This window comes from Amphiura filiformis, chromosome 10 (assembly GCF_039555335.1).
Source record: "Amphiura filiformis chromosome 10, Afil_fr2py, whole genome shotgun sequence".
Lineage (NCBI taxonomy): Eukaryota > Metazoa > Echinodermata > Ophiuroidea > Amphilepidida > Amphiuridae > Amphiura > Amphiura filiformis.
Window position 1 is genome coordinate 52131783 of NC_092637.1, and position 144179 is coordinate 52275961.

At 36.2% G+C, this 144179-nt stretch overlaps 4 protein-coding genes across 6 annotated transcripts in view; 3 read left to right on the forward strand and 1 right to left on the reverse strand.

Annotated features, from left to right (window-relative positions):
* Nucleotides 1-20648: 20648 nt before the first annotated feature.
* LOC140163016 (uncharacterized) lies at nucleotides 20649-67812 on the forward strand. Of its 3 annotated transcripts, none has more exons than XM_072186354.1 (17): nucleotides 20649-20754; nucleotides 31011-31239; nucleotides 34538-34734; nucleotides 35087-35980; nucleotides 37349-37611; nucleotides 38876-38938; nucleotides 46086-46153; nucleotides 47170-47248; nucleotides 48349-48575; nucleotides 49750-49830; nucleotides 50434-50502; nucleotides 51233-51342; nucleotides 52792-52835; nucleotides 53663-53823; nucleotides 55394-55500; nucleotides 57587-57707; nucleotides 59282-67812. In XM_072186354.1, exons 2-17 carry the CDS (start codon nucleotides 31018-31020, stop codon nucleotides 59351-59353), a joined length of 2778 nt encoding a protein of 925 aa, XP_072042455.1. In that variant the 5' UTR covers nucleotides 20649-20754; nucleotides 31011-31017; the 3' UTR covers nucleotides 59354-67812. The 3 variants fall into 3 exon arrangements, 2 of the variants coding, with proteins under 2 accessions (XP_072042455.1, XP_072042454.1); XR_011860392.1 differs by lacking the exons at nucleotides 20649-20754; nucleotides 31011-31239 and adding an exon at nucleotides 32353-33056 and having other exon boundaries at nucleotides 59282-66925; nucleotides 67115-67812; XM_072186353.1 differs by lacking the exons at nucleotides 20649-20754; nucleotides 31011-31239 and adding an exon at nucleotides 32353-33056.
* Nucleotides 67813-69725: 1913 nt separating this feature from the next.
* On the reverse strand, nucleotides 69726-77836 carry LOC140163013 (small integral membrane protein 8-like). Its single transcript, XM_072186350.1, has 3 exons — nucleotides 77696-77836; nucleotides 74340-74489; nucleotides 69726-72109 (listed from the first exon to the last, which is right to left on the reverse strand). The coding sequence occupies exons 2-3, from the start codon at nucleotides 74484-74486 to the stop codon at nucleotides 71942-71944; spliced, it is 315 nt and encodes a 104-aa protein (XP_072042451.1). The 5' UTR covers nucleotides 74487-74489; nucleotides 77696-77836; the 3' UTR covers nucleotides 69726-71941.
* A 284-nt stretch (nucleotides 77837-78120) lies between these two features.
* Nucleotides 78121-103002, forward strand: LOC140163014 (DNA nucleotidylexotransferase-like). The gene is made up of 10 exons (XM_072186351.1): nucleotides 78121-78299; nucleotides 82122-82344; nucleotides 84109-84219; nucleotides 85312-85497; nucleotides 86565-86636; nucleotides 88020-88143; nucleotides 88941-89073; nucleotides 91157-91304; nucleotides 92597-93010; nucleotides 102652-103002. Exons 1-10 carry the CDS (start codon nucleotides 78124-78126, stop codon nucleotides 102736-102738), a joined length of 1674 nt encoding a protein of 557 aa, XP_072042452.1. The 5' UTR covers nucleotides 78121-78123; the 3' UTR covers nucleotides 102739-103002.
* A 21671-nt stretch (nucleotides 103003-124673) lies between these two features.
* Nucleotides 124674-144179, forward strand: part of LOC140163015 (neuronal acetylcholine receptor subunit alpha-9-like) — a 174203-nt gene continuing 154697 nt past the window's right edge. The window contains exon 1 of the mRNA XM_072186352.1: nucleotides 124674-125584. Coding sequence (XP_072042453.1) covers nucleotides 125515-125584 — 70 coding nt within the window. The 5' untranslated portion in view covers nucleotides 124674-125514. The remainder of the gene's footprint in view (nucleotides 125585-144179) is intronic.

Below are 144179 nucleotides of genomic sequence, written 5' to 3' on the forward strand. Positions count from 1 at the left end.
GATAGCATTGCGGGCCTAATAAAACAACAGAAAATATTTCACAAATTTAGAAAACGTCTGTTAGCAAAGTTTGTTTTGATGTTTTTTGTTTGTCTGTTTATTTGTTTGCTTGTTAGTTATTCCACTATCTACTCAAGATAGTATTTATTTGTAAAATACAAAGAAATTGAGAAAGGTTGAATATATTTTGTTAGCCCTATCTACTGATGATAGCATTTTTAAACCTAATGAAATAATACAGAAAAGAAGGAAATCATAAGACTTAGCATGAGACGAGTCAGAAAGATCATTTGGTATAATTTTTATATTTCGTGTTTGTTTGTCTGTCTGTTTGTCTGTTTATTTGTTTGTTTTTTATCTACTCAAGATACTACGTACGGTACCATTTGCAAATCACCCGTTGCGACATCCATCATCTTCTGTAAACACGCGCGAGCCCACTTACGACCTGCATCATTTACGATCTGCATCATTTTCTCGCAACGCGCTCGCAAACGGCTATCTTCTAAAGATAGCATTGCGGGCCTAATAAAACAACAGAAAATATTTCACAAATTTAGAAAACGTCTGTTAGCAAAGTTTGTTTGATGTTTTTTGTTTGTTTGTTTGTGTGTTTGCTTGATAGTTTTTCCGCTATCTACTCAAGATAGTATTTATTTGTTAAATACAAAGAAATTGAGAAAGTATTTTGTTAGGCCTATCTATTGACGATATCATTTTTAAACCTAATAAAATAATACAAAACAGAAGGAAATCATAAGAGTCAGAAAGAGCATTTGGTATATTTTTTTTATATTTCCTGTTTGTTTGTTTGTCTGTCTGTTTGTTTGTTAGATAGCATTGTGGGCCTAATAAAACGACAGAAAATATTTCACAAATTAAGAAAACGTCTGTTAGCAAAGTTTGTTTTGATGGGTTTTTTTGTTTATTTGTTTGCTTGTTAGTTAGTTTTTCCGCTATCTACTCAAGATAGTATTTATTTGTAAAATACAAAGAAATTGAGAAAGATTGAATATATTTTGTTAGCCCTATCTACTGATGATAGCATTTTTAGACCTAATGAAATAATACAAAAAGAAGGAAATCATTAGACCTAGCATGACACGAGTCAGAAAGATCATTTGGTATATTTTTTATATTTCATGTTTGTTTGTCTGTCAATTTGTTTGTTATCTACTCAAGATACCATTTACGGTGCAATTTCCAAATCACCCGTTGCGACATCCATCATCTTCTCTGGACACGCGCGAACCCACTTACGACCTGCATTTACGATCTGCATCATTTTCTCGTAACGCGCTCGCAAACGGCTATCTTCTGAAGATAGCATTGAATATTTCACAAATTTAGAAAACGTCTGTTAGCAAAGTTTGCTTTGATGTGTTTTGTTTGTCTGTTTATTTGTTTGCTTGTTAAATTTCCGCTATCTACTCAAGATAGTATTTATTTGTAAAATACAAAGAAATTGAGAAAGGTTGAATATATTTTGTTAGGCCTATCTACTGATGATAGCATACAAAAAAAGAAGGAAATCATAAAACTTAGCATGACACGAGTACGGTCAGAAAGATCATTTGGTATATTTTTTTTATATTTCGTGTTTGTTTGTCTGTCTGTCTGTTTGTTTGTTTGTTTGGATATACAAATTACATTGTTTGTTATCTACCGTAGATAGCAATGGATACACAAATTACATTGTTTGTTATCTACCGTAGATAGCAATGGATATACAAATTACATTGTTTGTTATCTACCGTAGATAGCAATGGATATACAAATTACATTGTTTGTTATCTACCGTAGATAGCAGTGGATATACAAATTACGTTGTTTGTTATCTACCGTAGATAGCAATGGATACACAAATTACATTGTTTGTTATCTACCGCAGATTGCAATGGATACACAAATTACATTGTTTGTTATCTACCGTAGATGACAATTTTGTTGTATGCATCCATAATAGCCATAAAAGAAGAATGTTTTGGGCGAAAACCAAATTGAGATTGATGCAAAATATTTAAACTTGAAATAAAACCATATAATCTTTTGTGCACAACTCGCTCAAGAATTTTCGAAAAAACAGGGAGGACGGACATTGGCCTATAATTGCAAAATTTGTGCCGGTCATCGTTCTTGAAAATAGGAATGACTTTGGCCATTTTTAACTGATTTGGGACAATGCCGGTGGTTAATGACAAATTAATTATATGAGAAAGAGGAGCAGCTATGATTGTGCGTACGTATTTAACAATATCGGGTTGTATTTCATCAAAGCCACTACCTTTACCCGATTTGAATGAACGGCAGATATCTATTATTTCCTCTGGGTCAGTTGGAGTAAAAAACAGAGAACTATTTGGGGAATTAATATTGTGCAGAAAAGTATGAAAATTTGCATCAGGAGTCTGGATTTTGCGAGCTAGGTTAGGACCAACATTAGCAAAATAAGAATTGAATTTATTTGCTATTATGTTTTGATCTATTATTTGCTCCTGGTGAGCATTATCATCATAGAAAAATGACGGTAGAGGGTGTTTATTATTGCGACCGAGAATATCATTTAGGGTATTCCAAATAAGTTTAGTGTTATGTTTGCAATTTTCGAGTTTGTTCGCATAATGATTCTTTTTTTGCGGCTCGTATAAGGGTGGTAAGTTTGTTGCGGTAAGAAATATAAGCATTTTTATTGCTTGGTGAAGGATGACCAATATATTTTCTATACAGCTTTTCTTTCCTATGAATTGATTTGAGAATTAAAGAAGTGATCCATGGTTTATGTGGAATATGCCGGTTACGTGAATTTCTAGTACCACGTGCCTTAAATACGAAGGAATTTACTAACAAATGCTTCGTACGACCCTTCAGCAGATGTCATATCAGTGACAAACTTCCAATCAATCAATTTCAAATGATTATAAAAATGTTCAATTGAACTTTGGTTATAAGTGCGAGTTAGTGCCGATGTGTGGTTGAATAAAACGAAGTGGCATTGATTTTGTACATTGGAAGATTGGAAAATGGTCAGTTAGACCCACTACACACACACCAGATTTGATTTGATGGGTAAGAACATTCGTAAAAATATTATCAATCAAAGTTGCAGTAGTAGGTGTCACTCTGGTGGGTCTATCGATCAATGAATACATACTATTATTATGGAATGTTTCCAGAAAATTATTAATAATATCATTTTCACTGTGTTGTAAAAGATCTAAATTGAAATCACCGGAAATATAACAATTTTTGTTTTCAGCAGAAATTGTGTTGAGGCTATGATCAAGATCGGTAATAAATAAATTAACATCAGTTCTGTGTGCACGCTAAATTGAACCAATAATTGTATTCTTGGTGGTGGGACTCAGGATTTCGACAAAAACCGATTCTGAATGTGGCAAATCAATGTCAGTTGTACAAAGTTTCAAATCATCTCTGATACGGTAAGAAAGTGAGCTGTGGACATAAATAGCCGCTCCACCACTTTTCCTCTCCTTTCTTGGGCCACTTAAAAGAATATAATTTTCAATATCAATTACATTAGAGTTATCTTCATCAAACCAAGTTTCAGATAAAGTTATTACACTGAATGTATGATTGAAACTAGCGATAAAATTATGTATACTATCACATTTTTTGTTAAAGCTGCGAGTGTTAAGATGTAGAACAGAAAAGTCATCATTACATAATCCAGTCATATCATTGTTATCAAGTACATATCTACATGAAGTTGTGACATTATAATCATTTAGATAGCAGTGGATGCACAAATTACGTTGTTTGTTATCTACCGTAGATAGCAGTGGATGCACAAATTACATTGTTTATTATCTACCGTAGATAGCAATGAATACACAAATTATATTGTTTGTTATCTACCGTAGATAGCAATGGATATACAAATTACGTTGTTTGTTATCTACCGTAGATAACAGTGGATGCACAAATTACGTTGTTTGTTATTTACCATAGATAGCAGTGGATACACAAATTACGTTGTTTGTTATCTACCGTAGATAGCAGTAGATACACAAATTACATTGTTTGTTATCTACCGTAGATAGCAATGGATATACAAATTACGTTGTTTGTTATCTACCGTAGATAGCAATGGATACACTAATTACGTTGTTTGTTATCTACCGTAGATAGCAGTAGATACACAAATTACATTGTTTGTTATCTACCGTAGATAGCAATGGATATACAAATTACGTTGTTTGTTATCTACCGTAGATAGCAATGGATGCACAAATTACGTTGTTTGTTATCTACCGTAGATAGCAATGGATATGCAAATTACGTTGTTTGTTATCTACCGTAGATAGCAGGTGATGCACAAATTACATTGTTTGTTTGTTATCTACCGTAGATAGCAATGGATATACAAATTACATTGTTTGTTATACCGTAGATAGCAATGGATACACAAATTACGTTGTTTGTTATCTACCGTAGATAGCAGTGGATGCACAAATTACATTGTTTGTTATCTACCGTAGATAGCAGTAGATACAAAAATTACATTGTTTGTTATCTACCGTAGATAGCAGTAGATACACAAATTACATTGTTTGTTATCTACCGTAGATAGCAATGGATATACAAATTACGTTGTTTGTTATCTACCGTAGATAGCAATGGATATACAAATTACGTTGTTTGTTATCTACCGTAGATAGCAGTGGATGCACAAATTGCATTGTTTGTTATATACCGTAGATAGCAATGGATACACAAATTACGTTGTTTGTTATCTACCGTAGATAGCAGTGGATGCACAAATTGCATTGTTTGTTATCTACCGCAGATAGCAATGGATATACAAATTACGTTGTTTGTTATCTACCGTAGATAGCAGTGGATGCACAAATTACATTGTTTGTTATCTACTGCAGATAGCAATGGATACACAAATTACATTGTTTGTTATCTACCGTAGATATCAATGGATATACAAATTACGTTGTTTGTTATCTACCGTAGATAGCAATGGATACACAAATTACATTGTTTGTTATCTACCGTAGATAGCAATGGATACACAAATTACATTGTTTGTTATCTACCGTAGATAGCAGTGGATGCAGAAATTGCATTGTTTGTTATATACCGTAGATAGCAATGGATACACAAATTACATTGCTTGTTATCTACCGTAGATAGAAATGGATACACAAATTACATTGTTTGTTATCTACCGTAGATAGCAGTGGATGCACAAATTACATTGTTTATTATCTACCGTAGATAGCAATGGATACACAAATTACATTGTTTGTTATATACCATAGATAGCAATGGATATACAAATTACATTGTTTGTTATCTACCGTAAATAGCAATGGATATACAAATTACATTGTTTGTTATCTACCGTAGATAGCAATGGATATACAAATTACGTTATTTGTTATCTACCGTAGATAGCAGTGGATGCACAAATTACGTTGTTTGTTATCTACCGTAGATAGCAATGGATATACAAATTACGTTATTTGTTATCTTCCGTAGATAGCAATGGATGCACAAATTACGTTGTTTATTATCTACCGTAGATAGCAGTGGATGCACAAATTGCATTGTTTGTTATCTACCGCAGATAGCAATGGATACACAAATTACATTGTTTGTTATCTACCATAGATAGCAATGGATATACAAATTACGTTGTTTGTTATCTACCGTAGATAACAGTGGATGAACAAATTGCGTTGTTTGTTATTTACCGTAGATAGCAGTGGATACACAAATTACATTGTTAGTTATCTACCGTAGATAGCAATGGATATACAAATTACGTTGTTTGTTATCTACCGTAGATAGCAGTGGATACACAAATTACATTGTTTGTTATCTACCGTAGATAGCAATGGATATACAAATTACGTTGTTTGTTATCTACCGTAGATAGCAATGGATGCACAAATTACGTTGTTTGTTATCTACCGTCGATAGCAGTGGATACACACATTACATTGTTTGTTATCTACCGTAGATAGCAATGGATATACAAATTACGTTGTTTGTTATCTACCGTAGATAGCAATGGATACACTAATTACGTTGTTTGTTATCTACCGTAGATAGCAGTGGATGCACAAATTACATTGTTTGTTTGTTATCTACCGTAGATAGCAATGGATATACAAATTACATTGTTTGTTATCTACCGTAGATAGCAATGGATACACAAATTACGTTGTTTGTTATCTACCGTAGATAGCAGTGGATGCACAAATTACATTGTTTGTTATCTACCGTAGATAGCAGTAGATACACAAATTACATTGTTTGTTATCTACCGTAGATAGCAATGGATACACAAATTACGTTGTTTGTTATCTACCGTAGATAGCAGTGGATGCACAAATTACATTGTTTGTTATCTACCGTAGATAGCAGTAGATACACAAATTACATTGTTTGTTATCTACCGTAGATAGCAATGGATATACAAATTACGTTGTTTGTTATCTACCGTAGATAGCAGTAGATACACAAATTACATTGTTTGTTATATCTACCGTAGATAGCAGTGGATGCACAAATTACATTGTTTGTTATCTACCGCAGATAGCAATGGATATATTAATTACGTTGTTTGTTATCTACCGTAGATAGCAGTGGATGCACAAATTACATTGTTTGTTATCTACCGTAGATAGCAATGGATATACAAATTATGTTGTTTGTTATCTACCGTAGATAGCAATGGATATACAAATTACGTTATTTGTTATCTACCGTAGATAGCAATGGATACACAAATTACATTGTTTGTTATCTACCGTAGATAGCAGTGGATGCACAAATTACATTGTTTGTTATCTACCGTAGATAGCAATGGATATACAAATTACATTGTTTGTTATCTACCGTAGATAGCAATGGATATACAAATTACATTGTTTGTTATCTACCGTAGATAGCTGTGGATATACAAATTACATTGTTTGTTATCTACCGTAGATAGCAATGGATACACAAATTACATTGTTTGTTATCTACCGTAGATAGCAGTGGATGCACAAATTACATTGTTTGTTATCTACCGTAGATAGCAATGGATATACAAATTACATTGTTTGTTATCTACCGTAGATAGCAATGGATATACAAATTACATTGTTTGTTATCTACCGTAGATAGCTGTGGATATACAAATTACTTTGTTTGTTATCTACCGTAGATAGCAATGGATATATTAATTACGTTGTTTGTTATCTACCGTAGATAGCAGTGGATGCACAAATTACATTGTTTGTTATCTACCGTAGATAGCAATGGATATACAAATTACGTTGTTTGTTATCTACCGTAGATAGCAATGGATATACAAATTACGTTATTTGTTATCTACCGTAGATAGCAATGGATACACAAATTACATTGTTTGTTATCTGCCGTAGATAGCAATGGATATATTAATTACGTTGTTTGTTATCTACCGTAGATAGCAGTGGATGCACAAATTACATTGTTTGTTATCTACCGTAGATAGCAATGGATATATAAATTACGTTGTTTGTTATCTACCGTAGATAGCAGTGGATGCACAAATTACATTGTTTGTTATCTACCGTAGATAGCAGTGGATGCACAAATTACATTGTTTATTACCTACCGTAGATAGCAATGGATATATAAATCACGTTGTTTGTTATCTACCGTAGATAGCAGTGGATGCACAAATTACATTGTTTGTTATCTACCGTAGATAGCAGTGGATGCACAAATTACATTGTTTGTTATCTACCGTAGATAGCAATGGATGCACAAATTACATTGCTTGTTATCTACCGTAGATAGCAATGGATACATTGCTTTGTCTGTTACTGACCGATAGATTAGAAAAAACAGAAATTGTTATTTTTTGTGGTGAACATGTTCTGTAACTGCAGGAAAATTGATTGTGTTATCGTCAACACACTGTGCTCCAGGAGCACTATAACTTTGTTGCTGGGTAAGTGTTTGGGTCACGAATACGGCTCTAAGGGCACTATGTGTTGACGATAACTCAAGTTTGCAATGTAAGAAAGTCTCCTCATTTATTTTAAAACTTTGTTTTATATTTAAAAATTTGACAGGCACAACTTTCTCATATTTTACAAAGTGTTTGGTATCAGGGGTACTTCTGAACACGTTACATGTAATTAATATTCCTTCTGTGTTTTTCAAGCCTATATCATGTTCTTTGTGTATTCAGATGTAAATTTCAGCAAATGGTTCCCAATTCCAATTTCTTTTTGTCATTAGTCAAATTAAAACAAAAAAGGTCAAAAAAGCATTATTAAATGCATTATGTTCTCTTTTTTGACATATCCCAAACACAAAACGTTTTCGAAATCATTCGCAAGAGGTCATAGAAGGTTGTCAGAAAACGTTTAAATGTCGGGTTATATAAAGGGTACATAAAAGGTATAAAACGTTTTCATAACATTAAAAAACATTTTTGATAACCTATTGCAAATATTTTGACATAATGTTATATAAGTGTTGATAAAATATTTGGCAAAAAATGTTTGCAAAAATAATATTTTGAAAACATTTTGGAAATATTGTTGTAAAGTGTTTTCATAGAAAACGTTTTACATGACATAACCGTGATAACCCAGCAAACACAAAAACGTTTTTAACACGTTTTAAATAAGATATATTTTGGGTTTTGGTTTAGGTAAAAACATTTTAGTTATATAAAGGTCATGATAACGTTTTAAAACGTTTTGTATGAAAACACACTGCAACAATATTTTGAAATGTTTAAAAAAAATGTTATTGTAAACTATTTTTGCAAACATTTTTGCCAAATATTCTGTCAATACTTAAATAACATTATGCTGAAATATTTGAACCCAGCAAACACAGAAATCTTCTTAAAATGTTTTTGTCAAAACATTTTAATAACATTTAAATGTCGGGTTATATAAAGGTCATGAAAACGTTTTTAAAACGTTATTGAAAATAGTTTAGGCAAACATTTTTCGCAAAATATTTTTTCAACCCCAAAATAACATTCTGTTTAGAAAATTTTGTATCAAGTTTTCAAGAATGTTTTTGGTATGTTATTAAAACGTTTTTATACCATTTATATAACACGACATTTAAACGTTTTCTGTAAAACATTTTTGTTTGCTGAGCAGTAGATTATCAAAAAATGTTTTTTAAGGTTATGAAAACGTGTTATACTCTTAATATACCCTTTATATAATCCGACATTTAAACGTTTTCTGACAACCCTTTATAACCTTTTGCGAATGATGTCGAAAACGTTTTGTGTTTGCTGGCATAATATATAGTTTGCCTGATCTGTTACCGATGAGTGTTTTTGTCTTTGTGGTTGTCTATTTTGTAAAGTTGTATGTTTGTCCTTTCTGTTTTGTTGATTGAACTTGAAAAGTTGAATAAAATATGAAATTTTTTTTTTTAATAAGGATGTTGCACTTCTTTGATTAAGTTTGTTTTCTGCCCAATTCATACCATAACCATAATGTTGAAGCGTAAAACCGGTTTTGTTTCATTCTTTTGTTGCCACTCTATTTTTTCAGACACAAGTGGATTTTTAACATTCCTCCCGGAAACAAACAGATTTGACCAATTTTCAGAAAATCTCTTCATTAGAAAATGTGTATTTTAATAATAGTCCAGTCAAAGTGGGTTTTGACTCACCACTAATTGCAACAGAATTTTTTTCACTCCTATGAATGTCAGAGATGTCCCCTGAACAGCATACAAAAAGTATACTAAAATATACTTGGTGGAAAGGTAGTTTTTGGCGGGAAAAGGTCATACAGGGGTCAAATTTCAAAATCGCTTCCAATCATTTTAAAAACTATACCAAATTATTCCTCTAGTCATAAGGATTCAGAAAAAATATAGTTTGCCATATCTGTGATGTACGGTTCTTGAGTTATAACCGAAAAGGTCAAAGGTCAAATGTTGGGTTCAACAGAGGTCAAAAAACTAAAAATTGTCTGATTTTAACCAAAATGGTCTCAAATTGTTCGGCTTGCAAACATAATTCATTTAAAGAATATTTGCACTGTTTAGGTTGTTTAATTACATGCGAAACATCGAAAACTAGGTCAGGGTCAATAGAGTTCAATGGTCAATGACCTCTTTTCATTCATTCAATTTATTCACACATGATTTCACATATATAGATAACAATATTTCCAAAATCATATATATATATATATAATATGTATTATATACAAAATTTAAGCATCAATAACAAAAACAAATTTAATTAAGTTGGTAACATAATGAAATGTATCTGAAGGATAATACAGAATTAAATGGTTATATTACAAATCACAATCGCAATTTCCGAAATTATATATAGTAGGACAAATTTATATAAAAATATTTACACCGCAAGATTATGATTAAATAGCAATTCAATTAATGATACAAATTTAATTTGTACAAAAAGTTAATTAAAGTACCAGTAACTCAGTAGATTTTGAAAACGAAAGAGAATAATATGAAAGGGTGAAAAAAAAAAACATGTGAAGGAGAGGCCAAATAAGCCCAAAGGGCTTTAAGGCTGGTCCCACCTTAGCAAATTTGGAAGTGAAATATTAGAATAGGGAGGGGGTGAACATGACAAGACAGAACAGTACAAGACAGGACAAGACGAGACAGGGCAGGGCGGGAAAGGATCAATCAGGACAGGGATAATACAATGCAGTACCAGTCAAAAACCAAAAAAAGTTGACAATGTACTATGGATCGATTTCAAATAGGCCTATTTAAAATAAGCGCACGTGCACGGTACCGAGGCCTATAGCCAAAACCAACATCGGGATTTGACGGCAGTATTTGTTTAAAACATATTGAACTATTTATAAGATGAAAGAAAATGATATATGATACTTGAAAATTATATAATAGGTTTATTTTATTTAGATAAGTACTTTTTAATCAGGCGGTCCTTCAAGCTAGTTTTGAAGCTTAATATATTCTTTGAGTTTATTATATCTTTGTTTAATCCATTCCAGGTTTTAGGTCCAGATACTTTAATCGAGTATTTGATTAAATTAGATGTGTGTTTAACTGTAGTAAAATGCTCAGCATGTCTAGTGTTGTAGTTGTGAATGTCACTGTGTTTTAAAAGAAAGTTGGAGAATGATTTTGGAAGGGTTTTGTTCTCATAGCGGTACATAAAGAGACCTGTTTGTAATTTATTTATGTCAAAGATATTTAGTGTTTTGAAATTATGGAAAATTTGCTTTGTGTGGGATAGGTAACCAGAGTTGTTAATGATACGGATTGCTCTTTTTTGGAGTTTAAATAGTTTGTCCAATTTTGTAGAATTAGGAGAAGTCCATGGACAGTGGTTAAGGTCAAGGGTGTTGTCAGATATCGCCCATGCTATGTTGCTGTAGGATATGTAAGGCAGGATTAAGGTGTTGTAGAGTGAGAATAGTATATGTGTGGGTAAATGTGACGAAGTTTTCTAAGAATCCTGATGTTCCTAGAAATTTGATTTGTAATTTTGTGGATGTGGTCTTTCCAGGAAAGATTTTTGTCAATTATTACACCTAGAAATGTTGTGTTATCTACAGGATGAATTGCAACGTTGTCTATCATAATGTGTGTTGGTGGAGTGGCGTGCTTTTGCTTTCGTTTTTGTTTGGTGAAATGGATGTAGTTAGTTTTGCTGACATTTAGGGATAGTTTGTTGGATTTGAACCAGTTTGAGACATTGACTAATTCTACGTTGAATGTGTTTATGAGAGTGTTAAGGTTTGGGTGAGATAAGAAGATGTTCGTATCATCGGCGAAAAGGACAAAAGAGAGGATTTTGGATGAAGTGGGGATATCATTAACATAAAGAAGGAAGAGCAAGGGACCCAGGATAGAGCCTTGAGGAATACCACAAGAGACTGGAAGAAGATCAGAGAAATGTGAGTCAAAGGACGTGAATTGATATCGTGAATTTTACCCTGCTACCTAGGTAACGAAACATCTAAGATATGGCAAACTATTCTTATTTTGGAGTGTTTTTAAAGGACGAACACATTGAGACCATTTTCAAGGAGATCGGAGCATTTTTTCGAAGTTGACCCATGTGGAGCCCAAAATTTGACCTTTGACCTTTTTGCTTATAACTTGAGAATGGTACATCACATATATGACAAACTATATTTTTTCTGAATTTTTTATGACTAGAGGAATGCTTTGGTATAGCTTTTAAAAAGATTAAAGCAATTTTGAAATTTGACCCCTGTATGACCTTTTCCCGCCAAAAACTACCTTTCCACCAAGTATATTTTAGTATATTTTTGGTATGATGTTCAGGGGACATCTCTAAAATGTATAAAAGTGAAAAAAATTCTGTTGCAATTAGTGATGGGTATCACCACTAAAGTGTTTAGATTGCCTGGACTATAAGGTTTACCTGAAAGACAATGTCAAACACACGGAAAACATAAAACGTTTTGAAGGATAATTGTTTGTTGTGATAGTGATGCATATCGGGAGAAATCTCACGTGGTCGGGGCAAAGTGGACAATAATAGTCCAACGTGGATGGGGCAAATTGGAACACCGGAAACAGACCCCACTCAGAACTATGCAATACAAATTTATCTGGCCATAGTATACTGATATACCAGGAGGTAGGCCCTAAGTGGTGTTGCATGACAATGAAGACACAGGGGGATGCATTTCTGTAATGCCCCCTCCACGTTTCACTCTACTCCGGCCCAAGCGGAACGACCCTTTTCAAGTTCACACCATTTAATCCCGGGTGAGGCACTCCCTATCTAAAATGGCAGGGATGTGCCTCGACCATGTTAAAAGTAGGGGGCATTCAGGTCAAATGTACAATTACAAAAATATGGGGTCATTCAGTACAGAACCTGAATAAAAATGGGGTCATTCGGTATGAAACTTTGAAAAAAGGATGGTCATTGGGGTAACAAAAAGTAAAATGGGAGTCATTGAGTACAGGATTGCCAAAAGAGTATCATTAAGTACACATAAATAAGTGCCAAACTGCGTAAAACAACTTGGCCACCTTGGAAATGTGAAAAATCTCATTATTTCTGGAGGAGAACACAAATACCACCTAAATTTGGGAATTAAAAGGGGGGTCATTGGGTATAGCAGGAAATAGAAAAAGTGGGTCATTGAGTACATGAATTTTTTTAAAGGGGGTCATTGGGTAATAGGTAGGACCATAACACAAAAAGGGTGTCATTGGGTATACAAGCCGGTTTGAAAAAGGTGGTCTATCCCGAGGCACATGATGCATATCTGTCATGGAAGTGCCCCCCCCGGGCATTTAATAAAACTGCATTTTGGATCAACTTTATTAATGTCATTTGTTAGTTGCAGGCCAAAGGTAAGATTATAAACCTTAAGCCTTGTCTTACTCACAGTCGTAATCCTGTTTGGGCTTGACAAAAAATTTTTGGTCCACTTTGCCCTGATGTCCCCTATTTACCGCCCACCCTAGCGGCCATTCATTATGATATGGCCTACCTATCACCTGTTTATTGTATTATCATGCGAATTGCCCCGTGGTACCTTATGAAGGGCAGAATTTTAAAATGAGAATGACTCAGTCTGCTTTCGGCCCGAATTTTTAGTTTAAAAAAATTAAAGCAATGAAGATATCGGACTTCTCCGTAGTCCACTTGTACCCATTTTGCATACTCTGGCTATTACAATCTAGGCCAATTTCTGGCTTAACTAAAATTGGCCATGATGTAATGCATCTTTAAATGAATCTGGCTTGTGATTGGTCGCCCAGATCTCGTTATAGTTTAAATCCTCCTGGCAAGTGCCATTACCATTAACTACAACGTTTGCGGCGCTTTTGTGTTGGCGCAAAAGTTGGTGGATAGACGTACATCTACGCGTCTACCATACTTTAGTGCTTGTGGTTAAATTGGATTGATAAACAAGTATGATTGACATTGTGTTTTAGAGAACAAAGTCCCGGGCAAAGTTCTGCTTAAAAGCCAAAGTACATAGTCGGATTTTTTACTCGGGCTTTCGCGATCAATAAACGGGTAGATTCCAAAATCAGAATTGTTCATGCAGTATTCCAAAATCAGAATTGTTCATGCAGTATTAAAGTGAGCCATTATGCAAGATATGTTGCATTCAATAACATAAGTAGGCCTATACTTAACTTTTACTGCTAATTATATAAACTCGTTATGATCATTTTACTATTAATTATAATACACATCGGTATAATTTTGAGTTCCAACAGGATGCGTTCATCTTGATTATTAATAATTCGACTAGCTTAGTCTATGAAGATATCAAAATTTAAAGCTCAACTGAAAATTTGGTTTACAATACATTGATAGGAAGAGTGGGTGTTTGCACGCTTTCATGTTCCAGTATTGTAACTTTAAAAGAAATTTTTCACTTATTAACGTTTTCACAGTTGATCGCCTGGCTAGTGTTCGTCGTCTCACATTGCTTTTGAATTATCATAGTTACTTATATTGTACAGTAAGATTTTGTATATATTTTTGTTAAATGTCTGGTTTAAGTACTTGTGTTTCGTGCTCCAAGAATATTAAACAATGCCATAAGAACATAAAATGTACAAAATTGAAACCTAGGGAGTTAAAACAAATGGATCCATTGGAATGGTTATGTCCCAAATGTATTCATAACACTGATGATCTTAATAACGATATCAGTGAAATGAAAATGACTTAAATGATTTTGATATATCTAACATAGATTTAGACAAATTTGATAAAATGTTGTTTAATCCATTACGCTTTAAAAGTATTATGAAAAATGAAATCAATGAAAATCATCAATACAATGAATGTTCTTATGTCACTCCAACCCAATTCAAATCAACTGTGTCTAATACAAGTGGTAAATTTACTGTATTAAATGTTAATGTACGTAGTCTATCCAAAAACTTTGACAAACTCACAAAACCACAAATCATGACTTTACTGTAATAGGTCTCCCAGAAACCCATCTTAAAGAAAATCCTCACTATGAATATTACAGGGGTGCAAATTGTGATTTCTTCCTCAGGAGCAAGGTTTTTAAGCTCAAGATTTCCTCAATCATACCAGACATAAAATAGCTTTATTCTGCACTTCAAAAGATGAGAATGGTAACATACAGGGTGTAACAATAAAATTTGTACAATTTTGAAAGTAGAATGACACAAGTATGCCGCTTATGTTTCGGTTTGATATTTATATGTCTATCAAGATAATTTCTTTAGCCACCAGATAAGCTTTGTTTCAATACAATCGATGGCATACAAGTGAAGATATGGCCAATTATGTAACTTAGCCTTAAAACCTCTTGGGCCACTTTTGTCTAAGTGTTACAAAAGTGACTGAATAGAGTTGAACCATGGACCAGTTGGACGGTGCTCTTATGATAGGTAGTTTTAAACAATGGGGTATTCGAAGTGGTAGAAATGATTACATAATAGAATATCTCCTTGAGGTTTTGAAAGTCACAACTAAGCACTGACATAACAACCTCATTTACTAGAAATCGTGGCTGCAGCTCAACAACTTCAACCCCAATTCACGTTGGAAGAGCGTATTTTATGGTTGCGATATTCGGTAGCACATGGAGTCAAGCAGAAATCATACGATTGTTTATAGTTCATTTTCCAAACTCACGTCTTCCATCAAGGCATACATAACTATGAGAAGTATGTAAAATTTGATAACAGAAATGCTGGCAATAGTGGTCGCCCCAGAACAGCTAGAAACCCAGCTGAACTTTAATAATTTCAAATTGTTTTGTACTTATGGATGCAAAACCTGTTCTCAGTTTTACCAATGATATCTCAGGGATATGAGAAATTACTTTATTTAAAAGATTATTTGAAAGAAACTTCATTTATAGATTTTAAAGAAATATCATGTTATTACATGTATTAAGTTCATGTTAATTATAATTATGAAGAAACACCACTTATAATTCTTTGTGTCAGTTCTTTGATGTTTAATGCACGATAAGCATATCTACGCGGTTCAAACTTGATATGCGCAAACATGGCAAAATTGGCCCAACATCTTTTCTGAACGATTTAATTAATCCGACATAACTTTTGAACCCAAACTAGTAAAGAAACCAACTAAACGTCTTCTTTTAGCCAGCCAAGATATTACTGATTGTATTGCAAATAACATTTGTGCCATAACTCTTTTAGTTTTTTCTTGAGAAGTCAAAATGCAATTGTATAAATTTTATTGTTACACCCTGTAGAGTGTATTTTTAGAACGACTCTATAATTATGTTAAGTCTTTGAGCTTCAAAAAAGGCTTTATAAAGATAATGTGCGCGTAGCGCGCAAAAATCTGGTATTTTACACTAGTTTGGGGTCAATTTTGGTGGGACAGAGGCTCCTTTCCCCTTTTCGTTTTCTTTGCCCCCCCACAATTTCCCCTTTTATTTTTTGTCAGAGGGAGCACAACTTGTTCAGTGCTTTATGGTTCTTCTTTTTAAATTTCCTCAATATTTTCCAGGTCGTCCTCTCACTGGCATTAGTACTGATACACCGAATTCCTTTGTTCCCATAAAATCCTCATTGCTGCCTCTCTATAAATTTCCTCAGATATGATTGCCACCTCTCTATAAATTTCCTCAGATTTGTGCTCTGTTTCCAATTGACTTCACCCAACTTCTTTTATTCCTGTTAAATTACATTGAATACCTCCTCTGGTGATGAATAGCAAATTTCCTCATTATGTGTTATCACATTTCCATATTAACACCAACAACTTCTTTTTTTTTTTTTTGCTGTTATTTCTTAAACAATCATGTGAATTCCTCCAAATTTTGCACAACCAGTGTCTTTTAAAGATTTCCTCTCTTCCATTCAGTAGCTTCACTACCTCACAGCCCTCCCCTATTAACTTGCTATCTTTTACTGAGATCTGTTTCCTTCTACGTCATCTTCTACCTCACTCCTCTTCTTTTACTTTTCTCTTTTTTTCTCTTCCTCTCCTCTTTTCTTTTCCTCCCTCTCCCTCTTTTTTCCTCTCTTTCGTTTTTCTTCAGTTTTGACTGTCATTTCCTAGGAGCGGTGCTCCCCGCTCCCGCACAATTTGCATCCCTGGAATATTATAACCTTCCTGGTTATAATATGGAATATGTTAACAGAGTCGGTCGAAGTAAGGGTGGTGTGTGTATATATGTTAGTAACAAAGTAAAGTACAAATTAAGAAATGACCTATGTAATGCAAACTCAAATTACGAATCATGCTTCATTGAAATTAATAGAAAAATGCCAAGAACTTACTAGTTGGTGTAGTTTACAGGGCCCATACATCTATAGATAACTTTATAGCGGATATTGATAAAGTATTCAACAAAATTGATCAAGAAAACAAAATTACCTACATAATGGGAGATTTCAACATAGACCTCCTCAAAGATGATACTGACAGGCCTACTCATGATTATTTGGACCTCATTTATTCGCATTCCTTAATTCCAACCATATATAAACCAACCAGAATCACAAAAACTACAGCTACACTTATTGATAACATTTTAACTAATTGTGATAATGTAATAAAATCGGCTATTTTGGTTACTGATACTAGTGATCACCTGCCAACTGTTGTTGTGAGTACTTTGAGTTTGGATAGTACAAGTAACAAGCCTACAAATAAATGTTACTATAAAAGAAAGCATAATGACGTCAATATTGCAAAATTAAAAAGTAGCTTTTCAAAGGTAAAATGGGAAGAGATTATTGACAATAATAATGCTGAAGATGATTATAATAGATTTGTAAAACATTTTCAAGGTCTATATGATGAATTGATACCTCTAAAACGATGTACCAGTAAGCGTAAAAAAGATCCACGGTCCCCGTGGATCACCAAAGGTATGCTTAACAGTATATAACAAAAATAAGTTATATAAGCAATATTTACAATGTCCAAACGACAACAACCATCAAAAATTTAAAACATTCAGAAATAAATTACATGGCATAATCAGGAAATCAAAGCGCAATTATTATTTTTTAAAATTTGAAAATGTCAAAAATAATATGCAGCAAACGTGGAAGACAATCAACAATGTCATTGGCCGAACACAAAAACAAACGCTCTCAGACCAGTATTAACGGGACTCGGGAGCTATAATCACAGACCCAACAGTCATATCAAACGAATTCAACGATTTCTTTGTTAATGTAGGACCAAAAATTAGCATCTCAAATTCATAACTCTGGCAAAAATTATTACGATTATCTAAGTGAACCATGTCAAAGCAGTATATTTCTGAAACCAATAGTTGAATCAGAGATCTTGAAAATAATCAACAAATTCGACCAGAATAAAAGCGCAGGTCATGACGACATAGGAAACCTGGCGTTGTAAAAAAACTAGCTAAAGAACTTGCTCAACCTCTTATAGCAATCTTTAATTTGTCTATTGTCAACAGGATATGTTTCTATTAGGTAAGACACTCCCTATCTATAAAAAAGATGATGCCGAGATATTCTCAAATTACAGACCTATATCACTTCTGCCGGTTTTCCAAAATCCTTGAAAGATTGATCTTTAATAGAAGTGTTGAATTTATTAATAATAATAACATGCTCAATTATAAACAATTTGGATTTATAGAGCCAACCATTCCACTCAAATGGCAATTATGCATCTGGTTGATAAGATAAATAATGCAGTAGAAAATGATGAAACTACTATAGGAGTGTTTCTAGACCTATCAAAAGCTTTCGATACTATTGACCATAGTATTCTACTTCATAAATTAGAACATTTTGGATTCAGAGGAATTGTTTATGACTGGTTCAAGAGCTATTTAAGTGATAGAAAACAATATGTGAACTCCAATAATAAAAATTCCAAATATAAAAGTATACTTTGCGGAGTCCCTCAAGGCTCAATATTAGGTCCTTTACTATTATTTTGTACATAAATGATATAACGAATACCTCGACTATATTCAGCATCGAAGTGGTTACGTAATTCTCTTGGTTACCGGATCACGCTACTTTGGTATGCCTTCGAGTGCCATATACTTTATGTGGTGATCATTTCGATCGTGGTTCATTACTCTAGCGCGTGATCCCGTTGACATAGTAACATTACGTAACTTCGATACTGAATTAGACTTTGTATTGTTTGCTGATGATACAACAATTTTATACTCAAGCAATGACATTGCTAATCAAATGTCATTAATAAATAAAGAGTTATCCGAAGTGAGTAACTGGTTTAAAGCAAACAAACTTTCTGTAAATGCTAGTAAAACTAATTACATGATTATGGGTACCCCTACCCCTAGAATGACTTCGATAAATAATTCACAAGAAAACAGAGATATTACTTTGGATGGTACAAACTTGCAAAGGGTAACCGAAACCAAATTTTTAGGTGTAATTATCGATGAAAATCTCACATGGAAAAACCATATCAACGGAATCTCAAAAACAATCTCACGGAATATAGGTATGATAAACAAGTTGAATTTTTTTTATACCTGGGCGTGTTTTGCACACGCTTTATTGTACGCTTGTCTTGCCTTATATTAATTATGGGATATGCCTACTTACATGGGGGAATGCATGTAAAACATATCTTGATAAAATACATTTGCTCCAAAAATGGGCCATGAGAACCATTTCAAATAGCCATTATCAGTATTATCGAAGCCATTCTGGACCACTATTTCATAAATTCAATATGCGTGCTCAATGTATATGATATATTCAAATTAGAACTAGGTGTATACATGTATAAATATTCTATTAAACAACTGCCATGTTCATTTGACAGTTTCTTTCTAAAACGATCCGATATTCATAGCTATCACACAAGAAACAGTAATAAGTATAATCAAACAAGAAACAAGAAAGTATTCACTGATCATTCAATCAGGACTACCGGCCCACTGTTATGGAATTCCCTTAACGATAACCTTAAAGTAGCAAACTCAATCAAACATTTTCGAAACAAATATAAAACACAGCTAATCTCATTTTACAACTAGTTCTTGGAGCCCCGTTTTTGTTCTTGTGTGATAGGCTTAGGTATACTCTGTTTGTTTGTTTGTTGTTGTATTAATTTAGTTCTGTATTGGTCAATGCTGGCCTTATTGGCCTTTCGATCATCTCCTCCATAATTGTCTTGTTTTATTTTTATGATGTTGAATTTCTTTGTATTTTGTTGTTTTTTATTATGGAAATAAAGATTCATTCATATAAAACACAGTGAAAAATATTATTTACGAGTCTAGAAATGACCAATCCTGAAAAAGTTCGTTTTCCTGGGTTCAATGTGCTTTTCAATCTATTTTAATAGCGCCATCTATTTCATTCCATTTGCTATTATAGCTTGCTATGCTAATTTGGTACTGAACTGACTGCTGACACCGAAGTTTTGGCAGATTTAAATGTTTCTCCACCGTTTTATCCGATTTTCGGAGGTCCTTTTGTATATTAAAGCGACACCCCCGTTAGCTCCCATTATATTTGGAACTATTTTATACCTGATATTTGGCTTTCCTAAAGGCTAATTTCTGTTTTAGCTGTGCTGGGTGACACGTACGGGCCTCCGTTAAAAATCTTTATTTTTTATTGCGCAGGAATGTCAGCCTTATGTGATCTCCTTTCAGATAGACTTAAATTACGCATGCGCATTCAGAAAATCCCCGAAAATCGCAAACCGTCATGGATTTCAAACATTTGCCTCTTGTTTTCTGCGGACCGCAGTGTACCGCTGCATTTGTTGTTTTTGTTTTGTGTGGGAATAAGGTAAGGAAATATTGCGGAATCGTCTCGATTCAAAAGATTTGAATGTTTTCTTCATATTACGTCGATTTAAAGCTTAATTCAGGGCCACATAATGTAAATTGGGAAATTTACGTGCGATTACACATACATTGCATACCGGCAATTCCGGCATCGATTGCCGGTGCCATGACATGATGATGATTGCGTTGTTTGCCAAACCATCATCGCGTATCCTTGAAATTTATGGCCAGCCCCAGCTCTGCCATACAAGTCTCATTGCCCCATGTTCCTATCCTGCACAGTGCACAGGCTGCAATATTAGTTGGATTGCTATTATTCTTATGTTTTTACAAGCCATCATCATGTAGGTAACCTATTACCTAGCTAGGCAAACCTTATAGTGGGAATTCCAATTGAATGAACGCAGCTTTCAATAGCGTGACGAATTTTTGCGTACACTGCGCGATGTACGCCAGCGCAGTGCAACTGTGCGTGAGTAACGCGAAGTGAATCCAACCATACCAACCCACTCGTGATTGGTTAGCATTGTATCCATTCCAAGTTCGTGCGTTCACGTTGTAGTTTCAAATACGCGATATACGATCGCGGTTGGATCGAGTGCAGCTGTTGAAAGCTACGTTCATTCAATTGGAATTCCTACTATAGTTAACACATTTACTAGTCAGCTTAATTCGCCGAGACCGGGCCCCAACACAATGCATATTTACATAGAAATTTGAATTTTTTTTCGAGAATAGGTGGGTGAAGGAAACCTACATATGGGCAATTCCAAGCAAAAGTGGACATGACTCAAAAAAATGAAATTGCCAATATATATTTCTTTTTAACTTTTATATTATTCCAAACAGATGTAAGGTTCAAGTTATAAACTTTTTTCGGCATTTTTCTAACATTTTGGGTTTTTTTAAAAGTTTCTTTGGAGAGTGTATTTTAAGTGAAAAACTCCTGTTCAACTTAGATATTTTCCAAGTGGGCCTATTTTATTAAACATGGGCACTTTTCTTTTAAATTTGATACATTTTATATCTCTGAAATATGGTCTTCAAGAAACATCCAACACATTTTAAATAATCCCCACTAACTTTTTTTTCTTTCATTATGCTTTTCATAGCACTAAATATGGCGTAGCACGAGTTACCGAAAGATGCATTTTTTTTTTTTTTTCAAAATGTTGGCAATGTAATTGATGCCACTTATTATTTTCCTTCTACTAGTAGTGCCTTGAGTAAAAATAAGAAATTAATATACAAAACACTATCCATCACATAATAATGACCCATTTAAAACTGTAGCACGAGTTACCAGTAGCACGAGTTACCGATGTAGCACGAGTTACCATAGCCCACTTCCCCCTGTACCAGCAAAGGTAATGCAAAATCTACCACTTGGCAGCAATAGAGGATCTCCCAACTACATGAATATGCATTTATATGTGACCATGATATTGGTAACAGCTTTCTAGCAGCAGTGTAGCCAGTGTGGGGGGGGGGGAAGGGGGCAGCCTGCCCCATGACAAACTAGAATTATGCAGTTCGTAATTAAGGTGCCCATACACACACACACAAAAGTGTGTAAATAACAAAGGTTTGTAAATATAATAATAATATGCAATATGCAAATAAGCTCATTAATATTCATAAATATGCAAATAACATGACACAAAATTATACAGCACATCAGGCCACCATATCCAACCAAACCAAGTGTGAAGTTGATTGGTTATTGTGTTTATAATGCTGCAAAGTGGATTAATGAAAATGTAGGCAAAATTTGTAAATAAGCTCATTAATATTCATAAATATGCAAATAACATAACACAAAACTACACAGCACATCAAGCCACCATTATTCTATCACCATACCGGTACCAAGTTTGTAGTTATTGTGTTGGAGCTGTACAGTGGATTAATGAATTTGGTTCCGCCCGGACAGCCACACAAAGAAAGAAAGAAACAAACAACCAGGCAACCACACATGTGTGGGGGCCAAAAATTAAAGAGAAAAGTGACGTCCTGTCGCAGCCTCGGCAGGAAAATTAAAGTAAAAATATGGAAGGCAAAGATAGAGATAAGATTCAAGTAGCCAGTTTCCACCCCGATCATGTGCCAAAATAGTGTAAATTTATTTATACCAAATTTTTGCACATACCAATAAAGTCCTTTATTTTTTAAGCTCAAAGACTTTACATTGTATAGTCTCTCTAAAAAAACATGCTATTTAGCATATATCCCACTATCAATACCTGGTCAAAATGATGCAACCAAAAATTTTTGCCCTCCACCCCCTAGGATGTAGCCTAAGAACCAACGCAATCAATTAATATGGGCCTCATGGAAGAACAGAGGATACCTTAAAACATCCACTGAATGAGTACCGTAACCCAGGCAAAAGAAGAAATAAAACAAACAAAATAGATACTGGAAATCCTGAGATTAACAGCCACAGTGACATTGTTGATACTGAGATTTGTATAGTTCTGAGATTTGTATTGGAAATTGGTTTGTTGTTGAGTGTAATGAGGCTCATTTTCCAGCTTAGTGAAGTGATTGAAATTGGGCAAAGTATTTGCACCAAGCAGGAAATGGTCTGCAAACATTCTATAACTCAGAAAGCAATTTTTAAAAAACTTACAGAGCAAATAACCATGAACATTACAAGTTTTGTGAGGGAATTTAGAGTCAAATAACATGGAAGTAAAAGTTTTATCAATTGTTGACTGTTCAATTTAACTGTTTAAATTTAAGCCCTAGAATAAAATATCCAAACAGGATCAAGCAAGGCGTAAATAAGGCTGGGATGTTTGTATGTAATGTGTGTGGTACATTGTATGCTGGTACATACACTGAATAGTGTTATTTGTACATGGGTTATTTGGGGGGTTATTTGTACATAGATTGAGTTATTTGATCATTACACCAGTTGTTGAGGAATTGTTATCAAAAAAAATTGACATTTAGATGAACAATACCATTTTATATATGGCGGACAAACTGTAGCACGAGTTACCGTAGCACGAGTTACCATGTTTTTTGCCAGTCAATGTAAAACTATGAGGGGCACAACTTTTTAAGGTATACCAAAACAAACCTTATTATAGCAATTACGTATCATATAATCAATAAGGCTTTAGTGTTTTTTGTTTTAGCACACCATTAAAATAAAAATGAGTGATTTTTAAGCATGTCCTCTGCTCGTAGCACGAGTTACCGATTTTTACAGCTGTCCCATACATACAAAAGTTGATATCCTGAATTAGCAATACTATGAGGATCTAGCCTTGAATGTTGGGTATTAAAATACAAAAAATACAGATTCCAATCAAATCAATTTAAAAGCTGGAGCACAAAGTATGTAAAAGGACGCCATAAAGTGTAGCACGAGTTACCATGGAATTGCCCATATATATGTTTTCTATACTTCACTTGACCCAAATATATGATTTTTTATGGTGATAATCAAGTCGCACATGGAATTTTAGAGGGATTTTGATAGCAGTTCCATTAAAAAAAGCTGCCATCGCCATGAGACTAAGATCTAGAAACACCCCCGAAATGCCGCTTTGGGGAATTTTGCTAGCTGAATCTTTTTGATGAAAGTCAATCTTTGACAAGATGTAACTTTGCTACGGAAAGTGCTATGAAAAAAAGGTTTTCAGTTTTGGCTTAGTTTACTCAAGGGATTTAATTTGATATATAAAACGATGCAATTTGATGGCAAATTTGAATTCACCTAGGATACAGGTCTCATGATTGGCAGAAGATGAAGTGTAAAATTTTTGGTTAGCTCAAAGCTCAATTAGCTATAGCTCATTAGCTGTCATCATTCATGTCATGCATGATCATGATGTGGCTCAATGGGCTAAAAAGCCGGCTAAAGTAAAAAGCTAAGGCTAGTGTAGTGTAGTGTACCGTACTATAATATTTACAGTAATTTCTTGGCCAAACTGGAACATGCGTGTTGCGTCCATCCATTGGCATTGCATCATGTAGCGTCATGAGCGTGTGTACGCAATGTAAGGCGCCTGTTAGTCATGTTAGTCCGAATCAGACCCAGAACAAAATATAAATTTCTGACATGATCGTGTTCTGGGTCTGAACTGTTTCCATTCAAAATCTTGATGCCAAATTGGACAAAAGAAGCACATGGATGGACTATGGTCCTACTTCAGTTTTTTAATCCTCTATTCATGTTGCGTGAATCACTCTATTGTGGACCATCCTTTTGTAAACAAACGAGGAGGTCGACATTGTCCTCCTCGTCGAATACAAAAGGCAGCGTAGTACGGCACTAGGTGCGTACATGCTTTCTTCTGTACCGCGCTATATTCGTGTGTGTTTATCGCGGAGGCACTACTAATAGTACTATCTAGTATCTATAGCCTTGATCAAGTCTTCCTCCTTACTTTTTCTCTATTCATGCTCTTCTTTAGGACCAATGGTCGAAGTATCATATAGGCCTACCATGTAATACTGGACTCCCTAAGATTTTTAGTCAGGTCACTTGAGAATGTTTGTGAGCTAGCTCGGGAGGAAGTAGTCCTTGTGTTGTGGGCATGGTGTGCCAAAGGACTTGAAACAAGTCTAGCACTACTAGTAGTACTAGTACATGTAGTACTAGTGTTTAATTATAGTGTTCCAGTTTGGCCAAGAAATTACTGTAAATAGTGTTGTGCATGTGTGTTCACTGTTCAGTATTTTTCATGTCATGTGCCTTTCATCATGATCATCACTGATCATGTTCATATCCCATTGCAAGGCTTTATAACCAGGCACCCAGGCTTTTTTTACCCCATGGTTACCCAGTTTTGGCTCTTTAGTCCTGGTGTATCCAATATTTTACACAACAAATAGGACCAGGAGCCATCTTCGGGATCAGGAGCTCATTTTAGCTCCTGGTCCAGGCATTTTTTATAAGGCCTGTCCCATTGTATCCTTCAACTCTGAACTTTAATTATGCACTCCTCCATCCTCATGTGTCATGTGTGTTTACAGTGTTTACATCATGTGGTTATGTCAGTAGTCACACTTTACTCGAGAACTCGAGCTTGAATTTGCACACGATAGTTACGCATTCAATGCTAGAGTATGCCTACTTTGTTTTTCGGTCAATTTTTTGCACCAGACAGGGGTTATTTATTCTGTTAATGGGCATTTCCACGGTAACACGCGTGACACTTTAGTGCATCAACCTTTGTTTTGCAGTCTCTAGTTAAAATAGTATTTTGAATTTTGTATCCATCTTTTGTATTTTAACACCTACCACCTAAGGCTTAATTCTCATGTTCACTCAAAGGTGAAAGATCAACTCATGTGAATGAGGTAGTACTGCGAATGTCGGTAACACGCATTACACTCGGTGGACAAGCAAAAAAAACCACAAACTTATTCTCAACTTTGTCCTCAAACTAACAAGTCTGCAAAAAATTTCTTTCTACTGTAATCAAGTATTGTGCTGAGTAGAGTTGGGCGATTAAGTCGCCAATAGTCGTTAGTCGCGACTATTACTGATAGTCGCGACTTCGACTATTGAAAACCAAAAGTCGACTAATGCAAGTATATTTTTGTGTTAAAAAATTACTTTAAAAGTGCCAGTTATTCGTACCAAAACCAACCAAATACTAACATATAAACTGCGAAAAATGTTAGCCATTTTCTTACCAATAGTAACACTAACCAACAAGTAATCATAATGTCCATAAATCATCATTAAATTGGTGTTATTGACTTGTTGTCGAACTACTTTCCCACAAGATAAAAGCCGTTAAAAAACTCAAATTACTTTGAACTGTCGAACATCTCATTATGATTATAATTTATGCAGCGATAACAGGTGTAGCAGTGTCATAGCGTGCATGTACAGACCCAGGTTGGGTGTTTGTACCAACTACTGAAGGTATGAGATTATTTCAACTTTGGAATGAAACAGCGAGAACTTCCGAAAAGTGTTTTCCAAAAGGGAAAATTTAGGAAAATATTATTAGATTAGAAGTACTTTTCATGTAATTTCAAAAAGCTATGCTTATTGTGGTAACAGAATATTTAGAAAGCAACAGGAAAATAAACAAATTAGCTGACAAACAGTCGTAATGTTGCAATGCCACCCCTGTAGCGACAAATTTATGCAGTAGTCTAGATGAGGTCAGGTGACGTAGGTCGGAGGTGAAAGTTAATCGTACATGCACAATGCAACACGTTCATGAGCATACCATGGAAAATATGCACTGCCGTACCGGGCATGTTTACATATTTTCATGCACAGCAAAACATGGAAACGAACGAAGATCGCTATTGGAATATTGAAGGTTTGAGAAATTATATGAAGTTTCTTGTGCTGTTGCTGGAAAGTGGCAAGTGAATTTAATTGAACAGAAAAGTTAGGCCTATATTACAGCATTTTACAGTCAAATATTTGCATCGCAAACGTGCGATACAGTGTAGCAATTTGTACTGCAACAGTGCTGGTTTGTGTAGCAAACTGTGATGCGATGCCGGCAATCACGAGTCCTGTAATCATGCATTATAAATACTAAATTGCCACCAATCTTTCACCCGATTTTTCAGTCCAATTTTAACCACAGATAGTCGCGACTATAGTCGTAGTCGCGACTATTTGCTGTCGACTAGGAAAAAAGTGATAGTCGCCCAACTCTAGTGCTGAGGTTTATTATAATTTATTTATAACAGTGCAGGTTAAACTTTTTTAGTAAATAGTAAAAGAGTCGGTAACACACGTTACGGTAACACGCATTACACTTTGTCCGGCCAAATAAGACCAACATATAATAATACACTTTTCAACATTTCCAAACATTGATGATACACTGCTTCAGTTGTAAAGTAAAAACATGATGAAATTATTAACCAATCCCAGTTAACATCATTTCAGTTGATAAAAACAGTATAGTTTAGACCCAATACCAACTTTTCTCTCTTACACCAAGTCACAGGTCATGAAATTTGTAGTGTCCCCAATTCTTTACTACCACTGGTTCCCCAAGTTCCCTAATTATCTTCTCCCTACAATAAAATGTGATGTCTTTTTTTACTTGGCCACTTCCAATTCTTTCCAGCACTATCATCCACTATACATTACTCTTTAATTAAAAAGTCATCTTCATCCCCTTCTTCCAACACTTCACCAGCAGGGAAATGCTACATCATATTCAACAAGAAACCAGCTTCCGACATATATTTTGTCATGATTTACACTAGTGTTAGATTGTTTCAAGGTATCTTTCTGTGACTCATCAGTTGAGCAACCTGGTACATCTTCTGGAAGAAGCTCCACTCCATCAATACTCTCCATATGTACATCATCAACATCCTCATCTTGGTCTGCGGCTTCTGTGGTGATGGATGCCACTGCTTGGCCATCCACAATCTCTATAAAATGCATGCCCTCAACATAAAAGCATAGTTGGCAGTGGTGATACAAACCCACCCTTTTTATTTCAAACACACCCTTTTTATTTTATACCCTTTATACCAAAACTCCGAAACCCACCTTTTCTAAGCGTGGTTACTGATCATAGATAAGTGGTTATGGTGGTCCAGGAGGTGCAGATTTGCATCCAAAGAGAATTACATAAGTTTTAGATGGCCAAACAGAATGGGATTTCAATATTTTTTGTGTTTCATTTAGAGTCATTCAATTGGAAATTACAGTAAGCTTTGAAATTGCAATTGTTGATTTCTAAACCCACCCTTTTTATCAGTGACCACGCTTTATAATTGGACAAGCATTTTAACCAGACATTTTTCAAACCCACCCTTTTAAGCATTTTGTGGACCCTTCAAACCCACCCTTTATAAAGTGTGGGTTACCAACAGTGAAAAGGATGTTAATGCACTGTAACACTGTCCTCATTTCAAATTACAATGGTAAAAGCAGGCTTTACAGTCATTGTTAGCATTGTATGGAATACGGTAACACGCGTTTCATTGGTAACACGCATTACAAGTAACACGCGTGAAAGTTTTTGACAGCGCGCTGTGAAGTAGTGGATAGGAATTTATCTCATTGTGCATGGCTTTTACGTAAGGCCTTACTAGGAGGAGGAAAATTCTAAGTGGTATCAATGGAAACCATATATTAGGCAAAATAAATTTATAATAGTCTGTTTCAGTAACACGCGTTACACGAGGCTGTGAATTACCTTCAACCATGTACTGACACAAGTGTATGATGGGTTATTAACATTTTACTTCTGGATTCTCAAAGACCAATTGTCATACTTATTTAATCCAAAAATATTTTAAAATTAGATGGAATCTAATACTTTTTTTACAGCCAATTGCTAAAATCAAAAAAGTGCAACATTTTCTTCCTTTAAAGCGCACAATAAGTAAAAACGCTTTTTTTTCAAAGTAAACAATAACCAAATGGCTTGAAATTTTTTTTCCTGAATACTTGCATGTATTTGAAGTGATTTACGCAGAAAAAATCATTCCTTGAAGCAATTTCATTTTTTTTGAGATCTGTCCATCATTTCATGGAAATGCCCTAATGTTGAAATTTGGATGAAAGTTATTTCGATGAATCAACTGTATCTATTGAGCAAGATGTGCCTATTTTGGACAGTCTAAAATTTTGCTTTTAAAAACTAAAGTGTAGCAACATTTTTGATGCAATCGCCTGTCATATATTGCAGAACTGTTCTGTGCATGTTGAGTTGGAGTTGTAAATCTTGAGTTTTTGCTGACTTGTTGCTGAATGCTAACATTTTGTTTGTCCACGACTTCTTCTGATGTGGTGCAGAGGCCACCATCAGTCTCAATTGACTTCACTAGTTTGTCCTTGTTGATGGTCTTTTGTTGATCTTTCTCTTGCCTTTTCTTGCATTCTCCTGAAGTTCTGCACGGCGCCTTTCTTTGTGAGCCCGAGTATGTTGCTGACAGTCTTTAGCTAGCTGCCTTCCCATACGTACATGTATATAGCTTTGCTTATGATTGAAGGCGAGTCATTGTGCTGGAGGATCCATTGCCCTGACTTGTTTGATCCGTAGGTTATCACGCCTTCATGGTGGCCTGTTGTGGCATTTGGCTTGTGAATGCATGATCTGTCAAGTAAGCCAAACACATGCTCAGGCCCAATGTTGGTCTTGGGCACAGTCTTCGGTTGTGCGCGGAGTTCGTCACTGACGTGACCCCACGTGCCACCTTCCAGATGGTTGAAGAACATCCGATGCGCAACTGCCTGGCAGCTCCGTACAATTATTATGGCAAGGCAATCTGTTGTCATCTTGTTGATGGAGTCGTTGGCATCGCTGAATAGTGAGGTATAGACGTCATCCTTGACGAGAGGGAAGCCATCAAACAGGATGTTATCTGGATTCATCAACTCTCTTGGTCTTGGATCATCCATCCCTCCAGTCAGCCAGTTTCGATGTCAGCTTCTGGTAATGTGCATTCATGTCCATGATATGGATTTCTGGTGATGCTGTTATATGTTTGTCAATAATGCCGAGAGCTCGGGCTGAACTTGCAAGCTCATCACTGATTCACTGCGAATGTCTGTGTCTATTGCTCGATACATTTTATTGGTAGTTCCTACATATATATAATTATTGCTTTAATTCTGGCCACATTTTAAACTAGACATACATGTTATTTACATGAATATTGAGAATAAACCAATTTTGTGAATGTGGGGGGGGGGGCAAGTCAGTAGTCATTATATTTATAATAGTATTTACATGTACCTGTGAACATTTTCAATTGGAACCCCCAGGCCCCCAAACCCACTCATGCATAAGTGACAGTGTTTATCGCTGAAATATACAGTACGCATTTCACCAAGTGGAAAGCTGTGTGTGGAATTGACTCATTGCAGAAATGAGAATTAACCCTAACCCAACTAGGTCTCACTAAAGCTCACTATTAAAACCACTCTGTGTGCATGCATTCCACGTGACTTGATGATGCAATCAGCCTAAGTCATAAATACCCAGGGAATTGCTGCCCGGGGCAGCCAAACCTTGGCAGCTACATGTCGGTGATCGTGGCATGCGAGGGGTCCCGGGTTCGAATCCCGGGGGTACTAAGTGACTTCTTTCTTCACATTCTCTCCTTTTTTGTTTATTCTTTCCCTTCCGATAGCAAAAAAAACATGTGAAGGGTTAGGGTTAAGGGCTCTCACTTGATGTGTTCTAACAAATCACAGTGCGCGATTTTGAATAATGGGTCATGAGGGTAATTTAGACAGTTTTAGAGACAACAAGTGACTGGACATTTCTTTGCTTTTGTGTTAAATTACAGGTTAACAATGAATTCAAGTCCATTCTCCCCAGTGTCGGATTGCTGCTTTAACGAGGACATCGAAAACCAAGAGATAAGTAACAAAGATATCATCTTGACCAAAGATACTGGCAACAAGTCATCACTGCCACCACCGCTGCTTCCTTTTGGTGACAGGCATCAGTCTATTCTCAAAGCTTCCAGTAAAGAGAACATTTTCAAGTCACCACTATCCTCTAGAAGTCTCAAGGTATGCAGATCAATGCATTATTATTATTATTTATGTAAAGCTTCCAGTCACGTTACCTATGATGAAAACAGAGAAACAAGAGCGCCTTTCAGTTGAAACTTAGTTATCTAATGAATGCAATAAATACATGTTTGTCTGATTCGCCATCTATAAATATCGTTTTTTTATGGTACATAGTGACGAGTGACTACCGAAAAGCAAACATTCAAAAAGTCAACCCAGATCATTATTGACAACTGCCTGGACTGAGGGCCTCAGCATCAGTCAAATGTACATTGCTTCAAATGTATTGTTTATGTGGATACATTTTGTAAATTTAGACAATAGCTGTTGATTTTGTTTTCTGTTTTAATTCTTTTTCTTCTATTCTTTAATACATATTCTTTTCATTACTGTACATTTCATGAAAGCTTCCTCTGTATAAAGCTGTTCCCTTTCGCTATGGGTGAAACTCACTCTCACGACGAGAAGGCGCAATCCACAGAAGAGGACATCCCACATTCACCCAAGAGAAACCCACGATCCCTCCGCAGCAAAGTACAGAAGCTTGCCTATACAACGGTTGAGGACTTGAACTTGAGTCAGAGTAAAACTAGGATGGGTGACCGTAAACACTTGTCACAGCGATCAATATCAATGCCTGCAGGCAAAGAGGAGGACATAGGACAAGGTGGTGAGTTGCTACAAGGTAACCCTCAACTATTGCGCTCTCACTCGCATCAGGAGAACATTAAACAATATGAACCTTTATCAGGCACAGGACAAGGTGATGAACAGCAACCAGTGATGCTTGCTGAAGATCAACCGGTGACACAAAGTTCACCTGATGCAAACAGGAAACCCCCTCAACAAGAGCTATTCATAGATATGGATGTGACATCAGATGATATGGTTGATAATAAAAAAGAACAGTTGAGTGGAGCTGTGGTTGGGAGTGACAAAGGGAGCACTTCTCAGATTCCAACCGATACTGATACAAAAGCTGGTGGGATGGTCAACAAAAAACAGAATGGCCCAGATCAAGATGTTGATGTTACCAATGGAGCCTCCAAACCAGGAAATGAAAATTTTAAAATGAAACCAGAAGGTCATCATTGCCAAGGCCAGCAGGTATAGCTGCTCCACTAGGAAAATCTGAAAGAAGGGTCGTACAGCATGGCCTAGTATTCCATAAAAGGTATGAACAGAAGCAATTTCTAGAAACTACCGTGCCTGCGGAAAATGATCAAGCAGCAGCGTCTGATGATAGTCAGCCAAATGTAAATAGAGACGAGGAGTTTGTGTCGGACATGAGTGCCTTCACACGTCCAACCCATGTTCCACTGCAACATTTACATATGGCCCAGCAGTGTTTGGAAACATCAGCTATTGAGAGAGATTTGCTGGAAGCGGGACTGTCACCGCAGACATTAGCGGGTGAGAAGTTTCAGTCGAAAGAAGCTGCCACCGACTACTTTGGTGACGATGATAATGAGCTACCTGAGGCTATCCAAGCAGATGTTATGCAGGTTCTTGCAGCCCTTCGTGCTAGTATGGAGGAGGAAGAAGACCAGCATGATGTCAATGTGGCAAGTCAGAGTAAGCCGCAGGTGGATTCTTCGGTTCAGGCAAGACCATCAGAAGCTGCAGGTACACAATCCTCTCATCTAGGTCATGGTAAACATATCGAAAAGGTTCCAAGCGGAGAGAAAGAATGTAGAGAATTGGATGGCATACCACCAGTAACTGACCAATCAACAGCTTCTATGAGAGCAGAATCTGTTGGTGAACAGCAAGCAGATAGTACTGAGGACTTAGATGGCCTGGTAGAGGAGCAGGTGAATTCTGCATGGATATCTCACATACATTTATAGCAGATGTACTGCAGTGCAGCATGGCCATGTTCTACTCACATCTAATTCTATAACAACCTGTCAAGTAGTTGGCATTATGTTTGATATTTATTTAATAATTGTAGAACTATAACATTGTGTGTGCGTATTTACTAGCGGTACTTGGTGATTATATATCCCATTGATGTGTTCCCAAGGATTGAAACTACAGTACCTCCAGGTACCGTATGTTGATGATGTTATGCCTATGCTACAGCATTTTTAATTTGTAAGTTAGCAGATGATGCTAGCAATGCTAATACGGTACCGTAGTTTCAGTCCTTGCAATACATGGGGATGGAGCAAATTTGTACTTCAAGCCTCAATTTACTTTGGTGTAGTTAAAAAAAAAAGTCTCTGAGATTGCTGATAAAAACAAGTTTAAAAATATTTTTTGTGTTGCTGTTGCTTTTTAGAAATAATATTAGCATCAGAGATAAAGACCTCACAAAAAGTAACGTCGATGAAGTTCTATATATTTAGCCTAATATACTGTACATACAAATGTACATGTATACGCCTATACTTAAAAACTATGAGCATTTGAAAATATAAGCAGAAAAAAAGTTAATCTTTGACACCTCGTTCAGTACAATTGACAATTGGTCTCAAAAAACGCATTCGGAGCTCAAATACGCGAATTAACGCAATTGCATATATTCTAAAAGCAGCCCCTACGGTATAATATATAGGGAGTAACTTTTTTGTGAGGTCGTTTTTTACAATTTATGTACAAGTTTACAAACACATATTGTGCCTGTTTTCATGTTGTTTTTACACAGACATTACTGATATTGGATTTGAATTGACTCTGTTCCTGTCCTTGATTAACTCTCTTATACCATCCTGTGTTCCTGTTTTGCTTTGACATTGACGTGACATCAATATTTCCTTACCTCCAAATTGCATGATACTGTCAATTATTTGCTAACACTTTGGGACTGGCATTGCCGTTATTTTGTTACAAATTATGTAATCAAAAATGTCTTGTCATACTGTATTCTGAATTTTAAATTCTAAACACTAGACGGGTAATCACAGGTTTGTCTAAAGTTGAACTACTAATTAGTTTTTTCTTCAAATTGCATAAAAATAATAAGAGTTAGATCATAGATCATGATCTATGGTTAGATTATTGTTGAACACCCCACCCAGGTGCAATGGGAAGCTGTTAGGGGTAGTCACAGCCGTTGTACTGATGAACCCTGCGCCATTTGTAGGCTGCAAAACGTGGTTCCGATTATTCTAATGACGGCGAAATAAATGTAAAGCGCTTTGAGGCTGTTTACGGCATAAAGCGCTATATAAATATCTACATTTATTTTTTTTTATTTAACTTAAAGGAGCATTTTTGTAATTGATAAAAAAAGTCAAGTTAAACTATTAATGTCCATTAATCTTGTTTTAACACTGCATGCATATTTCAGGTCACTTTTCAGACACCAGCTCGCACTCCTAAGGCAGTCAAGTCATTCAGCCCATCTGTATGGTCAGCACTACGAGACTTGGATGACCAGGAGCGCTGGGTGGAACGTACATCTGTAGTGACCAAACAGGATCATGAAGACTACATCTTGTTGGCTAGCGAATTCTTAGAAGAAATCATTAATAATCTGCCAGTGTGGTAAGTGCCAGACTAGAGAAATCCTAACACAAGTACAATATCTCAACAAGTATTGATTTGAGACCTAGTTGTGTATGCAGCACAGTAGATACCATTATTTTAAGTGGAACAACAAGGCCAGATGCGAGTTGTTCTACTTGAAATTACTTGTGATCAATGCATAATCATGCATATCCAAAGTTGTTTTAGATGTTTACACATACGTGTGACAAGATACTGGGGCAATACACACCTTCTTTACAATACAACATGTCAACTGTTATCATTGCAAAACCATAATCTTGTATAATAATTTTTTTAACTAAAGCTTTTTTTCTAATAATTTTGTAATTTTTTCCATTTGCTGTTGTAGTCAGGAGACGTACCAGAAATCAGCTGCACCAGTACAGCTCCAACCTGTCCCTGCTGCATCCCAGCAGAGTGATCTTCTACTTAATTTCACAGACACTATTAGCGCTGCGGACAAGCCTGTGTCCCCACCAGCGGAGCAGCACACTCAAACTGAACCAAACATAGATCCATTCAGCCCACAGAGGCAAGAAAATCACATGCAAGAAGAACTTGCAAAACAAGAACCAGTGAAGGAGATAACCGAGCAGGAAGCTGGCCCTAGCATAGACTTACCCTCCCCAGGGAAGGAAGAAAACAAAGAGAATTTGAAAGAAGAGGTGACAGAGCCAACAGACAGTAAGGTTGATTCCAAGGAAGCACCAGAGGTTCTGTCAAAAGAACCAGTGTCAGTTGATACAGCAGAAGACACGACTCAACCTACCCTAAGTGAGTCTACTGGCCCAGCCATGGAGGAAGTCACTCCGAACATTTATGATGACAACTTTGAAGGTGACCCGTTTGCCTCCAAAACTAAGGTGCCCAACTCCCCTCCGCTTCCAAGGTCATCAGGGTACAACATAAACTTTGACGCTTTTGACGAGACGTCCGATCCTTTTGGTACTACAAAGCAGTTGGCCAACTCACCCCCCAAGACGGATCCGTTTGCTTCAACAAAGCAGTTGGCCAATTCACCCCCTAAGACGGACCCGTTAGCTTCAACAAAGCAGTTGGCCAACTCGCCCCCTAAGACAGATCCGTTTGCTTCAACAAAGCAGTTGGCCAACTCACCACCCAAGACGGATCCGTTCGCTTCAACAAAGCAGTTGGCCAACTCACCCCCCAAGACGGATCCATTTGCATCAACAAAGCAGTTGGCTAATTCACCACCTCAGACTTCCCCTCTGCAAAATAAAAAGTAAGTCACGCCATGTTGCATACAAACATAAGAATTTGTAAAAAAAAAATTTAACCTTTGACAATAAGCAATTTTGATAATTGGGAACAGAGTTCATTGTGGGTAATGTTCATTGTTCAGTCAAGGTCAAGTGGGAGAAATAACAATCTGTCATGTACTTGCCATTTACCGTATAGAGTGTATGCAATAAACCCAAGCGGAACGAGAGTTGCTAAGTAACCGCTACCCGAACCATAAACACATGCATGATCAGACAACAAGTGTTCAATTTCCCCACAGCTTCGCACGCTGTACACATGTCAGTCGAATTTGGCGGTGTTGGTTTGTTTGTCCTCCAAGTTATAGCATTGTTCACTTTGTGTTGAACATTGTACGTGGGCCTCACTGTAATAACTCAAAGATAACTGTGATCATCATTTCAAGAGGTCACTCTCCCGATTAAGCTAAACAACCTATGTGGAGGAATTTTATGCATGAGCAATCACATCAATGACGTAGTAATGAATACCCTCTATTGTTTGTATTAATTGCCCCCTCTAATAAATGCCCCTTTCAATTTTTTAAGGAAAAAAGGGACAAAATGCAAAAATTGCCATGCTAAATCGTGTGAGTATATTTAAAACTTGCATCAGTCAGTCTGATGATTTAAACTTGCATCCAGTTCATTGCCTAATTATGGTAGAATTTCATTAATTTTAATTCTTGGTTGATGATGCACTTATAGATGTGATTTTGTTGTCTTTACCATGAAAATATCATTTTCCACGCATTTCCGTTTGTGCCGCCATCTTGAACTTGAACTGGGAAGCAAATGATTCCAAAGTCGCCACCAATTTTGAAGGTTTTTTCACTGAAAGTTCACTTACAATAAATAATGCTCCTGATTGGACAAATGCAACGCTCCATGGGGCGTTTAATAAAAACAATACGTACGGTATATGACATTAGAAAAAAAATTCTCACAGTACTTACATTTCTAGCTACACATGTAAGTATTGGATAAGCCTAGATAGTTCTATTCATGCTCTTCCGAAACTTGGCTAGAAATGCAAGTACTGTGAAGACGGTGAGAGCAAACAATGTGCAAGACACAAGTACAACAGAGCAAGTTCATTGTCGCTGAAACATGTGTGAGCTATGAGCTATGATCTCCTACTTAGGCTTGCCTTAATATTACCTGAGATAGGGATCAAATTTAATCTTCTCATAATAACCTCTTGTCCTGTATCCTAAACAAGATATATGTATTAAAAATCTCATGGAAACTTGGTATTGATAATTCTGCATTTGTTCAGTTGATGTAAACACATTTCTGAGGTGATAAGTTGTCTTTTGATGAAAGAATTCTTTTGTTGCACACACACACAGGCCTGCAACCAAAAGGAAATCCCCACTAAAGGCCTCGCCTAAAAAAGAAGAAGACTCTTCCACAGACTCCGCTACCACTACTCCTAATGGAGAGATGAATACAACTCCTTCACCAGACACAGATGGTGATGTGGCAGAGGTTGTTGATACACCAGCTGTAGTGCTACCAGGGGTGGATAGTGAAGGTAACACCTCGCCTACTACTGATGATTATGTGGATGCCCTACAGGAGCCTGAAATCATAACAGAACCTGAAGAGCTGGGTAAGAATTGGTTAATTGCTACTGGAATCATACAAAACAATACATGTAATCAAAACAACATGTCAGGACTAAACATGTATTTTTGTCCAAAGCTGACAATTTGGTTGAATCTTAAGTTTATTCAGCTGGTAATTCATGCAAGTTAAACGATTCTTACAAATGCCTGATAAAGTCTTTTTCACTTCCATTCTGGAGGACACTATAATCAGTGCTCAGTGTTCGAATTAAGGAAAAATAAATGGTTGTCCCACGGACAACCAGATTACAATTTCTGGTTGTCCGTCTAAGTTTTTGGTTGTCCGTAGGCCTACAGAGGTGACTTTTGGCTACAGAGGTGACATTTGGCTACAGATTTATAGTTGTCCCGGGCGAACGGACAACCAAAATTTCGAACGTTGATAATCAGAGCCAGAAATGAAAGTACCGGTATATAAAATAATAATTAAAGTCAGAGGTGAAGAAACTAGTTCGTGTCGGACGTCACATGTCAATTAAACTTGGAAACGGTTTGTATACAAACCATCCCAAAAGTTCTAGTCTATAGGAAACTCTCTTTTCTGAATGCATAATGTCAGCAATGCCTAGAAAAGTTGCTCTTTGCCTCAAAGGTTAAAGTGCTGACAAATCCTGAGATCTTCAATTTTTCATCATTTTCTGCAATACCTTTTCTCTGATGGCACAAGAGGAATCAAACTTCCTTTTATGCGCTACTAACCAATCACAGGCTATGGGGGAGTTGATTACAAGGTCTTAGCCAGCCATGCGTCCACCCATCTTTGAGACGGGCTAATCTAATTTTAGACGGGTGGATTTAATGGATTTTACAGATGTGATAGCTCTAAAACAGATGATTTTCAGGTTATATGAATTTGAGACTAATTCAGAGTGACATGTAAAGGCCAAATCAGGACATATTTGACCCCAGTGACCCTTCCATGGGTATTGACTAGACAAGTTGTTTTATATTTGAGGATCAAATTTTGGTATCTGCTTGGACGGGTGGTTTCTGATTTCTGGCTAAGACTCTGGTTGATTGTCAGACAAAAACTAGTTTCTTTCCCGCTGACTCACACTGACTTTTATTATAGGACATGTCACTGGCCGATGCCTTACTTAAGTGAGGAATAAATATATCAAATCATTAATTAGAGAATATCTGTGCAAGGTATTGAATTCATTAACATGTTTGTGCTATGTACAGTATGAGTGGTTATCTTGCTAATAATAACTCTGTGACTTATTTTTGTTGCCCAATTTCTTACAGTATCAAATGAAGTAATGGATGAATTTGGCACAGGGGATGAAGATTTCAGACCAGCCACTGAAGGTGAGTCCTTTTGACCATACTGAGTAATTGATGTCCAAACCCATGGGGGATTTTGGTCACTTGGAAATGGTAATCTTGCTAATTTATTGCCATTTTTGGTCAAAGTAGTGTTAACATGTTTTTGACTTGATAGGATCATTGTGTTTGTATTGCAATAAGAGATGACAGACTCTGTATACATTACCTCATTGGGAGCAACACAAAATATAAGAAATGTGTTACATTGAATCGCCACATTCGGGTAAGGGGTCAAATAGTATACTAAAAGTGTTAACAATAATTGTTGCATGCAGGAATAATACAACCCATGTGCATACATGTACAGTTGTACCAGTGCTTTTAACTACATGGTGCTATCTAGTTAAATTGAGAATTCAGAAAAAAAGCACTAAATTAACTCCAAACTTACTTACATACCTACATGTAGGAGCAAACAATCTGGAGATTCACATATTTTCACGGCCATGAAGTCTACTTTCTCAGGCGTTTTGTGTGGGGGTGGGGGAGGGGGTGTATGTGTGTGTGTGTGCAAGTCTCTCTTTCTCTTACCTTGCCCCCAAAAAGCTGATTGTACATGGTGCCCCAAAAGTCTCCCTACTAATACCATTTTGAACATCATATCTCTCACAAGTAGATAAATCCAAATAAAATGTGAAAAGAGCAATCTTGTACAATTATTCTGATACCAACTTGACATAATTTTCTTCTTCATATTTCATTGAAAGAAACCATGCTGGTCAAGTTTAGGTATCTAAACAATTGTACATGTATTCTTTTTGCAAAAATCTATTCATAAGATAATGTGTACAGGAGCTGTTGCACTTAAAAATGGTAAAGGAACTTTTGGGACACCCTGTAAAATGACCCAACATTGATTGAACTTGTTCTTTCCAATGGAACAAGATTGTTTCACTCATTTTTAGACTGCCTTGTCTGTGATGACAGCCTGATTCATTCTCAAGTTTTGTTTTGTACATGTAGTAGAAAGTAGATCTTGGAAATGTAGTTAGAATGAAGTTATAAGAATTTCAAATGAATGAACACAGCATGCAATTTCAGACGTATCACATAATTACATGCATACAGTTTGTGTCTGGTAATATCCTCCCTTGTGGGCATGTTGTCATGATTCAGTGGTGATAATGCAAACGTTTGTCACATTGTCTTCATTCAGTTGATATTCTTACTGTTATGACATGTTTGAGCACTAACCTACACTTGGTTTCAGAGAAAAACGGCAGTCCCTTGCTCAGATTTACGTGAGCGCCCAGGGAATTTTTGCCCCGGCAGCCTAACCTTGGTAGCTACAGGTCGATGATCGTGTGCGTGGTATGCGAGGGGTCCACGGTTCGAATCCCGGGGATACCAAGTGACTTCTTTCTTCACCTTCTCTCCTTTTTCGTTTCTTCTTTCCCTTCTGATAGCAAAAAAAAACCATGGGTAGGGTTGGGGTTAATGAGCGGCTTACGCAGAGCTTTGTGTTCCCTTTAAGCGCGCTGATCTACGCCGACCAACGTAATCAGATTATGGGTGTGTTGTTATGATTGTCAGACGATTGAATCGGCCAATCAGAACCCCACTTCCATGTTTACACTGTGCATGCTCTCAAAATGTAAACAACTGCCATTCTTCTCTGCAACAAACTGTATCCATTGAATGTTAACATGATTTTAACTAAAAAGAACTTTGTCAAGATTGGAACCTTTACCTGACCAATCTTGATGGGGGGAAGTTACTGCTTGTTCATTGTTCATGAGAATGGATTTATTTTGAATGCATTATTCTGTGCTTGTCTATTATGTAAACCTTAACTCACTTGATCTGTTGACTTAACCATTGATCATATCACTCCATATTAAACCGTGAATGTACTAGTAGGCTTGGCTTTATTGACAAGAGACATCAGTTTTGAAGAGATGGAATTGCGGTTAGCGGAGGAAGGTAATAAGCACCGGTGGTTTGATACTGCTTGTCTCACATACCGGCATATTTGCATGGCTATTTAGTCGTACTGCTGGCTGGCTGGCATGCATGACCACATGCAGCATAATAACTATTTAGGTTTTTTTTAAATTATTATTATATATGTTACAAGTAAATGTTTTAGCAATTTCCCAAAGAATCGGAAAGAGAAAAAAAACTATGTGGTTTTATGTTTACTACCAAAGCACACATCTTCTACAGATATTGAAATTATACTCACACATTTGTAGAACTTCATTCCTGAGGTGTGGGTCAACTGTGTTTTTGCACTTTTCTAGTCACAAAACTAAATTCTAGAGCACTTTATGTATTTTGTATTAAAAAAAACTAGGATCTTAAAATTGTTACAAATGATTTGCATATAATCCTGATTAATTTTTGGGAGCTGCAATCCCATGCTCTCACACTCAGGGTTCAAATTTGGCTGTATCGCATAGCAGTTTGCTCCACATTTTGAAGTAACTGCTACCCAATTTTGCATTTGTATAGCACTTTTGGGCCATTCTTCGGTCACGTGTGTGACATAACTGGGGGTATTTCACACTAATGCTCCTGTGCCTGCTTTATAAATAAAACAGATAACACCATATCTTTTGCATGATAGTTACACTAATGTCTATATTCTTCAAAAATATTTTTTTTTTTTTTTACGTTGTGTTATTTTTGTGTCAGGGGTCAACAAAGGGTCGGTCACGTGTGTGACATCAGACGGATGCAAGTTTTTGGATTTTAAAATTCATTTCTAAATTTCTGTGAATGTACAAGGACCTACATATTCATACCAAATGTAGTAAAGCATTGATATCTTACAATTACAATGACACCAACATTGACAAGAAACATTCATGCCCAGCTGTGTTAATTGGGGGTTTGATACTAAACGTTTGGTAACGTGTGTGACATTTGGTTTTGTTCGTCTGAATGTCACACACGTTACCAAACTTTTGGGTGAACAATTAAAGTATTTTATAAAAGCAAATTTGTTTCCAAATTTATTTATTATATGCCCTATAACCAACTAAATGTATTATTTAGGGAAAAACAGTGGTGTCATGTCAACAATCACTTCATACAAACCTTCCATTAAAACTGAAATAACCGGATGGTGACACAGAAATCCATATTCTTAGGGGTAGGGGTAAAACATGGGTCAGTTTTTGCTCTTTTAAGAATATTTCAGGTGATGTTGAGCTAAAACCTTGTGCTTAGGTTCATTTTGTGATTTACTTTTATATGGCAACTACAAATCGGGTAAAAATTACATGTTTGGATTTTTTTCTTCCATAAAGTCCATTTTTAGCCTATTTGTGTGTACAATCAAGGTTTTATCACATTTGTGAGGACACCCCCACAAAATGATACCATAGCAGCAAGGTATCAAGAATGTTGGTACTTATTTTGGTGTCAGTGGATAGAGGAGACCCATAGCTATACATTGATACCACATTCAACATCATAGGGTGCTCTTAATGGAATTCCATGGCGGAGTTTGTACGTCACACACGTTACCAAACTTGTCACACACGTGACCCCGGTCACGTGTGTGACTTGTTAATAATCATGAATTACGTAAAAACTAAGAATAATAATTTCCATTTAGGAAGCTGGAATGGAGGGTATAATCAGTCTACCTTTTGACATAAAATATGAAGTTCAGTTAATAAAATCTTTTCTGATGGTAAAAACAATTGCATGTTTTTGGTCACGTGTGTGACATACAAAACCAATTAATTTGTTTCGTTAATTACGCGATTGTTGTGGTTTGAAAAAAATTTCAACAGTTCTGATTTGTTTTAGTGGCGTCATAACAGCATATTTTTCAGGAAATTAAAAAAACATAATAATAACAAGTTAAAACTGCAGTAAGTGTTAAAATGGCCCAAAAACCTTACTTTCAGACCCAAAACTAACAATTATGTTAATTTATGCAAATTGGGGTGTTCGGCGATTAATTTTTCATGAAAATTACAGTTCTTAAAACTTTGAACTGTACTTGTCACAAAAAAGTTTAAAAATAAATGATACCTACAATTAGATTTTTTTCAAATTAGTTTCATTTTCTGAAGAATGGCCCTTTTGATAGTGCTTTAGTATGGAAGTATCCTGATTATGATGAATTAGCCAAAAACTGCTACACAAAAATTTTTAACGAATTCGAACCCTGCTCACACTTTATATATTCTCTTGGTTTTTTGATCCAAAACACATATGCCAAACGATGCTCATGTTGTTTTTGTTGGTTTTTATTTTCATCCTCACCTATTCGCAAGGGATAAGTATCAAAATAAATCTTACAATAAGACTTTATGTTGTAAATATTTGAAAGAAATGAAATGATACTATGTTGGGCAAATCATGGTTGGAAGATGTGTTTGTACATGTGTATGCTGGTACTTTGCAATTGTGGTGCTTCACTTTGGTGCTCTGACTGACGGTCCACTTGCTATGTCAAATACGGATTGAGCAAAATGAGATGCTTATTTGGTCTATACTATTCAGCCAATTGCTTCAGCGGTGTCCGTCTGTCCTGTCTAATTATCGCGTAAAAAGAACAAGGTCACACGTTGCTACACAGTTTGACCAGCGAATGAGGTGCCGATGTGATGATGACGTGATTTAATTTAAATTAGCCAATCAGAATCCTACTTCCGTGTATGCCATAAACAGCGCCAAATTTACAGACCGCTGAAGTTCTCTGCTGAAAACTACAATAACTTACACTGTGTCTTTCCCTCAAGCTCTCATTACTTTTCCTAATATACCGTTGGCACAAGTTGTTACGCAACATGCTACTACAGTAATGCTAGCAGCATCTTCTGTGCCCTATGTGAATGACCATGTTGCAGTAAAGTCAAATTTTACGTGCTGAGACTTCAGTAGCCAATAAGCTGCCAACTTGCATCAACCACTGCCTGCTTCTATGGTCTAGGAGAAGATGAGAGCAAGTGAGACCAAAGTTACAGGATCAAAACAGGCTTACCAGCCAATATTTTGTCAAATTGGGTTATTCAGTTGAAATCCTTACATCCTTACGACATGACCTTGATCTTACACACAAAGGGTGTTGATTTCAAATGGAGTTACTCATTTCGGTATCCCCGTTTGAAATTCACACTCCCTGTGTGGAAGATTATGATAGGGGGTACTGGATTTCAACTGGACTGTTTGTAGTGTTTTGTCAGTGTGTTGTTGGTTTTGTCTTATGCTTCTATCACTAATTGTGGTCAGGGGCATTTGTAGATCTGTTGTGTCTGTCTATCAAACTAGATCTCAGATTGGAAAATGTGTGACAATACCATTCATTCATTCATCTTTATTTCATCACAGAAGCTCAAATCAAATCAAGTTGTTCTTCCTTGAGGCTGTGGACAATGCCATAAATGATAGCATGGTAAAAGTTAATGGTCTGAAGATATTTACCCCCAGTTTAATATAATTATATGCTTAGTAGGTACATGTAATCCATCCATCTGTTGTCATTTCTGGATGTTAATGATTGACACATTCCTACAGTGTGTTATGTATGTCATATTTAGTTCTAAACTGAATGTTCCAAGTGATTCAAACATGATTTGACTTTCCATGTGAAATAGCTATGGTGGAGGAATATCTGTATGCGCCTTGTATCTGTCACTGCCATTTTGGGGTCTTGTTTTATGTGTTTATTTTAACGATGATATTGAAAACAGAAGAACAGTAAAACATGGTTGTAGACACAACCTCATGTGTAGATTCAGTTTAATTGGTAAATTCTTTGGTTTATGGTATCTCTGCAGTCTGCATAGTGAGCAGAAGATTCTATTTTAGTGGTGTGTATTCTTTTTTGTGTTCAGTGGACTGTAGACCTATATGGGTTAAAAGTTAATTTCTTACAACAGATCCTAATGATATTGCTATTACCAGCAACATGTTAAATTTACCACACAATTATTAAAATAATCTGGGTCAGTAATTAGGTTTGTTTTTTCATAATTTGAAATTTGGGTTAGTGACAATACTATAATGAGTCTTGTCTCAAGTTGAGAATAACGCCCATGTTGGATGTCACAGTGGCAGTGCATTGATGCAGTTGTGTCGCCAGCATTTGGAGGAATTGCACTTCTTTATGTGGATATATGTTCCGTGGGATTAGGTATATTAGTTTTTTGTTTTTTTTGGAATTTTTGTTTGTTTGTTTTTGATTTTTGATTTTTTTTTTGGCATCGATGGGACATCGTATAAAACAGTGGTTAGTATAAATTTAAAGAAAGAAAATGAACAGTATAACATGCAGAACCATCTCAAGAGTTAAACCAGTAAAGTGCTGTGTGTTTTGACTTATTTACCAGTCTTCAAATAAAAAAAAAAAAAAAATAAAAAAAAAAAAAAAAAAAAAAAAAAAAAAAAGTCCGACCTACCGACCCAACTTTTTCATAAGCCTCTATGGACAAACAAACAATTTTTTTTTTGGCCTTATGCGTGTGCTTTGCAACGGTACTACGACATCTAACATGGTGTTACTCTCAACTTGAGATGAGACGCACTATGTCCGGTGACATATTCGGGCTTGCACTTTCATATACTTTATTTAATATTATTAATTATAGGTTAGTTACTGAACTAAATTTGATTGCATACGCACAATGTACTACATGCAGTAGTCTACACAAGTCTTGGAAAGATTCTCCTTTCACACATGATGGTGTCCCTCACTTTGAGCAGGTCTCACAAATCTTACACAGGCATTGTCTCAAAGATAGTTTCACAGTGTGATCATTTTCATTTGAAAAAAAGTAAATAGTTGGGCTTGTATTCTTCACCCTGGATATTCTTAAACACTTGATACAAGCACGGCTTCACAAGCTCACTGGCTTCTGTTATTTTTTTTTATCAATTGATCAAGTATTGTTTTTATATTGTTTTGTTATTTGAGGATCCATATATTTACCATAATTAGTGCTCATCCGTAATGAATAATTCATGAATTACAACTCGGGTAACGGTATCTGATTTCATAACAATCCTACAACAGGCCTGAACACAAGCCTTCGATACTAGTTTTGCCCGCACATTTTGCATAGATCAGAAATGTTCATGTGTATCATTTTGGGCAATGCTATTCAATTGGTTTGTTGTGCATTATATCATATATCATTAAGTTTTCCTTTGTTTTCTTTATTGACAGTATTTGCTTCTGCGGACCCTGCTGCTTTTGACATTGACTTCTTAGAAAAGGCTGGTGGAAATAGCAATGTAAGTCAACTTGAACCAATCTTGAGGGATTTTTTTGAGGAGTAAATACACTAAGCCAAAAAAGAAACTTATAATTTTTCACAAGGTCATATCTTAAAACCCTCTCAATACTCTACTCTAAACACTGGTCAGTAACCAAACAGGTTTCCAACTGACACAACAGCAAAATGCACTGACATGCAACACCTTCCTGGACCACATTCACAGCGTAACAGATTTCTTTGGCTGGGTTCCAATTATTCGCCTGTACATGAACAAACATTACACAGGATTACTTCAATACTCTACTCTAAACACATGTCAGTAACCAAGCAGTTGTCCAACTGACACAACAGTAAAATGCACTGACACGCAACAGCTTCCGGGATCACATTCAGGCGAATAATTGGAACCTAGCCAAAGAAATCTGTTGCGCAGTGAATGTGGTCCAAGAAGGTGTTGCATGTCAGTGCATTTTGCTGTTGTGTCAGTTGAACAACTGCATAGTTACTGACATGTGTTAAGAGTAGAGTATTGAGGCAATCTTGTGTGTAATTTTGGTTAATTTTGATAGACAGGATTTTAAGTTATGACCTTGTGAAAAATTATAAGTTTCTTTTTTGGCTTAGTGTATATTCCATTAAATTCACCTTAATTTCCATTTAAACAGACAAAATATAAAAATACATGAGACAGAAGCTCAAATGAAAGGATTATGGCGGTAATGATCAAATAAGGCCAGCACTGACATAAAAATAATAAGGATATGATGAGATGCCATTTGTATTTGTTCAGAAAGTTATTCTTTGATTTAGCTTCTTTGATGTTTTCATTGAGGGAGTTTCATATCGGATTGGGTCAATGTCTGTTGTTCTGACTGCTTGATCAGAAATTGGTACTCTATATAAAGAAATTAAAAAGAATGGAAGACTATTAAATGGATAAATCAAATGTCTTCAATATGATTTAGAATCAATACAAGCCAAATTTCTCACAGGATTGGTATAATATGCATAATAATTTGCCTTTTATTGCAGTTCAAAGAGTCTGCATTAGCAAGACAGTCACTATATGTCAAGTTTGACCCATTGGTAAATGCTGCAGGTGGTCCTGGAGGTAAGAACAACACAACGCATAAATGATGGCCTATAAATGAAACTAGTTTTTTTTTGGGGGGGGGGTAAAATCTTGATTATGTAACTTAACTTGTAAAAAATATGAAGTTAAAATCCAGTTGGCAGGGTCAACCGAGAAATGAAACTAGTTTCATTTTATAGGACTTCTTTGATCTTTTGGACCTTGTGAATTGGATTGATCTTTTGGATTGTTACCTGCCCATTATGGTCCATTTGAGGTGGATGGTTACAGATTTTGTTCCAGATTTAAGAAATTGTACTGCACACCTGTGATTTTCCCAGATTTGTCCGGATTTTTACCATTTCTGGAAATCCGGAAATTAAAATAACCAAAAAAACCCTTTTTTAATGGCAATTTGGATTTGGTGCGTTGGAGAAGTGAGTTTTGAATGCAATGTGTATGTATGCTTTGAATTTGAATCTATGCCCAAAATTAGCCTTTTCGAGATATGGCGGACACAATAGGATGGCGCTGCACGAAGTGGGTCAAGTCTTTGCCAGGTTTTACCCAACTTGAAGACTGCCCTCCTTTTGTGTACGTCATACTTCAAAAAGGCTAATAGCTCTACTTGAGCCTTCAAGTACACTAAAAATCCTTGCTCCTATCAAGTAAGGTTTTCTCATCAATACACACATCCTATATCATTTTCAAGCATGCCACCTTAAGGGGGTAGTACACCCCTTTGGTAAATTTGTGACTATTTTTGAATTTTTCTCAAAAAATGATAACACACTGGTAACAAAAGTTATGTATATTATTGGGGCAAGGATTTCATCCAATTATATATATTTACTACACTGAAATTTCAGTGACTCAAGACAAGCGGTTCAGTACATATGATAGGAAATAAGGTACATCCTAGCAGTACCTTATTTCTTATCATAAATAAAGAACCGCTTGTCTTGGGTCACTGAAATTCCAGTGTAGTAATTGGATACCTTGCCCCTATACATACCTTTTGTTACCACTGTGTTATTAGTTAGAGAAAAATGCAAAAATAGACACAAATTTATTGAGGGGTGTAGTACCCCCTTAAAACCCTGACTTATTTTATTATACTATGTTAAAATGCTAATCAGGTCCAGTCAATGGAATGCCAGTCAATATACAACACAACAAGACCATCCTAGAAGATGATCTGTTACAAATGCAGACACCTCCCAAAGGCAAGGTATCTACAGGCGGCAGGTTGAAACATCCTGCAGCAGTAGCAGCAGCTAAGAAAGCCATAGCAGCACAGCATGAACAGTCACCTGTTGGCGTGGATAAACTGCTGGCTTATAGTCCACCCATGAACAAACAAGAGGTAATATATATGCAATGTTATATGTGACACGATCTGGTCCATGGAGGCCAAGGCAGCTGAAAAAACAACAATAAAATACATAAAGAAAACACACATCTCAAAACTTAAGAAATTTAGAACCATGTATGCTTAGACCTTGGGTGATAGCCTAATATGTTATGCGATCAAGCAAAATCAGTCGAACTCGGAAATATTGATTTTGAGATGTAGCCAAACAGTGGAAATATTTCCTTTTGTTTCCTGTTGTTTTGGAACTCATATTGATCATATCTTTGGAACTGGTTGTTCAATTTCAATGGAGTTTTCTGCAACATGCAGCTTTGTAAATGTTTTTTACTAACCTATGTGAAACTGAAGATTTAATATGTCAGAATTCAGACTGGTTTTGCTTGATTGCATCACATATAAGGTGGAAGAAGGGCCCAACTCCATCAAAACTGTTTTTGAGATATAAAGAAAAAACTTAATATTTGGAAATATTTGAAAAAGTTTTAGAGAGTAATGTTTTCATCTTCAGGGGACCTTTAATACATGAATATACATTATTACATGCATGTGAAATGATATATGATGTTTGGATGGCAACGGTACAGGCCTTAATACGAGCCGGAGTTGGGCCCTTCCACTAATATACAAAATGTACTACAAGTACTAATTCCGTATTAGACGTGTTATAAATAGCTACATGAATTTGTTAATTATCTATTGCACAAGTTGAAGCATGTATTATGTTAACAAGAAAGATTATTATAGTGAAAAGCAGATTTCATGGATAAACAAATCTCCACTTTATCCCGATAAAAAAAAACCATGATAAAATATACTTGTAAGACTATTTAGAGAGTGAATTTGGGCCCTTCTTTTCAAACACAAGGAAGAACAGTCTGCTGGCAATAAAATGCTAGGTCTAACGTCTAACTCATTTTTGGTAAATCCTGTAAGCCTTTGTGGGTAGACCTGAGATGTTATCATTTGACGTCAAACCGATGTGCGCCCATCAGCGTGATAAAATCGCAGGTCTTATGCAAAAGATAAATGGCATTTACCGAAAATGTCAGACATAGGCCATCCCATCATTTAGTGAAAACTGTCACAATGTGCAAACTCAACTTTGAAAAAAAAATGGTTTTACAAGCAAGCAAGTGCACTGTTTCATTGATTATTTCCCTTGCAGAGTTCTAAAGCCGAAACAGCTGTATCTCCAAGAAATATAACATCTCCAAGTAGTGGTAATAGTCAAGAGGATATTGTACAAGTAAGTACTGCCTTTGTTATAGTGTTTCTGATTGGTTACTTAAGCTCAATACTCTTCCACCCTACCACCATTCTTACCATGTTGCTGATTGGCTCAATAAATCAACAGTCTTCATGCAACCAATCAGCAGGTAGTACTCATGAGGTTAAGCCTTTCAGCCATCCACCATTCTTACCATGTTGCTGATTGGCCCAATAAATCATAATAGTCTTCATGCAACCAATCAGCAGGTAGTACTCATGAGGTTAAGCCTTTCAGCCCTACCACCATTCTTACCATGTTGCTGATTGGCCCAATAAATCAACAGTCTTCATGCAACCAATCAGCAGGTAGTACTCATGAGGTTAAGCCTTTCAGCCCTACCACCATTCTTACCATGTTGCTGATTGGCCCAATAAATCATAATAGTCTTCATGCAACCAATCAGCAGGAAGTACTCTTTGGGGTTAAAGATCAAGTCAAGGATTTTGTTAGACTATCCCATTTGAGGCCAGGGTTGAAGTTATCCAACCATTGGATCTAGAATTTAGTCTGTAAGTTGAGTGTAACTCACCCAAGTCCGCCAAGTTGGTAATGGTTACTTGCTGGATTGAATCATTTCAGGTGTTGAGATATTCACAGGCAGATTTACAGAATGCAGTGAAAGCAGCTAGGGAAGCAGAGAAGAAAGCTGTAAGTATGGTGATTGACTGTGTCATTTGTTTGTTTCATTTTTATCTTGTTTTTTGCTATATAGGTTGATAATAATGATTAGATCAGTAGGTGAATAATACAAAATTAGAATTCAACTTTTGCCACCAATGCCATAAAGAACCTTCCTACCTTTGGTATACTTCTGTGTCATGCAGTTGTGTTGAATTGCTGGTTAATAATTTGCAAACTTAAGCTTTGCAAGCAGTGATGACCCCTACATACATACACATTGGATAAGCACCACCTTTTGTACAGATATCTTTGTCTGAGCAACACATTATGAAGAAAACTGCTTTATATTTCTATTCTTCATTTTGTGTACTGTAAAAGTGGAAATTTTCGCGAGGTTTTTATTTTTGCGAATTTCGCGAGTACATCAATATCAAAACCGCGAAATTTAATTCTCGCGCAATTGATCAAATCTTCAAAATCGCGAAAATATCTTCTCGCGAAAATATTGACTTTTACAGTATTTGAAGGCCATTGTTTTTTGTTTGCAGCACTATTTAGAGTTCTCTGCTTTTCTGTTCCAAATCTAGGACAAGCATTGCAAAAATTACACTTAATTCTAGGTCTGTATCCAGATTTTACACTTATAACATGGCCTTTGCCGAGTCCTTTTGTGGCAAGATAACAAAGGTTGAATGATTATGGGATGTGGTTGGAATGAGATACATTAAAATTATCTCTTAATGTTAAACTGTTGCAGGCTAAAGCTGAGAAAGAGGCTTATGAAGAAGACAAAAGGGAATTATTGAAACAGATGGCAGACAAAGACCAGACAATAGCAAATATGAAGACGTCTAATGAAGAATTAAGGTATCTACACAAACTTAGTCAGTGTGACATGGAAAACAGTTTTTGATATAAAATTGGATGGTTTGAACCCATTACACAAATTTATTGGTCGAGCTATGAGTTTTAAAATATTGAACGAGACGAAGTCAAGACCAATATTTTTAAACTCATAGCAAGACCAATAAATTTTGTATTGAGTGAGAAAACCATACAATTTTATCATTATTATGTTTTCAGAATCTTTTCTTGGTCAAAACATGACTTTTGGTAACAAATGTGATTTTTGGTCAAAAATGTGATTTTGGTAAAAAAAATGTGATTTTTGGTCAAAAACATGATTTTTGGTCAAAAATGTGATTTTGGTCAAAAATGAGCAAGAAATGAGTTTTAGTCAAAAAATTGTAGAAAACTAATATTGGGGGAAAAGTGAGCCTATCCAACACAGTCCAAGTTTTGAGTCCAAGTGTTGGACTCTTCGTACAAAGTATAGGAAGGAAGATTCTGAGAACATAATAATGGGTTTAATTGGGCATGAATCCTTCTAAATTCATTTTATCTTTAATAATCATGAAGACATGTACATGTAAGGGCACAAACCAAAAGTTTGATGTTGTCCTATAAATGAAATACCTTTGGGTAGGGGGAAGGGGCCAAAAAGTCTAATTAAGTTTGTAAACTAGTTAAAGACTTACATGTAAAGTCAAAGTTGATCTTATGAAGCGCTTTCTTTAATAGCACATCATCAAACTGAAGTGTTCCTTAATGGAATGTATCTTTGGAAAGAAAATGATGAAAGAACCCAACTAAGACAGCAGAAGTTTGGAAAAGAAAAAAAAATGAAAAGTACTGTCCTTATCATGCTACATGGCAAAGCTTGCTGGTACAGCAGATTCCATGGGAGAATGCTGTCTTTATCTAAATAATTCATGCCATAAGTACATGAGTTGACTGTCATAATTTAGTTTCTTCTTTAATATTTAAATCATCTCAACATTTAAGCCAGGTGTTGGGTATGTCAAATATAGTTGCTCTTGTCAAGCCTTGAAATAAGCAGGCGCGGGGAGCAAATTTGCTCTCGTAAAGCCACCAATTGCTCCTGGTCCTTGTAAAATTCACATGAACCAGGAGCAATTTTCTGAAACAAATTGCTCCTGGTTCCAGTTATGCACTTGATGCAGTAGTGCTGGTATGCTCTATTGTATGCAGAAATGCTCCTGTTTCTTCAGAAATAGCACCTGGTTCTTGTAAAATACCAGTGAACCAGGAGCAATGTTTAAAAAATTGCTCCTGGTTTCAAGGCTTGGCTCTTGTGTAAGCAGCTGTTGTTGTGGCTGTGTTGTTGGTTGCAAGTCGGTCAATTTTAAGTTTTTTACACTGACTATCGATAACAGGACATGTTGGCACGTCAGCAACATCACTGTCCATAGGTACAATTGCTTTATTTTTAACTTAGTGTTTGTTTTCCTACAGGGGCTTGGTGACTGAATATGAGAAAGCCATGCAAGAAATGATGGGTAAGTACTAACAAATGTAGTGTGCCATTTACAAATTTTCAGTGATCAAACGCCACTTAGCGATGTTTGCGTCAAAGTTGCCTTGAGGTCAACTTATCGCCAATCAATTTTCCTATGAGGGACAGAAGTAAAGTGTGATTGCTTAGTAGGGTACAGGTTGAGTTGGCACAAATGTTAACACTAGCATGACACTTTGGCCAAGTGAACCACAGAGGCATGCTGGAGAAGAGCGCAAGATTGAAATCTATAGGTATTAGGTTCTATAATTAAAGACAGAGATAAAAAGAATTTATCGCGTCTGATGTCACTGTCAATTACGATCCTTGATTGGTTTACACAGGTTAATCAGCGCGTAAAATGAAGACCGATCTATCTGGTGCAGATCGGAGAAAAGGAATAGCAGCAAATGGCGAAAAAAATTACGTACTTTTACAAGGCAAAAAGCAGCTTTTCTAGGCATTGTGGACATGGTGCCTTCGGCTAAGAAAGTTTCGTACTATAAAGACCTAACTTTTGAGATGGTTTGCATGTCGAAAGGTGTAAAATTAACAATAAGGTGCCCAATTATAAATCCACGTTCAGCAAGTCATCATCGCGACACTTGTAAACAAACTGTGCTCTAGTTTGATTGACAGATGACGTCAGACGCGATAAATTCTCTTTATCTTTGTCTTTCATTATAATGATGTTTGTTGCAGTCCTATCGGAAGGCATCAGAACTACATCAGAACTTTCTTCTTTACTTTAAGGTAGTTTTTGAATATATTTCAAAAGTTTGTTTTTTGTTAAAAAAGGTGATGAGTAATGTGAGTGTTAATTCTCAATAGGTGACATGAATAAGGTGAAAGATTCCCAGGACTCAAGAGTAACAGATATCCAGAAGGAGAAAGACCAGGCGCTGGAAGACTTAGCATCTGTGGAGGGAGCATTTAGTGATTTGCATAGAAGATACGAGAAAATCAAACAGGTTGTGGAAAGCCTCAAAAAGGTATGTTTTCATACTATGTGGAGTCCATTTCACTAAATTTTTAACCCTTTGTAACTCAAAGTAACGTAAAGTTAAGAATTAGACAATAATAACTGCGCACCATCTATTTTGAGGTCATTGTGTGAAATCGGAGGGTTTTGTTTTGGGCTGAGGTATTTTTCCGAGGGAGCGGTAGCTCCCGATGAAAAATACGACAATTTCACACAATGACCTCAAAATAGATGGTGCAAAGTTATTATTGTCATTCATTACCGTCGTATCTAATATTTTGAACAAATCAAAATGTCATTTTATGTTATTTTATGCCATAAAACGCTGTTAAATATAACCAGTTTTAATCATTGTTGTAACCTACCCTACAACCAGGCGAATATAACATTCGCGCCGACAACAAGACTACCAATCACAGAAGCGCGACGGCATCAGCGTAGGCGTGTCGCGTTGCCATAACGCGTAGCTTATACACGCACGCGCGCGCAGAAGTCATTGTTGCGTGTCCGGAGTCATTGTGAGTTATTAATGACCTCGCAATTTAATTAGTGCGCGGTCAGGCAATCAATTTCTTTTGATTGGATTACAGGCTTCGCGTATATTAATGAGGTTATAAATACCCAATACTAGACGTAACTTTACGAAGGGTCCTCTTGTAAATCCCTATTATTTTCGAAGGGTACCATTCATAAATAAGTTAAGAGAAATGGAACTTACAACTCGTCGTAAGTTACGAATGATTTGCAGACTTACAAAGCTTTGTAAAGTTGAGTGAAATGGAACCCTGATTTAGCATAGTGAGCAGGATGACTGGAATATTGATTTTAAAATATGGTTAATAATGATATTCAACTTCCTTTGTGTTTTATTGTACTAAACAACACTAAAATAGCAATAAATCTGGAACCGTAAGTCTAAAAATTATGTTTCCTGAGAGTACTGTACTTGGTGAATAATGAATTTTAAAAACCTAACAATCACCTCAAATATTATTTTAATACAAACTGTCCAAACCATCCTGTCTTCATTTACAGGTGTGTTACAGAAATATTTAAAAGGATGAAACAGTTTTTCATACAATATTCAACAACTCATCCTATACCTTTGTACAGGAGCCAACCATTGTTAATCTGTGATGAATCCACACTTACTGTAGCGTGAACGCGAGCGAGACTACGTGTTACGCGAGAGCGCGTAAAATTCATCATGCCTGGAACCTTTATGCGTATGCAAGCTTACAAGTTGAATTCAGTATTTTTCAGGTAGCGGCTAAACTTTGCCGTTTTATTCTGTAGTTTTATTGCTGATATTAACAGAGAAATCATCGAAGTTTTTGTAAGACTTAGTGACAATGATTAACTGACATTTCCTCGTAAAATAATCGTGAATTATACGATCTTTAGCATCTTTTCGTTGTTGAAGCTGCGCTCGCGAAGTAAACCACGCAGATGACGCGGCCGCATTGTTGTTATACGGTGGTTAATAACGGTGAAAAATGATTGAATCCCTAATTCCAGTGTCACTGTTTCTACCCTATTTTGCCATGTGTAATGATTTGTAATGATTTGTTATATTTCAGAATGAGCTAATTTTAAAAGACTGTGTAAATGACTACAAGACCAAGCTGACAAAACAGGAGCAGAAGTATCATACACTCAAAACTCATGCAGAGGGCAAGATTGAAAAGTAGGTGCAACAGTACACAAATAAACACTAATACCCACATCTATGCTTGGTATTATGGATATTGAATGTACAAGGGGGTATTAAAAAGTTTTTGAAATCACCCAGAAGTGAAGGAGCTATATCGATGAAAATTTGTCTGTGTAATCACTGGTCCTTATGTACATTATGGTCCAAAAATTGTCTCATTAGTATGTGTAATTTTTTAACAGGCGGCGGTAGGCGCAAACCCTTTTCATGATAAGATCCTCCACTTTCTTCACTGTGGCCATATCATCCCCAAGTGATGGACGTCCACTTCTTGGCTTGGTGAGGGACATGTGGCCAGTTTGGAAATTCCTTTTTTCAAAAAGCAACAGTGCCACATGATGGGCAATCATCACCATAGACAGCCTTCATTTCATCATAGATTTTCTGGGCATTTTAGGCCTATAACCCTTCAAATGCAGGAACTTAATCACACTGCGTGCCTCAATTTTCTCCATCTTGCAGGTTATGCGCATACCGCCCATCTAGCTCCACCTGTAAAGAAAGTTAACGTACTTATGAGACCATTTTTGGACCATAATGTACATAAGGACCAGTGATTACACAGGCAAAATTTCATCGATATAGCTCCTTTACTTCTGGATGATTTCAAAAACTTTTTGATACCCCCTCGTATTTATGAAACTGAACATATCAACTGGGGCTGATTTTTATCACAGGTTTAATCATTTTGGATGGATTTCAAACATTCCAGAAGCACATTTTGTAGGTTATCTTCAACCCATTGTACTAGCATTGTACCCAAGTTTAGACTGGGGATTAGGCTTGGGCATCGTCAGTCTTTCGCATATCGCGGCCAAAAACATATCGCGATATCGCCATCTGACGATATTTTTATCCATACATGCATGCCATATCTGAAGTTCACTGGTATACGGGTGCAAAACGGCCCGGTAAACAGTGAAGCAATTAGTATACAAATAAACAAGTACAAAACATACTTATTCAATCCACTGCCATCGTTCAAAACAGCTTCTTTAATCCACTGCCATCGTTCAAAACAGCTTCTTTAATCCACTGCCATCGTTCAAAACAGCTTCTTTATATCCGAAACGTCATTAAAAACAGTATGAATCCATTTGCCGCCATTATTGTGCGTGGTTTCCGCTGTATTGCATTGCATGGATGTCCAAGTATAGACTGCTGCCCTCATGAACATTGAACATTTCATTGGTCGTGGCCTGCTGAGTGGATGGGCGACCAATTATAAGTAAATCGCCTGTCACTATTTCTACATATCGTCATCGCGATAAGGATTTAATATCGCGATATATTGCAGGGTACGATATCGCCCAAGCCTACTGGGGATTGTCCCCAATGTAATCATCACAAATAAATTTCAATGCCTATTGATAGTCTCACATAGGTGTTGTGTGTTGCAAGGGTGTTGTAATTGCCAACCTAATAATAATATTATTTTATCTTTTTGAGGTATTATCACAATATTTTAAAACTAGAAAGAAGCATGCTGAAATATAAAATAACAAGATGAAATACAACAGTGATAAAAATCACCAACAGGCAGCCTTTGAGATATGACAGTATAGACGACAAATTTTACATCGTGTTTGGGTGATGCAGTATGGCGAGAAAGTGACATCAATGCAGAGTCTTTAAGCACATCACCAGTGCTTTGAGCAAATCCCACAATTTAAAGCTGCACCAGGGTTGCCAAATCCGCAATTTGGTAGCCCAATTGGGCGACTTTTGAAGATTTTTCCCGCGACTTTTGCCAATTTCCGGTCCCATAGAAAACAATGGTTAAGAAAAAAATTGGGTGACTTTTCAACATTGGCTCCCGCGACTTCCGCTAGTTTCCCGCCCCATAGAAACCAATGGTTAAGAGAAAAATTGGGCGACTTTTCGATTATTTGACCCGCGATTCGGGCTGAAATCTTTTGGCAACCCTGAGCTGCACCAAGTGAAATGTGTACGGATGTCACCGACTCGCTGTGAGGAAAAATATTACAGAGTGTAGACAATCTAAAAATTCTTGTATTGTAAGTGGCCTCTTGTGAATAGTAATTTGATTTGATTGCAGAGCCAACAGTGAAATAGATAAAGTGAAGTCATCATATGAAGCAGAGATTACAGGACTTCAAGCAGCTGTCAAACGTGGGCAAATGGAGATATCTAGCCTAGAAAAACAAATAGAACAAAAGGTAGGACACAAATTAAAATACAATGTGACCAGTTCAAAAATATTACAGCAATGCAAAGAATAATAACTCTCCGGTCCGAAAAAGAGTTAGACTGGGTCTAAAGTTAGACCTGGTCTAAGTGGAATTTAGTCCCAGGAGAAAGGTAATTTTCCTTAACATTTGCTAAAGTTATTTTGTATTATTTTTGAACTTTGCATTAAAATCTTTAGAATTTGCTAACTACTATTAGAAGGAAATAATAGTAAAGGACCATTCCTGATGGAACTAAATTCCACTTAGACCAGGTCTAACTTTAGACCCGGTCTAACTCTTTTGTGCATACGGACCTTCAGGTTTATTTGAGTTCAGATGCGAAAACCAATGTGTACATCCATATCAAAATGATGCACTTGACTTGTCAGCTGCTCAAGTTGAGATCATTTTATGTTTTGATGAGTCCAAGTGTGTGAAAATATTGGATCCAAAACATAATAATGATAAAATTGGCTTTACGGCCAATATATGAAGAGCTTTGTTTCAAAACCCCTTACATCCACTTGAGCAATTTTCAGAAAACATCACAAAATCATCAAAAAAATTTGCAACAAAAGCAGTTTTTGGTGGGATGCCTGGGTAGGATTAGCATCCAGCCAAAAACTGCTTTTGTTGCAGATCCCCTGGCCTTATATTAGTGATTTTTTGATGATTTTGTGATGTTTTCTCAAAATTGCTCAAGTGGATGTAAGGATTTTGAAACAAAGTTCTTCATATATTGAATCTTGCCATGAGTTTTTAAAATATTGGATTTTACCAATATTTCAAAACTCATAGCTCGACCAATAAATATGGCCTCAATCGATCCAATTTTTATATCATAACTGGTCAAAATATAAAATATCTCAAAAAAATAAAAATAAAATGTGTGCTACTTTTGATCATAGGGTGTCAATTTAAAGGTGGCATTATATAGCAGACAGATCATGATATAATATTGGATGGCTGAGCATGATACCATAACATATCGGATGAGTCATAAAAATATCGGACGAGCCAGCGGCGAGTTCGATATTTGTATGATGAATCCGATATGTTATGGTATCATGCATATAAGCCATCCAATATTATCATTATTAGGCTTTCTTAACTCCTAATAACCCTGAAAACATAATAATGGCGTTTATCGGCTTGTGCATCCGAACTGTTCATTTTGACACTAACCATTTGGTCATCAGGCACTTACAAACTACTGGTAGAATTGTAATTGTTAATGACTAGTCCAAAAAGTGGAATTTTATTCGTATGAACTAACAATTCCACCATGAACAGTCCTGATGAATATCTTCAAGAATGTCTGGTTATTTTGACACCTTTTTCCACTGAATTATCGTATCACAGCAATAATTGGGCCCATGCATATCTATTGTAGGCCTACTGTTATACAACTTGGCAGTGCTTACTGCTGAATTCTGTCCCACTCTTGACTTCACACTAAAATATTACTCATTGTTACACTTACCGGGTCTTGAAAGGCTAAAACTCAAAGTGTGCCAATGTGACATTATTGACAGTTGATATCATTTTGTTTCTCATTACAGACCAGGGACAATGCAGAACTGACCAAGATTTGTGACGAGTTGATTGCCAAAATGGGAAGTGCAAGGAGTTGATAGCAGCACTGATTACAGCGGATGCTAATAATTGACTGTACATGAATGGCATTGATGGGTAAAATTGGTTTATTTGTACATAGCACATAGTGTACCAATATCTCCTTGGAGGTTGGGGCTCTTTTAAGACATGGATCACTGCAGTCTGCTAGTTGTAAAAAAATATTCATTACAATGAGCAATGAAATGGCTCTTGATCAGAGCAAATTGTATGGAAACTGCAGGCATTGTAGCTTTCTGTGGGAGGGACAAAGTGGTACCACAGCAGCTGAAAGGAGTATCCCATCATGCTTTGCGGGACCATAATAATACTGCACTTACCATACAAAATGTATACAAAATCCCTCACTTTGACTTTTTTTTTCTTGCTTTTAAAACTTTGGGGTGCTTAGAATATTGTTTGAAAAAATATTACCCCTAAAGTATTGTGAAATTATTCATTGCTCTCAATATCTAAGCGGCCCTAACTAATTTTTTGTTTTACATTTGCTATGGAGCAAGCAGATTCACTGTTTTGCATGATGGGATACTCCCTTCAGCTGCTGTGAAGTGGTACTATTGAAAGATGTCAATGTCAGCCCTATGAAGCAATCAAATTGCACCCCCATATTGTACAAATATTTCTACCTGGATGTGCTTGAAAGTTGACACCCTTGTTATCATTTAATTATGGGGAATTAATTTTGGTTTGTGCATTTTTGAGTTGGAACTTTTTGAGATTTCAGCTTTCAAAGAACAAGTTTGTACATTACTCTTCAGGAAAATGCACTACCTTTATGGTCTCAACTCAAAAGGATGTAGTAGGCCTACACTTGGTTGTAGCTGTTAGTCATATCTGTTGGACTATGCATGTTGAAACTGAGACCAAAGTTCTGCCCCAAAATTTTGATTTGTCTTCCTGTAGAAGGAAGGACCATTGTAAACTAACAGAATTAATGGTTTCACCACTAAAATAATTTTGTATATGAATTGCTTAAGAAAGGTATCAAATGATTATTTTAGAAATTGAGCCATACAAATTTGTTAGTAAATGGCAGCATTGTGTATCCCATCAGCAATTTGGACATGTGTTTATTTGTTTGCTGGTGTAAGGCTATGCCAACACCATGCTGGAGTGGGATAATGCTTCTCAATGGGACATGAACTATGCTACTTTGATGATGTTGCATCAAGGGATCTTTAGTCCATTTTAAAAAGCATTATCCATATACACACTCCCCAATCAGTAGACTAAATCATACTTCGTCTACACTGCGCATGTATTTGTGTTATGCTTGAAGTGACAACTGAAAAACTTCCCGTTTCTATCTTGTCGCAGTCATGAAAATATTTTGCCACACCTTTGGTGATGCGCCATAGCGCGACTTCCTATCGGCGCCCTTGTCATTGTGACAGAACGCTCGCTCTCAAAATATGTGTTCATCAACAGACGCAGTCAAAAAGTGAATTTGGACACAACTGCATGTAGTCTCAGACCCTGGACTTGCCATTTCTATCTTGTCGCAGTCATGAAAATATTCTGCCATGCCATTGGTGATGCGCCATAGCGCGACTTCCTATTGGCGCCCTTGTCATTGTGACAGAAACGCTCGCTCACAAAATATGTGTTCATCAACAGACGCAGTCAAAAAGTGAATTTGGACACAACTGCGTGTAGTCTCAGACCCTGGATTCTGGGGAAAGTTTTTAGTTGTCAATTACAGAAAGTTGACGACTGAGCATGGCAGATTATCCATCTTATTTTGCTTGGCTAGACATTTGTTGGTTGTGGGCCACCACACCCCTCACATAGCATAGTACCAAACATAATGCTGGCAGCCTTTGGGATACACTTGGGTGGACTCAAGAGGCATAAAGGCACACCCTGATGCGAACCCACCACCTTGCGATCATGAGTGCAAGCCTGCTGTGCAACTGCACACTCTGGTGATGTACTACACTTATCATTGGCAAATATTTACTGAAGAATTTGGACAAACTTATGATGTAAAGTTATAAAAATTCAACCAGTTTGTAAATATTTGGTTGGATGGATACTTGTACACTGAATTTTGTGTGTACTTACTTGTTTCTTATGTCAATTGAATGGGAATATTTATCACAATATTTTCACTGATGTAACTGATTTCACTTTCCTATGCTTATTTAAAAAAATGAAATTTTGCATGCAATCATTTGATTTGTTTGATTTCATATTCAATATTTTTATTACATTTTGTGTGGCTGCCTATAACTGTAATTTAAGTTAATCTTTGATGAGTAAAGCAACGATGTGACAGCAATAATATACTCAAGCAGGCTGTGTGCGTTTTGTTTTTGAATTATCCATGCCTGAATGCTAGTAACAAATGGTGCCATCAGCTATATCTTTGCAACATTTTTATTCAGGAATTTTATTTTGGCTGTGGTGCAAAGCTTACGTTTGTAAATTTGTGATGATATCATTATTTATGTTTGATTTATTCCCTGTATGTACTAGATTAGTTTCTACCTCAGTATTATTTGGATGAGGGGGAGGCTAATGCATCATGTATTACTTAGCTGGCCAATAGCTAGTCCGAGGTGCTCTGACGATAACACTCTGATCGCCATGCAATCTACGTTTATAAGTAGTAGTAGGCCACTGGGACAACGGAACCGCTACGTGAACGAGCTAGCCAATGGCTTGAAAATTGGGCACAAGTTGCAGTTTATATACTGTATAAGTGGACATTTCCGCGAGGGTTTTTTTGTTCAGAGTTTGAGTGACGTGTGTATGTGATCATACCTGATGACAGGATTTCTTATTTCCTGTATTACCATATTTGGGGTGCACATTTGTGATTACCACATATCCACAAGCTCTGAACAATTTACGACAATGCCTGAATGGGGAAAGTGGTACAATGATTTGCTCAATACTAACATGAATATTATTGAAATACCGTAAAACCTCGTCTACAAGCATATATAGTGTTTTGATGAAAGCTAAGTTCATACGAAACTAGCGTAAATATGCCAATACAAAAGATTGATCTTACAATAATATTTGTTCGTATATGCTTGGATCTGTCATGTATTTGCTCAAACTCCATAATAGCACCTGGATTAATTTAGTTTTCATCAGAAGCACTCTATATGCTTGTAGACAAGGTTTTACGGTATGTTAAGCATATCATGGGTAAAACATGCACTGTAATAACCAATACCAAAATATGGTCAGGAAGTTATTAAGTCACATTTTGAGATTTGCTTATTTCTCCCACCAATCCTGTTGATTTTTTAATGGAAAATGTAACCTTAAAGTGCTTTGCTACTGCTTATTTCAGGTGTAACCTAATATTTTGATGTGAAATCTTGTCATCAGCTGATGTACATGTGTAACTCAGAATATGACTCTCTTACCTTGTGTTGATTATTGCAGACACACCTTTGGTAGAAGTGTCACAAGTTTACAAAAATCCTTTAGTTAATGGTAGTTACACATGTATTTGAACATGGGTTTGTGAAATATGTACCGAGCCATACTAGTCCTGTACAATTTTTTTAAGCATATTGGAAGTGGTAAATTTGTACAGGTGATGAATGTTCTTGGGATGATCTCCTTTGAATGTAATTATGAACATTTTTTGGCAGGAAAATGCTTCCTGTGTGCAAAGTACTAATACTAGCAATTGGCATTTACAATCCATACACCCCATAGGGCCTATGGAAGACATGACCTTAATCTCCCACACAGGAGGTATAAATTTCAGATGGAGTCACCCATTTAGGTATTTCCATTTGAAACTCCCACTCCCTGTGTGGAAGATTAAGGTCATGTCTTCCATAGGAGGTGTAAGTATTTGAACTGGATAGTCCAATTTAATCCACCTATTCATTTGATGTAAGATTACAAGGTAAAGGCCAAGATGGTGGTAATAAAACAAACCTAAATTTACAATTTGAATGATCCGGCTGCCAGAACTTTTGCAACATTGTATTGTTGTTGTTTTGCTTGATCCGGGGACTGTTTCACAAACACTTACAGTTGATGTTACCTAAATTTGATTTATGATCAAATGTAACATGATTTACATCAATCGTAATGTTTTAGGACCCATAATTATTGCCTTTGTCAACCAGTATAACCTGCTTGTAATACATATAGTCCATGTAACCAACTAATCCAAACACTAACAAAATAATGAAACTCTGCAATATCAGAACTCAGGTCTGTAAAAAGTAGATCTTGTGTCCAGAAATCGCACCTTTTTTACCATGTCCGTAAAGCACTCCAACTGGCTAATGCGTTCGTTTAACTGGGGATATTCGCCCATGGCCTCAATCTGGCAGCATATATGAATGGGAATTGAACAACATTGTGTAAAGTTATACAATTCCTCCTTTCATGCCTATTACCAGTTTGCGCTCATTGCATATGGCAGAACCGTGCATTGGGCAAATTATATTTTAATTTACAAAAGGAAAACAAAACAAAACAGGGATACTCCTGTTCATCAAAATGGCTCTACTCATGTAACTTGGGCTACAAAGCAAGTTAAGATACAGGTTAAATAGGGATAAGGAGAACAGGTAGGGTGTGTGTACAGGATTATCTCAAGCAAACTCACACACATAGGACAAGGATTCTTTCTGCTTAGAACCACTGGCTCAGACCTGGACATAAAGGTGTACTTAAGTTTCTGATAAAGGTGTACTTTAAGATTCTGATATTGAAGTGAAGAATTTCATAATGTGAATTAATAATACAAGTGACATGTTACAATTATATAGCTTGAATGTATATCTTCCAAAAATAACAAAGAGTAAGGAAAAACATCACATGTGACAAAGCATGCTTATCTATATAATCATATTACTTGTTATAAAATTAATGACTGGCAGTACACTAATGTTAACACTGAACAAAACTGGACTTCACACAAATCTATTTGCACTCAAAACCTATTTGAAGTGCACAAAAACCATGTGAAGATTTAGACCAGCTCCAATATAATTTACCAACTTGCCTTGAAATAGAAACAATTTTAGTCTCATCTCATAGAGGCATGCTTTTATTGATTATGTTCAAATAAAGTAACAAAGGTCATATAATGATCACATGCAGGACGTAACTCTCGGTAATATCGGTAAGACTTGGCCTATACCAGCCGATGGATATAGGCACAGACATAATAAGCAAGCACATTGTTATGTAAGCCATATGGGTGTCTAGAGTGTACACAACTACACCTCACCAGTAGCATATATAAGAAAATTACCATAGTACTGAATTGTAAAATACACATGTACAATAAATTTGCAATTTCTAAACTTCAATATTGTGTATATAATAGAGATGTGGGCCTTGAATATGTTGTATGCCAGTCAGTCAACATGCTATGCTTTGTTTTTGCTTCCACAAAACCTGCAACAAGTCATCAGACATGTCTTTGTCTACATTGAAAAGATTACCTTCCTGTAAAAAAATTTCAAATTTGCACTCTCATGGAGATGTAATGAAGAGGGAACATAGTGACCTTTCAAATACACCATAAAAGCCCATTTGAATGGAGATACTTAAAATATGTTCACCCTAAGTTAAATTGTGGCATAAATGGTCTAGTCCTAGCAAAATGTAACAAGATATCTTTTAGTATTAAAATATTTTTGATTTGTTTCAGGGGAGGGGTAACCCCAAAACAAATCACCTTGTTTTTTGTTTGGTTTTTAAATGTTTGACCCCTAATTGACAATTTCAACCCCCTTCTATGTGATATTTATTAAAGACCACTGGCAATACCTGATTGTGGTGTCATTTTATCTGTATTTTCAGGTTTTCATAGACACTAAAACCGGCATGTCAGCTACTTGTTCCTCGTTTTGCGAGAGTGGGTCACAAATGTGATGATGAAAATTGCTTTGAAAGATGAACTCTAGTTCAATTGGTTTATATCAGTTTTACATGGCATGTTATTTGGCTTGACCAAAGGTTACGTTTCTACACTGTACTATGTTTGCAATTTGAACATAACCCTTGATGAATTTCATATATTTTGGTTTGCATCAAGTCATGAACAAGAATGTCAACAGCGTGTAACTAGAGTTCATCTTTCAACATTAACTTATCCTGGTATGTACATGGGATGTATACTTTTTTTCTTTTCCTTTTTCTTCTTTTTTAATTTCATGAGAAAGGGTTGTTTATTATTATTTTTGTGTTAAATGTTGTCTATGTAAATAATGTAAATAAGATATAATTTGAACACTACGCCTTTCTTGTTGCTCAAAACATGTATGTATGTTGAAGGAATAAATTCAGTATTTTGATGTGAGAAAACGGCAAGCAAGCAAGCAAGCATGAATGTGATGTGGTGAAAATCCTGCATGGCAATAAGGGTGATAATGTTGTGACTACCAGACATTTGACTTGACATGGTGTTTGGTTTAGCGCCGCTTAAGTGGAAATTTGTACACATTAATTTTTGCAATGTATGAAATAGTAAAAATGCAAGAATTAAGCGCACAAAATGACCACTTGAACAGAATGTTTTCTGCAACTTGTGGTCCGGTTACTTAGCAACTACAAACTCACAGGTCAGCTATTTATTATGGTAATATCATAATACTTGTAGCAATCTTCAGTGTATAGAGGTTGTGCATACATGTGTGACATATTATCCCGTAAATATGACAGATACTCAAATGCATTCAACAAAAGCATGATTGCAAATACCGCGACAGTTCATCTCACACACATATCAAATGCACTACGATCAAATAGGTTGATGACAACATTAATTGAATGGACTACACTGCGTCATGATTACGGGGAAGGAAACCGGTTCAAATCCTTTGTTTGGAGCCAATCGATAAAAGCACGCAGGTCGCAGGGCCTCTATATTTGACTCTATTCCTTTGTTTATATGAATACTAAGATTTCATTGAGGTTAGAGACCACAAGACTGACTACTTTACCTACAAAGTAGTGATCAAACTTTTTACTTTTTGTCCTATCCCACAAGTTGCAGACAACGATAAGCATGGTTTAAAGTATAGAGTGACAGCCTGTGCTAGCTTATAGCATGTTAAACAATGCCATTTTGTTTTTCCTAAACTGGCATTGCATTTCATTGATCAAATCGGGTTGATTTTGGTTGCAATAAATATGTAGCATACTGACCCTACCTACATACCATTTGTTTACTTTACTAGTAAAGTTAGCTTACTCTCAGAAGGTACTATGTATACATGTATTTACCTATAATAGTGTGTGTGCTCACATAGTGTCATTAAATATAGCAGTGTTTGATTTCTAGATAAGTAAACAATGCAAAGTTTAAGACAAGAGATTTCAGCTGTTTTGCCCCCCCCCCCTTTTTTCTAAACAGGAATCCAAATTGGTCCAAGCCATTGCACTGGAAACACATATATTCATTATAAACTATATGGAGCATGTTACATGTTCGGAGTATAATATCTAAAGAAAAAACAGATATTTTGGAACAGGCGGCATAGATATGAGTAATTTTGAGAAGAACCAAAAAAAGTTTAATAAATCGGGTCTTTATCTTGGTGTAGATTATTCTGTGGGTCTTGTTTCTCATTAAGGTGGTACTACACCCTGGCCAATTTTGTGCCTATTTTTGCATTTTGCTCAAAAATTATAGCGCATTGGTGACAATTAAGATATGCATGTTGTAGGGACTACAACTATTGCTCTGAAAATTCAGCAACTCAAGGCAAGTAGTTATGCAAAAATAGGCACAAAATTGGACATGGGTGTAGTACCCCCTTAAGGGCCAATTTTGCCATTTCATGCACAAATTGACTTAGTGGTCTTGACAAAACTCATTCAACTTGTGTAGATATAATTATGATAGGAATGGGGCCCATAGGAATACAATAGGCCAATTGATGTATATAATTGATCCATTTATATAATTGTGTGCATACATGCTCCAAAATATCGGTAGTTTTCAATTTTCACACAGTTCCCACTGTACATTTAGGCAAAAACAAAAGTTGTATTGGCTGAACAGGCTGAACAGGTAGGTAGGGATTTTGGGTTTTTTTTACACACACTTTCAAAGCTGTAAATTGCATTTGACAAGAGGCCTTGGGTCTAGGGTTGGGCCTATTTTTAGAGTCTTAGTTTTTTTTTTGCCTTAGTCTGTGTATGACTTTCACACAGGACATTACCCCTGGGGTCACGTAAACATTCTCGGTAATTTCTCCTGATGGACAATCCTAGCTAAATGTGTACGCCAAACAGCATGGTTATTGGGGACTATTGGACACAGGCAACTTTTAGTACCAATTTAACAAACTTGAGGTTGGGAAAGTTCAATATAAAGTTCACATAATATGGGTACCACTTGTGTATGAGATTCCTGTATATTAGTAGCGTATCGTCATTATATAGACCTAAACAATTGTTTTAAAAACTCCTTCACCCCTTTTTCTGAATAAATAATGTTGAATGAAACAGATCTGAACACTTTGAGTTTGACTTTATATTTATTTATTGTGGTCGGTATAATAGACTTGTGTGTAGTAACTTTCAGGAAATGAGGAAATGATCACCGAGCAGCACAAATCCTGTTTTGTCAGTGACAATATGTAACACATGCATATTGTAGCATCAAAGCTCTTTTAGTAGGCATACTGGAGGAATTCTATGTTAAGAAATCTCCTATGCATTTAAACCAATTGACAAAAAGGACCATTGTAAGGGTAAAACATGTACACAAATAGGTTCAAATTGAAAGAAATAACAGGCACCACCTTTTCATGGTAAACTGTACAATAGAAATCCACCTTTTTGTATGTTTAAGGTATTGTATTGTTTTGGAAATTCTGCAACCCCAGGAAAACAATAGGAGACCCATGTTATCCTCTGGTACCAACTAGAACAGCAAATGGGGTCTAATATAGAAATTCAAAAAAATACCTTGAGACCAGGGTTACCCAACTTTGCCCCATCAAAATTAAAAGAAGCTCATATTTTTCTCATGTTCAGGTTTGAGAGACATTTTGTTTAGATGGTGTGAAAATAGTCAGGCCAGATTCACCATTGTCTTGGTAAAATCAGAAAAAAAATACTGTATGCTCGCCCCCTCTAAATTGTAGTGCATTTGTCGTCACTGTCAATCTTCTACATAACCAAAACTTGGCACATGCCTTCCTCAAAAGGTAAATCCAGCCCTGAAAATAGTGGTAGATTATTTGTGTACCGCACTGAAAGCATACAACTGTTCTATGGTTAGCTTTAAAATCACTTCCTCCAGGGGCTCTTTATCAGCACAACCCAATTGGGTGTGGGGGGACGTATGACCATACAGACAGTGGCAGCACCAGGGATTTTTTTTTGAGGGGGCAAAATTGCCACAAAAAGTGGAAATTTGCCCCCTTGCGCTGCCACTGCATACAGGATGTGCCGCAAACATCAATCGCATTTTTCCGTTTTTGATTGCGTTTTTCCTTCATATTAATAAAAATAGCTCCCAAAACGTCCGCCGAGTGAAAAATACTAAAAATAATGATGGTGGCGCGGTTTGCTATGCGCATGCTTGTGCAAAGAGGACAATGTTCCCGGATGTCCAACCGAGAGTTGTGCTTTTGACCCAGGCTTTTGACATGCTTTTTGAGATGTGTTCAGTGGTTTCTCAACTGGTTTCTCAGTACATGTACCTGCTCCCCTTCATATTTTGAAAAATAAAGAATGTCTCTGCCATCTCACTGGCACTGGCCTCTTCAGGATGCGTTATGTATAAAGGTAGTGTACCCTTCATAGCTTGTTGTATGTGCTGGGATATGTTGAGGGGCAGCTTTCCATCAGTCACTAGAATTTTTAAGGAGAGTGGCTGAGCTGTTAAGGAGAGTGGTAGGCAAGTGTGGAGACCTGTTTTACATTATTCTAAAGGTGTTTTTTTTCTGTTATATTATGCAATGCATTTGGGGACTTAAAATACAAAAAGTGTAATTTTGAATTGAGTAAACCTATTAAGCCATATTGTAACATTTCCATAAAAAATAGATTTGTATGTTTTTCTTTTCCACAAAATGTTAACAAAGAAAATCAATATTTAAAACCGGAGCACAACATGTACATCGCCAATGTGTGTCACTTTCGGTCTATCGCAACTTGGTTCAGTCCTTTTGATAAGTTATGACCTTCCCGAAATCTGTTGTTTTATTCAAAATCGCAGATTCTTTTTACAACTACAGCACCTAAAGCCTTGCTGTTTTTAGTGTATGCTAGATGACTAAATTACTTTACAATGGTGTAAAAATTTTGAAAAACATTGAGTGCATCCTCTTCAGAAAATTTACAATATGGTTTTAATAGATTTCAAGTATGTTTTACTGATATTTAGTCATAATTTGCAAACTACTGAGTGAAGTCATCAATAAAAAACAGCTCCTCTGATTGCAATTAAAGGGAGTGATTTATTATAGCTCACCCCAAAAGCAATTAAGGGGAGATATGGTCGAATGACAGCTCCAGCTCTCCTCAAAACAAAAGGCCCCACATTCTATTTGATCATAAGATGTTATAAACCTGTTAGAGATACACACAGGACGTCTATGAAAGAATTGTACAATTGGAAATTGTATTTTTTTAGTATTTTATTTCCTGATTGAATAATTGTATTATTAAAAGACAGCTTTCTTACACTTTTTGAATTTTGAAAATGGACAGCTTCATTCTTAAAATCTAAGACTTACAATGTACAATGACAGTTAATTTTGATCTCTATAGGCACAGGAGGAAACTTGACACTATTTATGGATCAAGTTAATTTTCTTACTGACTAGTGGATAGTGATAGTCAGGGACTGCCTCTTGAGGAGAGTGAGAGCAATTGCTCTCTACTGCTCTCCTTAATCTGATATAGGAGAGTGATTTTCAGCTCTCCTTATTTGACCAATGTCTCCTTACATGCCTTTTGAGGAGAGCGAGAGCAATTGAATACCTGAGTGGAAGAAGGGCCCAACTCCAATTTTTTACAAAAATGAGTTAGACCCAGCATTTTATTGCTAGCAGATTGTTCTTCCTTGTGTGTGAAAGATGAGCCAAAATCCACTCTCCAAATAGTCTTCCAGGTACACTTAATTACGGTTTTCATGGAAGAAAGGCCCAACTCCATGGAGTTGGACCCTTCTTCCACAAATATTTTGATAAAGAGGAATTTTGTTCATCTATGAAATCTGCTTTTTACTACAAACTTTCTTTGTTAACATATCACATGCTTCTACTTGTGCAATTAATGGATAATTTCTGTAGCTATTTATAACACATCTGCTTTCGGAACTGGCACTTGCAGTATATTAGTGGAAGAAGAGCCCAACTCCAGCTCGTATTAAGACCTGTACCGTTGCCATGGAAACATCATATATAATTTCGAATGTGTGGAATATTGTATGTTCATGTATTAAAGGTCCCCTGAAGATGAAAACATTCTGCCTATAAAACTTTTCCAAATATTAAGTTTTTTCTTAATATCTCAAAAACAATTTTGATGGAGTTGGCCCATTCTTCCGATCAGGTATTCAATTGCTCTCTACTGCTCTCCTTAAATCTGATAGGAGCGTGATTTTCAGCTCTCCTTATTTGACCAATGTCTCCTTTCATTCTATTGTAATTATAAATGGTCTAAATGGCTCTCCTGGATAGTGCAACTCAAATAACTGAAAATTTTAAAATTTCACCACAAACCCATGCAGTGTGTGGTTGACTTTGGTCTGTTTACTTATTGAGCTGGTTTGCTACACAGCAAGAAATCCTACATTTACATTAATAGTAAATGTACAACATTGTACATACTGGGGAGGGGGCACTCACATGTAAAGGTGGTACTGGGATGTGCGGCGGTCAAGGATCCCTTTTTCAGGCTCTTTTGCAGTTTCTTGAGACTCGCATTTGGATCTGCTCCAGTTCTTTGAGCCTCAAACTCTGAAAATTGTAGCTCTTTAAGCTGAAGTATATCCATTTCCCAGTTATATCACATGATAAGTGGATGTAGGTCATCAACAAACCACAGATTTCCAACGTCATACTCGTCATCCTTTCCTGGACAGGTTTTGGTATATTTCAGTGCTATGACCCCTTGACAAAAACAAATTTCTGCATATGGTAGAGACCATCTTAAGGCACCGCCTCTTGAAGGATCTGGTCTTTCTTTCAGGCTCACTGGCAGAGCTGTAAATTAATCAGAAATTAGAAAGCAAAGTTCTGATTTCAACTAGCGTACCTTTAATATACATGTAGGTGCCAGTGTGAAATTATTCCATTTTGTCTCCATATAGAGTACACCCCCAACAACTCCACAGCCTATAATTTGGCCATAATTTCAGTTCATCAAGCCCCTATTTGCCCCGAAAATCAGTTCTTAGTTCCTGAAGTCTGGCGCTCTGTGCCGCACACCCCTACCAAAATTTAAGTTGAGTGCCCCCTCAGCACCTGCAGTATTTTGATATGATTGGTAAAGTCTATAACATGCAAAGTATTCCAGAGCACTTCAAATGGTATTATATGGAATCACATTTAATGAAATCTTAGTTTGTTTGACAGATAGCAAGATTCTGCAAACTTGTGTCTTTCCACAAATGGCCTGACATCTTCTCAGTCCCATTTCGATCTTTTTGTTCTTGTCCATTCAGTTGAGCCATCAGGCCTGTATTGTTCATATATTAGTTCATCAGTTTTATTTTCCTTCATAGCGTGCATGTAACCAATGTAAGCCACACATCCTGTGATTGCTACTAGACCAAATGCCATCACCGCTTTGTTCTGAAAGACAAAAATCACATACAATTCATCAACATTTTGTACGCAAAATGTATTGGATTTACAGTATATGAGAATGAGTACAGTGGCGATGGCGTAGCTGGGGAGCACATGCCGTGGGCACCGTCTTAGGGGCGCCGAATCGCTGTGTATGCTAAAACGTGAGTTGAAAAATTTTAGAAAAAATATTGAAAATATTGATTCCCCAATTTTTAGATTCTTGAAAGCTCTATGCGAAAAAAATATGGGGCCAACAATTAATAATTTCTAGGCAAAAACTATTTCCATTCAGTGTATTCACAGGTATGGGGTGCCATTTAGTATCCTTGCCCCCAGTGGCAGGGGGTGCCACAACCGGTGTCTTAGCTAGCCACCCGTCTGGCCGTCATTTTAGACGGGGAGTTTGCTTCTGGGACGGGCAAAATTAATGCCTTTGACAGATGCTACATTATAATTGTAGGTGTTTAGAAAGTCTGTTGACCTTTTTAGTTACCCAGGTTTGCAAAACAAGGCTATAGCAGCACATATTTGAACCCCCAATGGGCTGTAAATGTTTTAAAGGTCAAATTGGGACAGGCACATTTATTCAAATGACGGGCAAACCTGAATTTCTAGCTAAGACCCTGGCCACAACCGCTAGCTACTACACCACTGAATACATAATTCAACTTTATTTTCCAAATCACAACAGCGATAAACAATTGAAATGGAGGTGATGAGAATGCCAAAAGAGGACTGTGTGTGCATATACTCAAAATATGGTAACATTGCAGGATTCTAGCGATAGGGCTCACTCTTTTTGCTTGGGGGAATGTGAGGAAGAGCAAATGGTACAAAAAGCTCATAGCCAATCCAATTATGAGTTCAATTTGACTATCCATATTGTAGCCTAATTATCATGCATGGATTGTTGTTTGAGAGTACTTTTAAAAGCCATACTGTTTGCTCATAGCACCTGCCCTCAATTTTTTTTAATTTCTATTTTTTGAATGATTGTAATACCTAATGGTGTATTAAATTGCCCTGTGAGAGACTAAGGCTAAATTTAAATTACAGTTTGGTTTATTTGATTCATTCCTGATTCAACAACTCTTTCCTATACTTTTGTACAGGAGCCAACCGTTGTTAATCCGTGATGAATCAACACTTTTGCAGTAAGCGCATACGAGAACGCCAGCGCACATCCACGTTACGTGTGAGCGCGTAAAATTCGTCATGTCTGGAATCTGTGTGCGTATCACGCTTACAAGTTGAATTCAGTATTTTGGATATCGGATAAAGATTGCCGTGTTATTCAGTTTTATTGCTGATATCAACAGAAATCACCGATCTTTTTGTAAGGCTGACTGTCAATGATTAAGTGACATTCCTCATGAAATAATCGGGGAAATGATCATGTGAATTATGCGATCTTTAGCTTGTTTTTCGTTGTTGAAAGGGATTCATTCATCTGAGAGTGAAAACAGACAATTTTTTTTTTTGTATGGAAATGGCACAATCTTTTTGAAAGATTTTTTTTAACCTACTTTTTAGCATATTTGTAATGTTCCCCCATTTTCAAATTAAGGGGGCACAACACTAAATCCTTCTGCCTTTGGTGTAACCTTGTATAGTTCCGGTTAAAAATAGCACCTGAGCGAAATGTATGAGCCTCTCGAGGGTACTAAATTTAAGTGAATCGTGCTTGTTTTTGATGAAAACACTGGAGTAGAACCTCAACATTAAAAATCTGTTCAAAAAATGTTTCAAATCGATTGTGAATTAGTGACAGGCTGTCGGAATGATATCAAGGCCGGATCTGGTAAGGAGGCGAAATTGTTGGCTGAAATTCGTGAGGGCGCTGTTCAGGTGTCCGTAGCTCAAAAGTTCGACTAGATGGACCCTCAAAAAATAAATTTTTATTGAATTTCAGACTTCATACTTTTAGAAAATCCATATGACATTTTCTCATCTTTAGGCAAAAGGGTAGAAAAACAAATTTACTTTCTTGTGTTTTCACATGTATTTCAATGGGAAAATTATTTAGTGGTGTGCCCCCTTAACTAAAATACTTAATTGAAATGATGGTACTTTTAATTTATATCAATTTTGAATTAATTGTGAAATATAGCTCCACAATTAAGCAGCTTACAATGAAAAGCAAACCTTCTTAGGAGTTGTTACTAATATTACTTCAGAATTTTGGCAAAGAATATCTAAATTAAAATTTGACCCAAATTATTTTACTGCTTACTGGTTTAACAAACAGTTCAAAATTGACTGCCCTGAAGAGACTTGTTGTTCTTACTCCTCTTAATCCCCCAGTGTTGGGGTGAGTGGGTTTCTGTGAGCCTGTATTACTGGAGCTTGGTGCAGGAGAGTCTGCATTTTTATCTGCCATTATCTGTGATGCATGTGACAAAATCAAAACAAATGGTAAATATTCAGGTTTTGCAAAGTTTATAGATACAAATGTAGGAACAACAGAACAAGATAATATTATTTTCTTAGAGAATAAAAGATAGGATTTTGTCTTTTGCCTATCCAATATCGTGTCATAATGGATGGGCTGGCCCCTATTTTGAGTAGTGGATGCCGGGGGATATAATAATAATATTGGCCAGCCCATCCATTATGATACAAAATTGGATAGGCAAAAGACAAAATCCTATCTTTTATTCTCATTCTTATTCAGTTTTATGTAATTTTTGCGAAAAAAAATGCCTTTTTTCAGAAAAAAATAAAGTTACTTTTGTGAGGACATCTCCGTTGTTTTAAATGAACGAAACCATCACGAACATCTAAGCCGCCGAATCACGTTCTCAGTTCTCGCACGTGTATTACGCGAACGCATTATCGCGCGATCATCGAGGAGCAACAAGCGTGCCGCCATTGCGTGGCGGCGCTACTAACTAATATCACTATCAACTATTGTGAGATATTATACACCAGAAAACCAATCAAATTACGTGAATTCTTTACAAGACGCACCCATTGAATAAGAATTTGTCATAAAGGACAGCATGGATATCATAGGGATTGTATAACAGTCAACTTTGATGCTAGAATTGCTTACTTTTCTCATTTTATTTTTATTTTTCATGATGCATTTTAAGACTATTAGCCCAATCCTTAAAAGGATGGCCTGAGGTTCAATCAACAGCACCCAATAGTGTAAATTAACGGTTATTTGTCTAACCATTTAAACGAACCACAATCCGGTCGGTTAACCGTGTAAAAGTATGTACAAAAAATCTTTAAAAAAATAATAATTTAAATTCTTCTTTTTTTTTTCAAAGTTTTCGGCGACTTTGGAGAACCACTGGACCTACCGTATTGTATGTAATAAACACTCCCCCTCTGATAAACGCCCCCTCCAATTTTTCAACGAAAAATCGACAAAAATGCAAACATTTCCAAATTCCATGCCATATCGTTTGACTTTGAGTAAGCTTAAAACTTGCATCAGTCATTGACAATCTTCTTCTTCTTCTTCTTTTTGTACAGTTCAACACCCCTGGTGGGGAAGACGAACCGGGTTGTGGTGTGCGCATAAATGTTGAGCTACCGGTAGTTAATGACTTGCGTCTTGAATTGTTTAGGGTCTTCTATATTTTAACTATCTCCTCTCATAGAGCTTTCAAGAATCTAAAAATTGGAGGATCAATATTTTCAATATTTTTTCTAAAGCAGTGTATCATGTATGGGGGCGAGAAGAAATTCTACAATTAAATTCATTCTGTGATGGAACTAACTTAATTGAAGGATTCCTGACCATATAGGAACTTTTTTTTTTGGGAGGGAAGAGAATTTTCACCTAAGGCAAGCCCAAGGCTCGAAACCTCGCCGATCGTATCTCCCGGCCGGCAGCGCAACGCCTTAACCGCTCGGCCATCTCACCCTCTTATTGTCTACGTTGATACTCAGCAGCATAATTTAGGTATGCTAGGTGAATTCAAATTTGCCATCAAACTGCATCATTTTATATCAAATTAAAGCCCTTGAGTAAACAAAGCCAAAACTGAAAACCTTTTTTTCATAGCACTTCCCGTAGCAAAGTTACATCTTGTCAAAGATTGACTTTCATCAAAAAGATTCAGCTAGCAAAATTCCCCAAAACGGCATTTCGGGGTGTTTCTAGATCTTAGTCTCATTATCATAGCAGGTTTTTTTAATGGAACTGCTATCAAAATCCCTCTAAAATTCCATGTGCGATTGTCTTATCACCATAACAAATCATATATTTGGGTCAAGTAAAGTATAGAAAACATATTTATGTAGGTTTCCTTGACCGGCCTGTTCTTTTAAATTACTAATAATGTAAATATGCATTGACATTGTCGGCAAATTTGGCTGACTAGCAAATGTGTTAACTAAGGTTTGCCTGGCATACCTACATAATTCTCCCCAGATGGCAGATGTAGAGCCAAGACCAATATAACGACCAATACTGACTATCATTGCAAAAGATGTTTATCATTGATTACAAAATGTACTATAAATGTACTATAATACATGCAATGACATGTATCATTGATGACTGAGTCAGTCATCAATGAAGGTCATCAACAACACTCTTCTTCTTCTTCTTCCTTATAAGTGCCTCCCTCATATGTATGAGTATCAAGCTGTACTTATTTTTTACTCTGGAACCTAGAGTAGATGAGTGTATTTTGAAGTACAGTCAACATGACCGGGATGATCCCCTGGCCTGCTCTTTTTCGAATAGCCTGTGTGACGTTCTTTAACACAATCAATCAATCAATCAATCAATCAAATTTATTTCCATCAAAAATTAAAACATACAAATAACAAACATGATAAAACGATGGAGGAGACACAACTAGAAGCAAAAGCCTGTAAAATGTTGTGCCCCCTGAAACTCTTAAGGGCTGGGGTATGAACGTTTGGACAGTATTTATTGTGGGACACTAGAGCACATCAGACACATCGAACTGCACTCCGAATACGAAGAATGGCCCTTCGATATCAAATAATTTTCATTTTTTGAAACTCGCAATCCAATACACATTTTATGGCAAATCATTAAAAATTGATATTTTTGATATTTAACAGTACTCGAAGTAAATTTTATAAATCCGATGATTCACACCTGAAGTGTATGTAGGTGGGATAAAAAGCCGACGATCAATTGAAAATTTTGACCCTTCGTATTGAAGATATGGATTTTTTTTCCCAAAACACCAAAAAAAATAGGTCTTTTTGGGAAAAAAATCCATATCTTCAATATGAAAGGTCAAAATCTTCAATTGACCGTCGGCTTTTCGTCCCTGCCACATACACTTCAAGAATATATCACTAGATTTATACAACTTACCTCGAGGACCGTTATATATCAAAAATTTGAAAAATGTCATATTTAACACTACATTAATGTGAGAAAATATGCATGTACACGGGACCGACAGCTTAAAGTGTCCTCCGAAGCACTAAGCAAGTAGAGTGAAGTGTCTTGCTCAAGGACACAAAGAGCCGGACCTGGGATTCGAACCCTTGACCCTTGGCTTGGGTTCACAGTCCTATGTATCACTTGTCACTTCAGCAATGTAGGCCAATATTAATTGCCCAATATCATCAATTTCTACTTACTTAATTATTATTTATTATGGATTCTGTGAAGAACTGTATACCCTAGTAAAATGAAGTAAATAGACGTTTTTTATAGTCCTCTCTCCTTTCGATCAAGCCATTTGAAGTTGTGTAAATTTGGTATGCTTCACAAAATTTACTGCTAAATGGAGCTCGTATGAGAAATCACGTAATTGGAGAAACGACCGATCTGTTGATGCGGATAAATAGTAAATTTAACGGGTTTAAAAGTTTAATAATATATTCATTTTACTTTTTAAAATAAATTTTGTTAATTGTTAGAATTATTTAAACTAAATAATGTAATTTACTTTATTAAAATTGTAGTAATTTTGATTCATTGTAATATTTAAAGATATTTACATCTGAAGTGTATCTATGATAATTACATTAAATAAACGGTATAATAAAAGGTTGCAATTTCCAAGATGTCTGCGCCCATGGGTAAAAATAGAAAGAACCGCGGGAGAAATGAAGAGCCGACTGTCGTAAAATTTCAGGATGTCAACATATTTATTGTTGAGCGAAAGATACAGAGAGTTCGTTTTGAGCATCTGAAGAAGTTAGCTCGCAGGAAAGGCTTCCGAGTCGCTGATTCGATCGAGTGAGTTTTTGGTATACCGTACTGTATTAAAACCCATGGACATGGTAAACTGGGTGACATCCCGCTATCTCTAAGGTCCGCTATCTCTAAGGTTCGCTATCTCTAAGGTTCGCTATCACTAACGTGTAAAGTCTATGGAGATCAGAATCCGCTATCTCTAATAGAGAAAAGGGTTCGCTATACCTAAAAAAGGTCCGCTACTTCTAAGGTTCGATATCACTAATTTAGAATAAGGTTACGCTAGTTCTAAGGTTCGATATCACTAATTATAAATAAGGTTAAGCTATCACTAATTTAAAATAAGGTTCGCTATCACTAATTTTGAATAAGGTCCGCTATCACTAATTTATTGAAGGTTCGCTATCTCTAAGGTTCGTTATCACTAATTCCAATATAGGTCCGCTATACCTAAGCTTCGCTATCACTAATTTTGTTTCAGGTTCGCTATCCCTAATTAATTAAGGTTCGCTATCTCTAAGGTTAGATTATCACTAATTTTGATTAAGGTTAAGCTATACCTAAGGTTCAAGTTATCACTAATCTTAAATAAGGTCCACTATCTCTAATTTTAAATAAGGTCCGCTATCTCTAATTTCAAATAAGGTCCGCTATCTCTAATTTTGAATAAGGACCGCTATAGCGAACCTTATTTGAAATTAGAGATAGTGAACCTTATTTAAAATTAGAGATAGCGAACCTTATTTAAAATTAGAGATAGCGAACCTTATTTGAAATTAGTGATAGCGAACCTTAGAGATAGCGAACCTTAAAGATAGCGAACCTTATAGATAGCGGACCTTATTTAAAATTAGAGATAGCGAACCTTAGGGATACCGGGATTGGTAAAATTAGAGATAGCGGACCTTATTTTAAATTAGTGATAGCGAACCTTAGAGATAGCGAACCTTCAATAAATTAGTGATAGCGGACCTTATTTAAAATTAGAGATAGCGAACCTTATTTAAAATTAGTGATATCGAACCTTAGAAATACCGAACCTTTTTCAAAATTAGTGATATCGAACCTTAGGTATAGCGAACCTTTTTCGTAATTAGTGATAACTTGAACCTTAGAGATAGCGAACCTTAGAGATAGCGAACCTTAGAGATAGCGAACCGTAACGGTAAACTGTACATGTACACGCAGTACTGCTAAAATTAAAAAAAAAAAGTGCTATGTTTTATAATGAAAGACAAAGATAAAGACAATTTATCGCGTCTGACGTCACCTGTCAATCAAACTCGAGCATCATGGTTTGTTTACAAGTACAAGTGTTGTGATGATGACTTGCTGAACGCGGATTTATAACCGGGCGCCTTATTGTTAATTTTGCGATAAATTGTTTTTATCTCTGTCTTTAATTATAACACACATGCACACATGTTTAAAGCCTTAATGTACGATCTTTTTAAATTTTTAGATTTTTCTTTTTTTCTTCCAAAATGATATTAGGCCAAGTAAAATAAAAAACATGTTTCACATCCGGGGTTTTGAAAAAAAGGAGGAAGAATAAAAATAAAAGCACAGGGCACTTTGTGTCTTGTGGAAAGGAGAAAGAGTAGTTCCAATAATTGGAACTCACTGCTCCGACCGTGAATTCCAAGGAGCTATGTGGCATGTGTCGCGCAATTTAGCGTGCATTCATCACCATATTCATAGAGTAGACATAGTCGTGGAGTGGACTTTTTGCTAAGGAAGAAGGAATTTTTATTTTCTATTTTTTATCACAAAATCGGTGTAAATACCCATAATTAGAGCTGTTTTAGCAAATATAATAATGCCTGGAAAAAGTATGTGTATCACATCCCAAGACTTGCGTAATGTACGGAAACACATTTTTTGTCATTTTGTGCACAACATTTTAGGCCTACATGTAGGCCTATAGCAAAATGTATATTTTGTACCGTACAATTGTACAGCCATCGTTTCTACCCTTCGACCTATAGTTATACCTGTCAAATAGTCCGCAAAAAAATGGTCATCGCAAGCATCTTTGATGCTGAAAACTAAGGATATTCACGCAGGGACTGGCCGAAAACCTTACCTCCATCGTAAAATCCTGCCGATGCATGTCATAAATATTTCATTAAATTCATTGTGTAAATGTCAGTAATTGTGTCCATGTATTGTTATTGCACCTGCGAGAGCAGTTGTCAAGCTGAATTTATACTCGATCGCTGGATCACCACGTGAATTCACCTCTCGAAAACCTCTACGAGGTTGTTAAGCATCGAGCACGCTGACTGGCTTAGCAATTATCAAAGAAGTTTTGTAAACCAATCAGGTTAGACGTATTTTACTGGCGGGTCACATGGGGGTCACATTGATTAATACCGTAAAAGGCCGTCGCGTTCTTTCATTGGCTTACGATTGCAATGATAGGTTTTTGCAACCAATCACAAAAACGGGATATGGCGCCCGCCGGAAATTTTACTTTATTATTAAATTTATTTATTATTTATTTATTTAACTCAAAAAGTGCCTTTTTGAGAAAAATGAGTAAAATAATATTTTGCATTGAAATGTGACCAAGTATTATTGTGCTATAGATGCAATAGGAAGTTGATTGAGTTAAGGGCTGGGGTATGAGCGTTTGGACAGTATTTATTTTGGGACATTAGAGCACATCAGACATATCGAATTGCATTCTGAATACGAAGAATGTCATTCTGATATCAAATAATTTTGATTTTTGAAATTAGCAATTTAATACACATTTTATGGCAAATCATTAAAATTGATATTTTTAATAAAAAAAACAGTACTTGAAGTAAACTTTATAAATCTGATGATTTATACTTAAAGTGTATGTAGGTGGGATGAAAAAATTGAAAAGCCGACGATCAATTGAAAATTTTGACCTTTCGTATTGAAGATATGGATTTTTTTTCCTTTTACACCAAAAACAAATTAGGTCTTTTTGGTGTTTTGGGGAAAAAAATCCATATCTTCAATACGAAAGGTCAAAATTTTCAATTGACCGTCGGCTTTTCCTTCCTGCTACATACACTTTAAGAATATATCATTAGATTTATATAATTACTCGAGGACTGTTATATCAAAATTTGAAAAATATCAAATTTTTATAATTTGTCATAAAATTTGTATTATATTGTAATTTTCAAAAAAAATTTCAGAATGCAATTCGATAGGTCTGAGGTGCTCTCATGTCCCACAAAAAATACTGTCGAAAGCATAATAAACGCTTATTTTAGATCCCTTAAGGCTTTATGATTTTAAAAATCTGTGGGTATTACAGATTATTTTGGTACCAAAATCTCAAAATGGCCAAAAGTGAGTTAAGGCCTTCTGTTTGTCAACCCTCGATTTGCTCATAGATTTAAGTTGGAACATGTGTACATGTATGTATTGCAAATATGCCAAAATGAAAAAATAAAGGTATATTCTGATTAAGGATTTAAGTAGGTATGAAAGGTGAATTCAAAATGCAAAGCTTTTGGCAGGCTATGACGATGACAAATCGGATTTAAAAGACATATTATACCATGAACACAGGTTTTATCAAAAACAACTTCTTAAATTGAGCAATGTATTACATCTGCCTGAATCAGGTAGGAAGACTATTCCACAATTTAGCAGCACATGAAAAGTTCTTTTACTTGCATTAATATTCCATGGTTGTTCAAAAAGACCAAAATTGTTTGACTCCTTGTTCCTTTAGAATGGGTGTCATGCATAAAAGTGAACTGTGAGGAAAGGTAACCAGGAGCCATCCTTTCAGGTATTTAAAAGTAAGTGTTGCCATATTAGTGAGTGTTGCCATATCATCAGCAGTAAATCGATGCCTCTGCTCTTGTACAGATTGGATGAAGACATAACACACATAGTTGCTGAATTAGACCACAGAGAGGATGTGTTGGAAGCAATATCAAGTAAACTAAAAGCATCAAAGGATGGGCAAGCCATTGCTGAGAGAAGACTTGAGTCTGCTGAAGTGGTGTGCATGGATTGGTTCACAGCTTGTATGGAAGAACAGAAACCAGTTGAAGTGAAGGATGAACACAGACTCAAAGCTAAACCTAAGGTATTTATTGCAGTCTAGGCTGGGTTGAAACGCCAGATGTGTAAATCTCATACAGTACCGTGCTGGCCCGAGTATAGTCCCACCTTGAGTAAAGTCCCACCCCAAATTTTCGAAAAATGTCAGAAATTAATTTTTTTTTTTTTTTTTTTTAAGTTATTTATTTTTTCGGCTTTGGAGTGTCCCTGGACCTAGACCTAAATGCTAGGATCATTCATGGTTGATTAAAAAAAATATTGTAGGCCTATGTGTTTTGAATAAATTTGTACTCGTGTCATTCTCTATTAATGATTTCAAAATGCATTGAGTTTGTGTTATTTTTTTTTTTTTTTTTTAATTCGAGTATAGTCCCACCCCCAATTTTGTAAAATGTTCACCCAAAAACGGGGTGGGACTATACTCGCGTCAGTACGGTACTATTATTGTGTTTGCAGTTTCATGCTATTACCTATTGCTGTCATTCCATTTCCACGGCAAATGAGAAATTTTAAGTGCTGTAATGGCTTTATATACATGAGTCATCACCTAGCAGAAGAACATGGGAGATGGTATCATTTTCAGCACAGGGCATATTGGGGTTCCAGTTTTGGCAAAATATGAAAATTGGGTATCATATTTGGAAGTTGGCGTTTTGATCTGCGGTAACATTTAAACTACCTTGTAGTCTTTCTAGGGTTTGTGTGACTGCATGACCCAGATAAAAATTGCATTTGAAGTGCAATTACTTCAATCAACCCTAGAATTGCTAGGATTTGGGAATTATATACACTGCATTCAGTTTTTCATTGTTTACTAATTTCAGTGAGGGTTTTGAAAAATGTAGCTTTGCAGATAAGGCCGTATAAAATTAATGTTTTGGTTCTCGTCCCCTCCCTCCTCAATTTCTGGGATTTGTCAGATTTTTTTTTTATAGATTTTTCAATTATTTTAGACTTTGGAATGATTTATGAATTTTTCATGTATATAAATAAGTTTATTAGAGAACAAGGACCACTTTCAAGTCTTTTTGTGGTACTCTAGGGGGTTTATACCTCAGAATCTCACATTTGAAAAAAAAAAAAAAAGTGCCTCATCGTTTCCTCAAGCACTGTTGGAAAAGACCGAAAACTACAGACAATGCTGATTTTACACTGAAAAAAAAAAAAAAAACACCTCCCTCCCTCATCAATTCATGAAAATCCTCTGGGCGAGAACCAAAATATTAATTTTATACGGCCTAATTTATAAGGCCAAAAAAATTGTTTGTTTGTCCATAGAGGCTTATGAAACAGTTGGGTCGGTAGGTCGGATTTAAAAAAAAAAAAAAATTTTTTACAGATATTGCACTTGAAACTGACAATTTGAAGACTGGTAAATAAGTCAAACACACAGCATTTTACTGGTTTAACTCTTGAGATGGTTCTGCATGTTATACTGTTCATTTTCTTTACATTTTCTTTCTTTAAATTTATACTAACCACTGTTTTACTAGCACATTCAACACAAATTAAAAAAAAAAAAAAAAAGACACAGTCGGGACCAGAGTACATGGTTGGTCGGACGTGGACAAACAAACAAATTTTTTTTTGCCTAATGCATAGTTATAATCAAGTGGAAAAATAAAACTTGAATCTGAACGACTTATGCAGTTCATATTTTGACCATTGTGTTTCATGAAAAGCACTTTTGCAAAGTCGATGGTATGAAGAATAAGGCTTGAAAGCAAACACTAAATTTAAAAGGAAAAAACAGTTTATATTTGTCTGCTTTTTTTCCTCCTATATATAGGTAGTTGCTATTTGTCCATCATCAGAACAAATCAGGAATAGTGGCTACCAAGATGCAAGGTTTGCATGTCAAAGAAGAACACCACTCAAGCATCACAACAAACTCCTTACAGTCAGTATAACTTGTAATTTTATCTGATTTTTAAAACTGTGTAGTTTACTGGGAAAGCTGCAGGACCGGTGGTCATATTGCATGCACATATTTTGGGGGGGCTTTGGGGGTGCCAGCCCCCCGGGGTAAAAGCAGGGGGCGGCCAAATGAAGGGGCGGCGGAAGAAGAAGGGGCAGCAAAATAAAAAAGGGCGGAAAAATTTGATAAAGCATAAAAACTTTTGAAAAAATGGTACTATACATCAAAATGTGGTGCTTTTAGGGTGCTACCGCCTAAAACCCTTTCCTTTTCGTGCTGTTGAGGAAGGGGCAGCAAAATTGAATTTTCTTCAGCCCCCCGGGGTTGGGGCGGCCACGGTACGCCACTGTATTGCAAGCAGTAAAGGCTTCAACAGTTTGTTATTACATGAAGTTGAAACAGTTTGCAATTGGGCAAGTTGAAACAAACAAAAAAATCTTACTTAAGACTTTTGAGAACCACCATTTCTCCAGCCAATATTAACTAGTAAGGCCATCTTAATTTAATAGTTTGTCTCAAACCTCCTGTGCGCATTACCAAAATCACCTGATTGTAAATCTCAATATAATTCTTCATCTTGACCACAGTAAAACCTCCTTGAGAGATGGTCTATTCTTGTCAAAAAGCTCGTCCCACAGATAAGAAAAAGTAAAAAAAGAAACTTATAAAAAAACATATTCAGCAATAGGTTTTTAACTTGGGAAGGGCTTTGAGACGAACTATTAAATTAAAATGGCCTAATCTTCTTTGAATAACTGTGTCAGTTTGATCCATGTTATTGGTGCCTAGTGGGGACTCTAATTTCATTTTAAGCAGGAGCAAGCAGTATCAAGGTTTAAAACGTTGAAGGGACCCATAAAAATCAGATATGCCAAAATTGTAGTGTGAACCTGCATAATTTCATAGAGTAACCCACCACCGCTCAAGATGAGTTTGAAAATCACACAATTATAATAAAGATAAAGTCATGATTTTTGTTGTAACATTGTTAAATTGATAAATAATGATCACAAGTTTTGAGTAGCTGGATTTCAATCTTTATAATCAACTGCTTGCAATTTTTCCTGTGTACAGGATGCATTGGAAAGCTTGGAGAAGCATGCTGAATTCCTAGGTGGAGATCAGAACCAATCCAGGGCATTAGCATTCCGTAAGGCTTCAGCTGCACTCAAAGCTTTACCCAAACCAGTACGGAGTATGAGAGATGTGCAGAACCTCTATGATTTGAGAGGGGGCAAACATTGCAAGAAAGTCATTCAGGTAATTATACAAGATAAAGTAGCCAGAATTCTCAGGTTACCTGACCATCAGGGTGCTTATTACAATACGAATATATTGTTCAGTGTTTATTACTGCACCGAGCGCACACATCAATAAAGTCCCATCTTTAATATTCACCAAAGTGTATATCAGTCATGCAGTTAGCAAAGTGTACTTTGTGTAGGTGATGGACCCAATTGTGTGCACATCATTGTATCCAAGGTCGTGTGTTCGCGTTGTAGTTTGAAATACACGATTATGATCGTGATTGGATCGAGTACAGCTGTTGAAGCTGCGTTCATTCAATTGGTATTTCTACTATAATATTATATTTTAGCTGTTGTCAAGTTTTATTCAGAAATATATGTAATACTAAATTGAAGGCCATAGAAACCCATTAAACTTATACCAAGAAAAGGAGACGACTGCTAATTATCGATATTATTCATCAATGTACATGTAGAGAGAATTACATGCAGAAATGTACTAAAGTTGCTCCGTAGTGAGGGGAAGGGTTTACCCAAATGCAGATCCTTATTTTTGAGATTGTTTTTTTTTTCCAGAGGGGTTCAGGCCACTGGGCCCTCAACTCTCCTGGATTTTCCCCCAGGTATACCAGGAGTATATTTAACTGAAATTAAGGGGTACTACACCCTCGATAAATTTAGTATATTTTTGCATTTTCTCAAAAACTAATAACACACTGGTAACAAAAGTTACGTATAATATAGGGGCAAGAAATCCAATTACTACACTGGCATTTCAGTGACCCAAGACAAGCGGTTCGTTATTTATGATAAGAAATAAGGTACCGCTAGGATGTACCTGATTTCCTATCATATATACTGAACCGCTTGTCTTGAGTCACTGAAATTTCAGCGTAGTAATTAAATCCCTTGCACCAATAATATACATAAATTTTGTTACCAGTGTGTTATTATTTTGTGAGAAAAATGCAAAAATAGCCACAAATTTACCACAGGCGTGTAGTACCCCCTTAAGGCTTCCAAGTTTGAACAATATTTTAAAATGTTTCCATGTTATATTTTTCCCTTTTCTTTCATTAGGAGCTGATTGAAGATGGGTTTTCTACAGAAATCGATAACATTAGAGAAGATAAATGGTTTCAGACCATGGAGGTATGAAATGATTGATTGATTAAATGATTGGTTGATTGATTGATTTGTAAATTGGTTGATTGATTCAAATATACAAATATTTCAACAACTGTTTGTCATGTTACATGTATATAATGAACGCAAAGCTTTAATAGGTGTTCATATTTACTTTGCGATTTTATGCCCAGTGGCCCGGATGTGCGATTGCGGGGTAGGGAAAATTTTGATGCAAACCCCGTCAAAATCGGACATCTGGTTACCAAGTTATGAGCAATTTATCAATGGCTGAAAACAATATAAAACAAAAGAATTTGAACACTGTTTTTGCCAATATCTCGAAAACAATATTAGGCCAAAAAAAAATATTGTTGTGTTGCCCTCTAGTGGGAAAATGGGAAATTTGGGTCGGACGGTCGGATTTTTTAAATTTTTTTTTAAAATTTTTTTTTTAAACCTTCAGTTTTTAAAATTCCCCTCAAGTATTAAATAATGCTTCTTCAATTAGGGGACATTTGTCAATTTTGACTTCTGTATTCCTGTTAGACATCAATTAAAGACTAGTCTTTCAATAAAATATTAATTTTAAGTGAAAAACATTGAGTTTTTGAACAAATCTGTAAAAATCATCATTCAAAAAAAAAAAAAAAAAAAAAATGACCCTGATTTTTCAGGATTTAGGGTCGGACGGTTGAGGGCAACACAACAACTTTTTTTTTTTTTTGGCCTTAGCGACATCCGACTCATTCCTCTTGATCATGTCACATATGCTTATAGACGAGGTTTTACGGTATGCTGGTATTGCTGCAACATTTATTTTTCAAAATAACAAGAGTGAAGTAAAACAATTGTTTTTTTTTCTTATATCCCAACCCACAATTGTTATAAGGCCAAATAAAAAAATAAACATGTTTCACATCCCCTCCCGCTTCCTTTTTTGAAGTTTCTTCAATTTTATTTTTATTTTTTGAAATTCTGTTATAACTTTTCAATAAATATGTCTATGAAGTAGAGATGCTTTCTATAACCTTGTTAGTAATATACAAGAAACACTTTTATAAGGTTTTGTGATAGTTAGAGAGGGCCTATCTCTCAGAACAACAAATAAAAAGAGGCCTCCTCCTTTTTCCAGGCATTATTGTATATGCTATAACAGCTCTAATTATGGGTATTTACACTAATTTTGCGATAAAAAATAAAAAATAAAAAGCCCCTCTTCCTCTTTTTTTTTTTTTTTTCCCAGACGTGAAACATGTTTTTTATTTTACTTGGCCTAATCAGTATAGGCATGGTATTGTGACTGTTTAGGACCTGCTTTCAACCAATCATCATGCACACCCTCAGGTAATGTGTATCAACATATTATTACCCAAAGCCAGTGATATGATTTTATTTCCCCCTTTGTAGGTATTTACTGGGGTGTTTGGTTGTGGTGCAGCTACTTCTAGGAAGTGGTATGATAAAGATTTACGCACTCTGAAAGATGTATTGGATGCGCCAGATGTGTCTCTAACAAAGGAACAAAGAAAAGGTATGACAGACTAAGCCAAAATTCTCATGAATATGTACAATATATATAAAGTACTCCTCACCATTCTGGTAATAAGTGCACCCTGGATGGGCGATTCCATTACAAAATAGGGTGGGCTTATACTTTATATATCTCTGCCTGTCAAAAACATTGGAACAGCAGGGGGGGGGAAGATACTGGGACAAAATTAGAGTTTAGTATCCTGACTTTCAAACAGTTAGGGATGCACCACATAGGAAGAGGAAACCGGGACGGCCGCGCACACTGTACTTGCAGTATGTCCAGCACCTCCTGGGAGATACTGAAGGGATGCTGGAGCCAAACAAAATTGTTTCGCTTGCCCAAGATCGCATTAGTTGGAGAAAGCTTGTAGCTGATGATGATGATGATGAGGGATGCACCATTACATATTATCGGGGCTATATAGGGAGTTAGGGTCAGGCAATATTTTTTTTTGCTGTCAAAGGCGGTGGAATTTTTTTTGTACCAGTGGGGGAATTTGGTTTTGCCACCTTTTAATGTATACCTTTATACAGAGTTTGGTAGGGAAATCTTTTTTTTTTACTCATCAATGAGGCAAATATTTTTTCATCTCACTAGTGGGGGAAGTTTAAAAAAACCAAAAACTCATAGCCCCCCCCCCCCCAATAATATCTAATGGTGCGTCCCTAATGTACTGTAACAGCCATGGCCTTATCTCAAAATATTGATTTTCATTCAACTATTTCCTATTGCATGATAACATCCCAAAATTAGATTAGTACATAGTTTTTTTTCTGTTTTTTTTTTCTCTCAAGGAGTTGAATTCTATGATGACTTGAACACCCCAGTGAATCGTATCGAGGCTGAAGTTATCAGGGACTTAGTGGTAGAAGAAACAGAACGAATCTTACCTGGTACAACTGTAGTCATCACAGGAGGGTTCATAAGGTGTGTGCATTTGATAATATTAAATTCTATGATGATTGAAAGTGAATTGTATAGCAGCGGAAGTCCTCATAGACTATGACCTTGTCTCTTTTCTGAATTTATACGGTCTTATATTGCATTTACAAATAAAAAGGTTACACGTTTGCATCAAATTAAGCATGCTTAGATAAGGTGTATTTATCAGTTTCTTTAAAGGAGTATTTTGTGATTCTAGCATCTTCTTTTTATAACATATTTCAGTAGATATCCACGAAAAAGTTTATTCCCAAAATTTCAGTTGCTTCCGATCGTGCGTTTGCGAGTTATGCATGATTATGTATAATATTGCACTGCTCCATAGACAAAGTGTTGTAATTTCGTTCTGGTGCACCAGAACAAAATTCAAATTTCACGATATCTTTGCTAAACGAATTAATCTGCAAGAAATATTTAGTACATAAACCCAAGTGGGGGGATGATGCTGTGGATCACGAAATGCCCTTTTAAATACCATATCTGAAGTATCTGTCTTAAATCAAGAGCTGAATACTATTTTTCACTGAGGAAGTGACATCAATGCACATTTCAGTGGGTGCAGCTTCAAATCGGGAGCGTTTGCTCAAAGCGCTAGCATGCACATGCATGCGTTTAAAGATGCCACATAGATGCACACACAAAACAATGCCTCAATAGTATAACTTGTGTGTTGTGAATACATTGTATGTGTGATTTCATTGTTCATTGCATTCCATTCTTGATACCAGTGTTGTCGTCCATTCTTTTCTTTAAACTAAGAATGTTTGAAGGTTAATGGGCTGTGACTAGATAGTGGCAGTGACTGTATTCAGTGTTGCCAAAACTTTTCAGCATCAATGCGCGGCGCATTGACTCGCCAGGCCGCGGTAAAAAAGATTTTCAAGTAGCCCAATTTTTTAAGCTTCCAAAAAAGCACCCAATACCGGATATTTGGGCGGATTTACCCGCATTTAGAACACAAAACAAAACACCCAATTGGGCGGAAAAGCACTTGACTTTAAAACTTCCGGTACTTACTGGGAAGTTACTGACCGATCAATAAATGGTCACAAAACCCATTGTAATTGCAATTTGGAGCTTCAGAGACTCAAAACCTTTATAAATCGGCTTGAAAGGAAAATACATCAAATTACTGCCGCGGCCTGCGACTGGCAAAAGTAGCCCAATTTTAGGCAAGTAGCGGCATGCTTTTTTGAGTAGCGCAAGTGTGCGCCTAAGGCGAGGCGTTGGCGTCACTGACTGTATTATGGTGCCATGGCTTGCTAGCAAGGGGCCAAATATTGACTTAAACTGTATGTAAAACAAACTGCACTCACAATCATATATGATGGGGATATGCACTAATTATGCAGTGAAGCTAGCAACTGAACTCTTTTTACACACTCAGCAGATGGGAGCAGTCAGTAGAGAGCAAGGGTGGTATTCTTACCATTTTGACACATTTTTACTGAAATGTATTGTATGTTTCAATGGATTAATTTTGCAAGGGAGACATAAGAATGCTAGGCATTTAACGATGGATAGATAAAAGATATATATATATATATTGTTAAGTTTCCAAGGTTATAGACTGCATGCTTACTAAATTGGGGGTTTGCACTCAGTTCTATAACAAACCCAGTTGATACATTCCTCAACATTCGATGATTGTATTTTAACAAATAACAATAAAAAATAAGATGTAACATTTTTAAATATGAGATTTTTGTATGTTTTTTTCTATACCGCTATCGTCAAGCTAAAGCAGCCATGAAGCCAAAAACTTTGTTTATGCTCGGCTTTCAACCAATCACACACTGTTAATAAATAATGTCTTATGTATGATTTGGGTTTTTATTTATAGAATTGGGGTTATTATTAAAACTTCTTTAAAGTGCAATTTTCCTGTGTTTTTTTTTGATACCAAAATCGTCATGCTTAAGCAGCCGGCCATTAATATTCTTATACCCATCTCTCGACCGATCACGCACGTTGTTAGATGATGCATATGTTTGAATGATAGGTTTACTAATGATAATTTGTGAAATGCTATATGATGAGTCACTAATGACACATGTGATTTATGTAGGGGTAAGGAGAGTGGCCATGATGTAGATCTACTAATGTCGCATCCAGAAGATGGTAAAGAAGAAAGCCTATTAGCAAAATTACTCAAGAACCTCCACAAAAGAGAATTACTGGAATATACTGACATACAGAACAGCTCATTCACTAAGGTAAGGGCAACTTGGGTTTAGAATATGTGTACATCCATATCAAAACGATGCACTTGTTGGCTGCTACATGTGTCTCATTTCACATAATAGCTAGGAATAAATACCAGACTCATATCAAGTGTAGGTCACTTCAAATCATCCCAAGTCAAATTGTATAAGAAATATTATCTGTATTCATAAACCATGTGACTTGGGATAATTTGAAGTGACATCCACTTCGGAGATGAGTCTGGTATTTATTTCTAGTTATTATGTGAAATGAGACACATGTAGCAGCCGACAAGTGCATCCTTTTGATATGGATGTATACACATATATGGAAAGCATCATTATGCCTTGAATGTATACAAGAGAACTTCATGACTTCACTGATAGCATAAATGTGACTTGATCAAGGAAAATGAGTCGGATGTCGCTAATATTGATTTTGACCTATTGACAAAGAAAGTGTTCAAATTCTTTTGTTTTATATTGTTTTCAGTGATTGATAAATTGACGTAACTTCGCAAAGAAAAGTCATATCAACAGGTTTTCAGTTTCTGAAAGCTCTAAATGTCCTCTTTATTAGAAACATAGGTAAAACCCATTCATTCCCCTTGATCATGTCTCAAATGTAGAGTTGATAGAAATAAAATCCAATATTATAAAAAACTGACATTTTCTATTTCAAACCATTTTTGGCAGGAAAGTTGTTTTTGTGTCTAATCATGCAGTCCTACACCTTGGACCTGATGTCATTTGATCAGTTGATGAGTGCATTATACACTGGAAAAGACACATAATTTTGGTTGATGTGACATGACCCCAAGAGCACAAGGTGGATGTGGACATTAGGCCAAGAAAAAAAAATTGCTCGATTGCCTTCCAGTGGGATTTTTGGGGTGGGTCGGTCAGTCGTATTTTTTTTATAAATGACTCGCTACTGTATAGCCCTGTAGGCAATGAGCATTGGTCATGTGGAAAGATACATCAATACTTCACTTCAGACCTTCAATATGCAAAATACACCATTAAAATTATATAAACTAAAAACTAAAAAAAATTTTTTTAAAGGGGTCGGTCAGTGAAGGGCAAGCATTCACTGTGTGAAGTAAGAGCAATGCAATACATGATTGGTATGAACTTCTCGCCACAAACTCATCAAACACGCTATCGCCAGTGTGTGATTGGTTGCGGTGATTTTCTTTACCACATGCACCATCTTTCTGAACTTATTTTCAAAGAATTCTGATGAACTGCTAAAAAAAACATGACCAATGTTGATTTTGGGTTTCCTTATTTACTGTTTACAGGAAGTTCTATCCAGACCAGCACAGGCAAGAAGAAGTCATCTAGACCACTATGAAAGATGTTTTAGCATTTTTAGACTTCCAAAACATCTGATTGAACAGAAGAAACATACTAAAAAGCAAAATGGCAGTAGTGATGCAGAGACTAGTGCCGTAAAAGACATTGATGATGACTCACCAGCTCCAAAACAGATGAAACTGGAACAGACTAATGTTGATAATAGGGGTGTTGGAACCAGTGAGAGCAGATCATGGGTAGCTAGACGTGTGGATTTAATCATAGCACCTGCAAGTCAGTATGCCTATGCATTAATGGGATGGACTGGATCAAGGATGTTTAACAGATCAATTAGAGACTATGCTAACAAAGAAATGAATATGACACTAACCAGTCATGGGCTCTATGATAAAGTGAATGTAAGTATCAGCCCTGGTGAGGTACTTCCGTACTTGTTATTATTACGCTGTACTTGAATTGTGATCTGCATCAAATGGCCAAATTATCCAAATCGGCTTTGAAATTTGCAATGCATTGTGGGACAGTTTTTGCAGGTTTGGGACACTTTTGTTCAGGAAAATTATGGGTTTTTTTGTGCTTACATAATATTATTTAAAATATATTTACTACAATAAAAAATTGTTTAAAAAATATGATTATTTCATAAATCAATTATTTAAAATATTGTTAATGATAACATTATTACAATAACAAATGAATGAATAATAGTTACATCAATTTCCCCGATATGTCAGAGGTCAAAGTGTCCCAAAACTGCTATCAAAACTGGAAGTTACAATGCCAATTGCCAAATTGCATGCAGCTTTTGTTACTGGCCTATGAATAATATTGAACCAGTCCTCATGTATATTTCTCTGATCTGTTAAAATATTTGCTTGAAGAATAATCATATTTTTATCCTTGTCTGGGTCTTTTTAACAAGTGCCCACCATTTTTACCAAAACTGCATGATGCAGGTCCACAATATTATTTGACCCTGAAAACATAAACCAGACCTCTGCATCCTCTATGTGTCAGTCAGTTCAAATAACTACTGACAGAGCCTTAATTTATTAGTCTGGTTTGTTTTGAGTTTACAGAACTTATTGAAGCATTATTCTTTAGAATTGAGCAATTGTCACAGGCATTAACTGTCCCAGGAGCAAACTGCCCATCCAGAATGACAGGTAGACGGGTGGCTAGCTAACACCTAGGCAATAACCTAAGCAAGACCTAATTATTGGACAGGTAGACGGGTGGCTAGCTAACACCTAGGCAATAACCTAAGCAAGACCTAATTATTGGACAGGTAGACGGGTGGCTAGCTAACACCTAGGCAATAACCTAAGCAAGACCTAATTATTGGACAGGTAGACGGGTGGCTAGCTAACACCTAGGCAATAATCTAAGCAAGACCTAATTATTGGACAGGTAGACGGGTGGCTAGCTAACACCTAGGCAATAACCTAAGCAAGACCTAATTATTGGACAGGTAGACGGGTGGCTAGCTAACACCTAGGCAATAACCTAAGCAAGACCTAATTATTGGACAGGTAGACGGGTGGCTAGCTAACACCCAGGCAATAACCTAAGCAAGACCTAATTATTGGACAGGTAGACGGGTGGCTAGCTAACACCTAGGCAATAACCTAAGCAAGACCTAATTATTGGACAGGTAGACGGGTGGCTAGCTAACACCTAGGCAATAACCTAAGCAAGACCTAATTATTGGACAGGTAGACGGGTGGCTAGCTAACACCCAGGCAATAACCTAAGCAAGACCTAATTATTGGACAGGTAGACGGGTGGCTAGCTAACACCTAGGCAATAACCTAAGCAAGACCTAATTATTGGACAGGTAGACGGGTGGCTAGCTAACACCTAGGCAATAACCTAAGCTAGGTATGTTCATAAAATTTTGAAGTTCAATATTTTTAGCTGAAAGTTCTTTCTTTTGAAAGAGAATCAAATTACCTAAACAATAAGGGGTCAATCATGTTTCTAGTGCATATACTTTTGAAGTTACAGACAAAAATAGTGTCGCCAAATTGTCCAAAATTTTGTGTGTGAAATTGTGACAGCAGGCACATGTACAATGTACACTACTGTATGTGACCCCAGATGACCTCCTATTCTTTACTGTAAGAAAGCTGTTTTGGATGGTCTTGATTTGCACACAAATTGCTTTTGCGCTTTAACGAGTGTCCACTTGGTGGAACATAGAATGCACTATGTGATAGCTTATGAATCCATTATTATGCCAGTACCAACATAAGTCAACATCACTTAGGTTTTGGTTGTCAAAATTAATTTTAGTAATTTTTTCCATTGAGCCCCACAGTAAAGCCATTTTTGGACCGTACAGGCACATTCCACTTCCCTATGGACGAATAGCGCCACCTATAGTGTGTGATGTGAGCCTGACTACCTAAGCAAGACCTAATTATTGGACAGGTAGACGGGTGGCTAGCTAACACCCAGGCAATAACCTAAGCAAGACCTAATTATTGGACAGGTAGACGGGTGGCTAGCTAACACCCAGGCAATAACCTAAGCAAGACCTAATTATTGGACAGGTAGACGGGTGGCTAGCTAACACCCAGGCAATAACCTAAGCAAGACCTAATTATTGGACAGGTAGACGGGTGGCTAGCTAACACCTAGGCAATAACCTAAGCAAGAACTAATTATTGGACAGGTAGACGGGTGGCTAGCTAACACCTAGGCAATAACCTATGCAAGACCTAATTATTGTCTCGCCTGATAAGGCAGGAGACTATATAATCACTTTTCCGTATGTATGGGTGTATGTATGTATGTGTGTAGGGGTGTGTGTGTATGTGACAAATTTGGTTAAAATTTTGGTTAAAGTTTGCTTTCTGCCTATTTTCTCGGAGACTATGAGTCGCACGTTCCTCAAACTTGGTGGGTGGGTGCATCTTGACCCGAGACAGAACCGGTTCGTATTGGTTAGTGGGTCAAGGTCACTGAGGTCATCTAGGGGTCATCTGAGGTCAAATTAGTAAAACTGTCGTATGGCCATGACACTTGGTGGGTCCAGTCAACATTTAAAGCCAAATTTTTGGAAGGTCATTTCAAGGTCACCAGAGGTCATCTGAGGTCAAATTAGTAAAACTGTCGTATGGGCATGAAACTTGGTGGGTACAGTCAACATTTAAAGCCAAATTTTGGAAGGTCATTTCGAGGTCACCAGGGGTCATCTGAGGTCAAATTAGTAAAAAGTGTCGGATGGGCATGAAACTTGGTGGGTACAGTCAATATTTGAAGCCAAATTTTTGGAAGGTCATTTCGAGGTCACCAGGGGTCATCTGTTCGGACGAGTGAGTAGAAGGGGACGTATGGGGATGTAGGTGGGTGGGTCCAGTCAACATTTAAAGCCAAATTTTTGGAAGGTCATTTCGAGGTCACCAGGGGTCATTTGAGGTCGAATTAGTAAATACAGTCGTATGGGCATGAAACTTGGTGGGTACAGTCAACATTTTAAGCCAAATTTTTGGAAGGTCATTTCGAGGTCACCAGGGGTCATCTGAGATCAAATTAGTAAAACTGTCGGATGGGCATGAAACTTGGTGGGTACAGTCAACATTTAAAGCCAAATTTTTGGAAGGTCATTTCGAGGTCACCAGGGGTCATTTGAGGTCAAATTAGTAAAAACAGTCGTATGGGTATGAAACTTGGTGGGTACAGTCAACATTTTAAGCCAAATTTTTGGAAGGTCATTTCGAGGTCACCAGGGTCCATCTGAGGTCAAATTTGTAACAACTGTCGGATGGGCATAAAACTTGGTGGGTACTGTCAACATTTAAAGCCAAATTTTTGGAAGGTCATTTCGAGGTCATCTGAGGTCAAATTAGTAAAAACTGTCGTATGGGCATGAAACTTGGTGGGTACAGTCAACATTTGAAGCCAAATTTTTGGAAGGTCACTTCAGGGTCAACAGGGGTCATCTGAGGTCAAATTAGTAAAAACTGTCGGAGAGGCATGAAACTTGGTGGGTCCAGTCAACATTTAGAGCCAAGTTTTTGGAAGGTCATTTCAGGGTCACCAGGGGTCATCTGAGGTCAAATTTGTAAAAACTGTTGCATGGGCATGACACTTGGTGGGTACAGTCACCATCAGCCAGATAATCGTGCCCAGCCGATAACCGCCACATTCATTTACCGCTACCAAAAGTAATTGAAAAAGCAGGCGGTCGCAAAAGCAGGCGAGACTCGTGGTTCGAGAACCGCCTTGTTGGACAGGTAGACGGGTGGCTAGCTAACACCTAGGCAATAACCTAAGCAAGACCTAATTATTGGACAGGTAGACGGGTGGCTAGCTAACACCTAGGCAATAACCTAAGCAAGACCTAATTATTGGACAGGTAGGCGGGTGGCTAGCTAACACCTGGCAATAACCTAAGCAAGACCTAATTATTGGACAGGTAGACGGGTGGCTAGCTAACACCTAGGCAATAACCTATGCAAGACCTAATTATTGGACAGGTAGACGGGTGGTTAGCTAACACCCAAGCAATAACCTATGCAAGACCTAATTATTGGACAGGTAGACGGGTGGCTAGCTAACACCCAGGCAATAACCTAAGCAAGACCTAATTATTGGACAGGTAGACGGGTGGCTAGCTAACACCTAGGCAATAACCTATGCAAGACCTAATTATTGGACAGGTAGACGGGTGGCTAGCTAACACCTAGGCAATAACCTAAGCAAGACCTAATTATTGGACAGGTAGACGGGTGGCTAGCTAACACCTAGGCAATAACCTAAGCAAGACCTAATTATTGGACAGGTAGACGGGTGGCTAGCTAACACCTAGGCAATAACCTATGCAAGAACTAATTATTGGACAGGTAGACGGGTGGCTAGCTAACACCCAGGCAATAACCTAAGCAAGACCTAATTATTGGACAGGTAGACGGGTGGCTAGCTAACACCTAGGCAATAACCTATGCAAGAACTAGTTATTGGACAGGTAGACGGGTGGTTAGCTAACACCCAAGCAATAACCTATGCAAGACCTATTTATTGGACAGGTAGACGGGTGGCTAGCTAACACCCAGGCAATAACCTATGCAAGACCTAATTATTGGACAGGTAGACGGGTGGCTAGCTAACACCTAGGCAATAACCTAAGCATGACCTAATTATTGGACAGGTAGACGGGTGGCTAGCTAACACCTAGGCAATAACCTATGCAAGACCTAATTATTGGACAGGTAGACGGGTGGTTAGCTAACACCCAAGCAATAACCTATGCAAGACCTAATTATTGGACAGGTAGACGGGTGGCTAGCTAACACCCAGGCAATAACCTAAGCAAGACCTAATTATTGGACAGGTAGACGGGTGGCTAGCTAACACCTAGGCAATAACCTATGCAAGAACTAATTATTGGACAGGTAGACGGGTGGCTAGCTAACACCCAGGCAATAACCTAAGCAAGACCTAATTATTGGACAGGTAGACGGGTGGCTAGCTAACACCTAGGCAATAACCTATGCAAGAACTAATTATTGGACAGGTAGGCGGGTGGTTAGCTAACACCCAAGCAATAACCTATGCAAGACCTAATTATTGGACAGGTAGACAGGTGGTTAGCTCACACCCAGGCAATAACCTAAGCAAGACCTAATTATTGGACAGGTCGACGGGTGGCTAGCTAACACCCAAGCAATAACCTAAGCAAGACCTAATTATTGGACAGGTAGACGGGTGGCTAGCTAACACCCAGGCAATAACCTAAGCAAGACCTAATTATTGGACAGGTAGACGGGTGGCTAGCTAACACCTAGGCAATAACCTAAGCAAGACCTAATTATTGGGCAGGTAGACGGGTGGTTAGCTAACACCCAAGCAATAACCTATGCAAGACCTAATTATTGGACAGGTAGACGGGTGGCTAGCTAACACCCTGGCAATAACCTATGCAAGTCCTAATTATTGGACAGGTAGACAGGTGGTTAGCTAACACCCAGGCAATACCCTAAGCAAGACCTAATTATTGGACAGGTAGACAGGTGGTTAGCTAACACCCAGGCAATAACCTAAGCAAGACCTAATTATTGGACAGGTAGACGGGTGGTTAGCTAACACCCAAGCAATAACCTATGCAAGACCTAATTATTGGACAGGTAGACGGGTGGCTAGCTAACACCTAGGCAATAACCTAAGCAAGACCTAATTATTGGACAGGTAGACAGGTGGTTAGCTAACACCCAGGCAATAACCTAAGCAAGACCTAATTATTGGACAGGTAGACGGGTGGTTAGCTAACACCCAAGCAATAACCTATGCAAGACCTAATTATTGGACAGGTAGACGGGTGGCTAGCTAACACCCAGGCAATAACCTAAGCAAGACCTAATTATTGGACAGGTAGACGGGTGGCTAGCTAACACCTAGGCAATAACCTATGCAAGAACTAATTATTGGACAGGTAGACGGGTGGTTAGCTAACACCCAAGCAATAACCTATGCAAGACCTAATTATTGGACAGGTAGACGGGTGGCTAGCTAACACCCAGGCAATAACCTATGCAAGACCTAATTATTGGACAGGTAGACGGGTGGCTAGCTAACACCCAAGCAATAACCTAAGCAAGACCTAATTATTGGACAGGTAGACGGGTGGCTAGCTAACACCCAGGCAATAACCTAAGCAAGACCTAATTATTGGACAGGTAGACGGGTGGCTAGCTAACACCTAGGCAATAACCTAAGCAAGACCTAATTATTGGGCAGGTAGACGGGTGGTTAGCTAACACCCAAGCAATAACCTATGCAAGACCTAATTATTGGACAGGTAGACGGGTGGCTAGCTAACACCCTGGCAATAACCTATGCAAGTCCTAATTATTGGACAGGTAGACAGGTGGTTAGCTAACACCCAGGCAATACCCTAAGCAAGACCTAATTATTGGACAGGTAGACAGGTGGTTAGCTAACACCCAGGCAATAACCTAAGCAAGACCTAATTATTGGACAGGTAGACGGGTGGTTAGCTAACACCCAAGCAATAACCTATGCAAGACCTAATTATTGGACAGGTAGACGGGTGGCTAGCTAACACCCAGGCAATAACCTAAGCAAGACCTAATTATTGGACAGGTAGACAGGTGGTTAGCTAACACCCAGGCAATAACCTAAGCAAGACCTAATTATTGGACAGGTAGACGGGTGGTTAGCTAACACCCAAGCAATAACCTATGCAAGACCTAATTATTGGACAGGTAGACGGGTGGTTAGCTAACACCCAGGCAATAACTTAAAGGTGAACCTCATTGAAAATAAAGTTATATATCAATGGAAAGCTTATGATGTCAGGAAGCAGAAAAGAAAATTTTTTATTTGCATAGCGTACCAGGCTAGACATAATCTCCATGCAAAGATTGGATATTGGCACCCCCTAAATTACAAAAGCGAAATCGTTCAAATTGGGCGCTTTAGTTGATGACGCCAGCCCAGGGACACACAGTTACTTCCGGGTTTGATTGTAAACACAATGTCCGTGTATTACTGTGGCATGCATCGGGCCAATTCAGTCATTGTCAACTTTACATGAAAAATATCTTCAATAAAATAAGAATTACATTAAGGAAATATCATGATCAAATCAAGAATGAAGTTCCTGAATAAAGTGTGGGGATTTAAAAATGGGAAAAGTGCTGGCGGGTGATTTGGGATAGGCCAAGCCATCCACGATATGCATAGGGAATATTACAGTCAAGCACGAAGAGCGAAGATTCGCCGAATGAAAACAGATTGCAAAAAATAACTGCTAGTGCTACCAGTTCAGATCGTCACACCAAGTTGAGATGAACTTATCAAAGGAAAATGAAGGAATAGAATAAGGTACATGTACAGGATTTTTAATTATTTCTTAGCTTTACAACCGGTCATGGCGGTCATGTATGATAGACGAACTTGTATATAGATACATACGGGATGAGCTCAGTGACTGACTGAGTCTCACTACGCCGAGTGTTCAGTATCCGCGACTGTACTGTACTTACTTGCAGACAAAATGACCGATTTGATATTCACATTCTGATATTTCCAACTTATTGCTACTTCATCAGCAAAATTTATTCCTGTAAATGTTCCAAATTAATATAAGGGAACGATTGATCAAATCTGCTGAAACACCCCATGAAACCACAGATATATGGAACACACAACGCATAAGTGCTGCCGGTGGATGAAGCCCGAAGCGAGTCGCTGTGTTTGTGCATATCCGTTCCTGCCCCCGGTCCCTGCCATTTCTTCAGCAATTTACGCATCGTGTTCGGTAATCCATAAAACATGAATGTTTCACTTTTTCAGTACCTTACACTGATTGTACTATCATTAAAGAATCGTGACACAAGTGACAATGTTTTAATTTTATTCAGATTTCCATTTAATAACGGTCTACTAAGCCTAAATTGTATTTATTTTATCATAAAGTATCTGCCCGAGTATCTGTTTCTTTCAATCGTGATTGTGTGGAAAGAATGTATTACCGCAATGCGCTAAATATGAAAACCTTTATATGGGCTGGATTTGACGAAATCGACGGTTCTTTATTAATTTTTGATTACTGCAAGACGATATTTTTTTAATCAGATATTTTAAAATGAATCAAGAATAGGGAATGTCACAAACAAGTATTTAATTTGTTATTCGATCATGTTTATTCAGTCCATGACATGAACGGTACTTTCGGTAGCAGCAAGCATTTGCGCATGGGATTGATCCCAGCCAAATTCAAACTCAATTACCCAGTTATACCCAGCCAGTTATGACTGATTTTGTCAATAATTTACGGAAAATTTATGTGTTGACAATAATTCTATTATTTCCAATATATATAGAAGGAACCAGCAACTTGAAGATTCCTCTAATTTCAAGCTTTATCATCATGTTTATTGTGAAAATCAGACTTGCCGGGCAGCTTGCAAAGTACAGGAAGCAAGTCTTGTTTACGTGTTTCGAGTAGGATCACGTGACTGCGAACCCTGAGCTTACGTCCACGAGCATTCCCAAGGTCATAGACGATTGATTTGGGTGCTTTTTGGGCGCCTTAAAAAGACCAAAAATTCATTCATTTTTTAATTTTTCAGCTTTATTGGCAATCAAAAAAATCGGAAAAAATAATTTTTAGTATCCTGACATCATAAGCTTTTCATTGATATATAACTTTATTTTCAATGAGGTTCACCTTTAAGCAAGACCTAATTATTGGACAGGTAGACGGGTGGCTAGCTAACACACAGGCAATAACTTAAGCAAGACCTAATTATTGGACAGGTAGACGGGTGGCTAGCTAACACCCAGGCAATAACCTAAGCAAGACCTAATTATTGGACAGGTAGGCGGGTGGCTAGCTAACACCCAGGCAATAACCTAAGCAAGACCTAATTATTGGACAGGTAGACGGGTGGCTAGCTAACACCCAGGCAATAACCTAAGCAAGACCTAATTATTGGACAGGTAGACGGGTGGTTAGCTAACACCCAGGCAATAACCTATGCAAGACCTAATTATTGGACAGGTAGACGGGTGGTTAGCTAACACCCAGGCAATAACCTATGTAAGACCTAATTATTGGACAGGTAGACGGGTGGTTAGCTAGCACCCAAGCAATAACCTATGCAAGACCTAATTATTGGACAGGTAGACGGGTGGCTAGCTAACACCCAGGCAATAACCTAAGCAAGACCTAATTATTGGACAAGTAGACGGGTGGCTAGCTAACACCCAGGCAATAACCTAAGCAAGACCTTATTATTGGACAGGTAGACGGGTGGCTAGCTAACACCCAGGCAATAACCTAAGCAAGACCTAATTATTGGACAGGTAGACGGGTGGCTAGCTAACACCCAGGCAATAACCTAAGCAAGACCTTATTATTGGACAGGTAGACGGGTGGCTAGCTAACACCCAGGCAATAACCTAAGCAAGACCTAATTATCAGAATCAGTCTCTTTGTCTGTGAGATACAGATAGAAAGCTTATTCTATAATTTATGCGAGACTTTCTCCTCTTATTATAATTACAGTTTAAGAGTCTACCAGCAGATACAGAAGAGGACATATTCAATCATCTAAAGCTGGAATACAGAGAACCAGTAGACAGGAACTGTTAAATCTTGAAAGGGATATGCACAGATATGTATTGCAATGTTTGACCCAGTGTTTGATGTAACTATTCCAAGATTGATCAACAGACATGAATGGGCTATAACATTTAAAATCCGCACTCTTCTTTGGGAAGATTTAGCCAAAGTCTTCCACACGGGGAGGGAGTATGATTTTTAATTCTATTACCCACACGACCCATTATTCAAAATCGTGCACTGTGATTTGTTGAAACATGTCACGTGAAAGACCATTTATTAGCAATAAAGTGGCCAGGGCAACGAACTTTATGTTCTTCTCGCATCATAGCGCACAGCAAAGCGCGATGCAGTATATTAGCATTATTACGCATTCTCATAAAACATTACGCTTGTTACGCGTTCTGCAATACTACGCTATCACTTACGCTTTGGCTACGCGTGGGCGCTCCACCTTGAGGTAAACAACTTGAAATATTTGGGCAAAAAATGTGATATTTTCTCTGTGGTAATAGAATAGAAATAAAGGGTGCAGCATTATCCTTTACATGCAAATAATGTGTCCTCGGCAGTAAAACCATTTAAATAATGGGTTCGGCTGCGCCTCACCCATTATTTACGTTTTTACTGCCTCGGGCACATTATTTGCGTGTAAAGGATAATGCATACCCTTTATTTCTTAAATAGAATACACAATTGAGTAACTTCCATTTGAAATACTCAATCTAGTTATTGTAAAGCTATATAAATGTGGAGTATAGGTTTCAAAATAATTAGCTCTAAGCCAATTACATTTGAAAACATACTCCCTTTGTGGAAGACTTTTCTTAAATATGCTGTATGAGAGGTTTCAAATGGAATAACTTGTTGGGTCCATTTGATGATACAACTCATATGGTTTCCTGACTCAGCCCAAGTAATTTGGAATATAAAGTGTCCAATGGCCAATTATTAGCATTCTCATGTTCTGTATGGTTGCCAAATTCAGCAGCCTTGTGTGCACAGAGTTTCTTGTCTCCAAGGACAAAAAACTACAGGTTCTGAGATTTGTCTCTCTTGAAATGAAAATGCACTTTCCAGCTCGCTTATTTCAAGAATGATGTTACTACATCGGGAAACATCGTAAAGGTGTTTAGAAACAAAATTGTGAGGGAAGTTTAGGCGTAACTTTAGAATCCGGAGACTTATCAAGAGGTTTATATATGTGCTGATTTGTAATAAATCTTTACCAATAAATATGAAAAGAAAAAATTAGGTTGTTAGATTCCTTTAAATGATGAAATTGAAACATGCTATGATTAATAGTCATTGGTTACTGTGACATAAAGCATAATATGTCACCCCCTCACCTTCCACTGACCAAAGCGAATGGGATGGGGGGGGGGCACTGGTAAATATCATCCATGAACAAAAATTTACCCATAAATTATGATTTTCAAGATCAAAGCAGTGTACGTATAAAACGTGAAACAAGCAAATTTGAGAAAAGGAGTATTCTTGCTCAATAAATCAAAACCATGGGGCCTATCAGAAACAAATTTATGAAATCATGGAAACTTTATGACCAGTTGTATAATCAAGGATTTGTGTTTCAAATAACTGGTTTAGAGTGCAGAAGATTGATACTTGACTTGATTAGGGAATAATATAATGCCAATGTTTAGTGCATGTTGAAATTACACTTGACACACTTGCTCATCTACATGTATGAAGCTAACAAAGGTGCCAAAATGTGCATTTTGATGATATTTACGATCCTATGGATATGCAAATCACTGAATAGGCCTTTAAGATGAACACACTATATATGTGTCCATCAATCTCAAACCCGCTCGTAAAGTCGGCAAATTGTATTTCGAGTTACAGTGCAAAATATGCATAGAGGTTGTATTCATATGTCCCTAATATTTGGCCGACATGTTTCTCATTTTAGTCCAGTCAAACACCAATCTTTAATCCTATTGTTGAAGAGGATAATAAGCTTATATGTATAGCATTAGTAAAAAGCTTAAGTCTTGCTTTGGCTAAATCCTGTTCAAGTGGTGGGTTAACCAACAATTAACGATGAGAGGACATTCCTGAACCTCTTTCAGTTGGGGATGATTTGAAGTGACCGCCAATTATGACCCTTTGATATTAAATACCAGCAATGTGGAAAAAAAGAAATAATGTAGTGTCAAAATAATGTACCCTTTTACTGAAGGAGCAAAGTTTAACCAGTTATAACTCCGCTTCTGGATATCGTTTTGAAGTCAAATGATATATCATTGTAAAGCTTATGATATATATTTTCTAAACACGGAAGAAAACAAATTTGACACAGCTCATACATTTCAGACGATGGAATATTTCCAAAATAATGGCCGAGGTGAGTCAGGTGACAACCTGTCAGAGATGTATCATAGATTAGTAGGACTTACCTCATGTATTTTTGTAAATGTATCAGTACTAACATATATCATGCACAACTCATAGTTTGTATGTAAACTACATTTCAAGACTGTTTTTCTGAAACTTGCTTGGTCTATTAGAAATTTTAGTTATGAACTAAAATTCGAAAATTGTGCAATTTTTGAATTTACTCCAGAATTAATTTTTGGAATAAGAATTCACTGGAAATAATTTAAGCATAATCAACTGTTTTCCATATAGTTGTTCCATGTGGCAGCACCAACAATTTCTTTTCAGGGACTAAAATCAGAAAATTGTGCATTTTGTATGGTTTTTATTGGGGGGGGGGGGCACAATTATTTGACAAAGTGAGCAATTTTGAATTTAGTCACATGAAATTCATGAGCAAAATTTTGGCAGAATACATGCTAGTGATATGTGTTGTTTTTAGCATTGCAATAATATTACAATAATTCAATTTTTGCAATTGTTGATGTGTCAGGAGTGGATCCGTTCACATTACATTACAATACAATGCAATATGATGCCATAGAATGCAATCAAATTCAATATAATAACAATTGTTTTGGGAACAGAATATGATAATTGACTGTTGCACCTTTGTTCCGTAACCATTAAGGTATAGGACATTTTTTGTTTTTGCTATAGCCCCCGAATGAAATGTATTTAATTATGTTTGTACTCACTCAGGTAGCATTGTGTGTGAATTTTACATCCAAACTAAGTGCTATTCTTTTTTTATGGGCATTTTAGTGTCTAAAATGGCCCAAAATGAGGGTTTTTCAATATTGCAGTCCATATTTCTAATCGTCACCCCCGGGCCCCATAGACTTTACATGTAAAATAGAAAGGCTCATAAAAATTTAATAGCACCTAGTTTGGATGTAAAATTCACACAAAATGCTTTTTGAGTGATTACAAAGATAATTAAATACCTTTCATGCAGGGGTTATGTGGAAATTTTTTTTAATGTATTCCTTGTACAATGAAATGTCCATTGGAAACAAAGGTGGTTGCACTTTTGCAGTCATGTGTGTGTTGGTGTTATTCATCTAGGTAGCATAAAACCATCAACTATTGCAGGTGTGCTTTCTGTCATTCACAAAAAGTAGTTACTTTTTTACGTACTGCTATAAATGAAATTTCTAAATTTTATTGTTTAAAAGCAGAGTGTTTTTCCATTAGATGAATATTTCAGAGTAGGCCATCTGCTTCCATGAACTTGACATGAACAATATGAATATAGAAAGCTCACCCATCCTTTGTATGTAATGTAGTAATGTATGACATGAATAATGTTTTTTCTGCTGAAATTCATAATTGGTACATGTTTTAGGTAATGAACATTTTCTGTAAACCTGTACCTAATTTGGCAGATGTGTGTTATGAAAATGGAGAAGGGCAGCATTCCAGCAAACACAAAACGTATTCCGCATTATTCGCAAGAAGTTAGAAAAGGTAGCCAGAAAATGTTTAAATGTTGGGTTATATAAAGGGTATAAACGTTTTCATAACATTCAAAAACATTTTTGATAGCTTACTTGCAAAATATTCTAATATATTGTTATTTAAGTGTTGCCAAATATTTGGTAAAAAATGTTTGCAAAATGTATTTTAAAATAACATTTTGTATTTGCTGAGTTGTCACTTGGGCATTTTGTTCACTAGACTCCTCATTTGTGACATGATCTGGTCCACGGGGGCCAAAGGCGGCAAATTTGAAACTGAGATAAAGGCAAAAATATAGAGTGAAAAACAATAAAATACATAAGAAAATAGACATCAAAAACTTCGTAACTTTAGAACCAAGTATGCTAGACCTTTGGTGTTTTCAGTTAATGATAGCCTATTGTATGTGTAATGTAATAATTACAGTAACTCAATTTTCAAAATGCCTCCTTTGGCCCCTCAGATTGTGTCACATTTATTCTTTTCATCATGAAGATTGTGGCCCTGGTTATAGTTCAGCTGAAACATGTGTAGATAGCAAACCTCATAAGGCAGCTATATATTATTATCATCGTATGCAGACTCCAAGTATTAGACGTATAATATTGTATGTAACATATCTACGTTATTTAATCTATTGCCATTCTATTTCCAGTAATGTTTAAGTTCTAACGAATGTTTGATGATGAAAAATCGATAATATGTTACATATAATATCTAGCAGAAATATATTATCGATTTTACGTCATCAAACATATGTTAGAACTTAAACATTACTGGAAATAGAATGGCAATAGATTAAATAACGTAGATATGTTACATACAATATTATACGTCTAATACTTGGAGTCTGCATACTGCTTTAGACAATTAATGGAATAAGATCCTTATGATTCACCAGAACTTGAACCAGCAGTCTATGGGTTACAACACTTTACACTCGCACTATGTAATCCCAGGTGCCACAAGCTTTTTTTTTAAATGCTTTTATAAAGTCTAAAGTACAATTATAAAGTCTACTACATCATAGTGAAAGGTGTTACTGTGATTCATTTTTCTTGGACCATTATGATGTTGGGCCATAATATGGGGCCAAAGTCTTGTCAAGTCTTAATCAAGTAATAGTAGTAGTTTGTAGTTAAAAATTTATCAATAGAAATTTGTAATAGAATATATACTACAGACTAGCATATTTTGTTTGGATATCAATGTGTGGTAGAAAATTGCTTAGACAATAGAACCAAATTAGTTTGAGCTTTCTGTCGATCATCGATGCTTTAAAAAATAAATAAATAAATGTAGATATTTATATAGCACTTTATGCGTAAACAGCCTCAAAGTGCTTTACATTTATTCCGCTGTCATTAGAATATGTCGGAACCACATTTGCTGCCTACAAATGGTGCAGGGTTCATCAGTACAGTGACTGTGACTACCCTCAGCTTCCCATTGCACCTGGGTGGGGTGAGGCAATCGAGGCAAAGTGCCTTGCCCAAGGGCGCAACACGGTGGTGGGATGGGGACTCGAACCCATGCACGTTGAGCAAGCTCTCAGATTATGAGGCCAAGGCCGTAACCACTGAACCACCATGTCCATGTCTAATAGACATTGTCTATCCTTATTCTTTATGAAATCATTTAATTGACTATTGTTAATTGTGATAACATGAATCTTTGCATGTAATGATATTAAATAATACAAATTGTCCATTTTGATTCATTCCTTGGCAAGCATTGAAGCAGCATCCATGGTCGATCAAAAGATCAAATAAGTCTGGCTGTGATGCCTAATACACCACTGTAGAATGAAGAAATAGATTTTTATAAGAATGTGTGTGCTACCGTCAGTCAAAGGAGGTTTTGTTATTTGTTATTTAAAATAATATTACAAGGTCCGTATGCTCAAAAGAGTTAGACCGAGTCTAAAGTTAGACCTGGTCTAAGTGGAATTTAGTCCCAGGAAAAAGGACATTTTCCTTTACATTTGTTTAAGTTATTTTGTATTATTTTTTAACTTTGCCTTTAAATCTTTAGAATTTGCTAGCTACTCTAGGAAGGAAATAAGAATAAAGGACCATACCTGATGGAACAAAATTCTACTTAGACCAGGTCTAACTTTAGACCCGGTCTAACTCTTTTGTGCATACGGACCTAGAGTTTATCTCCAATTAATTGGATTTGCAGCTTATGAGGTAAAATAGTAGAATATTAAAAACAATTGATTTTACGCAATAAATGACCCATTTTGCTTAATTATATCACAATGAGAGGATAATGATAGGATACACTTCAGGGTATTGTACACAATTTCAACAGTTTGCTTTACAGTGGTGTGAAATCTCCTCTTTTTAGCTGAATTCCTCTTTTTTGGAAATTTCTTTGAGGTACAATTTTAACTTTCTTTTCATTTTCAGCCCATTTTGAGCATATTTCAGTGCTTTCCTCTGTTTTCCTCTTTTTTTTGAACAAAGTTTCTCTTTTTTCAATAGAGGTCACTCCACACCCCTGGCTGTAATACAGAAAATTGCATAAGGAAGGAGGTAGAGCCCCAAGGAATATTGGAACTGCCAAAAGGAACCCAAAAATGGGAAACATGCCGAGATGCAAATAATAATTAAAAAAAAATTCCAACCCTGTATAGGAATTGTGGTAGAAAGACTAGAATTGGCCATTTGTGGGACTTCAACTGATACCCAAAAAAGGTACTTCTTCAAGACATCAAATTTGATACCCTTTCCGGGACACTAATAAGAAGTATTTTGATACCCTACTGAAGTCCAAGAATCCCCCCTGATTCAGAAGTTGTAAACAAATGGATATTGTTTTACAGTTTGTATGGCAAATTATAACAAATGCTAACATCTTTCTCAGGAAATTCACATTTTTAAAAGCAAGTTAGAAATGTCTTTTGTACAGAATAACAATGTTTATATTATAACAATGTTATTGCGAACATCTAGGTAGATAAACATAATAAAATGAATTATAAATTTCTTCATTAGCTAGACTTACTATTTGTGATAGTTCCATTATCACTCTCATCCCATCAGAGATGCATAATAATCATCAGGCCAATGGTGAAGTACCTGATCAGTCCGCCTGATGATGCATCTCTGATGAGACGGGATACTGTTAATTTGTAGCTATCAAAAATACCAGTAGTAAGTCCAAATGAACAGATTTATATAAGGGACTGTTCACAAACACTTGTAAGGTGGGGCCTGATGCAAAAAGGGGGGCCCTGAAAATTTTTGACCACACATTTTCCTGGAAAAATTTAATTTATATGCTTTTCTATGGAGTTGACCCATAATTTTCATGTCAAAAAGGGGGGTCCTGAAATTTTTGAGGTCTGTTAAGGGGGGGGGGGGGCCCAAAAAAAATTTGCGATGAAATTTTTTTTGCATCAGGCCCCCACTTACAAGTGTTTGTGAACGGTCCCTAATAATACATGTTATTATACTAACAATATAATGTAATCTCTTCAATAATGTATTGTACCTCATGTCAATTTAAAAAAATCATTTTATATGTACCACTAATTTGGCCAAGTTGATGATAATAATTCTGGTGTGTTATTATGACATTGAACTTGGAACACAGTATTTAATGGAGAGATTATCATCTTAGTCATCTCTTCAAATCTATGTTCTTAATTTTGTGCCCATCATTTGGTGAGAAAATTTTCCCTCCTATCCCCTGTGGAATGCATAAGTAAAATATCTTATATAGATATAGCATTCAATGATTAACTGTTGTCTACAGAAGATAGCATTCAATGATTTAATGCTATCTACAGAAAATAGCATTTAATGATTAAATGCTATCTTCAAAAGATATCATTCAATAATTAAATGCTATCTACGGAAGATAGCATTCAATAATTTAATGGTGTCTGCTGAAGATAGCATTTAATGATTAAATGTCTACAGAAGATAGCATTCAATGATTAAATGCTATCTACGGAAGATAGCATTCAATAATTTAATGGTGTCTGCTGAAGACAGCATTCAATGATTTAATGCTGTCTACAGAAGATAGCATTCAATGATTAAATGCTATCTACGGAAGATAGCATTCAATAATATAATGGTGTCTGCTGAAGATAGCATTTAATGATTTAATGCTTTCTACAGAAGATAGCATCAAATGATTAAATGCTATCTACGGATGATATCATTCAATAATTTAATGGTGTCTGCTGAAGATCGCATTCAATGATTTAATGGTGTCTACAGAAGATAGCATTCAATAATTTAATGGTGTCTGCTGAAGATAGCATTCAAGGATTTAATGGTGTCTACAGAAGATAGCATTCAATGATTAAATGTTGTCTACAGAAGATAGCATTCAGTAATTTAATGGTGTCTGCTGAAGATCGCATTCAATGATTTAATGCTGTGTACAGAAGATAGCATTCAATAATTTAATGCTGTGTACAGAAGATAGCATTCAATGATTAAATGCTATCTACGGAAGATACCATTCAATAATTTAATGGTGTCTGCTGAAGATAGCATTTAATGATTAAATGCTATCTACAGAAGATAGCATTCAATAATTTAATGGTGTCTGCTGAAGATAGCATTCAATGATTTAATTCTGTCTACAGAAGATAGCATTCAATGATTAAATGTTATCTACGGAAGATAGCATTCAATAATTTAATGGTGTCTGCTGAAGATAGCATTCAATGATTTAATGCTGTCTACAGAAGATAGCATTCAATGATTAAATGCTATCTACAGAAGATAGCATTCAATAATTTATTGGTGTCTGCTGAAGATCTTCATTTAAATTTGCAAACACGGTGTCTGAATCCAGTAAGTAACATGAATAAAGACCCATACTGTTTCATTGTATTTTTATTAGGCCTATTATATGAAGGTCAAAGTTTGAAAATTTGAGGTACGTCTTAATTTCTTGGTGAGCTAAGAAATGATCATAAAACGTGTAAAATAACATATTGAAGCTTAAATAGACAAAGCGGGCCTAAGTTTGATTTTCTAAAAGCTGAAATGACCAAATACGGGATTAATCTCATCACATAAATTCACATTCACACAGGCGTTTCTCTTCTCTTTTTCTACAATTTCTCTTCTCTTCTTTTAATCCCCGTTGGCGCACGCCAGTTTAAAAAGGGCTGTATAGGCCTATGTATGTACGCTACTGATGTTCATCCCGGGGGGGGCACTGCCATTACAAGGTGGACACCATGCTCGTGTTCAAAAACGTGTAAAAAGGGTAGTTTTTCACGAACGGGCGATGTACGCGCGTACAGTGCAAAGGGTGCCAGAATTGCCAAAGTCGGGAAAAAATGGTATACTTTTCCATGCAAAATACTTGCTTTAGGCTTTTTTAGGGTACCAAAGTTTAATAGCAAAATAAAAAGGGTGAAATAGGCTATGTTTGGCTTCTATCAGAACAAATCGTAGGGTAAAACATTAAGGAAGATCAAACTACTTATATTAAACAAAAAAAATGAACATGAATGTTTACTTTATTAGTGTTAAAAAAATGGCAAAATACTTGTTTAGGGTATGTTTTGCACGCGCTGAGTAATACTCGTTTAGGGTGCGTTTCGAGAGTCCATACATGAGCATGGTGTTCATCACGTAATGTAAGCGGCCCCTCCGGGTGTTCATCATATTTGCCGTAGCATAACAACATAGTACATAACCTTGATATTCAATAAGAATAGTCTTAATGGACTGATTGTGTATTTTCAGAAGGAACGTTTGGTAAACTTGAAAGCAAAAAAAAGACGAGCTGGTGGTTGCAAAAGAAAAAAAAACATCTTGACAACAAGATCTGTTCACGTCTGTCTCTAGTTCCTTCCGTATATTTAAGTTGTAGCTGTAAGAAAGCTTGTTTTGTTTGGTAAGTGCTTGGATTTTGTACAAGCTGTATACGTCGCTATTGTCATGTGTCGTGTTTTTATAAACACGTACCAAAAAGTAACTACCCATCATTAATATTCCAAACATGGACGTATACTAAACGCTTACTTGTATGGCAAATTATGCAGTCGAAGCAGAATTTATTTCTGCGTATTATTTACACATCATTTGTTGTAATGGTCCCAATATTGATGCCGCAGCGTATACATTTAAATGAACATAACCCAGAATTTGAAAGTTGCAGCAAAATATTTTCCCCTTGTTTTCAGTCTCCATCAAATTTCTCATTTGTCTGTTTCATACATTTGGATCAAAATATGTGATAATCAATACATGTAAGGGGCCGTCCATAATTTTCGCCATTTTCACGTACGTACAAAGCGTACGTAACTTTTTACCCCCCCCCCCTCCCTCCCTCGAGTTACGTACAAATAAAATGGCGAAAAATTTCCACGTAGGCCTACTACTGATAGCAAAATTTAGATGTTGGGTTGGGATTGGAGTTGAGGTTAGAGTTTAGGTTAAAGGTTCGATTGGGTTTAGGGTTACGGTTATATTAGTGTTCATAGTTGGTTCTGGATTAATGTTTTTCCAGATAAGTTTAGAAATGCGGAAAAACTTCCTTTTTAAACCATATTTTCATGAAAACGAAAGCCATCAATAAATTGAAATATAGCTTGAAATACCGCCCGAATCTAAACCAAATGCATGGCTAATGCACTCCAAAATCTGCTCAACATGGTATCCTATAGGGCCTACTCTCTTTTACACAACCCCGCGATCACGTCATTACGGTCATATATAAGGGGAACTAGGGTGACATCCCTTGTTTGGTGTATGTTCTTGCAATAAACTATGGGGTTTATGCCTCTTGTCGCAACAGTGACAATCGACATTAGAGCCTTTGCTGCCATTGATCATAGCGCAGTTTGAAAATACTTTTTTTAAGCATTTTGGTATGAAATAAAGCATCATGTTAAATATGTCCACTGTGTATAGTAGACTCAAAATTAAAAGAAAATCTTTGTTTGCATGACATGTTATAGAAATTGTTAAAACGAATTGAACAATGTTAAGTCAATTGGTTACAACTGATGAATAAAATATTGGAAAAACCCATAATTTTTCAGTTTCATTTTTTTATTGCTCAAACAAATCGCCATTTTTCTTACGTACACTTGCCCAGAATTTTTACCCCCTCCCTCCCTCTTACGTACGCTTTGTACGTAAGCGAAAATGGCAAAAATTATGGACGGTCCCTAACAATTGTCATTATTCTTCACAATAGCAATCATAATCCACGTAATGCCAAATTGAAACATGAAGATTTTTATATTTATTCTGAGCAATAAGCCCAAAATGGCATACAATTGCAAGTTTTCCTTTCAGTGGTATAATCAGATTCAAAATTTCCTGATTGGTAGATACTAATAGGCGTATACTCTCTTAAATGGAAAGATTAGGGTGAGGGAAAAGTCCAAATTAAGATTGAGAAATTAGTCTTAAAGATAGAAAATTCAAATTAAATTCCATTGTATTTTCAATCTAATTTTAGACTTGTCCCTCAACACAATCTTTAAGATTGATTTTTCAATCTTTGGTGTTAAGAGTGTAGGCCTAACTCTTGGTCTTCCACTTCTTATCAAGTTGTGCTCTTCTTGCCTGGTCACAGAAAACATTGAACTTGTTGTGTTTTTTAAACATTTAAAAAAAAAAAAAAAATTTGGGACCACTCTTGTGAATAATGACATTCTTTTTTTTAAATTGATTATCACATGTTTTGACCTCCTTCAAATTCAAGAAACAAAATGAATAATCAAATGAGAGCCGAAAACATTTCCTTCCATTGATGCTGAATACAAGGCAATAGGATTTTGCTACAACTTTCAAATCTTGGCTTACTTTCATTTAAATGTACTCGGCGACTTATTTGTTAAGGGGCAATTACTTTTTGGTATGTGTTTATTTCAATTATAGTGTCTTTGCCTATTTTATGATCAAAATTGAAATTGTGCTCAATAAGACTAGAGCCATGTATATATTATGTGGGTGTATATACAATTTATGTATGTTATCTCAATAATTTGCGGTATATGGAGAGATATTGCCTTTTCAGGGATGTCACACGCAACCTCTAACAACATTAATGCTGAAGTTAAACAAAACATCAACGTAAAGAGCACCCCAGCAAACACAAAAACGTTTTTAAAACGTTTTAAATAAGTTATATTTTGGCTTTTGGTTTAGGAAAAAACGTTTTAATAACATTAAAATGTCGGGTTGTATAAAAGTCATGATAACGTTTTAAAACGTTGTGTATGAAAATACACTACAACAATATTTTTAAATGTTTTCAAAAAATGTTATTGTAAACTTTTTGCAGACATTTTTGCCAAATATTGTGTCAATACTTAAATAACATTATGTTAAAATATTTGAACCCAGCAAACACAGAAATGTTCTTAAAATGTTTTTTTCAAAACCTTTTAATAACATTTAAATGTCGGGTTATATAAAGGTCATGAAAACGTTTTTAAAACGTTATTGAAAATATTTTGGGCAAACATTTTTCGCAAAATATTTTTTCAACTCCCAAAATAACATTCTGTTTAGAATGTTTTGTATCAAGTTTTCAAGAATGTTTTTGGAATGTTATTAAAACGTTTTTATACCCTTTATATAACCCGAAATTTAAACGTTTTCTGTAAAACATTTTTGTTCGCTGAGCAGTAGATTATCAAAAAATGTTTTTTAAGGTAATGAAAACGTTTTATACTCTTAATATACCCTTTATATAACCCGACATTTAAACGTTTTCTGACAACCTTCTATAACCTTTTGCGAATGATGTCGAAAACGTTTTGTGTTTGCTGGGACAACGTTAGTTTTTCTAACAGATTCTTAAGAGAAGAATGGTTGTCTCTGAATCTATCCAAATAAACACGATAATTGTGTGAATAAGCAACTATGGCAAGTTTGTATCGATTAAAATTTTATCTACTGCGATGCTTAAAATATAATAGGCCTACTTGGTAATACAGGGTGTATCAAAATAAAGTAAACTGTTTGAAAAATGCCACTAGATTAAAAAGTACGAGGCAATTGGTCAAAATCCTTTAGTTGATAGCTGAATCAACATCTTGTCCTCCCACAACTCTGGCATGTGACCATGAGTAAGGATACAGTGGTGGCTACATGTTTTTTCGTGAACCGTGTAAAATTGCAGTTGCGCAAAGTTAATTAAAATAACATGAAAATCACATGTTTCACCCTTTTCTTTACAGTAACAAAACGCCTTGCAGAATTATTTGGCAATCGGGTGATGGTCCCTAAGATCTCCTGATCTTGCACCTCTGGGTTTCTTCTTGTGCATGTTGTGGGGCTATCTGAAATCAAAGGCTTTCACGAGACGAGTCGTCCTGCAGCCCTTGATGAACTCCCGAGACACATTTAGTGCGCACGTTGACATCCCCATGTAGGACAGACCTCTCATAAGACGTGGTGTGAATGTCATGTTCAGGAGAACTCTGCATACATACATAGGAATGTTGTCCATGCCCGGGTTACCATTTGAAAGACCAAGACTGTACAGTAATACTGTAAAGAAAGTGACTGTAAAGAAAAACATGTGATTTTCATGTTGCTTTGATTTTAATTGACTTTACGCAGCTATATTTTTACTCGACTCACGAAAATAGCCACGAGTCCTTATTAATGGACACACACACCAGTGATTTTACAGTTATGGGAGGACAAGATGTTGGTACAACTATCCGCTATATCATTTTGATTAAATATCCCATACTTTTTAACTCTCTTCACGCGGGTGTCGACTGCAGACGACAAGTTTCAACAAAAAAATTTAAAAGTAAAAAATTTCAGAAATGTGAATTTTCATGACCATATTTGGAATCAGCATGAAAAATGCATTAAAATGAGTACAAACAAGCCTACTATTGGTTCAGTGGTTCTTAAGATAGCTTTTGATAGTTTGAGAAAATACCTGAAAACTTGGACTTTTTATGTTGAAGCCTATGGCTAGCATGCAGAGCGTTAATATAGTGGCATTTTTCAAACTATTTACTTTATGTTGATTCGCCCTGTATACGTGGCAACATGGTGGAAGTTCTAATTCAATGGTCAAGCTGAAAATCATCTTCTCTAACTCAAAATTTTCTGTTGCACTTTGCAAAGCCAAAAAAATGCCAACATGATATTTTTGTTTCATATTTTGAAAGTATTTATTTATAGGCCTAATTGAAAATATTATGTTGAAGATTTTGTTGACTAAACTCCGACTGGGTAGTTTGAATTTGGAAGTAGTTTTAGGAAGATATGAAGGTATACCATACGATGAACGTCTCTGTAAATTATGTGAGTCTGGATTGGTCGAAGATGAACTGCATTTTGTTCTAGTGTGTGATTATTTTAGGAATGAGCGGCAACGTTTTATTCCTAGATACTATCGTGAAAATCCATCTGAACTGAAGTATTGCCAATTCATGCAGACTTCTGATAGCAGGATCTTGAAAAATCTGTGTAAATATCTATTTAATGCATGTAAGAAGAGAGATATATACTTTCGTCAGTAGATGTATACGTTAATATTGTTTATGTAATTTACAATGTATTTTAGGGCCGGAGGCCTTTATATACTGAATAAATTTCCCTCATTTGAGGGAATTGAATTGAACTCATTTTAATAACTACAAGACCAGTAGAGCGAAGAGTTCAGTGTCTTACTAATGATTCAAGTACAATTACTTAAAATTGCGAATTTGAAACAAAAGCAAAAACAAAAAAACACCTTTTCTTCGTTTTGCCTGCGAAGCCTCTCAATTCATACTATTGTTTAGACAAGTTTTAGTACAAGTCTGTGATGTTGTTCTAAGCATATCAAAATACACTAAAATACTATGTCTTACCCAAAACTGAATTAAATAATTATATGCAATTGTGGCATTTGATAACCATTATGGAAACCTACACTTCAGTGCATTTGTACGCTCAAGAAAAGAAAGGGTATACAACTATGCTTGTCATAAGTAAACATGCAAAATAATAAGACACATAAAATGCAGACTGCTTTTCATTGTACAGGTATAATTAAACACTATCTTAAATTATGTATGCGTCCATTTTTGGGCGGAATTTATTTTTATCATGTAAAGAAAATATTTTTGAAAGTACCAAAAGAAAATTGCAGAACTATAAGAATTATAAAGAGAAAGCCTTTCACATCATTGGTTAGAGGCCTTGTCATTTATACAAGAAAATATAATATTTATATTAACTTTATAGTACCAGTTTTGTTTCTATTTCTATTACAAAATTATTTTAAAGGTTTTTTTGTGTATTTATTTATTTCAGTTTTTGTTGTAGAAAGAATAGGCTATGTTAGTTTACTGTTAAAATATCAACTTTAAGAGTCTTCGAGTGCGTAGAGTCCTATATACTACATGGCAAGCAAAGTCACTATTCTGTAAAGATAGCAAACAAGACAGGAAATATAATCCTCAATTGCTTGATATCAAAATAAGTGCATGCAGTTCTATTGAATTGAAGTTGAAACTAATAATATTGACGTCCTCGCTAGTAGCGATGGTCTAGGCATCGTAAAAGGTGACTACTACAGTCTATCCCAAATAAGGCATATAATACTCACAAGTAATATGATGACCGTCTGACAGCTTATAAATTGAATCGCTTACTTCTAGCATCCAGGAAGAAATACATTTGCCAAGGGTAGGACACCTCAGATTTATTCGATATGATTGTGTGGAGTCCAGACCCCCCCCCCCCCCACTAAGGGGTGTTCGTTCGTGGTCGCACTACCTTTGGGTTCTGTTGCTGTAGTATATACTATCCAGAGAGGTTGTGTCACACAGCCTTTAATCATTGAATGCTACCCTTTGTAAACATTAAATCATTGAATGCTATGTATCTTCCATAGACAGCATTAAATCATTGACTGCTATCTTCTGTAGACAGCATTAAATCATTGAATGCTATCTTCTGTAGACAGCATTAAATCATTGAATGATAACTTCTGTAGACAGCATTAAATCATTGACTGCTATCTTCTGTAGACAGCATTAAATCATTGAATGCTATCTTCTGTAGACAGCATTAAATCATTGAATGCTATCTTCTGTAGACAACATTAAATCTTTGAATGCTATCTTCTGTAGACAGCATTAAATCATTGAATGTTATCTTCTGTAGACAGCATTAAATCATCGAATGCTATCTTCCATAGATAGCATTTAATCATTAAATGCTATCTTCTGTAGACAGCATTAAATTATCAAATGCTATCTTCTAATTCTGTAGACAGCATTATATCATTGAATGCTATCTTCCATACAGCATTTAATCATTGAATGCTATCTTACATAAACATCATTTAATCATCGCATGCTATAGACATAGACAGCATTTAACCATTTAATGCTATCTTCTGCAGACAATATTTAATCATTGAATGATATTTTCCGTAGATAGCATTTATTCATTGAACGCTATCTTCTGCAGACAACATTTAATCATTGAATGCTATCTTACATAGACAGCATTTAACCATTGAATGCTATCTTCTGCAGACAATATTTAATCATTGAATGCTATCTCCCGTAAATAGCATTTAACCATTGAATGCTATCTTCTGCAGACAATATTTAATCATTGAATGCTATCTTCCGTAGATAGCATTTAATCATTGAATGCTATCTTCTGTAGACAATATTTAATCATTGAATGCTATCTTCTGTAGACAGCATTAAATCATTGAATGCTATCTTCCATAGATAGATTTCCAATAAATGCTATCTTCTGTAGACAATATTTAATCATTGAATGCTATCTTCTGTAGACAGCATTAAATCATTGAATGCTATCTTCCATAGATAGATTTCCAATAAATGCTATCTTCTGTAGACAATATTTAATCATTGAATGCTATCTTCTGTAGACAGCATTAAATCATTGAATGCTATCTTCTGTAGACAGCATTAAATTATCAAACGCTATTTTCTGTAGACGGCATTTAATCATTGAATACTATCTTCTGTAGACAGCATTATATCATTGAATGCTATCTTCCATACAGCATTTAATCATTGCATGCTATCTTACATAAACATCATTTAATCATCGAATGCTATCTTTCATAGATAGCATTTAATCATTAAATGCTATCTTCTGTAGACAGCATTAAATCATTGAATGCTATCTTCTGTGCATAGCATTAAATTATCAAATGCTATCTTCCGTAGATAGCATTTAATCATTGAATGCTATCTTACATAGACAGCATTTAACCATTGAATGCTATTTTCTGCAGACAATATTTAATCATTGAATGCTATCTTCCGTAGATAGCATTTAATCATTGAATGCTATCTTCTGCAGACAACATTTAATCATTGAGACATAGACAGCATTTAACCATTGAATGCTATCTTCTGCAGACAATATTTAATCATTGAATGCTATCTTCCGTAGATAGCATTTAATCATTCAATGCTATCTTCTGCAGACAACATTTAATCATTGAATGCTATCTTACATAGACAGCATTTAACCATTGAATGCTATCTTCTGCAGACAATATTTAATCATTGAATGCTATCTTCCGTAGATAGCATTTAATCATTGAATGCTATCTTCTGCAGACAACATTTAATCATTGAATGATATCTTACATAGACAGCATTTAACCATTGAATGCTATCTTCTGCAGACAACATTTAATCATTAAATGCTATCTACCGTAGACAACAATTAATCATGTTTTCTGCAGACAGCATTAAATCATTGAATGCTATCTTCCGATAGCATTTAATCATTAAATTCTATCTTCTGTATACAACGTTTAATCATTGAACACTATCTTCTAATCCTGTAGACAGCATTAAATCATTGAATGCTATCTTCTGTAGACAATATTTAATCATTGAATGCTATCTTCTGTAGACAGTATTAAATCATTTATTGCTATCTTCCGTAGATAACATTTAATCAATGAATGCTATCTTCTGTAGACAACATTTAATCATTAAATTCTATCTTCTGTAGACAGCATTAAATAATTGAATGTTTTTTCTGTAGACAACATTTAATAATTCTCGCTATTCGCAATAAGGGCGCCGCCAGCGGTTTGCGATGTAATCGTGATGTATCATGGGAAAAGGTCGACATCCAAGTCCGCGCAATACGAATATTACCATGCTATTACATAGGAACATGTGACAATATTTTTTAGTTTGTCAAAATAAAGGTGTTACACGCGAATCGATACTCAATAATACTTAATAATGTGATTTGAAATGTGCACAATTAATTTTTCTCTATCGATTTGCGTGTAATACCGTTATATTGACAAACTAAAAATATTGTCACGTGTTCCTATGTAATAGCATGGTAATATTCGTATTGCGCGGACTTGATGTCGACCTTTTCCCATGATACATCACGATTTTCCCATGATACATTACGATTACATCGCAAACCGCTGGCGGCGCCCTTATTGCGAATAGCGAGAATTGAATGCTATCTTCTGTAGACAGCATTAAATCATTGAATGCTATCTTCCATAGATAACATTTAGTCAATAAATGCTATCTTCTGTAGGCAATATTTAATCATTGAATGCTGTCTCCTGCAGACAGCATTAAATCATTGAATGCTATCTTCAATGCAACATTTAATTTTCTGTAGACAGCATTAAATCATTGAATGCTATCTTCTGTAGACAGCATTAAATCATTGAATGCTATCTTCCGTAGATAGCATTTAATCATTGAATGCTATCTTCTGCAGACAACATTAAATCATTAAATGCTATCTTCTGCAAACACCATTAAATCATTGAATGATATCTTCCGTGATATAATATGATGTGATATGAAATAATATGATGTGATGTGATGTGATGTGATGTGATGTGATATGATATGATATGAGAAATTATATAAATTTGGTCAAAACGCAACCCTCTCCCTCACACGTCGGCTACGGGGATGAACGATAATGAAAATAGTAATGAACATCTTCTTTCATTTAGGCCTACAAAAATAATACAGAGTGAATTTTTCTTGACTTACAATAGAGATTATTGACAACACAACACTATAGCCAAATATCTTGGGATATTTACCGTACTCGTGACCTGAATGGGCAGTCTTTCCAAATTGCTAACATGTTGTTGGATACTACGTGTTATATGCGCGAGAGTTGTACAGGCTGAAAATGAGACTCAAGACTGAATTCAAGTTTCGTGAATTTTCTAAATCATGTTACTGAAATTTGTTGGCGAAATTACTAATAATGAGAATGACAGGTCTAACGAGAATATCATGAATATTGGCTTATCAAATAGCACATTCTGTGAAAAAATTGAGCGCTTTTAAGAGAGGCCCTTTCACCATTTTATCCTAAAACTCGCTGTTTATGTTGGTAGCTTAATAATAACAATGATGTGATTTGACAGGAAAATGTTCGAAAGCATTTATAGTTTTTATAATCAAACGATCAAGAATCAATAAATGTTATGTTAAACATGTTTCCAGCATTTTTGTAAACCTGTTTATAACATGAAAGCGGCATGAGTGAAATTCGCGGTATCACCTCAATGCTCGATTTGAAGGGATAATATCTCCAAAATGCAACAACAAATTCCCACAAAATTACTTTCATGTTTGTTTGGGATGTGGGACATGTTTTTGGGGTGGGGGAAGGTTTTTATGGGGTGGGGGAAGTTTGACGAAAAATTGGTAAAAATGCCATGTCGGCCAGCATCCAACAGAAAGGGGTAATATATTCCAAACAGCCCCCCCCCCCCTTGGAGCTGGGCACATGTTTGCCATTTACCCCATGCAGGATTATAGTTTCCGAGCTGGTGAACAAGCTGGGGCTATAGGAACCCCTGCCACTCCGAGGGATGGGGTCAAATGTCATGTCTGGGGATATATGCTCCCCTGCTGTGAAACTAAATTAGTCTCCAAACAAAGGCAGTCTGCTACTGTGTAGTTTCACAATCAATGAATCGATTCAGGGTTATTTTCAGCCATAAATCTGTGATGGTGTCTGTATTATTTATTTTTTTGCGGTTCAAATATTTTTTAAATCATAGGCCTATTGTTTTGGTTGGCAAGTGACAATGTTTATGAAGACAGTAGGCCTGTAGCAGTCATGCACACCACACATTGAATGGTCAACCGATGGGGTTCAAACAAGAAACATGATCAAAATAACCCCTAATTATAAAATGACCGTTTGTTTGTTATCAACTATTTAGAGGGGCGTTTTATTGGATAACTCAACACCCTCCCTTTCATTATACATTATGTTAAAATCTATATCAAAATATTGACTTAAATTCCATTGTGTTATTATGATTGTGATATTTTTCGTCGATAATAATTTATTATGATTATTATTGATAGTAAATTCATTTGACATCGGTTTAAATAAATTGTATGATAACTAAAATACCAATACATTTGAACATATTTAAGGCGCCGTACATTTGAGTGTAGCATAATGTTTAAATACATGGTGATAATAATTATGATCTATTTTATGATACCAAATGGGAGGAAGCCTGTCGATCGGGTTACGGACCTTTAGGCTAATGAAATGAAATTATTAGTTTCCCGTCACCCGCCCTCATAACTTTTTCAATTTGACCAAAACTTTCATTATTTTCATATAAAAGTCAATTATCTGAAAATTGAGATGAAAATAATGAAAATTGAAACTCTCAAAATGTGTGACATCCCCTGCTGATCATAATCAGCAGTTATTCTTAGTTGTAGAGGTAGAGGATATGGTAAATAATGAAAATTTAAGAATTAACTCATCATGTTTCAAGTGATTACAAAAATTGCAAATTTCTTTTGATTTTAATAAAAACAAATTCAAACCTTTTCTTAATCTGTTGCAAAATGTTTGTAATGATGATCTTAGCATTAATACCTGTTTTGAGCTGGTCTTTTATCAACAATATACCGGTAGGTAATAGCCATATAAATGAAACTTTTGACAATAATGAAATTTTCCAAAATAATGAATGATGAAATCATGACCTCATATTTCACTGAAAAAAAATGTGACGTGAAACTAATCATTTCAATTCATTAGCCTTAACCATAATCAATATGTACCATAATGTTAAGGTCAAGCTAAGGGCTCGGATAGCGACGTTTTCACTTATTTTTTGTGAGACCTGAGAGCACATCAGACATATCGAATTGCATTTTGCATACGAGAAATGTCCTTCTGATATCAAATAATTTTGAATTTTTTGAAATTCGCGATATACACATTTTATGGCATATGATTAAAATTTGATATTTTGAAAATTTTTAAATTTAAAACAGTAATCGAAGTAAATTATACAAATCTAATGATATACTTGAAGTGTATGTAGCTGGGATGAAAAGCCGTCCAAAATTTGACTATTCGTATTGAAGATATAGAATTTTTTCCCAAAAGACCAAACAAGGTCTTATAAAAAATAGGCCTATCAAATTTTAATAATTTGCCATAAAATTTGTATTTATCTCGCGAATTTTAAAATACCAAAATTATTTTCTCGTATTCAGAATGCAATTCGATATGTCTGATGCGCTCTCAGGTCCCCCAAAAATGTTGCTATACGATCCCTTAAGGTTATTAATTATTTTAAACTGTTGTGAGTTGGTAGTTCACAGCATCTTACGAATGGTAGTGAGCTTTGGCAAAAACTGCATTGCTCAATTCATAGCGAGCGTGTAGAATAATTAAAAAATCACAGATATACTTTTATAGGTGCTGCGGTTCTTGAGTTACGTTGTAAAGAGGTCTGAAACAACCCCGGGGGAAACAACAACACTTTTGTAAAACGTATACTCATTAACAACAATAAATTAAGCAAGTTTGCAAAGTATACGATTTGTAGAATGAACTTTTGCAAAGCGTCAAGGTGTTAATTTTCAATAATACATTGATCTAGATAATGAAAATCGATTTTTAGGTTGCTTCGACCAACAATACCTCGTCTACCCTTAAAGAAGAAGAAGAAGAACTGAGAACAAGAAGAGTGGCACTATTTTTACAACGTGAGTTACGCCCTCTTGTTCAATGAATGGGCGTTTAACGTGAGATGAATAAAGTGTTTTAGGGCATGCGTGTCGGGATACTGCAGGTATCCAGTAAAGCATTAACAAATCTTGTTTATTCAGTTGAAGGGTTTGTATTCGCAGAAGATTTACACCCTATACCAGAGCAGATGACCAGCCGTTAAAATATTCAAGTTAACTCGTTATAGACCTGACAAGCTAGTCATCAGATTGAGAAAACTACGTCGGGATGAAATATCTGTTCTGAAACTTGCCGCCAAATTAGCATAAAACATTATACCCTATCACAAGGACTGAACAATGTTGCCAAGCTAAGATAGGTGCGCTAATCATCATCAGGCGCACTATACAACACTCCAAATGATTTAAACGAAGCAAATAAATGGAATTACATCAGTACTTCTGAAATGTGTTTGTTAAGCAGAGATGCGGAATAAATCCAGGCAGCTGAAATTATAACTGTTAGCTGCATGGGTTTATATCGAGTGTAACACTTTCTTTTCCATCCACACGGCCCTCATCGCAACACCGGATCTGTGAGTCGGCAAATTCATCTTTTACTCCATTTGTTTAACGCGCCTATGTCCACTCTAATTAAATAGGGCAATTAGGCAAGATATTGACCAACGATGTGACATGCATGTAGCCACTTGTATCATACGACAAATGTAATCAACTGTTTCTTGAAAATAAGTTGGAATTTAAGAATTGCGTAATTATGTACCAGTATTGAAGTTTCACCGGCATACTATGAGAGACGTCCAGAATCATAAGAAGACAAGATTCAAGCAAAGACTGTGATTCAAGGAATATCCCAATGAATCCCTGGCGTTGATGAGGATGTTTTGCCGGGAATACAATGCTATGATAATAACTATGTGAAGGATATATTTGATTATTTGTATTGACAAATAGCTGCTAAAATGTCGGGATATTTCCTAAGGAAACTAGCGCTTTTTAGTATTGTCTTCTACGTACTTGGGACACACTGCGGTAAGTTGAATACATTTTATATTAATGTGTTATAAAACATTATGATTCATATTGACATATTGCGTTAAAATTTGTGATTATTCGTTTAAAAAAATTTCCTTTTTAGGTGACATGCAGGGGCATGCAGTAAATTATGTAGGCATTCTTCACTTCTCTCGATGTAAAAGAGCGAGTTCAGAGCTATTTCACTCGATGGCCCCATTCAGTGATCACTTCAATTGAGTGAAATGGACAGGGTAAAACTGAAGTGAATTTATAACTTTTTCAGAGAGAAATTTTCTCTTCAAAGACGTACAATTCACTTTCACTTTCAAAAAGAAAAGATATGATTGATCACTGCACATGTACTACATGAATGCACAATGTTTACTCTTTTACAATAGTTCGTTTGTGTTTGTAAAATTATAGTCATTGATTAGCAATAGCAATGGAAAGCACTTCTAACGCAATTTGTGTTGAGCGATGAACCAATTTATAACCTTAAAAAGTTTATTTTTGAAATATCATGATAACTGTTGATTTTGCATAATGTATGCATATATGCGGCAGGCCTATATGAATACATGCATGGCAACAATTGTAATAATAAAAACATGAAAGCCGTATAATAAATAGTTATTGCGATTAGTATTCGTCATTTCATATTAATAAAACGCCACGTGTGTCGATTCGTTAAAAAGGGCACATAACTTTGGAATATATCATTAACCCCAAAGTACTCGCAACTTTCCCCTTAAACTTATAATTCTAACTGCAATTCGATGTCTCATAAACTCTACAAATGTGGTAACCTTTCCTGATCAAAATGTTACCATGACAAGAAACGACAAAAAAAACCTATCAGAAAGATGCGATAACGTGTAATGCGTATATTTCGCAGATTTCCATCGTATTTGTAATTACTCAAGGTTATTTTGAACAAATTCATATCGATTTCATAATTCATTATATAATGACTATAATTATCTACTATACACCAACATCCATATATATCGATCATATTATATTCAACCGTTATATGCATGGGACTAAACGATTTGAAATATAGGTGACGATAAAAAACCCAGTTCTGCGGGCATACAAAAAATACAAATTCACAATTTCATCGCCTTAGGTCCTTTATAACGCTTCACGATTAACATCGAATATGTTATTATGTTAATTAGTCATTGTCTTATCTGACTATTATCAGTTTAACGAGTGATTGAAGTGTTGAAAAGACAGTGGTAGGATATATCTCGGTAGGATATTCTGTATTTATGAATAACTTTCACATTTAATACAGCGGGCGGATGAGAGGCAGCCATATGTTTTTTGCCATTTAACTAAAAAACTAGTGTTCTTCTTAATATTCATTGTATTAGGCCGTATAAAATTAATAATTTGGTTCTCTTCTCCTCCCAACTCAATTTCTGGGATTTGTCAGATTTTTTTTTTTTTTTAGATTTTTCAATTATTTTAGACTTTGGAATGATTTATGAATTTTTCATACATAAATAAGTTTATTAGAGACGAGGACCACTTCCAAGTCTTTTTTTTTACTTTTAGGGGGTTTATCCCTCAGAATCTCATATTTGAAAAAAAAAGTGCCTCATCGTTTCCTCGAGCACTGTTGGAAAAGACCGAAAACTACAGACAATGCTGATTTTACACTGAAAGAAAAAAAAAAAAAACACCTCCCTCCCTCATCAATTCATGAAAATCCTCTGGACGAGAACCAAAATATTAATTTTATACGGCCTTAATACATTGTTCTTATATGATTATAATATTCAAGGAAGCCAATAATCGTTTTTATATTTCCATAGGTCTAGTGACTCTTAAGTTAAGGCCAAAAATATACAAAAACGAAAATCTGGGCTCTTCACCCACTCCCGAGAAAAATCATAGACATGTGTCAGAAATGACACCCCTTATATCAAGCCTAATTGGGATCTCCTTTATAGAAGCAATATCTTTCTTCTTGAGCGTCATCTTTACTTGTCTATTTATGTGAGCGCATATATACGCTCCCCTCTGACCCGCCTTAAGGCAATTCAAGCAGTTTGATATCTATTAAGGGGTACTACACCCATGTGGTAAATTTGTGACTATTTTTGCATTTTTCTCAAAAAATAATTACACACTGGTAACAAAAGTTATGTATATTATTGGGGCAAGGAATCCAATTACTACACTGAAATTTCAGTGACTCAAGACAAGCAGTTCAGTATATATGATAGGAAACGAGGTACATCCTAGCGGTACCTCATTTCTGATCATAAACAACAAACCGCTTGTCTTGGGTCACTGAAATTCCAGTGTAGTAATTGGATTCCTTGCCCCTATAATATTCATAACTTTTGTTACTACTGTGTTATTAGTTTTTGAGAAAAATGCAAAAATAGACACAATTTATCGAGGGGTGTAGTACCCCTTAACTTTAACTTGAAGAAAACACATTACCATTGGAGTCTGAATGATCAGTGCAATCTTTATCATTAATTGTAATTGAAGAGGTAATTGACTAACGCCCATGCCCATACAAACACATTGGTGATCCGGCAATGTGTAAGCGTACATTAGTTGCAAAATTGCTACCTGGTGCAAAGGTGCATGGGTGAGGTAACAACGTGCATGTGATCATGTTAGAGTGTAATGATTCATTTTAAATTTCATTTTATTTACCAGATAAAACATTAAACAAATACGCACACACTAGATTAATTTAAAATTTCCATGGAGCCTGAATTGACCAGTAATTAAAGACCCATTCAGTGATTCCAGCGCAAGTGTAAAAAAATTAAAATTGTTTATAAATTGCTTAAAAGTGAAGGATAAGTCATTCAAATTGTCATTTGGTATTTTGGAAATGACAAATTTGGCAAAACAACGAAGAAAACAGCAGTACTGACGAGCATAGCAGTTGAAGCCCCATTCAAATACATGTAGGCCTAGCTAATTTAGATAGCCTATAGGCCTACTGTCAGTATCTAAATTACAGATTCGTGTAAAATGTCTCATTTTGTCTTAAATACACGGCTTTGGGCTGAACCATTCGCAGGATATGTTAGCACATCTATGACAATAACAAAGGTACCAAAATCTGAATTTGGATGATTTTTACGATCGTTCGGATAAGCAAATCACTGAATGGGCCTTTAAGCATGACTTATAAAAAGACACGACTCCAGTCCATGATGAGGAATTCAAAAGATTCCTCGGTGTGTAAAAACATGTGAAATAAGATATATATCCTCTGGCAGGGCAGGGATATCTAACAGTATAACATTATCAAAAGTCACTTTCAAAGTGGCTAAACCTAAAAACCCAAGGAGACAGGATTTCTCTCCATGAACTGAAGTCGAAATAAGAAAACAGTCTCTAAAAAATCAATTGGAATTTGTTGACAACCTTATCAGTCTGCCGCCTGGACAACCAATTCTTTAGAAATGCTTAGTCGCGCTAAAAGTCGATCGATACATGTAAAAATCAGCACAATTCAGAGATACACCTTTTTGCTATGAAATTAATTTTCTCGGTCAAATATAAAGCAATATTTTTTTTTTTCTTCAGTAATGTCGTTAAAAACTTGGTGCTTGGATATACATTTTTTTTTAAATCCTGGTGTTAAAATTAAGCATCAAATTGTGTCTTTTAGTGTGATATTTTTGATTTTTATAGGCCTTGAATTCGCCTGCGAGCTTTTTACGGAATTCATGTTTTAGCGTCTCAAACTAACATAGTTTGCTAAAGAAAGATATTTCCCACCTCTGTAAAGCACATCGTGTGGGTCTATATGTTATAGTTTTGTCAGAATTTCCGTTTTGTTTTACCCTTTTTCCATTCATGATCCGAAAATGTCAAACTAAGTAAAAGTAGGCAATGGTGAGTACTTTTATCTCGAGAGCAACCAGCATAAATAGTCGATATTTCCTTTGTTGTTATCCAGGTCAATTTTTCATTGAAAGCAAATTGCCCGACCAGCGATTAAATCCCCAATTGGGTGTTCTGGTTAAACATGATCAGTAGGAGCGCTATAGGTCTGGGAATTTCTTTGCTATATTGAAGTTCTGGCAACACTATAGCCATGCCGGTATTCCTATTAAACCCAGGGATATCGATCCACAATGCTAGTACTAGCCTTTAGATTTCACGTGTTGATTAAGAATTTTTTTCAGCCGACAGTGAAAGATGGTGAAATCAAAACGGAAATTCTGACAAAACTATGATATATAGCTCACGGTGATGTGCTTTAGAAAGTTGGGGAAAATCCTTCATTAGCGAACTATATTACTTTGAAAAGCTAAAAGGTTGATCCAAGAAAAAGCTCGCGGCCCGAGCTGAAGCCTATAAAAATCGAATATCTTACACTAAATGACTGAATTTCAGGCCTAAGTTTAACACCAAAAAAAAAAAAAAAAATCAGTATCAAGCATTATAGTTTTTCCAGCCATTTACTGAAAAAATGAAAATTATTGCTTTTCATTTGGCTGAGAAAAAATTTTTACACTGAAAAGGTGTAACTCAAAATTTTGCTCATTTCAACACCAATTTCGATCGTTTGTATTGCCTCATTAAATGACTGAGTGAGCCTTGCAGAACAAAAGAATCTGTTGTGCAGGTAGCTGACTGTTATTAAACTAAAATGAAGTTAATTTTGGAGATCTTGAGGAAGTTGATAAAAAAAAGCTGGAAATCGATTGAAAACAGTGAATTTGAAACCATCAGTGCGAGCATAGTGAATTATAGTTACTGGCCGCGTAATACTGAAGTACGAATACTTCACAAAATGCACCTATAGCTGCTTTGGATGCAGGCCCTACCTGGACATTAAAACCGGAGACAAAACGAACAAAAAGGAAAACAAATAAGAAAAAAAGAACAATTTACAGTTTCTTTAAAAAAACCTTTTACCTGTAAAATATTTGCTAAACTTCAACTGGTCTTTAAAAAAAACCCAAAACAACAACACAGAAACTGAGAGCAATAAACGTGCAGTGAACAATGTTTGTATCGGATGTTAGCATGCAATCTCACGTAGTATCGCGTCACCGTACATATTAATCGGTTTGATAGCATGTAAGCGTTTTTACCCCTCTTCGTAAGTTACCAATGTAAACATAAGACCTCCTCAGCTGTGCAAGGAATTCTAAAACAATTTGACGTGTATTTTAAAAGTAGACCTGTATGTGTCTATTGTAGGAATGTGTTAAAAAGCCTTGAAACAAAAACAAACGTGGGTGTTGAACATCTGCCCCTTGCAAATTCCGTATTGCAAGACATCAAGCTTATTACTAATAAACCCAAGGTATTTGGTGAAATATATAAATGATACCCCTGTATTTGCTCCCTATTTACCCGCCTTCTTACTGCTATAGTCCCTCATTTTTGGTACGAGATTGGGAACCCGTCCACAAGACTGAATCCCCCGAGGTTCAATGCAAAGACGTGATAGGCGACTTTAACTGACACGGTACTACGAGTACGACTTCTAAAGAGTCTGTGTCGGCGCGTGCGAACGCTCAAGCACAATTTACTCATGCACTATTCAATCCCTCGGAAACAAATAGAAAAGAATATATTAAAAAGCAATTTTGATTTGATTTTATTTATTTTTTTTGGTTCCTGGGGTGGTTATCTTTTTTTTCACCGTTTTCATTTTTCATCAATCCCTTATGTTTTATCAGTGCTTTGTAAAACGATGTATCGAGGGTTGAGAACTAGAAAGCCGTAACTCATAAAGGAAACCTCTGTGAGTTACTGCTTTCTGGTTCTCAACCCTTGGTAAAAAAGATGGTATAATTGTAGCTATGTACGTACATATTTTATGAAATAGTCTCAACCGTGTATGTCCACTTAACCAGTGAAAGCAGAATGAAGCTTTAATTACTTTAACATAAATAGAAATTAGAAAAAAATTGGAAATTTGTTCAAATTAAACCGACGAAGCCGCTTGACTCTAACTCAGAGAAATGGATACTGCCCATCAACATAGTGAACGTTTATTATTATTATTATTATATTAAAATAATAGGATAATATTTGGACAAAAGTTGGGAGTTGTTGCCGTTTACCTAGCAAAATAAAGAAGCCCGTCAAATGATATTATTTTGTTTTCTAAACCTACGACTGCTTAGATAATCAAAATATAGGGGCATATGCAAAGGTCTGACCTGTAAGCTGACGATATGAATAGTGCAGTCAATACCAAACATGACAAAAGAAACACAGAATAGAAACGTGTAGTGTTTGTGCTAAAATTGCATTTGCGTAAATAAAACATTGCAATTTTGTGAGCATATTAATATTGCAACTCTCACGCAAGATCGGATTTACGAAAATATACTGGAAATAATGTTTATTATACTGCAAATACCCAGCAAACACAAAAATGTTCTTAAAACGTTTATTGAAAACGTTTTAACAACATTTAAATGTCGCGTATGTAAAGATCATGAAAATGTCACGATATATAAACATCATGAATAGGGTTTTAAAACGTTAATGTAAAATATCTTGTGCAAAAAATATTTTGCCAATAGTTAAATAATGTTCTGTTAGAATGTTTGACGTCAAAATTTCAAAAATGTTTTTATGAATGTTAATAAAACATTTTATACCCAACAAGCTATGAGAATGCTCTGTCTTCTCTGTAAAACGACGTGTGTTTGGTGGGTATGAATTGGGGGACCAAAAACGAGATGTTAATAAACGCATTGTTTCACGAGATGTTAATAAACGTATATAGTAAACCTACCATAGAACAGCAAACTTTTGCCAATTCGCGGGAAAATATGGTTCCCGCGAAATGAATATGTTGGTTTGCAGGCGTATCCCAAAGTGCTGGCCAATGAAAGGTGGATGAATTGCGTCATCAATAGAAGTGCATGACAAATATGAAGAAATGAATTATGCATTTAGATGAGCGTGCACTATTGTGAAATGTCAAATTATAATCAGACAATTATTTGCTCTACCAAATTGACCTAAACAAAGCATATATAATTATATTATACAGAAGCAAACAGTAACAACAAAAGCTACTGACTTCTAACGTATATTTTCGAAGTGATTTTAGGTAATTCCGACGCTTGCAAATTAAGAATAATGTATTCAGCTCGAGACTCGAGAGTCTTCCTTTATTTTAGATCTTCAAATGGAAGCCCGCTCATGCACGCAGGAATACACACTTACATTTTATAACCCCAACCTCCAACCACACCCCAAGTCACACACCCCACCCCACACACCCCAAGCCACACAACCACCCATTGCAGGTTTGTAATAAACTAACGTAGACTTACCACACCTCGAACTTCCGTGCACAAATGGCACAATACAATACAATACAATACAATACAATACAATACAATACAATACAATACAATACAATACAATACAATACAATACAATAGGCCTACAATACAATACAATACAATAAAATACAATACAATACAATACAATACAATATAATAGGCCTACAATACAATACAATACAATACAATACAATACAGTACAATACAATACAATACAATACAATACAATACAATACAATACAATACAATACAATACGCCTTATTTGTGTTACATACTGGAATTAGATATTTCTTTCTCGTTACCCAAAAGGCTACAGCAATAATGTACCGTCTAAAAAGGATTGTCAACATGCAAGTCTCACAAAATGGCATTTCCTGAAAGACGTAAAAGTTTGTAGAAAATGGCCGAAGTTGTGCCATCTTGACGCAGACAATGGATGGAGGTAGTGTCAGCCAAAACCCTCTCATATGAGTAGTAGCCGAGTTCCTACGGGAAAGGCAATTACAACACACAAACAAACAAACAAACAAACAAACAAACTAACAAACAATATAGGCCTACAATACAACCAAGCTTTTATATAGCGTCCTCAAGGACCACATAAAGAACACATATAATAATGATAATAATAATAATACAATAGAATTCTGTAGCCATTATAAATTATAAGAAAGCGACGAATCCTGCCTGACAAGATGGTGTAGGTGAAAGCTGACACGTACACCTCACAACTGATGAAAGGTGCATCAAGTTGGTATACTGACTCTTTCATTTCAGTTAAATTAACGCTCGAATTAACGTAGATTTTCCATGTGCAGGATCTCCGTCCAAAACAACTAACGCGATTCTTTTCATGTCAAACACAACTCACTCACAGACAGATCCACCCACCATCTGATACTCACTTCTTTTCCCGCACATACGTTTCTCTCTTTTTCTTTTTAACATTAAAAAACACACCGAAGTTCGCATACAGCTTGCAATGGAAGAAAGATAGGTAGGCCTAATATTAACAAGTGTAGATTTTCATTACATTAACGTTGATTTTCCAAGCTCCGGACGTACGTGCAAAAATATCGGAACGTGATCTTTAGAAAAAGGACACCCGCATATTAAGCATAAGGCTAACAAAAAACAAGTTTGTTTCCAGTATAGACCGCGCACATTTCGTTTTTGGGAGCACTTTTACAGCATTTCGGTTTTTTATTATAAGTCCAGAAAAAAACACATTTTCAAGTAAAAATTTATAACAATTGTTGTCTCATGCATTGTGTTTACAAGCAATATGAAATTACTAAATACCCCATGAAACTAATCCATAATTGTCCTAAACCAATACATTTTCACTGATTTGACAATATGTAATTTGAGGTTTCCTGGCTCGTACAGGAAACTTGAATGGGCAATCTAGAGAATCTTACATATCTTGAAATCAATTCTAAAATATTGCATGAAATCAATGCGCTCTTACAAATCGACTCGGCTACGGAGATGCTAGTTTTAAAACTGCTCTAGAACAGAAGTCATTAACTCATTAATTATTGAAATTTCACATAATATAATTTATGTAACGTCTCGTCGTTATTCCTCAAAGCTTTTAAAATCCCTGCTATGTATCTGTATTTTGTATTCACTTTAATATGAAATGGATGTCGGTGGGTGGCACTTGCCATGTATAGCAATCAGCTGAAATGTGTCTCTTACGATCTTTTATCGGTATGAAAGTCTTACCACAAATTGGATTGTTTGATTATGTCGTTGAAATGTTCATGAAAATGGCCACCAAAAACGTTAAGTCTGTTGGAAATTCAAGGAAGGAACGTGTGCTTCTCCAAAGATCCTACTAGTTTTAGATCTTTCGCTTTTCACAATTACACGGCTAGCTACACCGTACCAGCCTTATGTTATTAGTCAACATTAATTAGCTACAGGCTGGTAACTTTGCTGTCGGACTAGTAAAGTTCTACATGCCCGACGGATTTGCGGGTACATAAGGAAACGAATTTGGAGAAAACCTTCTGTTAATAAAATACTATGCTGAGCCACCAGCCTGGGTGGCTCACGCTCCCGTGATTTCTGATGATTGAGCTCATTAATACATCAAAGAATGTCTTCCAATTCATGAAAACAAATAGATAATCAGCTTATCGGATTAAAAGCTTTGAGGGAAGGTCTTGCTGCTCAGCGAGTGTTTGTAATTATCAGAAGGTTTTCTCCAAATTCATTCTCTAATGAGCAATGGCCTTTTCAAAACACTAAAAGAGGTATAAAGAGCAGTTCATATCGAGCTGGGCTATTTGTAACCTGTCAACTGACTAGTGCTATTAAAATAAAAGTTATGGTACACTATTAAATATAATTTAATATCCCCGTCAAGAAAAGTAAAAATAAACGTGCAAATTATTGTTGTTCATCGATGTGAATGACGCTGTAGGGCCCCGTTTTTGAAGTCGAATATAGCCGATGACCCTCCGGGATGACCCAAGGTCCTTATGTTCGGCTACTTAAACTTGCTTACCAGATTCAATGTTAATACCCGCAATTTTAAATTCAAACTTCGAGTAATAAAAATCTTCAATAATAATTTATCACTGAGAATATTTATTTTCATAATGATAATTATTCACTGAAGGTATTCACGTCGTCCACGGCATCAAACAACAACTCACAGCCTTTCCCAAATCCGATTCCTTAAACATTGCCGTACTCTCCATATTTCAGCCGAATTATCAGATCAAAACGTTTTGTTTCATATGGAAAATTCAGTTTAATCTTAAAGTGTATTGGTATTGATAATAATGATTGAATACTAAAACTTGTCAACCTTAAGGGATTGGGTGTGAACGTTTGGACCGTATTTATTGTGAGAGATTAGAGCACATCAGACGTATCGAATTGCATTCTGAATACGAAGAATGTCCTTCTGATATCAAATAATTTAGATTTTTGAAATTCGCAATGTAATACACATTTTATGGCAAATGATTAAAATTGATATTTTTGATATTTAACAGTACTCAAGTAAACTTTATAAATCTGATGATTTATACTTAAAAGTGTATGTAGGTGGGATGAAAAGCCGACGATCAATTGAAAATTTTGACCTTTCGTATTGAATATATGGATTTTTCCCCAAAAAACAACAAAATAAATTAGGTCTTTTTGGGAAAAAATCCGTATCTTCAACATGAAAGGTCAAATTTCTCAATTTATCGTCGGCTTTTCCTCCTAGCTACATACACTTTAAGAATATATCATTAGATTTATAAAATTTACTTCGAGGACTGTTATATATCAAAATGTGAAAAATATCAGAAAGACATTCTTCGTATTCAGAATGCAATTTGATATGTCTGATGTGCTCTCATGTCCCACAAAAAATACTGTCGAAACGCTCAAAACGCTCATTCCAGATCCTTTAAACTGTAGACGTTGTGACACATAAAGTGTGACCCCGTGTTTAACTGAATGTTGTTATGCCATCAAATAATGTGAAACTCCCGAATTTTCTTATTTCACCAAAATTGTATTGTAAATTTGGAACAAAAATAGAAATTGTCTCAACTTTTTTTTTTATACCAATAGGCCCTACTTCCAGAAGTCGGTATATATAGGCACATACCCGTCACTTTAAAAGTTGAGTGCCCCCCAGCAAAATTGTCTTACAAGGTTTAAGCATGTAATAAGGTAAATGCCAAAAAGCTTTTCATGATTAATTACCTATAATAAAGAGCTATAAACGCAAGTGAAAATGAGCCTGGTGTCCTATCGATGTGATGAATAAGTGAAGACGGCAATAATCATTGCCTGTCAACTCTCATCACGTTCCTTTCATTTCAATATCGTTTGCTTTGTCACACAAATAGTGATACATTATTACACATGTATGATTTAGTAATGTATATTAGTATATATTATAATAATTTAAATTTCAATTAGGTTTTAAGGGGGTACTACACCTCTGGCCAATTTTGTGGCTATTTTTACATTTTCTCAAAAATTATAGCGCACTGGTGACAAGTAAGATATGTATATTATATATAGGGGCAAGGCAGAGGGGCAAGGACTACAACTATACTGCACTGAAATTTCAGCAACTCAGGGCAAGTAGTTATTGATTTATTGATCAAATATTAGGTTTCCCTCATTTTTGACTGTAACTCCACAACTGTCGTCTGTGCTGAAATAAAATTTCCAGTACAGTAGTTGTATTCCTTGCCCCTATAATATACATATCTTACTTGTCACCAATGCGCTATAATTTTTGAGAAAAATGCAAAAATAGGCACAAATTTGGGCAAGGGTGTAGTACCCCCTTAAGATGCTGTTTAGCCTCCACAGATACCATGTACAGGTACATGTGGAAAATGTCTTGTACATGAAATAACCCCCTTTTTGAAGTCGAATATACCCGACGACCTGAAAATGATTTTTTCCCGAACATAACAAAAACAAGCAAACTGTGCTTAATCATGTAAATGTCAAGCCCTATTGGTTCCAGACATGTCGACGTTTTGATTAATTATAAATAATGGTCGGCATAATTTATATACCCTCACTTGCAAGCAAAATAGCACTATCTACTTAGCGTGTTTTATTAGGAATGACTATAGTTTAGTTCCCATATACTCGTAGTCACGACTATGACTTGGTGATAATGTTTCAATCGATAAGGCGTTCGACTATGGTGCGAGAGGTTGCGGGCTCGAACCTTGGCGGTGGTTATAGCCTTTACTCTCGTGTAAAATTGAGTTAGCTCGAAATTCTCCTGGACAAATTCTCCTGCTAAATGCCTCGTTGTAACCCATACGAAATTCGGAGAGCCGATCTTGGTTGCAAAGGCCGATTCCGGGAATGTCCAGGCTGTGCGCTTCTTAGTTGCAAGTCCCTGTGTTGTTGTTTAATGTTTTGTGGAATGAGTATGGGGCTGTAGTGGTCAGCGACAACCTGTAATGTGTGCTGAGGCCTGTGGATCAACGTCTTGGCGTTGTGCCTGTGCGCAGCGCACTATAAATAGCTGTCACTTTGCTTTTGTTTAAACCTACAAACTTCCGACCCGTCACACAAAGATATTGCTATATAAATAACTTGCTTAATTTACCACCTGCAGAAAAGATTCAATATTAATTACAATTTCAAAACAATAATTGTGTCAAAGCCGGACAATACCCGCATGTTTAAATTCAAACTTTGAGTAATAAAAAGATAATAGTTTCAAGATATTTTGATCAATAACTGATCGTCAATAATAATTTATCACCGAGAATATTTTATTTTCATAATTATTCGTTGAAGGTGTTCACGTCAGCAACAACAACAACTCACAGCTTTCCCCAGCCCGATTCCTTAAACATTGGTGCACTCTCCATGTGAATTGGTTTTCAGCCGAAATATCAGATCAAAACGTTTTTCATATGAAAAATTCGGTTTAATCTTAATGGGTATTGATAATAATTATTGAATACTAAAACCCGTCAACCTTAAACTCTATTAATAGTAGTCGTTGTCTTTTAACACACAAAGTGACTTTGAAGTGGCACGGAGGCAATTGAACACTATCATCTTCCCCGATGTATTAAACTGGCCATTTGGCCGGTATTGATTGCATCTTCTACTGCATTCACTGGCTGCTTATTATTAACCATGTTAACTTAGCTGGCCATACAACCCGCTGTGGTAATGAACACATGCGCATAGCAAATGCTAGGCATGTTGGTACGTTTCGAAGTAGTTTCAACCTGAAGCAAACTTTTAAATGAAATATTGTCATTAAAATAATTGAAATTGTTGATAACTGATTTTTTGGTTTGCGTACCTGATATTCGCGTAGAATGGCTAATTACTAATAGCCAAATGGTGGTAACATACGTGCAAGATGAAACCATACCGATTTAGCTTTAGGGCGTCATTTATGCTTTTATCTTTTCTACGTTATGATGAAGAGGACCAAAGTATTTGTCCTCATCGTCAAAAGGAAATATTTCTTGATATCATATTCATATTATTTTGTTAGTTGGTTTAGGAGAAAATGAAACTACGGATTACAAATTGCGTTCAAACACGCGTGATGGAGTAAAGAGGTCTTATCTGACGTTAGACAAAATGAAGAATCAGCTTACCACAGTGTCTTATTTGCCATCTTGACTCTTTGCACGAAAGTTGAAGATGGTACATATGGAGACTAATGTAGTCATTGGGTACACCCGGCTGTGCACCAGTATACTACCACCATCACATCTACCACAAACACAATAAAAAACAAGTAAACAACAACAACAACAACAACAACAACAACAGCAGTAGTATAGCATCCAAACTGGGCATCTAAATCACATCAATAAGGGAGTCTGTTGTTTTGAAATATTTTCTTACATCTTATATCTACATCAAGTCTTTAATCCACTTCCCATGTTTCCAGCAGTTTTTAAAATATAACATCCTTTGCAGATCAGAATTAAAAGCTGCCCAAGGTCATATAATATTATAAAACTAAATTTTCATATTAGATCCCCTGAGATCCTGATAATTTGTTTCATTTTACTAATAAATCCCCTGCCCAATATAAACGCAGATGTAAGCTCTTGCATCAGCTTGGAATTATGACATTTGATTAGAATTTCTTCCTAAAAGTTTTTCCGGAATCCAATCACCACAAGAAAGAACAACCTATTATAGCTTCACAGAACAGAAATCTTACTTATAGCCCTGATCACATTTAAGGGGGTACTACACCCCTGCCCAATTTTGTGCCTATTTTTGCATTTTTCTCAAAAATTGTAGCGCATATGGGACAAGTAAGATATGTATATTATAGGGGCAAGGACTGCAACTACTGCACTGGACATTTTATTTCAGCACAGACAACAGTTGTGGAGTTACAGTCAAAAATGAGGGAAAACCAATATTTGATCAATAAATCAATAACTACTTGCTTTGAGTTGCTGAATTTTCAGGACAGTAGTTGTAGTCCTTGCCCCTATAATATGCATATCTTACTTGTCACCAATGTGCTATAATTTTTGAGAAAAATGCAAAAAATAGGCACAAAATTGGCCAGGGGTGTAGTACCCCTTAAATGTTGGAAATGTAATATTTCAAGTATTGATCGATGTAAATATCACTCACTATACAAACAAGACATTCGATCATACTTGTAGATGATGCTCAATTATCCGTGATTTTACCATCGCGTCCTCGTAACCAACTCCTATTACTAATTCATCTTTAAAGGTCATAGGTTCTATGTGGATGTTGTATATTAGCCATGTTTTTGTTTATTTAAACTCGGCGTATTTTGCAATCACGAAGATGCTCAGATAATGTAATAAAAATGTCAGCGATTTAAAGAGATGTATCATTTTCTCATCCCTGTTTTCCGATTTTAGTAGTAACGTAACTTTGAGATACCTGAACCAGTGAGAAATTTTATTACAACACAGGTCTGTGTTCCAATATCTGTGATTATGCCAAGCTTGATGATACCAGGCTCAAAATAATGAAGCATTAGGCACTGTTTAAAGCAAACATAATTGTTGTCCCTGTGTGGTCATCAAGTCAGTCTTTAATGATACCCTTATCATCTAATTATTATTTCTGTGTTTTATCATACACTGAACACATAATTAATTTAATCATTGGATGGGTGACTGGCATCAATCATCGTTGATGTTGCCATATCTGAACGCTAATTGTTGATATAGCCATCGTACCCCGGGGTACTTTACATTCAAAATGGAATAACGAACTGAGCCCTTTTATAATGTATGATCTACTAGAAGAATGCTGATCATTTGTATTTTTATTTAATTTCTTGTATGATATCTTTTATTTCTTCTTGTACATCACACCGTCTCCACGGAAACCTTTCTTCATTAGTCTTCATTGCTTTTCATTGTGAACCTTTCTTGTGCATCTGTCAAAACCTTTAAAATGGCTCTTCATTGCAAACCTTTCTTGTTCATCAGTCAAGACTGTCTCCATTGCTCTCCATTGTGAACCTTTCTTGTACATCAGTCAGGACCGTCTCCATGGCTCTCCATTGTGAACCTTTCTTGTACATCCGTCAAGACCGTCTCCATTGCTCTCCATTGTGAACCTTTCTTGTTCATCAGTCAAGACTGTCTCCATTGCTCTCCATTGTGAACCTTTCTTGTACATCAGTCAAGACCGTCTTCATTGCTCTCCATTGTGAACCTTGTACATCAGTCATGACCGTCTTCATTGCTCTCCATTGTGAACCTTTCTTGTACATCAGTCAAGACCGTCTCCATTGCTCTCAATTGTGAACCTTTCTTGTACATCCGTCAAGACCGTCTCCATTGCTCTCCATTGTGAACCTTTCTTGTTCATCAGTCAAGACTGTCTCTATTGCTCTCCATTGTGAACCTTTCTTGTACATCAGTCAAGACCGTCTCTATTGCTCTCCATTGTGAACCTTTCTTGTACATCAGTCAAGACCGTCTCCATTGCTCTCCGTTGTGAACCTTTCTTGTACATCAGTCAAGACCGTCTCCATTGCTCTCCATTGTGAACCTTTCTTGTACATCAGTCAGGACCGTCTCCATTGCTCTCCATTGTGAACCTTTCTTGTACATCAGTCAGGACCGTCTCCATTGCTCTCCATTGTGAACCTTTCTTGTACATCAGTCAAGACCGTCTCCATTGCTCTCCATTGTGAACCTTTCTTGTACATCAGTCAAGACCGTCTCCATTGCTCTCCATTGCGAACCTTTCTCGTACATCAGTCAAGACCGTCTCCATTGCTCTCCATTGTGAACCTTTCTTGTACATCAGTCAGGACCGTCTTCATTGCTCTCCATTGTGAACCTTTCTTGTACGTCAGTCAAGACCGTCTCCATTGCTCTCCATTGTGAACCTTTCTTGTACATCAGTCAGGACCGTCTTCATTGCTCTCCATTGTGAACCTTTCTTGTACGTCAGTCAAGACCGTCTCTATTGCTCTCCATTGTGAACCTTTCTTGTACATCAGTCAAGACCGTCTCTATTGCTCTCCATTGTGAACCTTTCTTGTACATCAGTCAAGACCGTATCCATTGCTCTCCATTATGAACCTTTCTTGTACATCAGTCAAGACCGTCTCCATTGCTCTCCATTGTGAACCTTTATTGTACATCAGTCAAGACCGTCTCCATTGTGAACCTTTCTTGTTCATCAATCAAGACCGTCTCCATTGCTCTCAGTTGTGAACCTTTCTTGTGCGTCAAGACCGGCTTCATTGTCACTCTTTATCTAACTGTCTATTTCTAAAAGCAACAACCCAAAATATGCTGAAATTAAAAACTGTTGTATGATTATCTGAAATTATTTATGTACCCAGAAACCGCAGCTCAGGAAGAAGAGAAATGTATCGGTCCCCGGGGTAACGGTAAGAAACTTTGCATGGGTGACGGTTGTAATGGCTCAGCATTATTCGACTTCTTTCATCATAATGCATGACACACCCTTAATAATTATGATAACCAAATCATCCTGACATATCCTAACCCAGAACAGGGAAGTGCAAACCAGAACTACAACCATGGCCAAAATGTGTTGGGACACTTATGGAAAACGTACACTATATTATTATGGCCTTATTTCCGTTATTTTTAACGTGATACAGTGGAGGTTTCTTTGGTGTCAAGCCTAAACCCTTCTCCTTTCCTAACTCCCAACCTCCCCCTTCCCCCCAATCAATGTTGGGTGCCACCAGGCGCGTGTGACCAAAAAAGTAGGATTCAACATTGATCGGGGGAGTGGGGGCATATTTACATTACCCTATCAAAACCGTCCCAACCCCTATGACCAGCATTATAATCCTAACTAACATAACACCTCCCTACAGTGAATGTGACTCAATTAAGTTCTCCGTGGGGCAGATATTCCAAAGAAAAAAATGTATGACCGAGAAGAAGGGGTATATATAGGGGCAGGCCCCGACATACATTCAGTTTTGGTAACCTAGAAGCAGAGAAGCATGATGAAGAAATCTTGTGTAGTTATGAATGCTGGTGGTGGTTGCAAACCATTTTGTAGCTAGAGATAGTCATTTACTAACAAGTTGGTTTTATATATTTATTATTTTATTTTATGCATTATTTTATACACATATATGCTAAAAAATCTGGCTTGAAAAAAATTCATTTAAAACGATCGTTCATTTATGGCTTTTGAGTGTTGTTAAACTAAAAATACATTGTACCGAATTTCACACTCAATATTGTAAGCTGGTAACTTCACTTGACGCACTGGGTCGGTTTCTCGAAACCTGGCCAGAGGCAATTAATGGATGAACATTTTGAGCATTTGTATGATATATTTGATTAAGAAGAACAAATTATATGAAATAAAGGTAAAGAAGAAAGTAATTAGTTTTATACTTTGTAGCCAATGTCAGGGGCGTGACCAGCTTTATTGGTGAGGGGGGGGGGGTGTAAAATAAAATAGGGACTATATAATATAATGTCAAGTCTACGAGCCTCCAAAAGGGGGCTTTATTGTGACAATGTGCGCGCGTAGCATGCAAAAATTATTGGTATTATACAATATTTTGGCCCATGACTGGAGTGAATTTTGCTGGGAAAAGAACCCTTTTCTTATCCTTTGCCTTCTCGATTTTCTCTTTCATTTTTCGTCAGGGGCACTTTGCTCTCTTTTTTTTTTTTTAGGGCGGGGGGCATTCTGACCCCTAACCCCCTTCCACTAGCTAACCTACTGCCTGATGTCCTAAATACCATGCCTGTAGCCTACCTTCAAGAAACCGGCCCAAAACGGCTTCCCCGCTAGAATTAATTGCAAAAGATAGAATTTCAAACACTGGCAGTTAACTTTAAATGTAAAATGAACAGCAAGACTTTGGTACTTGGTATGTTTTTTGATTTTGCTCAATTCCCTCAATAATTTGTCCTTCTGAATTTCAAAAGGTAGAATTTCAAGAAGGAACATTTATCATGCTGAGATACACAGTACAACAAATGAACATCAAAGCAAAGCTTACAATTTGTCAGAACAAATATCGTTATCCCCAGAACTTGCATAGATCGTCGTGTTAATTAATTGCTTAAAATAATTTGCTTTTTGAGCGGTGGTATAGTACAACGTATTACATTTAGAAGAATTTCAGATGAAAAAATCACGAACTATGAAAAAACATCGACGCACTGACGGTTTGCAGTTTAGCATGTGGATACAGCTTTTCGTTATTGTGTTTATTTATCCATGCTCATACACTAGTAAAATAACTGTAAAGTCATCGGAAACCGTAAGTGAATTGTCACCAATTTCACACAGATTTTAG

Excerpts from the sequence above, each read along its gene's own strand:
- LOC140163014 (XM_072186351.1), top strand. The coding sequence starts at position 78,124 with ATGTCTGCGCCCATGGGTAAAAATAGAAAGAACCGCGGGAGAAATGAA. Across the intron at positions 89,074-91,156 it reads ATCACAGGAGGGTTCATAAG|GGGTAAGGAGAGTGGCCATG; the intron begins GTGTGTGCATTT and ends TGATTTATGTAG. Across the intron at positions 93,011-102,651 it reads GGCTCTATGATAAAGTGAAT|TTTAAGAGTCTACCAGCAGA; the intron begins GTAAGTATCAGC and ends TTATAATTACAG.
- LOC140163013 (XM_072186350.1), bottom strand. The coding sequence starts at position 74,486 with ATGGCAGATAAAAATGCAGACTCTCCTGCACCAAGCTCCAGTAATACA. Across the intron at positions 72,110-74,339 it reads TTGAACTGTTTGTTAAACCA|AACAAAGCGGTGATGGCATT; the intron begins GTAAGCAGTAAA and ends TTTGTCTTTCAG.
- LOC140163016 (XM_072186353.1), top strand. The coding sequence starts at position 32,529 with ATGAGTGCCTTCACACGTCCAACCCATGTTCCACTGCAACATTTACAT. Across the intron at positions 35,981-37,348 it reads TCCCCTCTGCAAAATAAAAA|GCCTGCAACCAAAAGGAAAT; the intron begins GTAAGTCACGCC and ends ACACACACACAG. Across the intron at positions 50,503-51,232 it reads GGGAAGCAGAGAAGAAAGCT|GCTAAAGCTGAGAAAGAGGC; the intron begins GTAAGTATGGTG and ends AAACTGTTGCAG.